The sequence below is a fragment of the Hydra viridissima genome, unplaced genomic scaffold (assembly GCF_058129835.1).
Source record: "Hydra viridissima isolate aposymbiotic clone 2 unplaced genomic scaffold, HvirCarnegie_v1 scaffold_3, whole genome shotgun sequence".
Lineage (NCBI taxonomy): Eukaryota > Metazoa > Cnidaria > Hydrozoa > Anthoathecata > Hydridae > Hydra > Hydra viridissima.
Window position 1 is genome coordinate 1,646,723 of NW_028324302.1, and position 144,179 is coordinate 1,790,901.

The 144,179-nt window shown below is 29.1% G+C and overlaps 5 protein-coding genes and 2 pseudogenes across 23 annotated transcripts; 4 read left to right on the forward strand and 3 right to left on the reverse strand.

Annotated features, from left to right (window-relative positions):
* Positions 1-10,364: 10,364 nt before the first annotated feature.
* LOC149890552 (polycystin-1-like protein 2) lies at positions 10,365-61,908 on the reverse strand. 3 transcript variants are annotated; one of them, XM_090082677.1, is made up of 35 exons: positions 61,726-61,847; positions 48,007-48,097; positions 46,783-47,080; positions 44,718-44,887; positions 42,363-42,485; positions 41,977-42,078; positions 39,898-40,020; positions 37,831-37,953; positions 36,954-36,983; positions 36,467-36,713; positions 35,099-36,253; positions 34,838-34,921; positions 33,124-33,384; positions 28,547-28,847; positions 27,925-28,158; positions 27,714-27,839; positions 27,342-27,507; positions 25,991-26,040; positions 25,594-25,857; positions 24,774-25,466; positions 24,185-24,400; positions 23,630-23,750; positions 23,318-23,480; positions 15,282-15,648; positions 14,915-15,047; positions 14,409-14,635; positions 14,216-14,321; positions 14,068-14,115; positions 13,684-13,985; positions 13,342-13,528; positions 12,428-13,066; positions 11,949-12,227; positions 11,523-11,792; positions 10,970-11,107; positions 10,365-10,829 (listed from the first exon to the last, which is right to left on the reverse strand). In XM_090082677.1, the coding sequence occupies exons 1-35, from the start codon at positions 61,747-61,749 to the stop codon at positions 10,636-10,638; spliced, it is 8,055 nt and encodes a 2,684-aa protein (XP_089938803.1). In that variant the 5' UTR covers positions 61,750-61,847; the 3' UTR covers positions 10,365-10,635. The 3 variants fall into 3 exon arrangements, with proteins under 3 accessions (XP_089938803.1, XP_089938804.1, XP_089938805.1); XM_090082678.1 differs by lacking the exon at positions 44,718-44,887 and having other exon boundaries at positions 61,726-61,908; XM_090082679.1 differs by lacking the exons at positions 33,124-33,384; positions 34,838-34,921; positions 35,099-36,253; ... (8 more) ...; positions 48,007-48,097; positions 61,726-61,847 and adding an exon at positions 30,347-30,491.
* LOC149890553 (uncharacterized) lies at positions 51,949-54,316 on the reverse strand (annotated as a pseudogene). Its single transcript, XR_016451019.1, has 3 exons — positions 53,388-54,316; positions 52,995-53,248; positions 51,949-52,906 (listed from the first exon to the last, which is right to left on the reverse strand). The product of XR_016451019.1 is annotated as an uncharacterized LOC149890553 (transcript).
* Positions 61,909-74,022: 12,114 nt separating the features above from the next.
* LOC145201954 (polycystin-1-like protein 2) lies at positions 74,023-130,796 on the reverse strand. Of its 14 annotated transcripts, none has more exons than XM_090082665.1 (35): positions 130,552-130,796; positions 121,845-121,935; positions 120,685-120,982; positions 119,246-119,415; positions 112,102-112,224; positions 111,785-111,886; positions 109,492-109,614; positions 107,346-107,468; positions 106,461-106,490; positions 105,997-106,243; positions 104,619-105,773; positions 104,358-104,441; positions 100,406-100,666; positions 98,937-99,237; positions 98,095-98,328; positions 97,883-97,945; positions 97,489-97,654; positions 95,240-95,289; positions 94,851-95,114; positions 94,031-94,723; positions 93,440-93,655; positions 91,839-91,959; positions 91,511-91,673; positions 81,973-82,339; positions 81,606-81,738; positions 80,932-81,158; positions 80,739-80,844; positions 78,640-78,687; positions 78,256-78,557; positions 77,836-78,022; positions 76,906-77,544; positions 76,440-76,718; positions 75,698-75,967; positions 75,085-75,222; positions 74,023-74,944 (listed from the first exon to the last, which is right to left on the reverse strand). In XM_090082665.1, exons 1-35 carry the CDS (start codon positions 130,573-130,575, stop codon positions 74,751-74,753), a joined length of 7,992 nt encoding a protein of 2,663 aa, XP_089938791.1. In that variant the 5' UTR covers positions 130,576-130,796; the 3' UTR covers positions 74,023-74,750. The 14 variants fall into 14 exon arrangements, 12 of the variants coding, with proteins under 12 accessions (XP_089938791.1, XP_089938790.1, XP_089938794.1 ...); XM_090082664.1 differs by having other exon boundaries at positions 97,883-98,008; XM_090082668.1 differs by having other exon boundaries at positions 97,883-98,008; positions 120,755-120,982; positions 130,552-130,680.
* Positions 87,727-89,111, forward strand: LOC149890554 (uncharacterized). Of its 3 annotated transcripts, XM_090082741.1 has the most exons (5): positions 87,727-88,041; positions 88,142-88,211; positions 88,365-88,541; positions 88,657-88,818; positions 88,902-89,086. In XM_090082741.1, the coding sequence occupies exons 1-5, from the start codon at positions 87,829-87,831 to the stop codon at positions 89,084-89,086; spliced, it is 807 nt and encodes a 268-aa protein (XP_089938867.1). In that variant the 5' UTR covers positions 87,727-87,828. The 3 variants fall into 3 exon arrangements, with proteins under 3 accessions (XP_089938867.1, XP_089938866.1, XP_089938865.1); XM_090082740.1 differs by having other exon boundaries at positions 87,729-88,041; positions 88,142-88,541; positions 88,981-89,111; XM_090082739.1 differs by having other exon boundaries at positions 87,729-88,041; positions 88,142-88,541.
* LOC145181419 (uncharacterized) lies at positions 89,163-90,437 on the forward strand. Its single transcript, XM_090082737.1, has 3 exons — positions 89,163-89,372; positions 89,495-89,939; positions 90,021-90,437. The coding sequence occupies exons 1-3, from the start codon at positions 89,163-89,165 to the stop codon at positions 90,353-90,355; spliced, it is 990 nt and encodes a 329-aa protein (XP_089938863.1). The 3' UTR covers positions 90,356-90,437.
* LOC145182673 (uncharacterized) lies at positions 122,214-124,442 on the forward strand. Its single transcript, XM_090082735.1, has one exon. It carries the CDS (start codon positions 123,258-123,260, stop codon positions 124,338-124,340), a length of 1,083 nt encoding a protein of 360 aa, XP_089938861.1. The 5' UTR covers positions 122,214-123,257; the 3' UTR covers positions 124,341-124,442.
* Positions 130,797-140,636: 9,840 nt separating the features above from the next.
* On the forward strand, positions 140,637-142,131 carry LOC149890555 (uncharacterized; annotated as a pseudogene).
* Positions 142,132-144,179: the final 2,048 nt, after the last annotated feature.

A 144,179-nucleotide genomic window follows, 5' to 3' on the forward strand; every position in this document is an offset into this window, starting at 1 on the left:
GAATACCTTTGAAGTACAATTTTGGATTTTGCGAAGACTATGATAAAACTGTTTATGGTTTTAGATACACAATTAAATTTACAAAGAAACGGTATGATAATGCCATCTATAGAGCTGAGAGTGTTGCTCCAGGAAAAATTGATATTACTAAATTTAGACTTTTTATACCTAGACTTCAATTAGATATTATGGAGAAAAATAAATTTCTTGATTTGATGGCATCAGATTTGAATATTCCAGTAGCATTTAAATCAAACAGGTGTGAAAGACAGATTATTCCATTTTCAATAACAGAATTTAGCTGTACATTTGGAAAAAAATGAGATAAAAGCATACCAAGATATGTAATATTTGGTATTCAAAAAGGTATGTAATATTTGGTATTCAAACTGTCAACCCATCTATATTTTACCATTGTGATGTTAGCAACTTCAACGTTACTGTAAATGGAATGAAGTATCCAAACTACAACTATGACTTGAATTTTTCAAATAAAATAGTAATAATTGCTCATTCAGATGCATTCTCATTTGATGAAAAATATTATGGGACAAACGAACTTGTTAGTCAATCTGGATTATCTTTGCTGGACTATGTAAAATTGTACCCAATATTATTTGTTTACATTAGTCAGAAAAAGGACAGGGTAATGTCTGAAACAGCTGAATTGATTGTAAATACTAACTTCCGTACACCAACACCAGCAAATACTGTTATATATGCAGTAATAATATCTGATAGATTTATGCAATTCAAGTCTAATGGAACCAGTATGACAGCAAATTACTAAATCTTAACAAAAATGACTTAAACTTTTTTTCTTAACGTAATAAAATCATGAGATATACAAAAGACTACATAAAAAAAAATTTTAAAAGAAAACAAAATTAAAGTAGGTGATTCTGATAATTTGATGTACTTGATGCTTCTTGCTGTTGAAAACAAGTTGTTTGATAAGTGTTCTTTTATTCCAGAACATAAAGAGGAGTGTATAAAAAGACCTGTAGGAAGACCAAGAAAAGAAAAAGATGATTTAAAGGAAAATAAGCTTATTGATCCAAAATATGAAAGGTTAAGAAGAATTAGAAAAAATCCAGTAACTGTTAGAATGACTAATGTTGAAACTGGAGACGTAAAAGAGTACAACTCTCTTTACAAAGCGATGAAAGGGACAAACCATGGCTGGAAATATTTAGAAGTTAGAAATGGTAAAGTGGAAGATGGATATAAAATAGAGATACTAAACTCTGAAGAGCTTGAAAAAATTAAGAATGCAGAGTGTTAATTATTTTTTCAAATGTTTAACAAGAAAATTTAAAAAATTGAAATGACAAATAAAAATCTTGTGCTATAAAAAATAAAAAACAAAACAAATAGTTGCAGCAAAACGCAAAAGAGCGAAAAATAAAGAATATTTACAAAATGCGAAAGGCTGATCTTGTTCACTCCTTAAACGCTACATTATCTCAAAGATCGGTTCCTGCTCCAAGACCTGTGGTAAGACCGGTTCCTGCTCCAAGACCTATAAGAACTTACATCTTAGACGAGCCTGTTCCATCACCAGTTTCATCACCTGTTTTAGTACCTGCTACTCCTGGATTATTTTCAAGGTTGTCAAAAGCCGCAAGAAATGTATCGTCGTTCGTCGTCAACAGTTATAACAATGTGGTCCATTGGATTAAACAATACGTTCCAGAGGTTGTGAAGAAAAAAGTAGGTGATACAGGTGTGGAGATTAATAAAAAAATAGAATCTCTAAAGCCTAGCATACTTCATCTTCATCAAAATAAAATTGATTTTAAATTGGTAAAGCATGCTGTTAATCGCGTCACAAGACAATTTACACATGAAGTTGAAGGAAATCATCAAGACGTCTCCACATTCTTAAACTTGGATAAAAATGGTGCAATAAAAATACTTAGGGAGAATAGAAATAAAAAAGTGCACATTGTTCTAACGTGTGAGATAGAATGTGTTAGCATTGTGACTGGAGAGGTAACAACTCGAGTTGTCCCTTTTTAATCTAACTCTGGAATTGTGTTAGAGTCGACTGATTTGGAAAAACTTTATAAAAGATTGAAAGAAGAAATTATGGAAAACATGGTAAAGTAAAACAAGTTAGGATCAAATTGTAGAGTTTCTTCTGTTATAAAGATGGATATAAACATGATTGATTACAATCCCAAATTCAAACGAGATGTCGCATCAGTGCAAGGTCATACATCCCTCTAGACACTTTTCTGTTGAGCAAAAAAGCGATCATCAACATGATCAACAAATACAATGAATACTTTAAATGGTGTGTCAAAAGGGCTTTGAACATGAGACCTAAGAACCAAGAGAGAATTGATGAAGATCTTATTGAAAAGTCGAAAGAGTTGAATTGGGAAGGTATAGAATTTCCAGTCTCATTCCATCAAATCAAGAAATTTGAGAAAAGTAATGAAGATATAAGTGTTAATGTTTTTGGATGTGAAATTAAATCCATCTACACTTTGAAGATATCAAAGTATTGTGATAGAATAAACAAAATCGATTCGCTTCTTATTTCAAACGAGATGTCGCATTTTTGTTTGATTAAAAGTCGACTCATATCCTCTCAATGATCCAGCACTCAGCACAAAACATACTATTGCAGAAATTGTTTACAGGGACTAAGTTTCGAAGAAGCGCTTTCCAAGCATTTGACTTGAATTGCAAAGAGCTAAGCTCTGTCAAAATCGAACTTCCTGAAAAGAATTCATCAATGCAGTTTAATCATAGAGATAGATCGATGAGAGTTCCGTTTGTGGTGTACGCATATTTTGAGAGCTTTATTACACCTATAAACACATGTATCCCTGATCCTAACCAGTCATTCTGCTATTATATAAATGTTTTGACGAAAAAGTCTATGAAAGAAAAACATTCACGTTCACTGCAACAAGCGAAACAGATGTTGCCAAAATATTTGTGGAGAGGCTGGAAGAAGACATCGAGGAGATTTAAGAGATGATTAAATTTCCAAAAAAGATGATCATGACCAATGACGATAGAAATGGTTTCAATGCTGCAACAGTGTGTCACATTTGTGGAGAAAATCTTAAAAATGATAAAGTACGTGACCACTGCCATATAACAGGAAAGTATAGAGGTGCTGCTCATATCACTTGTAATACAAAATATAAAATTCCTAAATTCTTCCCTGTCGTATTTCACAATTTATCTGGGTATGACAATCATTTGTTCATAAAGAAACTTTCAGGAGGTAAACTAAATTGTATCCCCAACAATGAAGAAAAGTACATTAGCTTTTTTAAAGAAATTAAAGTGGGCGAGTATGTTAAAGAGGGTAAGGTGATTGAAGTAAAACGAGAGCTGAGATTCATTGACAGTTATAGATTTATGGCTTCTAGTTTAGACAGCTTATCCAAAAATCTGACAAAAGACCAATGCAAGAACATTAGCAGTTACTAGTCTGGCAAGCAGTTTGATTTGTTGCTCAGAAAAGGTGTGTATCCCTACGATTGGGTTGGTTCAATGGATAAACTCTTTGAAACTAAATTACCTCCAAAAGAGTCGTTCTTCTCTAAACTAAACGATGAAAACTACTCACACGCCAAAACAGTATGGGATGTGTTTAACTGCAAAACGTTTAGGAACTATCATAATTTATACAATGTGCCTGACGTGTTGATGCTTGCAGATGTTTTTTAGAATTTTAGGGATGTTTGCATGAACAATTACAAACTCGATCCTGCTTGGTACTATACATCTCCAGAATTGGCATGGGATGCAGCGCTCAAAATGACAAAGATAAGATTGGAGCTGCTTAGCAATTTTGACATGGCATTGATGATCAAGAAAGGGATACGCAGAGGAATTAGCATGATTTCAAACCGATAAGAAACTTCGAATAATAAATACATGGGAGATTCGTTTGATCAAAGCAAAGAGTCGACATACATTCAATACTTGGATGCTAACAACTTGTACGGATGGGCTATGAGCAAACCTCTGCCTACTCGCGGGTTTGAGTGGATAATTGAGAATGGGCTTTCCAATTGGAAATCTATGCCCTGTATATTAGAAGTAGATTTGGATTATCCGGAAAGTCTTCATGACGATCATAACGATTACCCGTTAGCCCCTGAAAGAATGACAATAGACAAAGTGGACAATCTAATACCAAACTTGAACGGTAAGAAGAATTATGTCATTCACTATGAGAATCTCAAATTGTATGAGCAATTGGGATTAAAAATTGCAAAAATACACAGAGGAGTAAAGTTTGAAGAGCGAAATCGGCTGAAAGAGAACATTGATCTCAATACAAATTTAAGAACTAAATCCACAAACGACTTTGAAAAGGATTTTTTCAAGCTGATGAACAATTCAGTGTTTGGCAAAACAATGGAAAACATTGAAAAACGAGAGGATGTTTGATTGGTCAAAAAAGGGAAGAAGCTAAGAAATTGTCTTCTAAACCGAATTTCAATAGTCACACGTTATTTGATGAAAACTTGATCGCAGTGCACATGAAAAGAACAAACTTAATTTATGACAAGCCGATCTATTTGGGAATGTGTATATTGGATTTGAGGAAAACTTTGATGTTTGAATCTCATTATGATTACATAAGGAAAATAAATTCTGATCGGGCAAAGTTGTTGCTAACGGATACGGACTCGTTGATTTACGAAATCAATACAGATGATTTTTACAAAGACATTTCAAATAATGTAGAGAGTAAATTTTACAGCGAATTTGATAAAGACCATCCAGCTATCAGCAGTGTTGGGTTTAAGGTAGGTGCAAACAATAAGGTGATAGGAATGTTTAAAGATGAGACTTCTGGTAAACAGATTGAGGAACTTGTTGGACTTAGATCAAAGTTGTACTCTTACAAATTTCATGAAAAAGATTACAAAAAATGCAAAGGGGTAAAGAAAAATGTGATTAAAAAATACATCACACATGAAGATTACAAAGACTGCTTGGTATGTAAAAAAGAGCTGGTAAGGAGCATGAGCGTGATCAGATCCAATTTATATGAAGTATACGCAGAAGAAATTAACAAAGTAGCACTCAGTGCAGATGACGATAAAAGAGTATTACTAGAGGATGGAATACACACGTTGGCATACAGACATTACAATTTGAAAAAAAATAACAAATAACAAAATGGGTAACAAGTTTATAAATGTAAAAGGAACAGTCTTGCCGAACGAGCCTCTTACAAACTTTCAGCTGAAAAAAACTAAAAATAAAAAACTTTAGAGGTGTTTTTGTCAGAAATGAATTACCAAAAAAGGTAAGGAATAAAGAATGCGGGATTGTCAATACGGGAGACTAGCACAAATGGATTTTATTGGGTGGTATAAAGACGGTGATAAAAAATATAGCTTTGACTCATGGTCAGCCTCCACTATCAGAGCTAGTAAAATATTTAAAAAGTCCAGTCTATTGCAACAGCGAAAGGGTTCAATTTGGTAACACTTCTTATTGCGGTCACTTGTGTCTATACGTCTTCAAAAAATTAGATGAAGGAAATGACTTTCAAAGCGTAATCAACACTCTTTGGTAAAAATAAAATCGAGCCTATATAAAAATAATTGACAAATTCAACAGAAGCAATTTAGTGCATATTTTGATCCTCTTTCAACAGACTTTTCTAACAACGTTTTTATAAGAACTGATGGAACTAGCAATATTACTTCAGACATTGATTTAAACTCAAACAAATTGATTAACGTGGCAGAGCCAGTAAACTCGCGTGATGCTGCTACAAAAAGCTATGCGGATACTCATTCGTCAGGTGGAACTGGTGGTTCTCTAAGTAAAATCACTTCAGACCTCGATTTAAACTTTAACAAATTGGTCAATGTGAATGAACCTTCAGGCTTGCACGATGCTGCTACAAAAAACTATGTAGATGTAAGCTCTAGTATGCGTATAAAAATAGACGAATCTAGCATGATCAGTGGAGAAATTGATTTAAATTCACATAAATTGATCAACGTGTCTAATCCAACAAGTTTACACGATGCAGCAACAAAAAGCTATGTAGACACTAAAGTAGCATACTCGAATATCTTTTACACAGACATTAACATGACGTCACACAAGCTAACAAATCTAGCCGAGCCCACATTATCAACAGACGTTGCTACTAAAAATTATGTAGATACTCATGCATCTTCAGGAATAGGAGTTATAACCTCAGACCTCGATTTAAATTCATACAAGTTGACAAATGTGGTAGATCCTGCAAACTTGCAAGATGCTGCTACAAAAAGCTATGTAGATGTTTCATCACAAAAATCTAACATATTAGGACTCGTTCCAAATTCAAGCTTGTCAAACTTAGGACTAAAATCTCAAATTATTGCAGCAGGTTTGTCTGATGCAGTAACAGATTTCAAGTATTCAAAAGGTTCAGAAATTTTAAGAAGGTTATGGTTAGCTATTAATAGCACAGTCACAGGAGGACTAAATGTCCCTGGAAACGTTTTTACTAGAATATTAGCAGATGGAGAAATTGGAGTTGGAAATAATCAACTACCACAGAAGGAATAGGTACGGACAGCACTGTTCTAGCTTGCAACTTGCTGTTCTCTCCTCTAGGAGCACCGTTTTATGCAAACTCTTTACAAGGATGCAATGTTTTCAATACTACTTCCTTAGGAGGATATCTTACACTTGACATGCCGTTTAGAACAAGCTTAGCCATCTATTTGTTAAACAAAACAGCTTCACCAATAACCTACTGGATTCAACCTTTCATATCAACATTTACCACAATCCCACCGCTAATCTCATCCATTAAATTGTACTCAAGAACATTTAGATATTTAAGCACGACTTACGAAAACGAGTATGTGCTTCTAAACTCTGCAGGTAAAGGTAATCGTGTTTTACTAAAATATATTAGAGCACACATCGTTGGTGCCTCTGGAAAGTAGTGGGAATCTAGAGTAAGAATGTATGAGGGAAATTTACCTCCTGGAAATGGTACTGTACTCAGTCCTAGGACACCATATAATGCAAGCAATTGCACTCACTTTCCAGGATATGATGGTGATAGTAAATGCATTTTTTCATCCTCTGGATTTGAAGATTTTTACTTATCCTCGTGGAACGGTTCAAACATAAGCTCGTTTAACAACAAGTCGACTAGGTTATTGTACCAATCCAACACTTTCTTTGGATCAACAACCACCATCTCGTTTTATAGAAATTTTGGAGAAGCTGACTCTATGCCCAGCGTTTCTACTGGGAGGAGGCTAGTTGTCACACTCAACTCTGGAGACGCCCAAGTCGGTCAACCCGGAAGCTTTTATTTACTGCTTGGTTAGGTCTATTATTACGCATAATAATGCGCATGCATGAAAAAATATTTTATAAAATGATTTAAATAATTTCTTGTTATATAAAAATGAATTCTACAGCCCAAAAAAAAATTCAAGAAACCTATTCAGTTAAAAAGTTTTGCAAAGAATAAAACAGAATGGAAATTTATATCTACCTCACTAAAGAAACTAGAGACGCTGTTAGAAAAAAACATTTCGGAGAACTAGATTGGAGAGAAAAAGAAATGTGTAAAAGCGTTATAAATCAAATCGTGGAAGACGAAGAATACAACATTAGAAGAAAAGCAAGATCGCTAAAAGCAAAACAGCACTGCTGCGGTAATTAAAACTCTTCAGCTCACACGATTTACGCATAACTTGAAAAAAATTGAATCAAACTGAAAAAAATTTCATAAAAAGAAAAATGGCATCGCGAAAAATTAAAATATAAAATTTTACTTTTTCATTACGTCACGAATTAAGAAAAAATAATTAAATGTAACATGATATATGGCGCGATGCTTTCCTATACGGAATAAAAAAAAAATGGTTCGCTTATGGTTAATGATCCAGAATCGGCATTTCCTTGTAGTATTGACCATTCTCATTAAACTAAGTTATAAGCTTTTTGTTGTTGACGGCCGTTGTAAAGTCATAAATTTTGCTCTTCTTTTTGCTGCTCTAAACTACATTGGTAGAAGATATAAATCTTACACAATTAGAAGCCGAAGATTACAATGTAAACATCTTTTTTGCTGTATTTTTTTTTTTATTTTTCTAAATTTGCCAAAAAAACAAAAACAAAAGAAAAATGAATGAATGAAATCCAAATAAATGCTTTCTTATCGTAAAAAAAAAAAAATTTAAACAGCAGTCTATATTGTTTATTCTTTCTTTTTGATTTAAGATAAAAATAATTTTGTTTTTTCTCATCTGAGTACATGTTGACATGTGAAGTTCAGCTTTTGACAATTCAACATGAACTCAGAACTTTTCAAGAATTTTACCTAACAGCAATTAAATTGCAAACCGAGTAATTTTAAAAGAACTTTTCAACTAATATATCGTATATGAAAGTCTTTTGTAATGTATAAATTCAGCTGTCTATAATGACACTATTTTAGGAATTTGTTGGAAAATAACTATGTTCAAAGTTTCAAATTAATGACAGGACATGCTGGGTTAAATAGAAATTGGATGCCAATTAAGTTTATGAAGTCAGCACCAAGTTTAGTTAAGTCTATTTTCTGTGATTACAGGAATGATAGTCACAAAGTTGGAAATGTTCTTAACCACTTTACTTAAAAGCAAATTACCTTCTTCAATTATTATCCTCTAAATCTCTTTGTACATTTCTATCTTCATGACGAGACTTTTTCCTGTATTTTTCTTCATCTAAATCTGAAGGTGGCCTGCGCTTTGTTAACAAAGTAATTAGGTATATATAAAAAATGAAAATTTTTTTTGTTACCACTTGCTCAATTGGAACCCAGTCACTTTGATAAGTTTGAATTTTAAAAGACCATACTCATTAAGGTGCTAAATGGATACTAAAAAGATAAGCTTGAAAATCCATAATTGAAATGGGGTGAAATAGTTGCACCACAGTTTAGCATTAATGAAAACAAAAATGTAAAGCACGTAAATTTTTTTGGTCTTAGGGCCAACTTGAAAAAGCAACAATTTTTAGCAATTTTGAAAGTTTCTGAAACTTTTACTTACAACTAAGCAATCTTTAATTTAATTACTTATATTAGTTCTACTATACAAGTAAACATGCAAATAAAAATTTAGTTAAATGTTAGTATTATGCTTTATTGTCAAGCATTTTCATTTTCATTCTGGATTCAATATTAGAACGGAGAAATCTGTCTCGCTGCTCACGGTAAACCGCCAATGATGCCTCGGCTTACAAACGGATATGTTCCTTTGTGACTTGGGTGTGGCATGGAAAGTGTGGCAAGTTCTTAACAAGGTGGTTGTTCCTGTTTTTAATACAGTCTTGAAACTCAGCCAGGTGCTTCTTTATCGGAGGTTTGCAGCGGTCTTCGTTATTCCAGCTTACGAGAACAATGTAATCTCTGGTATTGAAGCTTAAATTTGGAGCTCGAAGTTGTCGCAATTTTTCTAATGAATTTTCCGTTCCGTTCTGATAGGGTCTCTTTCATCAGCTCGCACTGCCGAAAGAATATTTTCAAAATGACTAAAAATTTTTTATTGTAATGGTTACTTGTTAATTTTATTTTTAATTTGTATATAAAGGTGTTTAAAAGCTTGTCTAAGTTGGACTGTTTTACTACTTTAAACAGAACCTTTAAGGACATAATAATACTTATTACGTCCTTATGGGACGTAAAACACAACTAAAATTTTTTTGGAAAACACTACTAAATTCTCACACTAATTTAAATTTCAAATTTCAATTCTCATTACGTTTTTTATTTTCTTAACTGAGAATAAATATTTTTCAATATTGTAGTTTTACGGTTTAGTAAAGTTGTTTATTTAAAAAAAAAAAAAACCCTCTTCCTATTATAATTTAAAATTTTTTTTCAACTGTTTCAGTTAAATATTTTTTAAATTATAAGTTATCATTCAAACTGATTTTGAAATATAAGGATAATTGAAGTTAAATAAATTTGTATATTGCAGTTGGTATTTACTGTTTAATAATAGCACTGCTTTTAACATCCATACATGCATACATACACCTAGAAGATATTTAAAAAATATCGAATGTATATATTTATACGATGTTTTTATATTACTCCCTGTTTCTCAAGATACTGCTCAGGTTTCACAAGAACTAGAAAATCGGAACCGTATTTTGGGACAGAACGAGTGTCTAACAATTAATTTCATTTCATTACATAGCATTCCGATTTAACATTTCATTAAATAACTTTCTTTTAGAAAGTTTTTCAATAAGTCATTTCTTGATATACATCAAATTTTTGTTTCCAAATTAAAACCGGTTAATTCAGCAATATTATTATCTTGCATATAAAGAATCATATTCATTAAAACTAAACATTTTTATAGCTAATTACATGTATTATAGTATTAAACAGATTTTTATTTTTTAAAACTCAAAATTTAGGAATAATACGATAACACAAAACAACATCTGTAAGCGTAACAACCCAACGTAAGCGTAAAAACACTTTTGAAAATAATAATTGATAAAATCGTGAAAGTTTATTTTAAAATCAAAGACAGTACGGCATCTAATTAAGATGCAGAAATATTAATCAAACTCTTTGAAAATCGACTCCTATCTGATATTGCAAAACACATAGTCATTTTATAAACAGCCATTAAGTAATTTTTCAACTTGATATTCGTCCACATCTTTAGAAATATTTGAATCATGAGAGTGTAGAACATCAATGCAACAGAAAAATTTAAAAAGCGCTTCGTTTAAAGTGCTTTCATCAACTTCTTCTAACAAGCTCTCATTTTTAGAAAATCGCTCAGCGATTTCTTTATTTAAAGGTTCTAAAAGTATATAAAAGAATGTAAAAGAATAAAAATATAAAAGTATTTTACATTTTAAGTTCATTTTTAGAAGCAAGAAGCCATGTAATAATTTATTGATCAATTGTTAAAACAGTGAGGTTACTTAAGATAAAACTCGCCTTTTAAAGTTTTATTCAATGGAGATGCGATGAAAGGAGCATTAACATAAGAGAATGAAGAGCTCGCTGCATTCAATGTTAAGATTGGACTGGTTAACTTCCTTGCTACTTCTTTTTTGCACTCACATTTAAACCAATCTAATAAATAACATTAACTGAAATTAAAACATGAATGTAATTTGGATTAACAAGCGCAATTCGTGTAGTTCATCAACATGACTTCATCGACATCACAGAACTAACATTTAGATAAATTGATAACTTGATATAATTAACAATCATAATAACGTAATAAGTTATGAGCATTTATATTTAAAAATAAATTATACACATATATTGAGCATGTATGAGTGTAAATTGTTTACAAAACCAAACGCCCATTTACATTTGATCCTTTATCTAAACTCAATATGTATTTAATTAGCTTTAGTCTAAAGAAATGAAGATTTCTTAAGAAGACAATACTTGAGTATGTTCCGAATTTTTTAAAGGTTTATTTGGCATAATATTTAATCCAAATTAAAACAGAAAAATTTGGATAAAAAATGTTTACCTTTCAAATGATTTACAAAGGAATCAAGGATTTTCAGCTGATTGTCTTGGAAAGCGTTGTTTAATCGAACCACTTTAAATGCATCATTTAGGATTGATATAAACATGTTCATAATTATCCAATTCATGAAAATGGTGAATCCAAAGAAAAAAATGGGACCCAGCACACCGTTGGTATTTACAAACTGATAAAACCTAAATTTTCCTAACAATAAACTAATAGCCGATGCAGCCGACTTAAAGAGACTTTGGTAGCCATCCAGCGATTTACCTAATAAGAATTATAGTCATCTTAAAGAAATTAAGGAGTTAAAGCCACATTTACACCAGATCTATAAATCAAATAATAATTAAATAGGCTTAACTACATACAAACATACATTTATAAATTTACTAAAACGTTTGAAATCAGTAACAAAGCACTCACCAAATATCATATTTGAACATATAACGATGGGAAGCATAATTAAAATAAATATTATGCCTAACATGGATAGAGGGTGCCATGAAAAATTCAGAGCAACTGATAGCATTGAAATTTGGCGATTAAACCGCAGAAGCTTAATGAATTTTACAGTGACAAAGAAAGTAATTAATGCGATAATATGGGTGTAGATCAAGCTCCAATATGCTATAAATTGAAAATTGATAAACCTTTGAGGTTCTTTATCAGGAACACGTCTCAAAAGTTCATCAACAAGCTTGGCTTTTAAATGAAAAAAAAAACAGAAAAGCTTCAACAGCATTATCAACAACATTATCATTAAAAAAAAACATTCCCAAGAAAAAAAGCATAAAAAGTTTTAAAGAACTTTATTTTCAATGAAATTATATCCTGTTTTAAAAAAAACTGTAGGAAAAATAAATATTTTTAATGAGAAAAAGGTCTCAAAACAAAACAAAAACCTTTGTAAAAATAGAAAGCCACTTCCAGCAGAGAAAATAAAATCAATGCACATTCCACAAGATTCCAAAATTCTCTGAAGTAATTGCACCCTCTCTTATATAATACTCTGCATTCACGAACAGTGAAAAAAAGCATCATGAAAATAAATAATATCCGCAGTACAACTTGAGCAATCTTGTTATTTGAAGTTGAAGTGTATAAATCAAAAGTGGCTACATCAAAATAAGGTATTAGTCCACCAGAAGGTGGGAACTCAAACACAATCGTTACCATGTTAAAATAACTTGTAGCAGCATTAAATAAAGCAAACTCAATGATCACAGCTCTTGTTTGACGATCAATCCATTTTTGATGTTTTAACTGGTCAATAATTTTCTGGTTTTTAAACTTTGGAAAAATTTCAACAACATATCCTCCGCCTAAGTATGTATTTGACTTAGTACGAAAAGGATACCCATCAAGCTCCTTAGATGATTGGTACCTCCAAGGCTTTGAGAAAAAATTAATCTCTGAATTGAATGTTTTAGGTATAGTCCAATTTATGGCAAAATCTCTTGTTTCTTCCACAGATGGCTTGTAAGCAGAAATACAATCAAGAACTGATAACTTTGCTACTGAAGCAGCTTTTAAACAGGAATCTACAAAACAAAATTGAGAAAAAACGTTATACAGCAACTTATCAAATGAGCATTTGATGCCATTGAATAAGCTATGATTTTATATTAAAGCCTGCAAATCAATAAAATATTTAAACAAATGAAAGATTTATGCTGTCTTCACAGAAGATATACAATAAGTAAAATCTCTTGAGGCAATAAATTTGCTAACATCAAAAAAAATAAAGTACAAACAAAAAATCAAAAAACCTAAAATACACGAAAATAAATTTCACTTCATGTTCAATACCACTCACATGGTTTCACACGAACTTGTCTTATTCTTATCCCAGTAACAATCATTGAGCTAAGGTCATTTAAGAAAAGCTGACCAGGAAAATCCTTTTCATAAGCTCTATTTTCATTTTTAAACCACGGATTAGGATATACTTGAGGAAGAAACTGAACATCAAACCAAAGCCAAAAGTCTTTTTGTGATAATAGCTAAAGAAGACATACAAAATATTTACACCAAGAAAAACTGAGTAATATATTTAGAAATTGAAAAAAGTGCAAATTGCCTAATTAGATGGTAAAGTGTGAAATACTTTTATAATGACGATATTTGTGTTTTATTAATGATTAACAAACTTAAATACCTGGATATTGCTCCCACCATCTGATCTAAATCGTGGGTTAAAAAGTCCTTCAATATCAAGAGTTTGAAAGTATTTTGAACTGTCTTGTGACAGGAAAGCAAGACAAAACACAGTTAGAGTAAAGCAACAATAGAAAAAAATATCACGAATAGTTGCCTGGATCCTTAATTCTTCTAATTTAGTATCTCTCATCTTCTTTAATAGAGTTGCATCAGGTGGTTTTAAAACAGAACATGTTTTGTCAGAGGCAACTGGTTCATTAGTGGTATGAAAAAATTTGCCATAAGGTGTTAGAACTTTACCTGTTGTAAAACAAACTTGTTTATTCTATTTTACATGGAACTCAAAGCATCTAAATTGACTAAACACAAATAAGCAACTTACCTGATAGCTTTGCATATACACTGGATAACATAATCCTTTCATTGTCAACTATTGAATTGTCATAAAAGTAAATAAATGTCATTGTCTAAAATTCCTCTGAGTTTTAATGAATAGGAACTAAATCTATACCTCTGAATTAATAACCTACCTAGTTTAGTTTGATTATCTTTTTTACCAATTTTTTTAATGGCAAAAGCACTACAAAAAGCCATGAAGAAGATTTTGATTGGTTGATGTAGAAAAACATCTTGTACCTAAATGAAATTTAAAACTAATAAAAATTAATATTCAGAAATTAATACAGATAATAAAAGCTTTCATTAAACAAAAAAAGTCCTCACCATAGAGATAGTTATGCTTGCTAACCAATCTAAAGACTTTTTGTTTCCAAAAGAAATTCCATACAAAGAAATCACAAAACTGCAACAAATGATTGTTGCAATGCAAATGAACCAAACAATAGACAAAAGCAAATGAGAAATATTGAAACATCTAGGGTTTTCTTTTATAGTGAAGATTGTACTAGCTTCTTCTTTAATGTCTATAAGGTGGTGTTGTTGTGCACTATCTTTAGAATGAAACAAAAAAATGTTAATTACAAACCAGTAGATAAAAACAAGGCTATAAAATCTGATTAAAATAAAACAACAGAAAACAACATTATATCAAAGTATAACTTTGATATGATAGAGATACTATGGCTGTACAAAAGATGTATGCTGAGCAAGTCAAAAACAAGTAAATAATTGATTCTGATTAATAGTATTGACTTTAACTAATGCAAACATTTAGCAATCATAAAAAACTAATTGACAACTACAACCTAAATGTAAATTGTAGTTGTTACCTGCATTACAAATAGATAATCTAATGCGCTTTTTTTCTTCCCTATTCCTAACATCAGCAACCAAGCGAAAGAGCTGAATAAGCAGTAGATTAACTGGAAAGGTAATCAATGCACAAACAACTCCAACATAGATCTTAAAAACATAAATAAATTTTAAATCAATTACTTCACACAAAAATGAAAACAAGACCTGATTAACTAACAAAGTGTTAGGCTTCAGTCTGAAATCATAGACTGTATGAAATAAATGAAATTTATTCAAATACACAACAATAAATCAGTTGCTAAAAGGTTTTAATATGTGAAGTTAGTGTGATACAATAAAACAAAGATCATACGGACTTCCATTGCTGAAAACATTTCTCACCTGCATCCAAGTAAAAGAAAACATTGCAATTTTGTTTTCTGTTGTTGGATTCCCTGGAGGAACTTTTCCAAAAAACATTGCACTTGCTGTCATTGAAGTCATTGCAAGACAAATAGCAACAGAAAACCGCTGACATCTGGTAAAGTTACTTAAATGAGAGCGAGTGAATATTGAAAACCATACGTGATCTTCAGTAAGTCCATGGCGTACTTTTGTGGTAAAAAGATAGTTAAAGTTTGACAAATCATCAGATCCTGATACAGGTATTGCCAAATCTAATGAAAAATCATCCTTGTCAACAGCTACCCAACGATTGGCAATAAATTGAAATTGTTTTTTTGATTGCATATCAGCAATTACTACATTCCTAAATGGATTTTTATAAAAATAATGAATTCAAATACAAAATGCAAAAAAAACAAAAATAGATTGAATAAAAGTTATTTTAAAAACTATTACAATGTAGATAATATTATTATTGTATAAAAAATTTACACAGTAAAGTCCTTTCATTTAATTGACATTTGATTTTTGATTGACATTTACTGAAAGCATTAAACTAAACATTGTTTTGCATGGTTTTAATTATAATTAACCTGACTTTAATTTTCATTTTAACTTAAAATCATTTTTAAACAGCAGTGCTAGAAGTGTTAAATTAGCATGTCATTATTCATGAGAGTAAGAAAATGTGAAACTATTACCAAGTAGAGTGAAGAAGACAAAAACAAAGATAGAAATTTGAAAATGTTAAAAATAAGCACTGTCTTCATTAACATGAAAACTTTTTTTTGGGCAATCTTTCATACTTAAAGAGTAAAATTAGCTATTCTTCAGTAATACCATCTTGGTGCTGCGAAGTGTCAAAGGATTCAATTAATTTTTCTTATGCTATTGAGCCAACTGTGCTTTTACCATCTTCTATTTTGTATTTTCAAGTTCATAACAGTAATGCACAATAGTAACCTTAAATTTTTTGTCAATGATGAACCCTTTAGTGTTACAAGTAAAACAGTTTTTAGTTTTGAGTATGTATGAAGAGAAAAAAAAAAAGTTTTAATTGAAATAATTAATAGTGAACTTAAACTTAAGTTAAACACTTTTTCATTTTTTTTAAACAGAATTTTCTCAGAGAAAAAAAATTATAATTTTAAATAAATAAAATTAAATTTTGTAATTTCTGTTTCGGTTTCGAGTCACATAACGTAAGACAAATCTAAGTTACGCCTTTATTGTCCTTCCTGCTGGGTTTCTCTCGGAATCTTTACTTTTGTAAATATTTGTTTAATGTATTTAGTGAGTATTTCATTAAACAATGAATCCTCAAAATAAATTTAAAAAAAGCACGGTTTTTATCTATTCCCATTGCAAACAAATAATTCTATAAAGTTTTGTTAACAGCTCTAAAATTGTTTCTATGAATCTTTAAGCAATTAAACTTAAGTAATTAAGAAGAATAAAAAAAAGATAATACGAAGATAGTAAGATATCAATAAGAAAATATCAAGAAAAAAGATAATACGAAGATAGTAAGATATCAATAAGAAAATATCAAGAAAAAAGATCATACGAAGATAGTAAGATATCAATAAGAAAATATCAAGAAAAAAGATCATACGAAGATAGTAAGATATCAATAAGAAAATATCAAGAGAAAAAAAAAAAAAAAAGGAAAAAATGTATGAAATGCATGTAGGTACAATTGAGTTTCTGATCGTTTTACGAAAGCAATTTTAAACTTTAATGGTTTGACTGTTTTATTTTTTATGTAATTCTACATGTGTCCACCTGGTGTTTCGGCTGTCTCGCTCTTTTCTTCGATTGATCATATAATATAATACTATATTAAAAAAAAAGACAAAAAAAAAAATAAAACACTATCTAAATAAATAAATAAAGAATAATAAATAATAAACAAAAGAATACTAAAAAAATAAAAAACAAAAATAGTCTTCTAGTGAATTAGAATTAAATTAAATAATATAATATAACTTAATAAAATGCTAATGGTAGACAAATTATCTAAAACTTAGGATACTTAATATGTTGTTGGATATCATAGTATTCAAATATAAAATCAACAAACAGTTTTAAAAGTATTTCTTCAGAATCATCAGTTCTTTTGGATCATCTGATAATAAATGTAATAATGGTGTGAGAATTTTGAAAACTTAGAACTGTCTTCTCGCTTAAATCGTTGATAAAATGTACTCTCATCTGAAAACACAGTCCTACCAATTGTTTTCACTATTATTTCTTTGCAGAAATTTAAGCGCGCATAAAAAGAATAAACATTTTTTACTGTTATTTTGTTCTTCATTTAGGCTACTTTTACTTGGAAACTGGTTTGTTGATCGTAATTATTCAGAATTATACAACTGATGCAGTATTAATATTAGTACTTTGACACAGAAAAGGTCTTTTTTCAAAATTTCAAAATTGAATTTGATAGTAAAGGAAGTTATGCTCATAGACTTATAGATAGCTACAGAAAAACAGATAAATAGAGATAAATAGTAAATTAGTTTTATCATCAAAACTCTAAATCTATTATACAACAACAAACTTAACAAGTCTTAAGACATTTTTTATATAAAACATTTTTTAAGATGTAGGTTTTAAGATTAAAATTTTTTTTAAACATTTTTTTAAGATTAAGGTTTTAAAATGTCTTCATGAAAATATTTGTTGATTTTGATTTTTTAAAGACTTTTTTGATAATGGACCAGCTTCTTTAAACCTTTATTGCATAAAATGCTCAATAAACGCTCACTTTAGTTTCTTATGAGAAAAAAAAGTGAGCGCGCAATCGAGTGTTTAAACTATTCATTAAAAAATATCCCATATACTGTCGTCACATAATAAAAAAGGGATTTTTTTTTTTTTTTTTTTTTTTGATAAAATTTCTAAAGCCATTTTGAGAAATCGGAGAAGCTTGAAAGTTTGTAAGGCTCAAAATTTAATGTATACGTTGTCAGTCTGCTCACCTTCTGGAACAAGATCAACAAATTGATTCTTTACTGTCACAAATTAAAGCTGATAAAGTTTGTTGTTGTATAATAGATTTAGAGTTTTGATGATAAAACTAATTTACTATTTATCTCTATTTATCTGTTTTTCTGTAGCTATCTATAAGTCTATTGTTTGTGTTAATACAAATTTGTAAATGTTTTGGAATCAAACTTACTTGACCATTAATCAAACTTACTTGACCATTAATCAAACTTACTTGACCATTAATATCCAAGAGCAATAACCGACAAAAAATTTAAAGTGGTTCACTAAACTTTTGTAGTTTATAATTTTAATTAGTGGGGAAAAAATCACGTTCATTTTCTTAAGAAACTACTAGGAACCTACTACTTTTAGAATTAAAATCGTTGAAAAAATGGTGAATATTAACGTTTTCGTATGATTTTTAATTTTTTTTAAATTGAGTTTAAATTCAGTTTTTTGAATAAAAACAAAAACTAAAATCTACACTGAAATCATTGAAATCATTTTAAATAGAATAAATGTAATAATGGTGTGAGAATTTTTTAAATTATTTAATCATGTCATTTTTGAGTAAACTTTGTACTTGATATGCAAGTATTGTAAATTAGTTTTAAAAAAATGGCTCAAATGTTATACACATATTAAAATTATGTATAATTATTTTATAAAAGTGCCTGTTATAAATTCAAAGTTTTTCACCATAAAAAAACACCTAAGCTTTTTAAAGGAACAATTTGAAAAGAAAGCAAAGAAATTATATTACCTTTTTAATGCGCTTAAATTTTGAGTGTTTTTTTTTTTTTAAATTCTTCACATCATATTTTTATTAATCTTGATTTTTATGGATGGTAAAAACCATATCTTTGTTCTTGTTCGTGTTTTTCTTCGAGAATGGACTTGTACAGTTCAATTTCTCGGTGACCTAAACCTTTGTCCCTTAAGTATTCGATGAATTTAATGCTTCTGATTTTTCCGTCGTCGTTTTGCAAGATTAAGAAAAACTTTTTTTTTTACATAAAATTTTTTATTTGTAAAATTTATACATAAAATATAATCAATTAACACATACAATTAGTTTTAATTGATCTTGATCTTTTCAATAGAAACCAATTCCAAAAGATCATCTATTTCTTAATATCAAGAAGAAAAGTATAATTATTTATATAAAGTTTTTCTTTTACTGTTGTGCTCTAACTGCTCTTGCTCTTGCATACCGTGTATGCAAGAGCAAGAGCAGTATCTTTGGTAAGTTGTTTTACTCTTTGCCCTTGTTTTTTAGGAACCATTTTTTCAAACAATCTAATCGTTGATCGTTAGGGTTATCAAAGACAGCCCTTTTTAAGTCTTTAGTTTAAACGTCTTCGAACTGACTTTTTACATTTAGGATTTTAAAAAGGTCTACAGTTTTTATCACTCAGCTAAATTTTGGGACCGGGGATTTGGCAGAGGTTGGGATTTAATAATTATAATACGTAATAATTATGATCGTAAGGATGATCCAAAAGAACTGATGATTCTGAAGAAATACTTTTAAAACTGTTTGTTGATTTTATATTTGAATACTATGATATCCAACAACATATTAAGTATCCTAAGTTTTAGATAATTTGTCTACCATTAGCATTTTATTAAGTTATATTATATTATTTAATTTAATTCTAATTCACTAGAAGACTATTTTTGTTTTTTATTTTTTTAGTATTCTTTTGTTTATTATTTATTATTCTTTATTTATTTATTTAGATAGTGTTTTATTTTTTTTTTTGTCTTTTTTTTTAATATAGTATTATATTATATGATCAATCGAAGAAAAGAGCGAGACAGCCGAAACACCAGGTGGACACATGTAGAATTACATAAAAAATAAAACAGTCAAACCATTAAAGTTTAAAATTGCTTTCATAAAACGATCAGAAACTCAATTGTACCTACATGCATTTCATACATTTTTTCCTTTTTTTTTTTTTTTTTCTTGATATTTTCTTATTGATATCTTACTATCTTCGTATGATCTTTTTTTTATTCTTCTTAATTACTTAAGTTTAATTGCTTAAAGATTCATAGAAACAATTTTAGAGCTGTTAACAAAACTTTATAGAATTATTTGTTTGCAATGGGAATAGATAAAAACTCTTTTTTTTTCTCTTTTTACTTTTTCTTTTTTTTAATGATTAAATTTATTTTAACAGGATAGAATTAAAACCTTTAATTCAGAAACAGTCGACATTAAACCAACTTTAATCAGAAAACTTTGAGTGATAAATTAAGTATGATGTAATCAATAACTAAACATACTTAAACATTTTTAAAGAAACAAGCAATATTTGGACATTGGCGTATGTAAAATTAAGAGCAACAAATGAAAATTAAATTATTTGAATGTTATTAAAAATTTCATGTCTAACAGCATTCAGGCATGTAATACAAGACAAAATTAAAAATCGCTATAAATTACAAACTACAGAGGTATGGGTTCTAATGCCCATGACTAGCATCTCATGCATCAGATAAGAAATTTAATTCTACTTTATATATATATATATATATATATATATATATATATATATATATATATATATATATATATATATATATATATACATATATATATATTTATTTATTTATTAACATATATATTAACATTAACATATATATTAATAATATACAAAATATATTAACAGATATGTTTACATATATACACTTAATTGCAAAATTAACGTACTACTCATAAATTCTAACTTTTTTTGAAAAGTATTATGCATTTCTGGATTTGTCAATTACAAAGTTGATAATAATGTTTATTGTTATGCCTTTTGTAGGTTTTATTACATTTCTCTTATATAACTTTGAAATTATAGCAGCTTTTCATAAGTAGCATGTTTTTCTGTAATTTAACCACATTTCTAAAAGAAATGTATGTATTGGTTTTAAATTGTTTTAACAGTAGAAAAGATAATTGTAATTTGAGCAACACGTCAGTTCACAATGCAGCATTCTAGACAAAATTTAAGTTGCGATGAATATGTTGCAATTATTACTTTGTCCAATGAAGGATTATTAAATCACAAACTTGGTAGAAGATTTGGAGTGTCTCATACAACAGTCAGTAGGGTTCTACAAAGGTAGAAACCAATCATCATGCTAAGCAACTTAGTCAAGGCAGATCACTAACTACCAATGCTGTGGAAAACCAATTTTCAATGCTTTAAACAGAATGAATGGTTTACTACCTTGAATTTACGACCCATATTGTCTGTAGACCAAAGAAACAGAATGGATTTTGCAAGGAGGCATGATTGGGAAATAAATGCTTTGGGGCAGTTCTTAACGGATGAGTCAAACCTCTGCCTTGTATGTTCTGATTGCTGCCCAAAACTGTACAGGAGATGAAAGGAAAGAGAATTTGCTTGTAACATTCCAGAAACCACTTTATATGGAGGTGGCTCGTAGATGGTATGGGACAGAATATCTTTAACAGCTTGCACAGAGCTTTTTATTGTTGATGGAGGACATCTGATATTTCAAGGATGCATAGAAGATGTTTTAGAACATTTTCTGGTACCTTTTACACTGTAAATTGGAAATAGATTCCTTCTTATGCAGGATAATACTAGATCACAAATGGCACATTGTTACTGAATACTTAAACAATATAAATATTCAAGTTTTTAAGTGGCAAACTTACAGTCCAGATAAGAATCTAATAGAGAATCTTTGGGACATAATGGGATGACATTATAGAAGCCAACATCCACCAACAGCCTAGATGCGCTAGTAAAAGTCTTATCCATGAGTGGGAAGATATCCCTCAAGAAAAAATAGATCTCTAATTGAAAATATGCCATGACACTGTCAGGCTGAAAAAACACTAAGAGGTGGTAGCACTAGTTACTGATAAGTCAAAAATATTTCAATTTAATGTATTAGTGTGCATAACAATAGTCATTTTACTTTGTTTTGTTAAAAGAACCATACTTTTGGTTTTAGTACCTTTTTTCACCATTCTCAAAGAAAATTTTAAAAGTATCATTGAAATGATTGCATTAATTTGTTCTTTCCTTAATAGGTTTGTAAAATTTATGATAATGTTAATAACAATTAAAACAAATAAAATGTATTAGTGGTGCCTTATCTTTGTGGTTAAGTGTGTATATATATATATATATATATATATATATATATATATATATATATATATATATATATATATATATATATATATATATATAAGAACATGTAAAACATTTTGCTTTATTTGTTTACTTTTATTACATAAAATTGATCCTGCTTTCATTAAAAAACACACCCTTGCAATAGATAGGTAGTACAGGGTGTTAACTAGCCTGATGGCACCGTGTATAACGCAGAATTCCCAATTTTTCAAAATTTCCCAAAAGTACATAAAATCATTTAAAAAAAACGACCTTTTATTAACAGACTTAGATTTTAAGTGTTACGCAAGAAACGTAGAAATACTTAGTAAACAAAGAAAATAATTTAGTTGATTAAAACAATTACTTTCTTTACAAAAGAAAAAGCGTAGCAAAACATTTAATTCAAAGCCATTTAAAAAGCGTAGCAATTTATTCAAAAATAAAGAAAATGCGTTATTTTTTAATTGACATCAGTTGTTCTTTAGATTTTTCATTTCGCTTGTTTTTTTGATTTGTATTTTTTTATTTTAGACTTTTTATTTTCACTAAAAAATTTTTAAAAGAATTAGAAAGAATTTTGTATTTACAGCCATCTACGGTTATTGTAAATAATCGTTTAAACTAAAAAACATTTGCAATGAACGACGTTTTTTTTTTTTTTTTTTTTTTTTTACTTGTCAGCCAAAAGAATATTCCCAATATTATGATAGCGTTGTATAAATTTTATTCCTGGGTAACACACTGTAGTATTCTAATTTCTGAAAAAAGGACCCATCTATTGTGATTTTAACTGAGCAATAAATATATTACATGGGAAAAAAAAAAAATTAAATTTTGAAAACTAAAGTTGTTTTTTAAAAGAAAAAGTATTAACTTTGAAAATACCTCAAATACCATCCACCTCCAGTATTGTCATGCCATAGTCGAATATAATTCAAATCTCCTAAGCAGCAGGATGTCGTCATAATAAAAACATCCACACTGGATCTTTGGAAACATACCCTTTTCTCATCACTCAACTGGCGAACTCCTGAATCGTTCAAATCTCCTGTATGTATTGAGTATCAATAAAAAAAAACCTAATACAATTTTTTTTATAAAATCCTTGAGATTTTTACAACTGAATTCTTTTCTGCATATTTAAAAGTGTGTGTTCCAATGTAAAACATGAAATAAAAAAGGAAAAAGAAATTATACCGTATAATGTGATAAAAACATTTGAGTTGGTGCCAGCATGTCTGCGATTGCCAGTAGTAACAGTAATTTCATACAAATAACAATCTTCATGCTTGTTATCAACTAACGGCCGAACAGATGGCTGAAAAATGGTTTTCAGTGAGTGTTTTAGATATTAATTTCATCACACTTTAGAGAGATTTGAGTAATTGTGAGTTTTAATAAAACTAAAGAAATATATATATTTAAGCTTATGCAATGAAGCTTGTATACCAAACATAATAATAATAATCAGTTTTAGAACTCAGTTTAAATTTTCTATAGACGTTAATAAAAACATTTCATTATCTTTTAAACCTTTTTTTAATAATTTTAGATATGAGAAAAAATTATTATGAAATGAAAGGAAAAACGGCAAATCAATTCACTTTTTTTCAAAAAATCCTAACTTCTTTTTACATGCAAGAAACTGCCAATTCAAACTAAATGCTGCAGTTTTGAATATATAAATTAATATTTTAGTATTTTGACAAAAATTATAAAAACAAATAAAAATATAAATTAATTATTACTAACTTTGGCCTCATCTCTTTTATCCATCCTTTGAGAAATTACTAACCCAAGAATCCATAACAAAATGAAAAAGCTTTCGACAGCAAGAAGTAAATAGCCTTCTTTCAACATTGCCAATGAAGGTGTAGAAAGTATGTTTGGTGCCACATAAAAACCACCAAATGCAGTCAAATGATTGCACTTACATTTTGTCATAGTGAAAGATGAATCATGTTCAAGCTACACAAAAAAAAAGGTTGAAGAAAATATCTAGACATCATGCAACTAAACTGATTAAAAAGGTAAAGCAACTTAACTTGATTTAAACTTTCACATGAAATAACTATAAAATATATTAAAAAAAGAACTGATTTTGCTGACATTTAAAATGTAACAAACATTTGCAAGATATAAGAAAAGTGTATTACCAACCACTGATAGGCATACAAAGAACATGCACCTAGTTTTTAAATGTCTGATAAAGAATGAGCCTACAACTTTAAACTGCTTAAAGGCTTGGTTAGTAATCAATACAAATATTATACAACAAACAGTTTGAATTTTTCCTAATTAAAGCAGGTTAATTATTTTTCAAAAGAATACATTATTATACCTCACATCCATCTGACATCCATTTGTTTTCAAATTCACTCCAATAATTACACTCTATGTAAAATGACTTCATCTCATAATCAAATGATCCACTGAGTTCTATCTCACTAAAGGTATAAGGATTGGACTCAACTTTTGCTTTAGGAAATGGACCAGTGTAGCAAAAAGAGAGATAAAGAATTGTTTTGTTAATATTGGTATATGTTGAGTTTTGGAAATCCCATAAAAACAGTGATCCGTCTTTCAACAGCTGTGCATTCTGATTTCGACTTTGATTATTTTGTAATGAAAAAGGTTTCAAATTCTTGGTAAGTGTAGTTCTGCCCTTATTTGATAAATTGATTTTTAAATCATAGTCATGTTGAGTTGGGATTTTTCCATACTGAATGTAAACAACAAGCGTTGTCAGATTGCTTGGATCATTTAACGGTGTGAACTTTAACAGCATGTTGCAGTGAGTTGATGGCAGTTTTAGTGATTTTATTTGTACTTCGTTTGGCAATGATAATGATATGTTTTGACCTAAAACCTTCTCTGGTATATTTCTAATGGCAACTTTAATTGGTTGTGAAGAATTCTTTACTTCAATAGTTTGCCAATCTAATGATGTAAAATAAAGAATTTGCACTTCAGACACGATGTTGTTAGATCTCTCAAAATCCCATGTAAATGGTTGCTTTTTCATTCTAACACTCTAAAAAATTTTTTAAAAATAACTGTTTCTAAAACATCTATAATGGCAATGACAAATTGTAAAATATAATTTAACAATTCTAAAATTATAAAACACATCAAACGTAATAAAGTATATCCAAACCTACATTTACTGATATCACTAAGTCCTGTATTGATTTATTGAAAACATTAGCTGATTCTGGAAGAGTGAAACCTTCCTCTGCATCATTTTCTGTAGACTTAATAACGATGTTGCTTAAATTACTGCCAAAATTTTTCATTAGAAAAAAGCTAAAAGCAGGGGTGTCACCAATTGTAGCCATTTCACCAGGAAGTTTGTAATCTTGTACTGCACAAAAGTAAGCATCCAAAGATTTGAAAAGTTTTCTTACAAGTTCAGAACCACTGTTCTAAATTAAATTAAACACACAAAAAATTGTTTTTATATGTGAAAATGTTATTATTTTTTGATGCCTAAATAAATATTTGCTTGTCTAAAGCAAACAGCATAACAAAAAAAGTTATTTGACTTTTAAAACTTACTACTGATGGACGTGATGTAAAATTGTTTGAACTGATCAAATTCTCTGTACCTTTTTTTTTAAGAAAAAAGCAGAACAGGTCTTAATTCATACATAATCATATAATATGATTATCACATATACAGGGTGTTCATAAAGTCAGTGTAAGTCTTTGATGCAATATAGTGAGGAAAAGAAAAAAGATAATCGTTTTATATGTATTTTATTTTAAAGTAGCATTTTTGATAGTATAAATAATTAGAGAAAAGTTTCGAAATGAGCTACTTTTGCCCTTATGCAGAGTTCCAATCGATCAGGTAGGCCCAGTACCAGCTATTGCGACAATAACTCCATTCAAAGTAAAATGAGTCATATCTGACCACAAAATCTTATCAATCCTACGAGGGTTTTTGGAAAAATTGCCTAATAGTGTTTCACAAAACTGCACTTGTCTATCAAAGTTATTTTCACAAAGCTCTTAGACTTTGCTTGGTCTGAAGGGTCAAAGGCCTGACTCTTTATTGGCATTGTAATAGCTAGTCTGTTTCACACCCAGAGCTGCAACACCCTTTCAAATTGAGAGATCACTTGTTTTCATGAGTTGCTCAGTCACTCTTTCAACTGCCTCTTCTGTCACAGCTGAGCAAGACTGGCCCAATCTGTCTCCATCATGAACTCTGCCTATCTCCTTGAACTTGTCAGCCAACTTTGGAATCGTCAGCTTGGAGGGTGGCTGCCTGGCGAACTATTTTCTCTACTCTCATTGAAACTGCTCAGAACCCTAGAATTTGACATAGAGAAGAACAACTCTAATTCTCTATTCAAGAGATAGTAGGTGGCTCTTTTTTTTTCTGAAATTAAATTTACTAGAATCAAGCTTTAAAACGATAAATTATTATTATGAGGAAAAATTTTTAACCAAAGAATTAAACTGACTCTACAAACACCCTGTATTTATTAATGAGATTAAATAAACTTGCATTAGCTATCTTCTAAAACAATAAATTATGAGAATAGACTTTGAGAAAAATTATGAGATAAATTATGAGAATAAACTTTTAGAAAAACTACATAAAAATGAATTATTTTAAAAAATTTGTGTAAATTTCTAAATGTCAGTAAACCATTTCTTAAGTAAAAGTTTTTCTGAAGATTTGTTGTAAAATAGTATAAGCATCTTATTGTCTCACATATAGGGTCACAACATCAATCACATTAACAAAACTGGAAAAATATTAAATATAAAATTTTAAAAATATTATATCTTTAAATGCATTTTTAGATGTGTTTTCCAGTAACTCATTACAAAATATGTTAAGTAAATTTTATAAAGATCTATAAAAAAGCCTCAAATAGAAGACACATTAACTTACTACTTGACTCTGGTAACACAGCAGAGCTCAACAGAGTAAGGAATAAACTTGATATTGACAGAAGAAAAGGCTGAGAAACTATTTTAAATTCCTCAAATCCAACACTTTTTAGATTATCCTTGGACAGCAAACCAGACATTTTAGTTATTATATCAACTGCATTACTCTAGAGTGATTAAAAAACCAAAAAGTAAATTTACAAAGTTATTTTCTCAGAATGCAGCATAAAGAAAGTTTTTTTTAAAATATTGAATTAGAAAGAATTTTTTACAACAAACATAATTATGATGATAATAGCATTTAACACAATTATTTTAAAATTGATTTTAACTGCATTCTAAAATGCTAATTATAATTAAAAATCATAAGCACCTGGGCTTGTGGAACTATCTCAGCAGGTGTAATCAACAATAAAGACAAAGCATCAGCTGCAGACTTAAAATCATTTAAATCATTTAGAGGTGCCATTGATAGCAAATCAATTGCTTTTGTTCGAACCTTATATTTTAAAAAAAGACTCAATCACTTGGCTGTTTATTTCAAAATGATATAGCAAATAAACTTGTTAAACATAAATGCTTACCTTTTGAAGGTTTGTCAATTTAGTTTGCTTCTGAAGATTAAGGTCTTCATCAATAGTGTAAAGCCCAGTCAAATTATCAACACTTTGTACAATTAACTGATCCAAAATCTGTGACTCATCATTTGCAACATTGGTAATTGCTTGCAAAGAGTTTGAAAAACCAAAACTATCTTTGAAATCTAAGTTAGATATAGCCAACATAGAAAAATCAGCAAATGGTTCATTTGGCAGCACCTGAAAGTCAAAGTTTAAATAAATGTTAATAAAATATTATAAAAACTTAGTATAAATATGTAATATTTATATAAAGGAAAATGGATTCAGGTTAAAAGATATGAATTTTACAAATCTGTAATTGCTAGGTCTGCATTAATTTTTGCTTCAAATGACTATTAACAAGTTGACCCCCAATAAAAGATTTCTAAATTGTTTTCATATTTTTAGGCTCAATTTAATATAATGGCTTGAAATATAATTATTTCAAAATGTTGAAGTAATTTGTTTTTGAAATAGTCTAATATTATTAATGCCTTTTATTTATGATTTTTTTTACATGTTCCTGAAGTTCGTTTACAATTAACAGATCCATATTAAAACAAAAAAAATTTCCATCCACACTTACCTGAACAAAAATATTGTAATCTGTGAATGTTTTGTACATACCAGAGACTCTAACACGAATTGCGACAGTATAATTGTTATATATTATTCCAGCTCCTAGTGGAAAATCAATCAGACTTGACTGATTGGTTGTTTTAGCATTCAACATTAAGTAGCAACTTATCTTGTTAGAGCCAAATTTTGCAACTTGTGATTGGCCACTGTCATAATAAATTTGATAGTTAAATGTGTTGCTTTCTCTATCTGTCCAATTCTGGCAAACTATGCTGAACTTGGTTGTAAAAGCATATCCAACTTGAGGACTAAAGTTGATTTAAAAGTATCTATGTAAGTATGTATGTATTTATGTATGTTTATGTGTTAGGGTGCTTTAAATATTTTTAATTTTGGAAATTCAGCTTGTCTACACTCGGAATGGTTGTCTTGGTATGTTAAAGTTGTTTTAAGCACAAGAAGTTTGATTTCAGATGATTTTTAAGGTCCCTGCTAGTCCAATATGTGTGTAAATACCTATCATTCTTCAGAATGCTGGCAGGAACCTTAAAAATTAACTTGGAAGTGTAATTTTTTTTCTAGATGCTCCCTTTTAGCCCAGTTATCAATTTTAGGTAGTGCGCAGAATGAAATATTGATTTGTTCAGTCAGCATAACTTGGAAAATAGATTTGTTCTTTGCTATAGGTTTCGTTGATTTATTCATCAATATTTTATTCTGCCCACTACCTAAATTGATAACTAGGCTAAAATGCAGTATATACAAAAAAAATTACTTTTCTCAGTTAGTTTTTAAGATCTTTGCCAGAACCTTAAACATCAAACTTTGTGAACTTAAAATTACTTTAACATATCCAGCAACCATTCCAGTGTGGGAAGCTGAATTTTCATAATTGAAAAAATTTGAAACACCCTAGTGTGTGTGTGTGTGTGTGTGTGTGTGTGTGTGTGTGTGTGTGTGTGTGTGTGTGTGTGTGTGTGTGTGTGTATATATATATATATATATATATATATATATATATATATATATATATATATATATATATATATATATATATATATATATATATATATATATAATAGAGTAGCCCAAAAAAAATTTTTTTAAATAATTTTTTTGTGTGTCTTTGACTTCAAAACAGCACAGAAAAAATTTCATGAATATATGGCATTTAGTACTGCCTCATCAACACTGAAATTTTAAATCATTTTAAATGAATTTTGAATGTGAGTATGTATATATTAAGCTAACAGAAAATGCTAGGTTTTGGAAATTTTAGAAAAATTTTTACAATTTTAGAAGGTTCATGAAGGTTCTATAAAATCTCTTGAAGGTTCTAGAAGCTACTAAAAAACATCAAAAACTTAAGAAGGTTTGGGAAAATTCTAGAACACTCTAGAAGTTTTGATTTTCATATAAATAGCCAGCTTCACCAGTGCATTTCAATTTAGTTACAAAAATCAAGTTTTATAAGATCAAGTGTTGCGGTTAAATAAATATTATTCATTTAGTTATGACTACTAGGCTGAAAACTGTTGTTCATTTAATTGGTAAACCATCTGAAGATTTTTCTGAACAAGTTCTTCCAACAACGACAAATGTTATGAGTGTATACTTTCATTTATACAAAAGTGTCCATGAAATATGCTTTTTCTGATGTCATGAAAAGACTGATGAGCATCTGGGATGAAGTGTGTATACGGCTGAAAAGCAGGCTATCCTTAAAAAAGTACATATTGACAAGTACTGAGAGGTTGAGAAGAATGCTAAAAGCAGAGGAGAGGTTCAACATGCAAAGAAAGCTTACTTTGTTAGCTGTACATCATCTATCTTTGACATCGCACAAATCAATGCCCACACTATGATCAGAATTGAAGAAGGCAGGCTTTTCTTGCATGACCAGCAAACTGAACACAAAAATGGTAATGGGACCTAAAGACAAAACATTAGCAAAGAAAGAACAGCAAGCTCAAAAACGGAAGAATAGGTTGCTTGAGAGGCATGCCCAGGAAAAGGAAAAGATGTTACTGTAATCCATAACTATGCTGACTTTTTAGTACTAAGCAGCAGTGATTGTTCAGAGAAGGAAAATAACAACCAATTCTTTCCAGTGCTGATGAAATCAACATCAATTCTGCATAAACAACATTGTTTGAAAGCTATGGATGTTGCTTTGCCTTTGGTAGCCTCTGCTCTTGATCGCACTGGAATAAGTGATAGACAGGCAGTTCACATCCTTACTGTGACAAGAGTTGGTGATGGAGAAGCAAAGGATATTTCTTTGTGAAGGAATAGCGTGCAAAAAGTCAGAAAAGAGCATCAATCCAAAAAAGCAGTTTATATCAAAGAAAACTTCCAAGTTTATGGTCCCTTGGTAATCCATTTTGATAGGAAGTTACTTCCTGCAATAGATGGTAGTCCAGAGAAGGAAGACTGTGTTGCTATCCTTGTCTCTGGATTAGGTGATGAGAAGCTTTTGGGTGTGCTAAAAGTTAAGCATGGAACAGGGAATCTTGTTTTAGAAACAGTTGCAAATATTTTAAAGGACTGGCAATTCAATGACAATTCAAAAACAATGGCGATTGAAAAGATCTCTCCCATGTTGTCCAACACAACTGCAGCAAACACAGGCCACATCAATGGAACATAACCTATTCTTGAAAATAAATTGAGTAAGAAGCTGCTTTAGCTTGCGTGCAGAAATCATATACTTGAGGTGATATGCACAGAAGTCTTTAAAAAGACATTTGGGGGTAGTACAACTGGACCGGATGTGTTGCTATTCAAGTGCTTTAAGACATTTTGGCCAAAAATAAGACAAGCAGAATTTAGTATACGCCACGATGTTCAACTGGAGCAAAATCTCAAGCCATTAAAAGAAGAAGTCATCAAATATCCTCTAAATGCAAGACAACTCAAGACATTAACCATGTGAATATTACAAAGAACTTCTGACTCTCAATCTTATCCTCCTGGGAGGAATTCCATGCAAGGTGGATGTCTAAAGTAATCTACATTTCACAATCTTTCATTTCCAGCAGACACACCTTTGAATGATCTGAATTTCATCAAGCTTGTTATTGATTATAAGGATGTTTCTCCCTCGATTTCTCAGACTGCATTAAAAATAATTGGCCAACATCTCTAGCACCTTACTGTAGAACTCATTCCTCTGATTCTCTTTTCTCAATGCGTCTAAGTGGATGAGAAAAACAGCCTTGCTACTTGCTTGAGGCAACTCATAGAGAAATCTTCTGATGATCAGAAAGAAGGAAGGTGCATCTGCAGCACAAATGATCTTTTAGCACATCATCATGTGCCATTAAAGAATTTTTTGACCTCATCATTGCTGCACTTCTTTAATACTCTTCTGCTTCCCACAAATTTTCTCATGACTGATGCTTCCACCTAGCAACAAACTCCATCCTTTCAAAAGACAACAGGAGTGGTCTCTTCCTTGAAAGTTGTCAATAAATGTGCTAAGCGGAGAATTGCACTGGGATCATCATTCATCTCATCTCTCACCAAATCAGAGTAGGAAAAGCAGTACTTGCTCAAAATTATTGAACAGCATCAAAAAGAGTTTCCAGATGCAGAAAAATTAACTATGCTGAAGAGATTGCAACTTGAAAACCTTCAGGACTCAGAAAGAACAAACTAAAAAACTTTTAAAGTGTATTTTTGAATGACGTAATTAGAGCTGCTCTGCAATACGGTCAGTTTAATGTGTCATTTTAGTGTTTAATTCCTTTCCTATTTTATATTATAGATATAAAATTAGAAAAATAAGCTAGCATTTTCAAAAGATAGAATTTTTAATTTTGAAAATAAATTTTCCAGCTAATCCAGTTCAAGATAAATAATGATGATTATTGATGAAAATTTTAACAATTAATTACCCAAGATTGTAAAAGCCTTAAAGGGACTTTCAATGAATATACAAGTACAGCTTACACATACATTACAAACTTAACTTATATATTAATATTTTTGCATAAATAATTTTCATTAAATATCTTTGTTATGGTTTTAAGCCATTAAGGTGTCATTTTACTAGGCTGTTAATTTTTTAGAGTGCTATTTTAATAAATGCTTTTAAAAGCTAAATGATTCCAGGAGAATATTAGTACTTTGCAAATAAATTTTTCTCCATGCATTATTGACAGCCAAAAGGCATTAAACATAATTGGAACAAATTTAAGATGATAAAACGTTATGTAAAAGGGAAAACCACTATTGGTCCGGCTTTTAAGGTGGTTGCATAAAAAACACAAAATCCTCAAATATTAGCCATTATATAAAATCATCTAAAACTATCAGAAAGGGAACTTGATTTAATCTATGTTACCTTCTTTTATTACCCGATGTAAAAATTATGATGCATTTTTAATTCAATTTGAGCTTGATATCAATTTTAACTGATTTCTACTTTCTTTTGTTGCAATTAACACAATGTTGCAATAATCTGCAATCACCACTTATGCAACTAACTTCATGTTGAAGTTCTTTATATTTTATTAAATGAACTTGTATACAAAAGTATATACAAGGTCAACAAATCATAAGTACTTCATAAAAAACTACCTTATTGAGCAATATCCAGGTTCTGGGAAGGAAGAAGTTGATTTTTGCATTTTAATAAAAGACTTGCTTGAAGAACTAGCATAACCTACACTTAAAATAAAAGTGTAATTTTTTCCGCCTTTTAGAACATCAGCATTGATAGCAAGAATATTGCCACCAAAACCACTTTCTGTAGAATTACGATGAAGCAGTTCTTCAGGCCATAAACCTTGATCATCTAATACTTCCCAGATGATGGACAGCGACAAACTGGACAGCAGACTGTTAAACAAGAAACAATACTTAGTAAATTTCTGTAGTGCAAAAACTTCATAAACATTTACATAAACAATAAAATAACACTTTTTCATTAACTTTTAATTCTATAATCTATTTTTGAACCAATGTTATAATCATAATTGAATCATGAATGCAATAAAATTATGAAAGTAAGTAATCTTCAGCTGAACTAAAAAAATAGAAAGTTTTAATCACTTTGCTTTTATTGAGCAAAAAACATGTACATTTGAGTAAAAACATCCTTATTTGATAAAAATCTAATTTATCAAACAAACTTAAATAAAGTGTTAGCGGAAACTGCAATCACCATCTTAACTTAAAACTTAATCAAAATTTTAGGGTGATGTAATTTTAATACAAAAAAAACTTTTTTCTTTTCTCTAATTACAAATGAAACTCAATTGCTCTTTAGTAAACTTGTTCTTTAAAAAAATGAAAGCCAGAAAATTATTCTAAATATCAAATGACGTTATTTGTTGTTCAATAAACATAAGGTAAGTTCTGACCAGATAGTAAATTATTCATCACATCATTAATGTAAACATTTATTATGTAAGTTAAATTAAAAGTTCTTTTGAATATTTTAAACTCATTTTGTTACTTTAGTGTTAAAATAATGTACTTACTAAACATTTTATTCCTCAATAACTTTTATGGAAGTTAAATCTAACTCATGTAAAATTTATATTTGTAGCAAACAAATAGAAAAGTCATTACTGATCATTCATTTTTGTTAAGATTTTTTTTATAAGACAAAAAGATTAACTCTAGATATTCTACTATATGGTTCCAATTTTACTTCTAAAAGAAATTGTCTATCAAGCAAACATATTTGAAATACAGATTTTAAAACTAATGAAAAACTATTTGTAATTTTTAAACAAGTGCATTATAAAGAACCATAATAGAAATTGTTGAAAAAAACATGTCTTCGCAGATCTAACAACTAACAACATCGAAGACCAGATCTGAAAAAAAGCTGTGATTATGGTTTCTATCTTGATATGAAATTTTATTTAGAGAAACATGTCATACCTAGTTATTGACAAATAAGTAAATTTTTTCAAATTTCAGTGAGCCTGGTGCAACAGTTAAACTTTAACAAATAAACTTAAGTTAATACTTCCTTTTATTTTTGTTGCAGAGGTTCCTTATTGTTTTAACAAAGAAAACATTTTGCATTATTATCAAAAAGTTTTTCATTTAAATGAAGTTTTTAGATTTGATACAACTATTTTAATATTGCATATATTGTTACAATATTTGATATTGATTTAATATTGCATTATATATGTAATATACAACTGCTTTTACATTGACCTTAAAACATTAAAATTTTCAAAACTTTGTTTATAAGGAGCACTGATGCAAAACCAGTGAAAAAAAAGCATAATATTAATAAATAGGATGAAGTCAAACATAACTTTTCACTGACCCTACTTGTTGACAACCTATGCAGGTAAAGAAAAAAACAGTGCGCTCCTTGAGGTTTAACTTCTGACCACAGTTCGAAAAACAGCTGAAAGAAAATATTTTAAACTAAAAACCAATAAATTTTTACTTCTAATAAAGAACTTTTTAAAAAGCTTTCCTCATCTAAACATAGATATCACCTTTCTAAAGAAAGTGCTTCTCTTAGATAAAAACAGAAAGAAAAAAAAACAAAAAAAAAAACACAAATATTTTCCTTCATTACTTTAAAGTGATATTTGGTAGCTCACCACCACTGAAAGCTATTTCTTGGACAAAAGATGCTGACCGAAAATCGATTCCAGTACCTTTTGTTCCAGTCACTTCAAACTTATAGTTCAGTCCTTCTAAAAACATTTCTGTGTTCAGTACAAGCTCTGGACCTTCTAAAAAGTCTTGCCATAGTTCTGTTAAACATGCATTTGATTTATATGTTGCATTAACAGTTTTGTAAGCCTCTAACAGCTTTAGAGCAAAAGCTAGACTACTCACAAGCTGGCACCTCCACCTAAATCTAATTCCTTGATAGCTTGAGTTAGGATCATCAGGATCATAGCTACTTTTTGCACTGACATTAAAATTGTAATGTATGTTTTCACCACCTAATTGCTGTGTGTATGCAATTGAGCGAAAAGCTCCGTTTTCAATTTCCACAAGCAACGGCAATTTAACAACTGTGAAAAAGCCATTATAAAGAGCAGTAAAAAGCCCATAAGTAAACAACAATGAAAGAGTGTAAACACCAACTTCTAACTGATACTTTTTCAAAGAATAAATCATTTGCCGGTTTGAAATAACTGCATTCTTTCTAGTTTCTGATAATCCATTTCCTAAAATCCACACAGCAGAAGCATTTTCTTTTTTGCAAACATTATCTTCACTAAAGTTGGCAAAAAACTCATAATCAGAGCTTCGAAATAAACTTATAGGTTGGGTTACAGCGCCATAATCGAAGCTTACTTCTGGGAACGAGCAACTTTGCACAAAAACAACAACTGTTTTAAATAAAACCTGCACTTCATTTTTTGCTTCGATACGTATTGTATACTTTCCTGAACTTTTATAAGAATGCTTGGATATAAAAGGTACAGGTACCAAATTGTTTGCTTGAGAAACAGTTTCATTTACTCCATCATCCCAACAAACTGTGTAGGTAATATATGAACCAGATTCTTGCACTACCTCTATTGTTACTTCCTTGCCTAGAGGTATGCCAGGAAGCAAAGTTGAAAGAGGATCTATTGCAATCCCAATAGGTGATAAATCACAAAATACTGAAATATTTTTGGAACTGGAAATAAGATCTAAATTTGGAAGGACCTGCTCTATGGTGGAAAACTTGATTTTGATGTTTATCTCATACTTTCCACATTCAGAATAACTTAAAATCAAAAATAATGAACAATATTAGCATTTCAATCATCTAAACAAACATTAAGCTTAATTGTAATTAAATAATAAATAATTGTAAAATATTAACAAAGAAATGTATAGATTAAAAAATAGTAATACATAAAATGCAAAGAGCACCAACATGTAGTCATCTATGTTTTTTTCATATGAGAAAATATTACAAAGTAATTAGAACACATACACATGAGAAAATGTGTAATTGATGGCTGAAGGAAAACTTTTCCAATAAATTGTTTTTGTCAAGGGTGGTTCAATATCACCAAAGTCAAAATCAACCTGTCCAACAGTTTTATTTGCTATTTCCAAACTATCAGGAGAAATAGTTGCATTTTCAAAGCTGATTAGCAGGTCAACTGCAAAGGTTTCACCTTTAAAGATTGGTTTTGCTGCACTGATTTGATGCTTGATTTTTGAAAAAAAATCCAGCTCTAAATAAAACAACAATAAGAGCCTTAAAAGAATAAATATATTAGTAAAATTTCATGATAATGGCAATAACAAGAATTATAATGATAGCATCAATAATACTAATGATAAATACCATTTCCAAAACAGCAATACTGATAACATCAAAAATTGTAAATAGTAAAAACAATCAAACTGCTTTTTCAAAAACAATAAAAAGTTCAGTTATGCCCTGAAATACAAATACAAACTTCTGAATTCACCTTTGATTTGAAGCGGAGTTTTTATGATTTCTAAATGGAAAAAAAAAACGAAAATAAAAACTGTTTTTAAAGCTAGACTTGAAAGTTTATCTTTTTTCAGATAGGAGAAATAAACAAGAATAATTCTCCCCTCATCAAAGCTGTCAGTTTTTTTTTAGGGAGTAAAGCTCATTTAAAAGCTGTGTAACATGAATATCCACAGCAATTTACACCTTTTCTCACCTTCCAATGAAAGCTTTTTAAATTATTGCTAAATGTTATTGAAAAAATCTCTTGAAAATACTTGACACAATATTTAAATATACTTGACAAAATATATAAGAATACTTGACACAGTAATTATGTGAAGTTCTAATGCTTGTGAAAAAAAATTGTTGAAAATTTATTCAACTATTTTTTAATTGTTGAATAAATTTTCAACAGCTTTTTAGTAAACTAAAAGTGCAATTAATGTGTTAATTGCACTTTTAGTTTATTGTTTGATGAATATTTTCAAAAAAAAAAATCTATTTCTTTTTTACTACTTTACTTTTCATTAAAGTTTGACCAAGAAAATCAAGTTAACAAATTTACATAAAAGGCTGTTAGTTTTCAGAAATACGAAAGATCAATGATGATTCTAAGATTGGGTTCTTCAATATTCCACCAAATATTGTTAAAGCAGAAATAAATTTCAATTAGCAGTCTTATTTTGATAATCAATTTATGAAAAATTCGAAGTCATTGTGCATTATCCAAGCATTCTTCTACACTAATGTTACTTCTGCAAATTAACATTACACAAAAACAGATTTTCATACAAATCAACTCTTTACAAGTTACTTTAAAAAGCTGATAGTTACTTAGAAAACACTAAAACACATAACAAGAATTGTACCTTCACAGAGCTGAGATGTCCTGTTGAAAAACAATCCAATAGAGCACAAGCATTGATAAGACCCCAAGAGATTAATGCAGGTAGCATTTGGTGTTTTGCAATGGTCAAAGCATTCATTTACATCTGCATAAAAAAATGGCAGTTATTTTAAAAATTAAAAAACTAACATGTATTACGAATATGTAACTTAAAACTGCTTCTAGTTAGAGCCACTTACATCTAATTCAAAAGGGTTTTCACCATTAACAAAAAACCATAACTTATATGTGCTCAGTTTGATAACTGATAAAGTTTTTTAAAATGCATAACGTAAGTGTGAACCATAACACAATTTTGAGTTCAAACTAGAGTTGAAATACAATCCTACAAAACACAAGCATTGATATGACCACAAAAAGTATATGCAAGTAACTCTTTGTTCTTGGCAACGGCCTAAACACTCATTCATTCACCTTCAAGCACTCATTTCAATATATATAAACAAATCATTCAGGAAGGTTGAGTACAGCAGCTTTCAAAAATATAAGATCAATTATAAGTAGTTAAAAAACTGTTTTAATTTCAGATTTAAATAATCCGTACAGTTTCTAATGATATATAACGCTTTTATCGATTCTTTTTATTCTTTTTGAAGAATTTAATGGTAAATTAAAGCAGCCCTATTAATTACTTTTTAAAAAGTGTCAAAATTATAAGGTCGCTTAACTTTAAACTTAGTAACTTTTGAGTTAATTTTATGAGAATCGTGAAAATTTGTACTCCCTTTGAAATCTAATTTTATTTGTACCCCCCAGAAAATTACTTTTAAGTGTGACAGAGAAGATTAAAAGATGTAACTGGCATAAGGAATGACATCACAGGTCAATAGAAAATTAGTCTAAGGTCATTTGAAGAGATGAATCATATATTGAGGTGGTTAATCATGAACCAAGAATTTATGTTGAAAGATAAGCATTAGAGAAATATAAGGAAAAATTTTGTGTACCACGAGTACAAGCCAGTGGTGGTTATCATAGTTGTTTTAAAAACCCAAGTTTTTGACAATCCAAAAATCATTTAACTATTCTTTCTTTTTTGGAAGATGAATGTGCATTTGATCCTGTTTGAGATTGCGCAAAAATTTTTGAAAATACGCAAAAAAGATGGGTTCTTTTATTTGTCACCAGAAAAAATGTGAGTTGCAAGAGCCAATTCATCTTTCAGAGGTTCAAAATTTTTCTTTGGGTCATGACAATGTTTAGAAAAATACTAACAATAAAATATATTACAAGGTATGAACATTAATTTTAAATTAACTTAAAGAAGAAAATTAATTGGTTTTCAAACAAAAACAATATTCTCAAGCTTAACATCTAGTTAAAAAAATTTTTTAATTATTTTTATCAAAATGATAGTAATGCTATAATGCTAAATAAAGACTCATAATATCTATTTTCAGTAACATTTTGAACTGGAAATTCAGTTGGAACTGAAACCTTAAAAAAAATACAGAACCAAGACCGGAACTTTTGTCATTGGGCAGCAAAAAATTCAAAAGTTGGGAAAAGGATTAAAAGACGATTGAAAAAGTTCAATATGAATGTTGAAAAGACCATGATGAAAGAAATGCAATAAATTACAAAAAGATCAATATGAAAGTTGTAAACACCATAATGAAAGGCATATGCAATAAATTACAAAACTATCTATTTTGTGAACTGTTAGCTGTTTTCATCCCTTATTCATGCTTTTTTGATAAAAATTCTGTAAGTAAAAGAGAAAAGTGATGTAGAAACAAGTGCTTTAATTTTTCCCAAAATCTTTCAGCCCACATTTAAGTTTTATCTAGATCTTATCTAAGTTTTATCCACATGAACCTTATCTAAGGCTTGAAGTAATGAATTACTAACGCCAATAAAAGATACTTTTGGATTATCATATTTTGTGTGCCCTAGATTTATTGAAAAATTGAAAAGAAGCTTTAAACAAAAAATTATGACAGACTGTTTCTTAGTATATATACTAAACAACTAACCATAAACAAATGCTCTTGAGAAGATTTTAAAAAGGCATAACAAAAATATAAACCTTCACAGAGCTGAGAAGTAGTGTTGAAAAACAATCCAATGGAGCACAAGCATTGATAGGACCCCAAAAGATTAATGCAGGTAGCATTTGGTATTTTGCAATGGTCTAAGCATTCATTCACATCTATATAAAAAATAACAGTGTTTTGATACGTAACTCAATACTTTCCAAATTACTTTCAGTATTAAAAGAAAGAAAACTATTATATACTTACAAGTCATCAGTTTTTTAACTGATGATCCAAAATGTGATTCTAAATTTACAGCTGTTGACAATTTATTATGGCCACCTTACAAAACTAACAATATTAAAAAAGAAAGTTCTCTTTCTTAGTTTTACTTTTAAAATTGTTTCCTTTTTTTGTTTGGAACCCTTACATATCTTTTGATCATAATAATTATAACAATTTGATAAAAATTATCAAAATTATTATGATCAAAAGATTTTAATAATTAATTAAAACTGTTATGTTGTTGGTAACCCTACTTTACTGTTAACTAATTTGTAACATCACTTTTCTACTAATAATGAAGTTGGGCTAGTGCGCATTTATACAAAACTTTTTAAAATTTTCTGAATTTATCATTTATCTAACTACTTAAAACAGGTAAGATAAATGTTTTGTCAAATTTTTACTAAAACCAGTTTTTTTGTAGATTTTAAGAAACAATTTCTTTTTATAGATATGAAACATTCTTTATTTACAGATATGAGTAGGAGAGATTTATCAGCATAAAAAAAGTTGTTTACATTTCATTATCTCTTATAATACTAGTTATTTTCAAAGAGCTATTGTTAAAAGATGTGATGTTTTTTGAGTGTTTGTCCAAATATTTAAGAAAAAATCAGCTCATTTAGAGAGCTTAACACTGAAGAAAATTTTAGACAAAAACATAAATTTTTTTTTTAAATTCTTTTTCCAGCACATGATCAAAGAAAACTAAGTATAATAATGCTTGTAAACCAACAAGGATCCAATGATTCTATTACTTAAAAAATTGAGCAGTCTGGAATCATAGTGTCTAAGCAAGTTGTTCAATATTAAACAGCAAAAAGTCAAAACTTACAGAAAAGCTTAGCATGAGTTAGCATGTAATCTTTTGGCAAAAGATTACAGTGAAAATGATTAGAAATTTTCAAGATGCATTTTTTTAATGGCATTTACTCAACATTTATAGATATTTATTACAGAAAGATTATATACAGATATTTATTCAACTTTCAGATAACTAATTTAATGAAACTTTCTTTCACTTTTTATGCATGATTTAAATGAAAGCACTTTTAATCTTATTTCAAACAAAATTCAATATGTGAAAAGAAAAGTTAGAGAAAAAATAATCTTATTATCAAATATATTATCAAGCTGCATCATTCACAAAATTAAACATCCAACTTCTATTTTGATTTGGTCTGCTATTTGTGGAAAAAAAAAAGGAACTCTAACAAAAAATCTCCAAAAAAGGACAGAAAAGTTTATTAAAAGCATAATAAGAAGTGAGAAAGCTGTCATAAGGGCAAAAACAGGAGTGACTAGATATTAATGTTTGACTTATTAAAGTAAAGAATGCCTTGTTTTTTTACCAGAAATCCCATTTTTAAAATTTTTAAAAGTTACAAACAATATTTAAAGTTCAAACTTTCCTACAGTTTTTTGGAAGAGTTATGGGTGGCCAAAATATTTTGCCATATAGCTGTTTCTTTTTTAAAGCAATAACCTATCTTTTCTGAAAGTAATTTCTGGCTGCATTTTAATTAGTTAAAGAATAATGACTTAAAAAACTTTACTGTAAAAGTTCAAAAGAACAACATTCATTTATAAATACCTGTTTTATTTGCTTTTGAAACAAGAAATATCAAACTTTGAAAACTAAATCACAACTTTTATATCAAATTTACAATTAGATTTAAATATTACTCCATGTATAAAAAACAAGAAAAATATTGAAATACTGACAGAATATCAAAAGTCTTCCTAAAAAAGTTTTAATATGAAACAACTTTTTAATGAACCAGCAACATAAATAGTCTTACTGTTTATTTTACTTTAATGAGATTGTGAAACAAGTGAAATAATACCTTCACAAAGATGTGATACTTTGTTCAAAGAAAATCCACTTGGGCATAAACATTCTAGAGAGTTATTCCCATTCAGACAAGCAAGAGCTTCTTGTTTTTCAACTAAGTGAGATAAATATATATACATACATACATACATACATATATATATATATATATATATATATATATATATATATATATATATATATATATATATATATATATATATATATATATATATATATGTATATATCTTGACTAGACTTTTATAGTAAAAATGACATTTCACCCTGATTATGTAAACGTCATCATAAATATATTGGAAACCTATTTGCTTTAAGTCAAGATAAAGATTTAAAACTAAGAAAATATAAAAATAAATTATTTGTTCAAAATTAAAAAACCTTTGCATGTAAAGTTCCCATCTATATAATAGCCTTCTAAGCAAGTACAAACAAAATACATCTTAGCTTCATTGATGCAGTATTCATTTTGATTGTTGCTACAATTCCCAGAAACACAAATTCCTAAAATTAATATTTAAATATTATTAAACATCAGATTAATATGTATTATTTTTCATTTATTAGGATAAAAGATAAAAAATTCACAATTAACTTCAGCCAATTAGAAAACTACTAACTAATAAAAACTATATCTACCTTTTATCAGTTATTAATCCAAACTAATTAACTATTTTTGTTTTAACTATTTACTTAAACAATTTAAGAATTAGAAAACATACTAAAAAGCACTCCAAAAAATTTCATTTGTGACTTTGCTACTGCTCTTTACAAATGGGTAGAAAAATGATACAGATAATTTGTTAATGTTAACAAAAAGACTTCTTAAATGTTAACAAGAAGATTTGTTAAATGCAAACATTTAGTATTAAGTATAAACAAATAGGGCATGAAAATAATGCAAAAGCAAAATCAGCAGCACTATGTTTCAGAGATTGACAATAGGCATACCTTAAATCAATTTAAAATATTTAAGTTAATAAAGTTAATCAATAAATTTAAGTCTTTTCTAATGCAGTTTTTTCTGAGAACTTCTTAAGAAGAAGAAAAACTTTTATGCTTATTTGTTTTATGCTAATTTATGAAAGAACTCACAAATTTTTAAAAAATTTTATGGTTTAAAAATACAAGTTTTTACTTTTACTTTTAGCCTGGCCAGACAAATGTAAAACTTTATATGGCTGTTTTATGGCTGTTTGATAGACTCCCAAATCATTACATACCTATTTGAAAAACCCAGTTCTGGGTCTATCAAACAATTTTAATTTTAATCATGTAACATTACTTTGTAGGAGAAAAAACAAGACAATAAATTTATAAAATTGTGCAAAATACTTTTTTAGTAAGCCAGATATTTGGTATAACATTTTCTTAAAGCAGGAAAATTTTACTCCTCGGAACTATAATTAATCTGCTACATAGATCTCTTACTTTTCATTTGATTTAAAACACAAATGAACTAAAATAACATAAATAAATTCTGAGATGGTTAATATAACAAGCAACCATTTCATTTTCAATCTTTTAAATTCTTTATTAATATTTTATGTCACAGCTTTTGTTAAATTCCCTCACATCATTTTGATAGTTACTTATATCACTCCAACATCACATCATACTGCCAAAAGGCACTCCATCATTTCTACTTAAAAAGTCACACTTAACTTCAATCTTTTTTAAACCTTTACTTGTCTTAATGTTGTCTTAATATAGGAATTTTAAAAAAACTTATTTAAAGCATGTTTATTCAGTAGATTTAATTTGCTGCCAAAAACCATCATTGCCCAATTAAAGAGATAATTTTAAAAAATTAATAATCAAAGAATTAATCAAATGAATATTTATTTATAAACTATTTTTTGTTATAAGTTAAAACATAAAATTTTATAAGGCCATTAAGAAGCGGGGAAAATAGGTAAGCAATTTCTAGATGTCTTAGAACCAGATTTCAACCTGAAATGGGGCAATAAAACTAATTATTAAATGTTAACAAATACTATATCAAATGATAGGGAAATTCAAAAAAGTCAATTAAAGAATACTAAATAAACTGGTTTCTATCTTCAATCCATGTTTATTGATGGAAAAAAAAAAATACTTGCTAAAACCAATTCCTACATACATGTAAATTTAAAGTTCATCATGAAATATTTTAAAACAGTTTTGTATTTCAATTAAACATAAAACCACATTCCTCACAGTCTATTCTACTGTAACCATCTAAGCATCATCTGCAATGACTCTTAATTCTATGATCTAATTTTTTCCTTTATTAAATAATCGATATCATCAAACAATCATGTAAATAATAATGATTATCAATCAAATAATAATTTTCAAAATATCATTTAAAAATGCATTATTCATTTAAAATTGTGTTTTTATGAAAAATGTTTTAAAACTATAAATGTGCACTACTGCCAACAAATAAAATGGCAATCTAAAACAGTAACTAAAAATAAATATTGGCTGAATTTTAACATTTTACTTGAGAACTGTATGAAATGACTTGTACTTTTTGAAATATTCTTATTAACACAAAATAAAGGAATTGAATATCGAATATTTAAAAGATTGAATAAATGATTGTTTATTGTTTACAAGTAATTGGTCTGAAATTTTATTTATGTCATAACAATTACATAACTTGTTACATTTAGTTCTTTTAACAAAACAACATTCATTTACCAATATAATCTACTTCACAAACTGAAATTAAATAACTTTTAAAATTACCTAATCTAATTGAATTGAACCAATTTTGAGAAGATAATGTTGATGATAAAATATTTAAAAGATCCACCACACCAACAGAAAGGACAGAGAGACCATTTACAACAGTAAGAACTTCTATGTAATATTTCTGAGTTGATCTCAAGTTGATGCTTGAAGAGGTTTGCAAAAACCTATCAGTGAAAAAAACATAGCTACAAACAACAACTTATAAGATGATTTATACATTGAAGATGAAAATGTGGTGCAGAGCCTATACTATATAAAAGGGTGACATTTAATGGGTCAGTTATTTTAATGAGTGGGTCAGTATTTTAAATAAATGGTTACATGATAATTACCTGTCAGTTAATTTAGTTATCAGTTTTTATTTAAGTGGTCAGTAAACTAACCAAGTGGTCAGTTATTTAACTAAAATAATTTGTATTTAAAATAAAATGATTTACATTTTAAATTAATATACAATGATTTACAGCTTAAGTAAAATGATATTTAACTAAATTAATGCATTAATTACTTTGACTCAAATAATTAAGTAGAATTTAGAAATAAGATTGCTGTTTCTATCTGAGCACTGAACAAAGAAAGTTTGAAAATTTTTAGCAGAATGCAAATCCTCTAGTAAAGAATAAAATGACACAATAGAAAGCAAGCCTCATTGAAATCAAAGAAACAGAAATGAAAAAGTGAGAAGATAAGATGTGATATATACCTGAACAAGTAAGATGCAATTGAAGGCAAACTGCTTTAAGGTTATCAGACAGCTAGGTCTCAGACAGTTAGGTCTCTTACAGTTATGTCATCAAACTTTTAGGCATAAGAGCCTAAGATCTACAAAGATTTAGGTTCATTGCAGCTAAGGCTATGTTGAACAAAAGCTATCAAGATAAAATTATTTAGATATTGGAACATTGTAAAAAAAAAGATCTTTAAAAAAACTTAGGGTTTGTTTTTGAAAAAATGGAAAACACTAGAACAAGAATTTTCTAGGTACAGCATAATGGTAAATTTCTCATTAAACTTTTGCACCAAGTACTAATAACGATGAAAACACTTTAAAGGAAAGGCATTCATTTTCAATATTTAAAGAGGTTTCATTAGTGGTAGTTGCAAAAAGGTTAAATGAATAAACAAAAAGCATGAAAAAATACAGCCAAGTACCAACAACTACACTAAAATTTTGGACAAATGGTTATCAGTGGGCCAAAACCAATAAATCAATCTTATGCAAGCAAATAGGTGAAAAAACTGAATATTATTTACCTGCAAATGATGAAATAAAAAACTACTCAGACAGAAATAGATTGCATCAAACAAATGGAAGACTTTTTATCAACTCAAAAAAAAAATTTAAACTGGACCCTTACAATAAAAACCAATAAAGATAATCGGTCACATAATATATATAGTTATCTAGATTTTTTGGGGGTTTAGGTTAACACAAAATTTAGGGGAAAATCAAGCAACATTTAAGAGGAAGCAGATTTTCATTAAAATTTCAAAATTGCCACAACTTTTTAAATTTATCCATAGTCAGAAAAAAAACTTGAAAATTCCAGGGTAAATCTACTATCTTAATTTCAATCTATCATTAATTGGAAAAGCAATTTGAAGAGAATTCTTATAAATAGATAATTACCTAACCTGTACCTAAACTGTTTTGAGAAGATATATTTTATCCAAAGGGAGCATAATTTTCTCGGAAATGAGCTGCATTATGTTTGCCTTTGAAATAAATGCATTATGTTTGCCTTTGCTGCTACAAATTATTGAAAAAAAGTTGAATAATAAATCAGCAAGAAGTCGTTTGGAATACAATTTTACAATGTTATATATAGAGACAGCAAATGATATATTAACTTATTCTGCTCTGTCAAAATTTAAAGCTCTAGATGCTTTCATGTTAATTTTGTGGAAAACTCTAGTTTAAAAAAGTTCCAGATTTTATAACACCATATCATCCAACTTTTTTTAATTTGTTCTTTCTAAAAAAGATATCCTACAAGAAAAAAAAAATCTACCATCAGATAAAAATGCCAACAAGTAAGTAAGTACAATAAAAAATTACCCTAATGCAGAACTACTTAATATCAATGTCTTGTTGCCAGGAGAACTGTCAGTACTTAAATAAAGCTCACATTGTAGACTGCATGAAATAGAGAACTTGTAACTTTTTGATTCTTTAGGTTGAAACCATCCACGGATTCTTTCACCATAATTAGAATTAATATTTAATGATGTCTCAATCCCATTAATAAATCCATAAGAGTCAGGAAATGTTGGAAACTTTGGATTTGATTTGAGTCCATTTAACCCTGTATACTTGTAATTGCCATAGTAGAGTTCAAAAAATAAACCAACTGTGTCTGTATGGAAAAACAAAGTTGGATTAGTGTAAAAATGTATTCCATAAAAATGCTTTTCAGAAAAAACTAGCTTAAAATATCATAGCTCTAATTTAATATTTAAGCTAATCAATTATCTATCATAAAGTACATGCAATAGCATACATATTAGCACAACGTTAAAAGCATTTTTTTAAAAAGCTCAGAAAATAAGAGAAACTAAATGTAAAAAGAAAATAAATAAAAATTGGAAATCCATATTAGAAGATCAACTCAACATTCTCAAACAAATTTCATATATATAATTTAAGTTTAAGTAGAAGAAAGCGTAAAGCAAATGTGGTGGAAATGGAAACACAAATTGAAAAAGCTTGTGAAAAATGAACCATTTTCAACTAAATAAAAACTTGAAGGGTATTAGTAGAGCAATTTAAAAATGGAGTTTACAGTGGCGGTTTCAAATTCAACTACTATCTTCTTAAACTGAAGATTGATAAGGAACCAGCCATATTGATCAATAACACTTCAGTAATATTATATCTAAAGTATATAACAACAATCTACTTAATACTATAAATTAGACTGCAATTCAAGTTTAAGTTGTCTTATTGCCTTTGCCCAGTAACTTTAATTTTTGCCAACTTTTATCTTAATAAACAGGTGAGATCTTTAGATAAGTCAATGAGCTGAATGAGTCTGCCTCATTGACCACAGAGGCAATAATTTCCTTAAAAAATACATTTTTTTATGTCACATATAAAATTATTACGACTGTTAAATTAAACATTATTGCACTATAGTAAATATTTAATTGCTTAAAATCAATCTAATGACATTCACATACAATTACATACTACAAAAATACATTTTATGTATAACATATATATTATATGGTTATTAATCATATATTTTACTTTATGCATAGCTACAAAAATTAATAAACTTACAATAGTCTTGTTTTGTTAGATTGTTGTTTGAGTCAATGACTCCTTGAAACAACACAGTAGTTACACAATTTAGTGCAGCTGCTAAGATAATCTGAAAAAAATGTTTTATGAGTAGCTTACTCAAACTGAACAATTAAAATAAATATTCAAAAGCAGTCTATGAAAAGTTTTTATACAATTTTTGGCCCCAAAGTAAATCATTTTCGTATTTAAATAAAAGCTAAAAAATTTAAAAATCGAAAAAAAAAAATTGCAACAGGAGCGCATGCTAAAGTTTATTTTGATATTTCAAACTATGACATTTAGACATGTGTCATAATTTTAAAAATTTTAATTTCTGCTCACAGTGCTTTTTATAACATTTTATGGCTATATCAACCACCTTAGTAACGACTATTTTTGATGTATTTCAGGATTGAAACTTGATTTAGCCAACAAGTTTTCACCTTAAGGCTTCTTTTTTTTAAAAAAAAAAACACATTTTTTCTTTATTCAGTCTTTAAGCTGTACACTGAAGCCCCTAAAACTGTTCAAAATTCAGAGCTTTTAAATAAAGGTTATGTTATTGATTTTCCTTCAGTTGAAAAAACCAGAATTAATTTCAATCTATAAAACTATCATTACTTTAAATGGTCTCTGAAAAAAGATATAATAAATTACGATCAAGGAAAAGAAAAAGGTTTGCTACAAAAACTTTAAATGCCAATACATCAACAATAGTAAACAATGAAGTGAGTCAAAATAAATCAGCTTCTGGAAAAAAATTAAATGTCTTATTTTCTAAAAGTGACCCTCCGATTGTCACACCTGGATGCAATTTTTTTTATTGACAGTGATCTTTTTTTATCTCTTATAAATATAGTTGGACGATGCCTTGCTTGTATTGCAGCAATAAACATTGATCATCTCTTATCAAAGAACATGGGTCTTGCCCAGTTTTTTAATGTTTCATACACTGAATGTGATTGGAAAATAAAATTTTGTTCTTCAAAAGAATGCAGTAGATTACATTTGCTGTTATTGCATACAAAGTTGGTGCCCAAAGATTGCTCCTAGTTTTTAAAAAACTAGGCGTAGAAAATGGGTATTTTACTATGGAAGGTTTAAGAAAATCTGATATTCAGCGTGTCAAGCAATCTGAAAAAAAGTCAACCAGCTCAGTAAAACAAAAAAGATAAAAACTTCTTGTAATCAGAAAAAAAGTTTTAATTATAAAAATGAACTTGAGGAAGGAGAGACATATGCCAGCGGAGCATTTTAGTTTTTTTTTTTGAGTTTTAATGATTTATTTGATTTTTTTGAATAGGTTTTTCTTGACTTTAATTTTATACGATATTTGTGGTTTCTCAATAATGATAAGTTTTGATTGGACAAAGCTAATGAGTTGAAATTTTTTATAGCGTTACCTAGCTCTATTTAGAGTGTTCTGAGCGAAGCACTTTTTAAAGTTTTATAAAAACAAGGCTAGCAATACAACTTTTACTTAAAAATATTTTTCTTTTTTATGAAAATGAAAGTTTGACAGAGGAACTTACACGTTTGAAAAATAATAATTTTTTTCTGGCTCGCTAAGAACATAGTATTACTAATAAAGATTGCAATTTTAAAATTTCAAGAGATTCTGATTATTTTTCACTAAGTTATCGTTGTTGGAAAAAACATTTAAAAATAGATCAAAAATCTGTTTATGACGTGCAATTAATGACGTCATCATTAAATTTTTATGCAGTTAGTGTTGTTTTTTTTTTAATAGTATATACAATTAAAATAACACAATTCTAAATATTTTAATTTTTTGAAAAAAAAGTGTTTTTCCCCTGTTACCACCTTGAAGCAATGCCTGCATTTCAAGATTCTCTTCTTCCCTCGGGCGCAGTTTAGTTAAAATGTTTTATTTAGGTCTCGAAAACCTGAAAGGTTTTTCCATTTCTGTTAAATACTGTATTTTTACTGAACGCTATTTTTAAAAATTTTATTTGAAAAGATCTGCTTCATAAGTATGCATAGCTATATTCAAAATTAACTAAATATCCGTTAATATCTTGGCTCTCCTACATTTAAACAGTTTCGCAGGGGAATAAAAAACATATTCTTTACTTAACTACAAATTAAGTAATGTAAGGTGGGAATTTTTTTGTAAAACAAAAAAATAGATATAGAGTCAACTGCAAGCCCAACATGTTTTTTAAAAATATGTAGTTATTATTATTCGTAGATTAAATCTTCTGCAAACGAAAGGGTTCGAACTGGAGAGGATGAGAATGAAACAATAAAAAAAAGAAGCGGTGTTAAAGTCCTGAAGAGAAAGCAAACCAGGACTTTTAGATGAAACCAAGGACATTGATCCTAGGTTACAATTCTGTTTTAAAATTTGCTATGATGAAACCAGGAAGTAATCTTTACAAATAGAAAAAACAAAGGTGTGGGTTGCGATCTTTAATAGAATTGTCAACTCTCCTCTTCTTTCTAAGTTTCTTGTCCAGTATTTTTAGGAGAAGCAAATAATTGTTTAAATTGATGATTTTGCATGAAATAGCGCTAATACAATAGTTGGAGCAGTAGGTGACATAAAAAATTCAATTTAGGCTTTAGGAGTGATTGGGAATGGAATCTTTGACTTCTACTCGGGTGATTTAAGGCATGCCTGGCTCTAACGAATATTCGGCTGCACCATTAAAAATTTCTTTTGAGCATAATTTTCTGTGGCAAATAATTCACTAAAATGAACGTTACCAGGCAAAAGTTGTTAAAAATTAAAATACTAATTTTTTACGGCGTAATGATCTCTAAGCACAAATTTTTCAGTAATGTTCAGTAGGGTACAGCGAGAATTTTTTTTTCTTCTAAAAGCTTAAGAAAAGGTGTATTCTTATGTAAAATCAAATTTTAAATAGGGTTTCCTTAAAAAAATCTTTGATCGGAAAAAGTTTTGATACCCAAATTTTCACTTTTAGAAATTGCAAAATTTAGTAAAATCTTATTTGTCACATTTGTCCTTTATTATGTTTTACATGTCCTTCTTTTTCATTGCGATGAAATATTAAATGCAAATAATGTTTCTAGACCAATTGCAAGTTTTTTTGATACTTGTTTCAAAGTCATTATCTTGCATGAATCCTACCAGCAATGCAGATTCTGGACATTTCAGGGGAGAGGGTCTTCAATTTTCAATGAGGTTTCAATGATTAACAAATTTGCTTATAACAGTTGTTTTTTTTGTTTCATTAGAAACAAAGGTGGTGCCAGTGATGCGGTTTCCCCAAAAAACAGGAGGTCTATCCCATCTTACTCAAATAATATTTTGATAACACTACTATAACACTATTAAAAAAACAATAAATAAAACAACATATCTTTCAAATCTATTGACATTGAAAATTTATTAAAATTTCTTTCTTTGTTTTAAAAACAGGTAGCAACTCTCTATGTTGAGCTCTAGCTCTAATATATCCATCTCTTGCATCTGGCCCAACTACTAACATGGATGCTACTATCACTTGTTTTACAGCACGCTCGGTACTTTGAGTATGAATTTTAACAGAAGGAGTTATTAGAGGTGTCAATCTTAGCAATACCAACTTATCTTTAGTGAGCGAACAAGTAAAAACAGGTTCTTGTACTACACCATTTTCCCATTTGACTAGCTCTTGAAGAGTAGTTGCTTCAAAGTTCAGTTTAGGTATTTTTCTTGGTCTGATTCGCATGTCTCCAAGGATATTATTACCCCTTTGTTCCAAAATTCGGTCAACTGCAAAGTTGCGGTCTTCTGCACTATTACTAGATAATAAAGAGGTTAATAAACTTTCATGGTTCGCATACCAAGCGCCTAACTGGATGTAGGGAGTCACAATTTCTCTTACTATAACAGGTTGATTTCTAAGAATTCTCAATTGAGACAGAATGTGATTGGAAGCATCTTCAAGTCTGTCTTTAACTTTAATGTCAAAAAAAAATTTAAAGTAAAATTATACAAAATAATACAAGTAACTCAAGATTTTTCAAATTCTGATCAGTTAAGTCATGTTTCCTTGTCCACATAAAGACTATTCTCATGCCAGTAGTGAGCCATCTGGCATGACTTAAGGGGCCACATTGAATTTCTCTAAGATTAGGTGGCAATACACCGATCTTAACTGCTTTACATAACTTGTAGGTTTGTTTTTGATCTGTTGACATATTTTTTAGTATTGTTTCTGGAATGTCAACAAAGCTCTCTCCCTCTGGAAGAGCTTTAAATTGAGGATTGTACTCCATTTTATTAACATCAGCAAGACATTTTCCCACAGGACCTACAAAGCCAGTACTACATGATGTTAGTCCATCAATTCCTTCTATTAGGTGACGCAAAAATAACTCATTTGAATGAAGCATGCATATGGCCCAGTGGCATTTGTGACCTAACATCTTTTCAAGATGTGTTATAGCACCACCTTTCCAGCCAGTGTTAATTGAAGTACTATCAGCTCCAAGTACTAAACATGATTCAGTAAGATTATATTGTTGCAGCAAATTATAAACACCTTCAGCAATCTTTTTAGCTGGCTTATCTGAATGAGTATGTGCATTTGGAGTAAAATGACCAAGATATCGACCACCAGGTTCTATAGTCACAGTAATGTGTTGCTCTTTGATAATAATAGGATGTAGTTGTCCATTTGAATCATTTATCATCGCTCTTGTTGAATCTTTTCTTCCAAAGTAAATGCCAATATTATCTGCTTTTGGAAGATTAAAATTGTCATTATTCTTTGCTATTACAATGATTTTTTTTCTTGCTCTCGTCAACTTAGAAGGATCACAAGCAAGGTAAGAGTATTCAGGGGTGAGAAATCCTGCTTTAATTAAATCTTGCAGATAACTTGTAGCAATTGCTGCAGTTGCGGCAGGTGAAATCCCAAACCTATAAAATAAAACTAGTTTATATTTATTTTTATTAATTCAGCATCCGAACTTTTGCTGCTCAACAAAATAATAATCTATATGATTACCTTATACCAGCCATTGCTGTGTTTTTTATTGATATAGTGTTTTTTCTTGACTTCTTTTCTAAAAATCGTGTTACAAGGAAAGCATAGACACCTAATTTATCCTTTAGAAGCCTTTCAACCAACAATTTAATTTCATTGTCTTGTTTTAAAGTAAAGTTACAATTAACTGGATTATAGTTGTCATTGAGAGAAATATCAGGAGAAATATTTTTTTGATATTCTTCATATAATTCTATATCTTGTTTTTCTGTGACCTAAAACCAAACTTTTACAAATATTATTTTTGTTTTATATGTGTGTGTGTGTGTGTGTGTGTGTGTGTGTGTGTGTGTGTGTGTGTATAATTTGCTATATAAACAAAGAAAATATTTACTATTATGAAATTATATTTACCTCAAAGGATGCTTGATCATCTTGTAGTTTTTTCATTCTTTTCTCATAAGCTTTTTCGTCACTGATTTTTCTCTTATATTTTTTTCTAAGTTTCATTGTCTCAATCTTATCAGCATGTCCCATTTGCATGTCAGACTTTTCACCTGTCTTATTTCTTTGACTGTATAACCACCTGAGCTCCATAGTTGGAATTTTTTTAGAAAAAATACAGGTGCAATTTATATGTGCTTTACTTTTACAATTTTTGGGGGAAGAACACCCAGACATATCATGTTCACACAGAAGAATCTTATGAGGACATGTTATGAGGTCCATTAGCTTATCTAACTTCAATATAAGTTCTTCTTTTACTTTTGCCTTAGTTCTTCCCCATGCAACGTTTTCTACTTTCTTCCAAAGGGTTTTAATTCTATAATAAAGTGATTTCTCACCAATAATAACTGGCTGTTGAATCTTAACATTTGCTTTTCTCCATTGAGCAAGAACAAATGGAATCAGATCGCTAACAAGATCTTTGTTAGAATATTTATTATGGTGTAGATTGCATGTCATGCTTTTTTGTTCTTTTAGTAAAATCCCTTTTTGAATAACTGCTCTGTTTGTAGGCAGCTCACTAGGAATAAAATCTTTTCCAGGTCCAATAAAATCTGAAAATGCAGTGGTGGATGATCTAGTCTTAACTTTCGACATTTATAAATATCTCGATTAAATAGCTAATAATGAATAAAATAGTAACAAACTTCGATCTTGTATAAAGCTTTTATACAGCGGAGAGCCAAGTAAAAATATCTTTTAAAATTAATTCGGCGCTGCGCTTATTAGGAGAGTTTATTACATAAAAACGGATTTTGTTTTTTTCATTTTAATAATCTGTAGATATGAAAATTTGGGTATCAAGACGTTTTCTGATCAAAAAGTGGTCCATAACAGACCTACCTTGAAATTTAATTTTACATAGGAATACACCTTTTCTTAAGCTTGAATTTTATTTTTTTCAAAAACATATAAATCTCACTGTACCCTAATGTTCAGTCTAGTACACTTTGATATTTGTTATTATTCACTTGTACAACTTGAAATTTTTCACTAATGTTTAGTCTAGTACAATTCGACATTTGTTATCATCCACTTGTACAACTTGTGATTTTTGGTACGATTAGAAAATCCGACGTTTTTTATGAACTTCCAGCGTTGCCTCTAACACGACTAAAAGGAGCGAATATCGTTAACTACACTTTGAGCTATAAAGCAGGGCTGTGGAGTCGGTAAACCGCTTTTCCGACTCCGACTCTGACTCCAACTCCTTGATTTTATCATGAACCAACTTCGACTGTAGTAAAATGTTAATATTGGCTATTTCATCACCATTTATTAGAAAACAATTTCTGAACAAATAACTTTTCTGAACTCTTGTTATGCAATAAACTCTTATGCAGTATCTAATAAAATTGTTAATTTGTCAAAATCATGTTTTAAACATAGTGAGTTGGACGGAAAGAATTTATTCTTCTTTAAGTTCATATTTTGAAGAATCTTTTCCACCAAGACCTTCTTTTACTGCTAATGTCAAGGTAACTACTTCATTTTTTTCAAAAATAAATTGGACATTGATTGCAAAATAGTTCACTCTGTTAAGAAGCACAAAGCGTCCATTGAGAGATTCTTTAAGTTCTTCTTTTTGCTTAACACCTTCTTCAATCTCTAGTTTTCTAATGCTCTCTCTCTCTCTCTCTCTCCAGAGAAACAAAGTTATATGAATACTTAAATTCTTTCTAATGCAAAGTTAATTAAATACTTACAGCCGTTCTGTTTTGCGATGCTGCTCTTTTGTGCTTGGTGGTGCATGCCTAGCTTTCTACACAGAATATGTAGTACAGTGTCAGACACTTTGAGTCGGGGTTGAGGCATCATAAAGTTATCTAGTTTTAAAATAGCCTATTGCTTATCACTGTTTTAAAGGCCTTAAACATACAAGTCAAACTCCTTGCCCTCCAGTTGTTGCAAACTACAATTCCCATTATGTCTGGATATCCTACAGCTTTCAGAGGGTCCTGGGACTAATAGTTTTGTAACAACTGGAGGGCTTGAGTTTGGCACTTGTACTTTAGACTGACAGAACTTAAAATATTTTAATGAGTAACATCTATAAAATCCATTAAAATATATGAAACTTTGAAAGATTTTTTTTAAGCTGGAGTCAGAGTCGGAAAAATTGTTCTGACTCCGACTCCAGCTCCGACTACTGGCAAAATAAGCTCCGACTCCGACTCCACGACTCCAACTCCACAGCCCTGCTATATAGTCGATTAGCGCATTCATGGTTTTTTTTTTTTTTTTTGCCGTTTGAAAAAATTTGATCATACTTACATTTTTACTTGACAACATAAGGTTGTGACCAAATAACAAATGTTGAAAAGTTAATAAAGAGGTAATAACTATGGGAAATGAGTCTCTTCTGCCTTTGGTAAAAAAAAAAAATCATTGTATAATGATCAGTAAATAAAAATATCAGTAACAAGCAAACAATCTTGTACAACCAATCTTTTAGAATTACTTGTTGACCTCTGTTTAAGAGATTTAAACTGGCCAATGAAAGTTTAGATTTTTAAATATTTTGTAGCCGTTTCAAGCAAAAAAAAATCGTTTTCTACTTTTAAAGTTTTAGATGAAAAAATGTTGAACCAGTTGTCTTGATACTATGTTTATCTTTTTGTTATTAATCTTTTTTTACTGATAACTGATCACTTTAAATAATTAATTGTGTTAAATCTCACGAAAAGGTTTTGTAAAATTTCATTCTTTCATTCAGCTTCTCCATCGTTAATTTTTAAAAAAATACTTTGGAAAACTTTTGGAAGTTGACAAAGGCTGACATATGCAAGCTTATGTAAAACACATGGTGGATCAGAATGATGGCAGGGCTGGTAAACCTAATTTTAATGCAGTTTAAAGACATTATTTAACTGTAATTTATTTTAGAAAGAAAATATTTTTTAACTTATGTTTATCTATAAGTTTTTATTTCCTAAGCTCAAGTAAGTTATTATTTCCTGATTTGTTAGAGTCAAAGGTCAGGATATCGCCTTTGCTTGGGGTAGCGAAAAGTAAAAAAGTTAAATTATCAGGATAAATATACACCAAGGTCAACCTTCAGCCTTTTTATATTATCGGCGAGTGACTAATGCCCCTGAGAAGTCAGAAGAATAATTCCTATTTCTATCGCGCAAAGTTCGAAATTAAAAAAAAATAAAAAATAAAAACTAAACCAAGTTGAAGAGATTTCAAACATTTAAAATCAAACCAAAGCACATAGCTAAACTGTTTGAGTGTTTTTAGATGAAAGCTGAAGTTTTAGAAGGCCTTAAAGAAATCAATCATTCTTAAAATAAGAAAAGCTATGAAGATTTTTGATGCCAGTTTCTTCACATTCATATCGAAGAAAGATACTTTTACAGAAAATCTAGTGGATTGTCCAATTTTTTCCATAAGAAGAGTTTGGTCGGTGAAGCAATAAAGGATTTTCTGAGCAGTATTCTTAAAAATACATGGGATATTTTGGAACCTCAAATAAAGGTAAATATAGACATATACATTTAATAAAAATAATAATTTATTTTTGTTAAATATAAATGTTTATATTTACCTGTATATTTTTATCTATTATTGGCTGTTTCTGTAAAAACAATGTCGGCCTTTGAAAACTGTATACTTAAAGTCAAACTCTTAATACGATCAATCCCGCGAGCTGAAAACACGTCACACGCGTTTAATCAAAAATAAAACGAAAAAGAAAAAAGAAATTTCCTCGTATTGGCCTTAAATCACCCGACTGTGCGTGAATTAGCTATCATTAAGGCAAGTAATCTTTGATTTACATGGTCTAAGAACTGATGTCGATGTAGTTGCAGGATCTGTTGGATAATTGATAACACATGACTTGAATAATTCTGTCTTCAGATTCAAAGGTTTTGATAAGGAAAAAGTTCGTTATTGGACCGGAATAAACCGGAATAAAAGATTTCTCAGCAATTACATTTTATCAACGCATATATCTGGGCAATTCGTTGGGTATTTAGAAGCCTAGGGCCAGTAGCCACAGTTGGTATTAAGTTAAACCTAACTTAACTAAATAAAATTACATGCAATGTTACAAATTTAATAAAAAATTGAAGCTTTCGGGTGAAAATTTATCATACTCAAGAACATTAGCTTTAGCGTTATTGCAGTTTTTCTTTGTTTGAACGTAGTACTAAAACCTTATTTTAACAAAATCTAGCGCGAATTTGCTTTTGCTTTTTGTGTGCAACTTAGCTTAGTTGAAACAGAGATTTTTGGTGATGGTATTGCTTTTTTTTTTTTTTTTTAACAAGAATAATTTTTCACTTTCACATAAATAAAATCAGCAAGTAAATTCTCATTAGAAATATATAGTTATTAAAACGTAAACAAGCAGTTTTTTTAACTCCTACGCTGTACAGGTAAACATATGGTAAACATTCAGTATGTGTGGTAAACATCTCAATTGTTGGAAAAGTTAAAGAACTGTAAAGAGTCGTTCATAGGCAGCTTTTTAAACTTAGGTTTTTCTAAACTGTTTTTATTGATCCGCCGCCAATGTGTCGAGCCAAAGTAGATTTTATTTTTCTTTTTAGCCGTAAGAGTTTTTATTTTACATTACGTATGAAATATTAAAAATATGTTAAGCTCAATTTAAACATGAATATCACTTCTGTAATAAAGCAGTTTGAAAAAGTTAATTAAGCGCTGTTTTTAAATAGCATTATTGACATTCTCGTTTTATCATGGCAAACTGTCTTTAAATCGAAGTCACTCGTTGAAACCGTATAACAATATGTTAAAATCTAACATTAAATCTGATTGGTTGATTGAGTAGTTTTAGACGGCAAGTTAAAAATGATTTCTGTGTCATTGTTGATTATATATGTTATGAAAAAAAACTCTTTATCGATTTTTCTCTTTTAAGAAGAAATGATAGTCGTAGAGTTAACATGACTATTGCTTGAGTAAAATCAAGTAATTTTGTTTTTAAAAAGATTTTTTCCACGAAAACATATTGGAGTAAAGAGAGGCAGCGTTTAACCTTTAATGTTTGCCACTGAAGGAGTTTTCTTTTTCTGACTTCGTAGTGAGATTTAGGTTATTTGACATATAAGACAAAAATTTTTTATTATTAAGTTCTTGAAAGTAAAGTAAATAAAACAATGGGCTGCACTTTAAAGGAAGATGTTGGACTTCAGCGTTACCCTTCCCGCACTTTGAGGTTATTACAGTAACGCAAGAGAAAAAAAAAGGTTTTTCCAGAGATTTAAAACCAGCCTTCACTAGCGATATCGTAGCTCAGGCTTTGAAACGCTGTTGAAAAATAGTTTTATGGAATGTACAACAAGCATCGAATTGCTGTTTAAAAATAATCCTAAAAAAAATTAAGAATAGGTTGCTGGAAGTTTCTAAATATCTTTATCAAGTTCAACTTCAGATCTAAGTGCAACTTAATACTAGCAAAACAAGCCAGAAGCAAGCACCAGTTTCTTAAGAACAGAATCACCTTATGTTGCTTTGATTATAAAGTAACTGTACCCCGTATTCCTTTTTCAATTCCTTTTAAACTGTGAAACTGCAAAAAAGATAGGATGCTCGATGTGAAAATTCAAATTTATGACAGTTTAACTAAAATGTTTTTCAGTAGGTAGAAAAAGTTAAAAAAAATAATCTATGACCTATTAAAAAAAATCGATATGAGTTTATGTAAAGAAAATATATCATGCAACTGATCTTAATAATGTTGATGACGGTAATAATTATGCCGCTCGTGTTCCTAATTCAACAAATCAAGAAAATCCATTAATTGATGCTACTGTTTATATTGCTGTAAAAATGGCTTAAGAAATCGTAAGTTTTGCAAAAATAGCTTGAAAATGTTTAAGATATATTTGGAATATGGAGTTTTTCAGTATGTGATAGGGATCTTTGCTTATGTCTTTTCTGTTTCTCAAATAGTTAAAAGGAAGTGTTAGTAAAAAAGCTACAGAAAGATGATATTTTAGACTACAAAGAGCATAAATGGTGGTTTTTGAAAGCACAAATGGTTGTCCAAAACAAAATCAAATTTAAAATTAATATCAGAAATTAAATAAACACGTCACACCACGTGATGACTTGAATGATATGTTTAGCTTTCTTTTTTTTTTTTTTTTGCATCTTAACTTCAGCTAGTATGAGTTTATTTGAACAAAAGGATTAAAAATGATCTTTGCTTTTTTTTTTAATAAAGTTTCTTTTTTACAAATTTTTTAAGTATTAAATAATATTTAAATATTGAATTTAAATAAATAGATTCCTTTATTGAAAAATCGCAATGGCCTAATTTTATATGTAGAGCAATTGCGTTTGATAAACTCACAGCGTTTGCTGCGTACGGTGAGGGCGAATATTTTAAGTTAGCGCGGCAGTAGTGTGAATTTCTTTATACTGATAATACGAGGAAGGAGACTTTTTGAGTGTGAAAGTGGAAAAGATTTTGTTGAGATCTTGAGGAATGAGTTTGGTTTAAATGTGATGTGGGTGTGGTCAGTGCATAACTCATCTATGGTTTCTATAACGGTAGATATTTTAAGGCTTCCAACACTTTAGGCTTACGTAAGGTAAAAAACAAAATCTTAATACAATTAATACAATAAAATAACATCTCAATCAAAATATAAGTGAAATGCTAATGATCTTCTCGTTTTATGTAATAGATAATCTCAAATATTCAACTCGCTTGTGTATTCTTTTGGTACTTTTAAATACAGATAATAATATGCAATCATTTAAAAACTTTCTCATACCATTTTGAATTGAGGCCAAAGTGTCTTTCTATATTAAAACTATTCTCACATTTAAATCTTCTCTTTCTCTTTAAAAAATATCCTTTTAGATCTGTACCTTTTTTTACCAAAAATCTCATTAATAAACTTTTCCTAAATAATTCTTTTAGATTTTCTCATAAAATTTTCTCCAAAAATTCATTTGATTTTCTAATAAATTGTTTTTCTAAATAAATTCTTAAAAAAAATTCTACAGTTTTTCAACCTTTCTTTTTCTATCAATCTGCAGATTTTTCTTAAAGCAGGTGTTGTCCTAACATAGGCATATACTTTATCTTCAAGTACGTTTAGTGTTTTTGTTTCGACCGTTCAGTCAGGTTTTACCGGTCATCTTTTGATTACTCTTTATCTCTGGTCCTGAGTTGTTTGTAAAAAATATATAAGAGTTGCAGAATTTTTGCAAACCTTTCTAATTGAACTATTATCATTTTATCAGCGCAGTTACAAATACATTTTCTTGTCATTTTTGCAAAAACTGCAATAAACTTCAGTGTTGTTATTTATTCAGTGTTGTTATTTATTGCTCATGAAATTGTACATGTGTGTGCACGTAGTACTTCGGTGGTTTCCCACTTTTCTTCGATCGAATATGTTATTTGTTTGAGTCAGGTAATGTTTAATAATTATGTTTACAAATTCCTTCATTTCCCCTCCTCAAAATATTCCTTTTTACTGAATGCATAAAGAGAATACGTCCTTATAAGTTGCATAATCTTTAGTTAATTGAACGAATACTTTCTTATCAGTGTTCTCAATCACATACACATTTATAATATCATAGTTATATAAGTTAACCATTTCAAAAGTATATGCTGCGCTCGCATTTCTGTCCAGTTCCTTTCTAAGATTATCAAAATAAACTACTAATCGCTACTTATACTTAAAAATGCCTTCAAGATTCCCATTTTATATGGGATTCCACTATGAAGAAAAGGTTTTCCACATTTCAAGTTCCTATGTACACTTCCAACTTAACATGTTTTCTGAACTCTCTTTATATAATTGATTGTTTCAGAAGTTCTTGATATTAAAACCCAATAATCAGACTTGGACAATTTTTCTAGTAAATTCCCACTAGTTTTAAGTGTTTTCCAAAAGTTAAGTGAAATGAGTATGACAAATGGGTCCTTAGATTATCAGGAGGAAATGATAATTTCCTAAAAAACCATTTCCTCAAAGAAATTAAGATTCTAAAAAATTTAGTAGGCGGTGAATTGAAATCGTTGTATTTATTTTGTTGATGATATGTTTTTTTCCGGGTGAATTATTTCCTAGGGATTTTTTTCCCTTGCGGCATTATTTTTTCTGGTGGATTAATTGCTGGTGCAGTAACTAAATATCAAGATTAACAAGTAGGAGAATGAAACAGTTGGTTCCTAAATTAAGTGCTGTTTTTAGTTACCCTATTTAAAATCTAATTTAATAGTTAGTAATAGAAAATTTTTTATTACCAGTATTTCAAAAGCCAGTTTCATCTTTAAGTAGGTCTTTTCCAAAATGAATAGCAATGCGTTTCACACACAACTTAACAATTAAAACGCTTTTATATGTAGGCGTAAAATAACACCCCGGCACACACTTTTTATGGCAATTAATGCTTTGTAACTGACCATTGTTAATATTTTACATCACTTAATATGTGGTACTTTTTTTAGATGCAAAACACCTCTTCTTAACCACATTTCAATATTTTCTCATTTAATTTTTGAACACCCTGCGTACGGGGTATTATTTACTCACATTTCAATCAAATAATGAAAAAAGAAACTTCATCATTCATGCATCAATTTTTTATTAGAACAATAAATTGTATATTGTGGGAGCTTCTAACGATGTGGTTGGGGGGAGAATTACACATATATAAATACTCTCAAAGCAATTAACTTGAAGGCCTATAGGTGTTTAGTTTAAAAAATCATTAAAGTAAGGCGAGTTAAATAAGAGCTGAGGAGAAGGAATTTCCCTGTAATCCCGGTACATTTTGTTCGAGTTCACCAAACACGAGCACAAGCGTTGTTTAAAATAAGCATAAAGTTCTAGCGCACATAATAGTCACACTGATTTTGATTAGGAATGTACTTCCTAAATATTCCTTTTTTAAAATCTTATATCTCTGATAAAACTCTGAGATATTTGGTGTAGCCTCTACACTAACATCGGATGTCAAATCTAACTGATATCTTTCTATTGAATCAATTTGATGCGTTATAGTATAACTGTAAAAAGCGGCAATCAAACTGAAAATAAATAAATTTAATTAGGGAAAAACAGTGAAACACAAAGCATACCAAACTGCAGTAAAGTTACGGTGTCTTTTCTTTGCAGCACGACAACGACTGTTTGGTAAACGGTGGTATTATGAATCCATCGAGGAATAGGCAAATTTGATGACTCGCGAATTGGAGAATTCATCGTAAATTCTTTACATAAACATTTACATCTTTTTTTTGTTATTTAAGAAACTATACGTTTTGTTATTTATTTGATTAGTGCTCTCAGTGATCATTCGATTGAAATCAACACAAACAATACAAACGAACTGATGTAGTACTCAAAAGAAAAGAAGGTGTTAAGTCAGTCATCGAATGCAAGACGTCATTACTGTTGAACTTACTTCTTTTGCAGAGCTATAAATATCAGAGCATTAGCTTAGGTGGTTTTTAGGAGGAAAATTTTAATATCAAATAGTTAAGTGAGAATAGTTTAGGATTATGGGTATTAAATGTTTTTCTTAATGAAAGGCAAATATGTGACATAAAGAATGTTATTGTAATGTCTGTTGTTCCTCAAAGTGTAAAATTGTTCACGAATGACATTTATTGACATATTTCCCTTTTTACGTTTTTGCATTCCAATTTTAAAGCTGTTATTTTAATTTACCATCAAGAAAGATATTAAAATAAAACTAAACTTCTTGCATAAATCTTAAAGTATTTTAAAATATTAAAGGTGACCGAACATTTTCAAAAGTGATGATCGACAAGATGGCGATAGACAAGTTGACGATTGAAAAGTTTTATTAAAAGAAAAATTTTGTGGGTGGAACGTTTTTTTTTTATTTACCAATTAATTTGTTGGAAAACTCTTAGTTATCATAAATTTCTTTAAACATTTTTTTTTTTTAATATTTGGAAGTACTTTAGCAAATAATAAATGCATCGCCATCGTAAAGATAGCGCTTTCAAGCTTAAGTTTTTTAAACATTTTTAGTCGGTAATTGGGAAGCGCCTCTTCATACTTATTTAAAATGTTTCTGTTTTTATAGAATGAGCTTTCGTTGTTTTTCAAGTCTTTTAATTATTGAGTTTGCATGTGTTATTCACTATAAATATATCTTGCTTTGCAAAGTCAAAACGTCGAAGTAAAAGTATCGTTTTCAGTTTCAGGCTGTAAGTCAATTGTTGGACGGGTGTTGATATTTATAATCTCTATATCTTCTTATTTAGTTTTTGAACCATACCTTTTACAGGTTATTATTGCGGGGTAATATTTACTCACATTTGAATTAAATAATGAAAATTGAAACTTAATTATTAGAGCATAAATTTTTTATTTAAACCGTAAATTATTTATGAGATTGTGGGAGCTTCTTACGATGTGGTTGGGATGGGTACGAAACATATTTACTTCCACTCACACTAATGAGAATACCTCAGATTCTAGCATCTGAAGTACAAAGTTAGATAAACTTCAGCTTTGAAAAAATGTCGTACAGTGATTCTTTGTATGCAAGAATGAGCTAAAAAATAGTCTCGATCATTTTGTTATTACAAATCCTTGCTATTTCTTACTTTAACCAAAAATTTTTTATCTTTCCTTTTTTTTACTCTCTTTTTACTCTCTTTTTAATTTAGCCTCTGTGTCATTTGACTTTGGCCTGTGTTTTTAGTACATTATTTACATTACAATTATGCCGTATTACTACATCAATATTAAGTTAAAATCATACTTTGACACGTAGGATAATGTCAAAGTTTACTCGATCATGTTCTTTTGCCATCATTCTCTTTTTTTCTTAAACCTGATTTTATCACGAGCTGGAATTCTCTTTATTTCTAACAGCATTTTGATTTTTTTATGGCTAAGGTAGTGCATACTCTACCTTTTGTTATCTTATAAAAAAAAAGTTCCTCATGAATTATTTTTGAATGAAAACATGCAATACACTGAATTAATTGCGCTTTAATAAAAAAAAAAATTAAAGAAATCGTAAATAACATTATTTACTACTTAACATAAAGAACAATTGTAGTTAGAAGATTTTTATCTTCAAGGGAAGAAATTTTTTTTCGCATCAAATAAAAAGGTAGGCTGCTATGAGACAAACTTGCACTAAATAAACTTGCAATAAATTTTCGTTAAAAACTTAATTTTTCGCATCTGATGCAAATATACATCGTTACTAGTAAAAAAGCAATTATTTAGTAATTACATATATATAGCTAAAATTACATATATGTAAACTAAAATATAACTAAAAAAGATCAAGTCCGAGGAAAATCAATCTTTACTGATAAGGGTTGTTTTTAAACAAAAATTATAATTATTTTACAAAAATAGTTGCAGGGGCACAAAAACTCTATCAAAAGATATCTAAAAGTATAATAAATTTTAAAGAGAGAAACGTTATGAAAGAGAGAACTGCCCTCTGAAGAGCAATAAAAATCATTTATGGGATTTTCTCATCAAATAAGATCTCATCTTAAGTGTCTTAGGAGAAGAAATTTCGACGAGGATAACACTAAATTAGTAGTAACTAAATGTTGTGACAAAGTTAAAATGTTGTGACAAAGTTAAACATTAATTTTTTTAAACTTAAATATAACATTGACAAAAATAAAATCTTACTCAAATTTTTTAAAAAACTAAAGAATGTATTATGTACATCAATATTATTTAAAGAGCCGATGAGATGTTTGATATTAATGCCTGAATCACATAAGATTTTTCGAATAAAATGTCAAACTTAAAAGAATGTAAAATTAAGAAAAATAAACCAAAAAGAAGTTGAAGTTTTGAATTTGGATTTTATATTTTACTTCAAAATTTTTATATGTATCCGACATTGTAAAATTATCCTTTCAAACACCGATAACAAAATCTGAAACTGTATTTATTAACAATTCAGTATCGTGGTTCTGTTTTTAAGAATTACCTTCTGGACATAAGGTAAACATTTGTATGAATGAAAATGAGGTAAAATTGGGCTACTCCTTTCCCATCATCCTTATTTGTTTGGCTGCCCTTGACAATAACTTATTTGATATTTTTCTAAGATAATTCTTTATTTACGTTCAGCTTTCCCTTTTTTGTTGTAGCTTTATATTCTCCTTTTTTTTTTATTGTGGCAGTATTACTTTTATTGTTTTTATATCTTGATATTGAAACTCAATTTTCAAATTTTTGAAAAACATTAAAATGGTTGGTTGTAAAACGCTTAAGCATTCAATTTTTTATCAATGCTAATTATTTATTATTTATAGCATTTTTTCAAAAATATCGATTTCAGAAAAACAAGCCGACTTTTTTACTTAATGAATTTATTTAACATTAACAAAGTAATACATCTAAACTAACTACCATGATGGCCAGAGCGAGAAGAATAGTTGTTTTAGCAATTTTATGATAAAGTATAAATGGAGTCGTTTCAAAATATACAAAACTTAAAAAATATATCAAGCATGTTTTAAAATTCAAATAGGTAACATTGGTTAAAAAAAAATAATTTTTGTGAGTATATACAGTACGAAAAATAAAATACTATACCAATTAAATAGTAAGAGAAAAGCTTCTAAATCATATTGTAATAAGCATAAATTAACCAAAAAATTAAAAGCAAATTAAATAAGTAAAATTATAATGGAGTTTTTGTTGATCATTTTAAAAATAGAAGTGCTTATTTCAAAGTATCAAAAGAATTTAATATAATAAAATGAAATAAAAGGCTTTATTCTTATACTTATAACCCTCTGTGTAAACAGTTTGTAGAAATTATTAAAGACTAAATAGTTAAATAAGACATCTGTGTAAACACAACATGAAATCACAGTTTTGAACCTAGAAAAGTGTCAATCAGTTTTGCTTACTGGCCAAATTTAGGAACGTCATTAAAAAATATTTAAGCATGATCTACTGCATTTAATATCATGCTATATGTTTTAAGTAAATATATTTCAGCTGAGAACCTCCTTATATTAAAACCATTATTCATTACTTTGCACACCACTGCACCTTTTTTTTTGATTACAAGAGTTCAAATGAAAAGATTTATCCACATTTTCTTACAATTTAATTTGACGGATATTATAATCTAAATGACCAGCTTTCTTTTTAGCATGTGGTAGCCAACGCTACTAATTTTCTATCGATGCACAAAACGAGTGACATTATACTATTAACAAAATTTTTCTATTTCAAACATAAAAGACATACAAACATTTACATACATACATAACATAAAAGACAGATTATTTTCATGATACAAACATATGTGAAAAAAAGTTATGAGAATTTTATTTTCCTTTTTTTGATAATCTAATTGGTATTTCGTTTTCTCTAGAGTTAAGAGTACTATAAGAAACGCTTCAACAAATCGAAATTCTTTCAATATTCTTTTCTAACTGAAATCATGTTTGTATTTGAATATTAATTGATTACTAGCAATCTTAAATTTCTTGTTTTGCCTAGAAGAAGAAGTTTTTCCCTCCAGGTTAAATGCAGACATTATTCTTAACACTAGTGACTACAATACAAATACCAAAAATTTGTCCTCATTTGAAATCTGTCAATAATGCTATTTTTTTTTTTCTTATATCTGAAAATAAACAAAGATTTTAGAACGACATGATAAAGTACATGAATAATTAATTAATAGACCACAAAGTATTCTTGATTTTGAAGATTTTATAGACAACTGAAAACTTTGCTTTTTTTAAGCTGGTGTTCCTATTATTTTGTCCAACCCTTGTATCTCTGCTCTTTTTTTTAGCTCAGTGTTAAACACCGTAAGCACGGTTAAAAAAGATATCAATAAGAAGACCTTTAAAAAAAATAACAATATGAAGAACAACAAAACACTGATTAAGAAAGAAGATGAAGAATGGCCTTCTTTCTCGTTTTATTTGTAAACGCAGAAAACAAGGCATTTAAGCCTCTATTGTTCCAAATCATTAAATCAGGATCAGAACTTTCTGTTAACAAATAAAAAACAATTTTTGAGAAAAACATTCAAAAAAAAGTTTTTACAAAAAAACTGAAATTCTATTTGGAAACAAAAAAAAGTAGGAGTTGACTTATTGTTTTGCTAAATATGCTCCCTAATGTTGTTCATTACGTTTGTAACAAGTTAATTGATTTGAATATTTCCATTTTTGATACATTAACAGGTATTCTAGATTAAACTAAGAAAAAGTGGTTTTGGGATGGCAAAAAAAAGTTACAAGCGACATTTGAAAGGTGTATAACGAAAAAAAAACAACGTGAAATTGGTTGATGTGAAGTTACATTAAAATGCAACAAACTAGTGTTTAAATTTTGATTTCTCAGATTCCTTGATCTCCCTCAATCGTATTACAGGCCGAGCGTTGAAGCCATGAAAGGGGCTATAGATTTACTTAAAAAGATTTGCATCGATTGATGGACCATAAGCAAGTGAAAACGGGGCCAGGGAAACAAACCTCCTTTTTCTATCAACTTCTAAAAGTAGACTGCGAATATTTTATAATCCATCGGCAATAAGAAATTTTCAGAATTTTTTAAGAGTAGTAGAAACATAGAGCTTTTAGAGAAATGAGAATCTGTATAATTTTTTTTTTTTCAAACGGTCTAACAAAGATAACATTTCCCCTTTACTTGCATCCATTTAAGTTAACGTTATTTTTTTCAGATTTACGCACAAAAATATATTACAAATACTGTTCATAAAATGATGATTAGAAAAGTAACTGAAGAGTTTACTTAATAAAAGAGAAGTCCTTAATTAACTCAAAATCTGGCAGAAAAAATACAAATAACATTGCCTTTTGCTTTATTAGCCTAATAATTAGTAGGTGATTTCATTAACCTGATCAAAGATAAATTTGCGTAAAATATTGAGGGTGAAGAGCCTTTTTTTATAAAAAATGCGATATGACAAGTTAATTATTTAGATGGAAAAATAAATTAATTTATGCAAATGAAAGCAAGGTAAAGTAAACTATAACCATAAAACTAAATAATTGCAAAATGCATTCAATTGCTAATTTCCAATGTCATAAAAGATTTTCCAATGTCATAAAATTATTAGCAAAAGTTAAACTAAATAAGTTATGTTAGTAAAGTACAGATCTGGAAGAAACTTTCATCAAAAGAAAATAACATTTGTTGTCTGAAATGTTGTTGTTGTTTTTTTTGCAACAATATACAACTATGCATTGTGAAAGGGAAGTATGATATTACATTTTCCTATCAATATTTGTATGAGTTTTTATTTACCACCGTTAATACTTTCTGTAAATAACAAAAATATGTTTTGAAAATGTTTTGAGTTTTTCACGTTTGAATACGATAAAAAAAACACAAACTTTCTTAAAAACTCTCCTTAAAATTCTCTCTCGAAAAAATTTTAATTATTTTTTCCATAGTTTTTCTTTATAATTTCCAACTTTTTATCGAATTCTTAATATTGTTTTAAAACTAATTAAACTTTTATGAGCGTCTTCTAACTTATTTATAAATTTGAAACACAATATATCCTCAATAGTTATTAAAATAAATAATAAAATTATTAAAACTCTTAATATTAGTAATATTGATTCTAACAATTAAAGAATAAGTATAATCTTATTAATCTATTAATATGCGGAATGAAACTTTTTAATGAATTATTTTGCCTCAAATTAAATGTTTATTGTTAAAAGTTTCATAGAAATCCTTAAGAGTTTTCATTTTCTTTTTTTGTTTGAAGTTAAATTATCATTATAAACGTCATAAAGCTTTTTCTTCATTTTCTTTCTTTTTTTTTTTATTGTTCAGTTACTTAAATCTTTGTGACGAAGATTCAACCGTTTGGTATTTTTTTTTTCATTTACTAATAACTATTATTTACTTGTCTCTCATTTAACACAGATTAGAACCAGTTAATTAGTATCAAAACTAGAACGAAAAAGGCATGTTATGATAAACAAAAAGGAATTGATCATTAGAACTTTCAAAGTCGTATTATCTGCTGAAATGCTCATATTTAAATAAAGACACAGTGTTCTTACTGACGAATGTTATAATTTTTCAAATCTAAAATTAATTTTATTTATGAATTTTTAAAAGCAATAATTTCTTTAACGAATAATATTTGCAGTGGATGAATAGTTGTTATACTCTTCAGATCTTCAAATCAGTTGGAAATTTTAAACTTTAAAAACTTTATTTATGATTTATGTTAAACAAATGGTTCGTATTAAATGAACGTCATAATAATGATAATAGCAATAATAATACTAATAATAATAATAATAATAATAATAATAATAATAATAATAATAATAATAATAATAATAATAATAATAATAATAATAATAATAATAATAATAATAATAATAATAATAATAATAATAATAATAATAATAATAATAATAATAATAATAATAATAATAATAATAATAATAATAATAATAATAATAATAATAATAATAATAATAATAATAATAATAATAATAATAATAATAATAATAATAATAATAATAATAATAATAATAATAATAATAATAATAATAATAATAATAATAATAATAATAATAATAATAATAATAATAATAATAATAATAATAATAATAATAATAATAATAATAATAATAATAATAATAATAATAATAATAATAATAATAATAATAATAATAATAATAATAATAATAATAATGATAACAATAATAATAATTACAATAGTAATAATAACACTAATAATAATAAAAATAATAATAGTTATGATAATAACAATAGTAATAATAACAATAATAATAATAATAACAATAATGATTTCTCCCAAAAAGTTGTCTTTTTGGCAGAATGTCAGTTTGCTGCCTGGAGGTATTTTCAACTCTGAGCACAAATATACAAACAATAAAAGCAGCTGTTAAATATTTTTTTATAAACAAGCTGGACCGAAAGTTTTAGTTTCAATTGATCTTCATGTTAATTTCAAACATATTGGTAACGGGTTCAAAGCTTTTCCTCAATTTTAATTGAATTGAAAATTTTGGTTCATTGAATAGTTTTTTTGATTGGTTATTTTGAAAAGGATTGAAAACTCTAAAAAAAAAAAAAGAATTATAGAGTCCTTTGGTAATTATATCAATTTTTATACTTAAAAAAAAGAAAATTCTCTCCAAAACTAAAGCTCAATCATTTTTAATCATGAATTTTGAAGTTTTAAATTTTTAACTTGAATCGTGTGGCGATTTTATCCATATTTATATTTGCAGACGAAGGCGTATTTCTGTTCGCTTCTCATTTTTGATGACTAATTACATCTATTATCCTTTTCTCAATACTTCAAAAATTATTTTTCTACTTTTATAAAGATAATTTTAAAGCACAATCATTTTATAATAGAAAAAGAACAAATTTAAGAATGATAATTAAAATGTACGCATTAAAATATATTCGCTTGACCTTCCGAATCTTTAAAACACGCCAAAAAATTTTGTTTAAATGCAATACATTCAAGTTTACCTCCATATGTCTCATTAATAATAAATTTCATTTATACACTCTTCAATAGCATTATTGGATTGAAAGTCTTTAGCGTAAAAGTGTTTAGTCCGTAGCCAAAGCAATGTCTTGAATCTCTATAAGTTCATTTAAACTGATTTCAAAATCAGCATAAAAATGTTTTTAAGATGGACGAATTTAAGATCTGTAAAAAGCACGTTTCTGTGGATTTTAGGCTTGCAGCAAAAAATGAACTTGATGGATTTCAGTTTAGTTTTTCTAATATTGCGGTTATATTGAAAGGTGAATCGAAAGAACTGTATACCACAATTAATGCAAGATCTTTATGAAGTTAGTGCTCGTAAAAATCGCGAAAGTTCAGTTAGAAATCCTTTTTTGGAAACAACCGTATACTGCCTATTTGCCTAAAGCAAATTCGCAAAATCATTAAACATTTGCCTCAGTTTTCTGAATGATAATAAGAATTTAACTTTGATTTCAACTAAACAATATCCATTAAGTTGAGCTTAATATTGGCCTATATTTGCTCAGTATATTTATTCAATAACTGATTAATGTTTTATGCTAATTTTTTGCAATAATTTAAATTTATTCTACCAAAGGAACAATCTCTCGTGGTTTATTTTATTAAAATGATAACTAATTCCGTATCTTGATCTGAAGCATCAACGTGATATTTTAGATAACATAGAATCAAGAGGATGGCGATTTAGCTTAAATAAATAATATCTTAGATTTAGACACTTTTTTATTTCATTTATTCCTTTCGGTAATCTATTTTTAAATTAGACAACATTCGAACTCAAGACTCCAACTTTCATAAAAGACACTGTGATCAATTCCTAACCATTTCATAGGCAGTAGAGTCCGGATATCAGCGACAATCAGATAAGTCAGAACTAAGCAACTTATTTGTTATAAAATTTCAATGTCATTTACATAAAGCCATATAAAATTTGAACTTTAAATGCATATATTGCTATCAGGAAAATTTTACAAACAATTATTTAGCTTTCAAACTTCATTAAGGAATTTTTAATATGTAGATTTTTATTGTTTAAAAATAAATTTGTTTTTTTTTTTATGAGAATTTAATTTTGAAGCAACTTCCAAACTTAGAAAACGAAATCTCTTTGAGAAAAGTCTTTTTAAAAAATATTTTTAAACAAAATATTGTAATAAGTTACCTTTTATGAACAGAAAACCTAATATTAACTATGTCTGCCTTCTTCAAAACTTATGGCACGATGGACTTTTTACATTACTTTTCCTTTTCTTCACTAATTGTTGCATAACAATTGGACTGCCAATTGGAATAGGTTTCATTTTTTATAATTTAAAAGCTGTAATAATGCTATAATGCACTCTTCATAATGGTAATTGTTCATTATCTTTCGTCAAGTTTGAGTTATAAATTCAAATGTATCAACTTTTAGATATTACTCAACACACTATTTTCAACAGCTTTCAATAACACTTCAAATTAAAATCTGAAAAAAAAAAAATCGCTGTTCAAAGAGTTGAGTTTCTAGAATTCAGAAAAAACGTGAAACAAAGCGCCAGATTGAAAACAGGTTTCTGCTAGTAGTTCTAACAATAAACGCTGAAGTAAAAAATCTCATGGTTATGCCTGGATATCCTTTGAATTGACAAGAATATGTATATTAAGTTAAGTGAGTATTAAGAACTGACGAACGCTTTAGCTCCAGATAGAACAAACTTTTATCGATGTGATGGGTCATGCAAATTTTCCTATAGAAAACATCCTAAAATCGAAATATCAACTTTTTTCATTTTTTCAGGTCTTTTTTCAGCAACCGATTACTTTAAAACGGAAAGGCGATAGGCTAATGAAGCCCCCGACTTGTTCTCCAAAAAGTTTAAAACCAATGAATTATAATTGGTTAGAAAACAAAAAACTTATTTTTAGAACTTGGTATGATCCTATCGTAAGAGAGTGATGGTGTCCTTGAAATTGACATTGGTGTCCGTGACATATTCACAGACACTTAAATTGATCAAGCTAAAATTTAGGCATACAGTATAATCTCTCTAATTCGAACTTCATGGGGAAAAACAAAAGTTCGAATTAGAGAGATTTTCGAATTATAGAAAGTTGATTTTTTTTTTCAAATATTCTGGTCAAACTACAAATAGAGATGAAAATTAAACAAATAGTGATTCTTAGGCCTAAATGCAATAGAGATTATGTGTTTTAAACTTTTTTATTTAAAAAAAAAACTTAGTAATTGTAGATCGCCTTTTTTGAATATAAGCTCATTTGTTTGAAACATTTAAGTAAAGCTTTGTTGACATGATAATACGTATCAACCTTCACCCGTTTAGCCAAATTTCTTTGACGAAAAGCGTCAAAGATTTTATCTTTATTCTTTTTTCAGGTTAAAAGAATGTTTGGTGGAATATCAAAGATTTTCGAAACCTCTATTTGTTTTTCCTTTCTCCAATTCCATTAGAACATCGTGTTTCCGCTTTAAATTGGTTTTTTCATGCGGTCTCTTTGATGCCATGACGTTTTTTAAACAAAAGATAATAATTCACGTTAATCGTTTTTCAAAAACTCAAAACATTCGAAATTTGAAAAAAAAACTCAACGGTTAACGAGCTTTTTACACGTCAGAAAATAAAAAAATCAATTTAAAGAGAGATTCTCACTAAAGGGTTTGAAAAATCCAATTGAGTTACGGAGGTTTTCGAATTAAAGAGATTCGAATTATAGAAAGTTAAACAAAAGAGTTTCTTAAGCGCATGTCACGGTGACTTTACATTTAGTCGAATTACGGAGGTTTTCGAACTAAGGAGAATCGAATTAGAGAGATTGTACTGTATTAAAACTGAAGTTTTCAAGCTCATCATGAACTATGTAACATGAAGTCATAGCTGCTTTTACCAAAAGTGATTGCTATAGTCTATAAACTCCATATGCAAAAGATTCAAAAACATTTTTTCAACTTTTTCAGCTCAAAGTTTTTCAAATTGTAATATTTATAGATTGATTTTAAACTGATTTTGAAATATAACGATAATTGAACTTATATAAATTTAATGTACAATAAATATAATAAATAAATTTGTACATGGTAAGTTGTATTTACAATTTAAAAAAGTAATAGTGCTTTTAACATGCGTTCACATACATAAAAAACATATAGAAATAACACATACAAACACACTCACACATACATGCACAAATATATGCAACGATATATTTTTATTACTCTCTCTTTCTCAAGATACTGCTCAGGTTTCACAAGAACTAGAAAATCGGAACCGTATTTTGGGACAGAACGAGTGTCTAACAATTAATTTCATTTCATTACATAGCATTCCGATTTAACATTTCATTAAATAACTTTCTTTTAGAAAGTTTTTCAATAAGTCATTTCTTGATATACATCAAATTTTTGTTTCCAAATTAAAACCGGTTAATTCAGCAATATTATTATCTTGCATATAAAGAATCATATTCATTAAAACTAAACATTTTTATAGCTAATTACATGTATTATAGTATTAAACAGATTTTTATTTTTTAAAACTCAAAATTTAGGAATAATACGATAACACAAAACAACATCTGTAAGCGTAACAACCCAACGTAAGCGTAAAAACACTTTTGAAAATAATAATTGATAAAATCGTGAAAGTTTATTTTAAAATCAAAGACAGTACGGCATCTAATTAAGATGCAGAAATATTAATCAAACTCTTTGAAAATCGACTCCTATCTGATATTGCAAAACACATAGTCATTTTATAAACAGCCATTAAGTAATTTTTCAACTTGATATTCGTCCACATCTTTAGAAATATTTGAATCATGAGAGTGTAGAACATCAATGCAACAGAAAAATTTAAAAAGCGCTTCGTTTAAAGTGCTTTCATCAACTTCTTCTAACAAGCTCTCATTTTTAGAAAATCGCTCAGCGATTTCTTTATTTAAAGGTTCTAAAAGTATATAAAAGAATGTAAAAGAATAAAAATATAAAAGTATTTTACATTTTAAGTTCATTTTTAGAAGCAAGAAGCCATGTAATAATTTATTGATCAATTGTTAAAACAGTGAGGTTACTTAAGATAAAACTCGCCTTTTAAAGTTTTATTCAATGGAGATGCGATGAAAGGAGCATTAACATAAGAGAATGAAGAGCTCGCTGCATTCAATGTTAAGATTGGACTGGTTAACTTCCTTGCTACTTCTTTTTTGCACTCACATTTAAACCAATCTAATACAAAATATACGTTAACTAAATAATATATATATATATATATATATATATATATATATATATATATATATATATATATATATATATATATATATATATATATATATATATATATATATATATATATATATATATATGTATATATATATATATATATATATATATAGCGAAACTCGTGTAATTCATCCACATGACTTCATCGACATCACAGAAATCACATTTAAATAAAAAAACTTAATTATTGATATAACTAATATTCATAATAATGTAATAAAATATGAGCACTTTCATTTAAAGATAATTTATGCACATATATTGAGTATGTGTGAGTATATTTTGATTACATCTTAAGAAGATATTACTGGAGTATTTTCTAAATTTTTGAAAAGGTTTGTTTGGTTAAATATTTAATCTAAACTAAAACAGACAAATTAAAAAAAAAACAAAAAAACACGAGGAATAAAATAAATACCCTTTAAAAAATTTGCAAAGGAATCAAAGATTTTCAATTGATCTTCCTGTAGCGCGTTATTTAAACGAACCACTTTAAATGCATCATTTAGGATAGATATAAACATATTCATAATTATCCAATTCATGAAAATGGTGAATCCAAAGAAAAAAATGGGACCCAGCACACCGTTGGCATTTTCAAACTGATAAAAACTAAATTTTCCTAACAACAAACTAATAGCCGATGCAGCTGACTTAAAGAGACTTTGATAGCCATCGAGTAATTCACCTAAAATGAATTGTAGTTCTTATAAAAACATTATTAAGTTAAGCCTCAATTACACCGGATATGTAAAAAATAAAAGAATTTATTCAACTCAAATACAGATATACATACTTGCATGGATGGATGTATGGATGGATTTATGGATGTATGGATGGATAGATGGATGTATGGATAGATGGATGTATGGATAGATGGATAGATGGAAGGATTGATGCATACATACATAAATACATGCATGCATGTTTATGTATGTATGTATATATGTATGTATGTATGTATGTATGTATGTATGTATGTATGTATGTATGTATGTATGTATGTATGTATGTATGTATGTATGTATGTATGTATGTATGTATGTATGTATGTATGTATGTATGTATGTATGTATGTATGTATTTATAGCAAAATACTAAAACATTTCTTTTCAAAAACATACGTACAGTGACGATGAAAGCAGAAACAAAGCACTCACCAAATATCATATTTGAACATATAACGATTGGAAGCATAATGAGAATAAATATTATCCCTAACATGCATAAAGGGTGCCACGAAATTTTCAAAGCAATTGATAGCATTGAAATATGGCTGTTAAATCGCAGAAGCTTAATGAATTTTACAGTGACAAAAAAAGTAACTAATGCAATAATATGGGTGTAGATCAAGCTCCAATAAGCTGCAAATTGAAAATTGATAAACTTTTGAGGTTCTTTATCAGGAACACGTCTCAAAAGATCATCAACAAGCTTGGCTTTTAAATGAAAAAAAAAAACAGAAAAGCTTCAACAGCAATACATCATAATAAAAAGCACTGCCATGAAAAAAGTATGCTAAGTCTTACAAGAACTTTATTTTCAATGAAATTACATCCTGTTTTAAAAAAACTATAGGAATAACAAAATTTTTTTACGAGAAAAAGGTCTCAAAACAACAAAAACCTTTGTAAAAGTAGAAAGCCACTTCCAGCAAAGAAAATAAAATCAATGCACATTCCACAAGATTCCAAAATTCTCTGAAGTAGTTGCACCCTCTCTTATATAATACTCTGCATTCACGAACAGTGAAAAGAAACATCATTAAAATAAATAATATCTGCAATACAATATTAGCAATCTTGTTATTTGAAGTTGAAGTGTATAAATCAAAAGTGGCTACATCAAAATAAGGTATCATTCCACCAGAAGGTGGGAACTCAAACACAATTGTTACCATGTTAAAATAATTTGTAGCACCATTAAATAAAGCAAACTCAATGATCACAGCTCGTGTTTGACGATCAATCCATTTTTGATGTTTTAACTGGTCAATAACTTTCTGGTTTTTAAACTTTGGAAAAATTTCAACAACATATCCTCCGCCTAAATATGTTTCTAACTTTGCACTAAAAGGGTACCCATCAAGCTCCTTAGATGATTGGTACCTCCAAGGCTTTGAGAAAAAATTAATCTCTGAATTAAATGTTTTAGGTATAGTCCAATTTAGGGCAAAATCTCTTGTTTCTTCCACAGATGGTTTGTAAGCAGAAATACAATCAAGAACTGATAACTTTGCTACTGAAGCAGCTTTTGAACAGGAATCTACAAAAAAAAATTGAGAAAAAATGTTATGCAGTAACTTATCAAATGAGCATTTGATGTTGTTGAATAAGCTGTGATTTTATATTAAGACCTATAAGTCAATAAAACACTTAACTAAGATTGGCTACAAATGGAAGATTTATGCTCTCTTCTCATGAGATATACAATAAGAAAAAACTATTCAGACAATAAATTTTCTGGCATCAAAAAAAGTAAATAAATAAAAACAAATAGTCAAAAAAATTTTAAATTCACAAAGATAATTTTTATTTCATATTCAATCCCACTCACATGTTTTCACACGAACTTGTCTTATTCTTATCCCAGTAACAATCATTGAGTTAAAGTCGTTTAAGAAAAGCTGACCAGGAAAATCCTTTTCAAAAGCTCTATTTTCATTTTTAAACCACAGATTCGGATACACTTGAGGAAGAAACTTATCATCAAACCAAAGCCAAAAGTCTTTTTGTGATAAAAGCTAAAGTAGACATTCAAAGTTAGTTGCACCAAGAGAAACTGAGTAACAAATTTAGACATTGAAAAAAGTGCAAAGTGCCTTATTAGGAGGTAAAGTGTGAGAAAAAGTGACATATTATTAGTCATCTACATGCTGTATTTCAAAAGAACCACCTATGCATTTTAGGTTGTGTGAAATTAAACTTGTATAATGTTGATATTTGCGTTTTATTAATGATTAACAAACTTAAATACCTGGATATTGCTCCCACCATCTGATCTAAATCGTGGGTTAAAAAGTCCTTCAATATCAAGTGTTTGAAAGTATTTTGAATTGTCTTGTGACAAGAAAGCAAGACAAAACACCATTAGAGTAAAGCAACAGTAGAAAAAAAAATCACGAATAGTTGCCTGGATCCTTAATTCTTCTAATTTAGTATCTCTCATCTTCTTTAATAGAGTTGCATCAGGTGGTTTTAAAACAGAAACTGTTTTGTCAGAGGCAACTGGTTCATTAGTGTTACAAAATAATTTGTCATCAGGTGTTAGAACTTTACCTGTTGTAAAACAAACTTGTTCATTCTATTTTACATGGAATTCAAAGCATCGAAATTGACTAAGCACAAATAAGCAACTTACTTGATAGCTTTGCATATACACTGGATATCATAATCCTTTCATCGTCAACTATTGTTTTGTCGCAAAAGTAGATAAATAGTATTAGTCTATAATTCCTCAGAGTTTTAATGATTAAGAACTAAATCTATATAGCAAAACAGGGTAGAATGAAATAGTGGGTAGAATGGAATAGTTACGACAATCTTAATTCTTTTGTGCTTTATTAATTATTAAATAAACTTTTTGCAAATATGTTTTGATCATGTTGCAGAGAATTTTTTTCTGAATTTTTTTTAAAAATTAAATTTACTATTCAGAGAAAAAAGTTATGGGTTAAATACGAAAACGGAGACAATAGGGGTTGAATGAAATACGCTAATTGCTCACTTGTTAAATGTAGCTTTTATTAATTAAATATAAATAAAACTTAATAAATTGACCAATAAATCTTAATAAATTTTTTGTATAAATTTTAAATCAATTCTTATTAAATCTGTTCTTATATAAAATATGCCTCAAAATAACTTGGTCTCAAAGAAAAAAGAAAAACCATACACCGAAGAGCAAGTTGCGCTTGCAGTGGCCAAAATACTAAGCAGAAAATTTTCACTTAACAAAACTGCTCAATCATTCAACATACCAGTAGAAACTCTTCACAGGCGTGTCCACGACATAGATGAAACAATCGGGAGTGGTTCAAACACAAGATTGTCGCAACAACTTGAATCAATTCTGGTAGATATATCAAATTATCCAATTCGGGCTTTGGTAGAACTTACAATGACATCATCACATTAGTTACCAACTACTTGCAACACCAAGGTCAATCTCATTTGTTTCCTAATGGTACACCAGGGAGAGATTGGTATAAGCTTTTCATAAACCGGTGGAGTCATAAGTTAAGCATCAGGGCCACAAGCATTATTTCATCACTCAGAGCAGCTTCTTGCATGCAAGAAATAGTAGCAAAGTATTTCAACACACTGCAAATAGAAATCAATGAAGCAGATATTAACAAAAATACTTCATGTCATTTGTGGAACTTTGATGAAATTGGCTTTTCTGGCGTGTTCTTTACACATAGTTTGCTGGCGTGGTGCAAAATGACCATTGAAATTGGTTGGCAACAATGAAAAAATCCATTATACAGTGGGAAATTGCATAAATGCTGCTGGTAATCATCTTGCTCCATATATTATTTTTAAATAAAAAAAACGCCTGTACAGAGATTGGTGCTTAAGTGGTCCGAACAATGCCAATGCCATATATGCCAGTGAGCCGATTCACAAATTGCTTATCTTCCATCCGGATGGATGGAAGATAAGCAATTTGTGAATCGGCTCACTGGCGTGTATGTTTCTGCCATTAAAAAAATTCCTGGTATCTGTTTAATCTTTACTTTAATCAATTAATTACTTAATCAAATAAATCTAATTATAGTTATCCAATTATAGGCATTCATGCTGTAATGAAAAACAGCAAATAAACCAAGCAACAACAGCAACTTCAAGAACAATAACAGCTGCAAACCAAGTCAAGTGTAAAAAGTGCCGTAAAGTTTTAGGCAAAGCTTCAACAAGTCAATATATGGAATGGTATCAGTGTGAAAATTCAAAATGTAAGGTTTTGCTTTGTCAAACATGCATACCAAAGCAATATGTAAAAGCTGCTGAGTTTTATTGCACCAAAAAGTGCTGCACAAGTGGCAACTCAACTCAATCTCTAGTACCTCTCAACAACTCAACATCATCACAAGAATAAAAAAGTTTTACTTAGATGTTTTTTTAATTGTTATCATGGTTTTTTTTTTAAATGATTATAATTGGTTGCTTTTTGTTTTTTTTTTGAGTTAAGTTTTGTTTTAATTACCCGTAGATTTGCGTATTTTATTCTCCCTGAATGTGAGGGTCGAATTAAATAACTATATTTTTCAATTAAATAAAGTTTCTTTAAAAACTAAAAACATTTTTTAATTTGATTTGTATATATTTAAATACAGCTCAAAGTTCTCTACAAATTTAAAAAAAATAAAATAAAAACCTTCCTGAAAAAAAATTAACTAAAATTCTTAACTATTTCATTTGACCCTATTTTACTCTACCTTTTGATTAATGACTCACCTAGTTTAGTTTGATTATCTTTTTTACCAATTTTTTTAATGGCAAAAGCACTACAAAAAGCCATGAAGAAGATTTTGATCGGTTGATGTAGAAAAACATCTTGTACCTAAATGAAATTAAAAACTAACAAAGTTTAACATTCCGAAATTAATACAGATAATAAAAGCTTTCATTAAACAAAAAAAAACCTCACCATAGAGATAGTTATGCTTGCTAACCAATCTAAAGACTTTTTGTTTCCGAAAGAAATTCCATACAAAGAAATCACAAAACTGCAACAAATGATTGTTGCAACACAAATGAACCAAACAATAGACAAAAGCAAACGAGAAATATTCAAACATCTAGGGTTTTCTTTTATAGTGAAGATTGTATTAGCTTCTTCTTTAATGTCTGTGAAATTTTGTTGTTGTGTGCTATCTTTAGAATGAATCAAAAAAATTTTATTTACAAACAAGTAGATAAAATGATAGCTTTTACAAACTGGATTTAAGTGAAGCAAACTATTTATAGACTTCATTAAAATATTTGCAAATTAAACATCAACATCTATTCTCTCACCATTCTTAATACAGTGGCACAAGAAGATATTTAGTGTGGTAAAAAACAAGGCTATAAACTTGATTAAAATAAAACAACAGAAAACAACATTATATCAAAGTTTAACTTGATATGATAGAGATTATATACTATGGCTGTATAAAAGAAATATGCTGAGAAAGTCAAAATAAATGGCTTAAAAAATGCTCTAAAAACAAGTAAATACTTGATTCTGATTAATAATATTAACTTTACCTAAAGCAAGCATTTAGCAATCATAAAAAACTAATTGACAACTAAAACCTAAATGTAGAATCTAGCTGTTACCTGCATTAGGAATAAATAATCTAATACGCTTTTTTTCTTCCTTATTCCTAATATCAGCAACCAAACGAAAGAGCTGAATAAGCAGTAGATTAACTGGAAAGGTAATCAACGCACAAACAACTCCAACATAGATCTTAAAAACATAAATAAATTTTAAATCAATTACTTCACACAAAAATGAAAACAAGACCTGATTAACTAACAAAGTGTTAGGCTTCAGTCTGAAATTATAGACTGCATGAAATAAATGAAATTTATTCAAATACACAACAATAAATCAGTTACTAAAAGGTTTTAATATGTGAAGTTAGTGTGATACAATAAAACAAAGATGATATGGACTTCCATTACTGAAAACATTTCTCACCTGCATCCAAGTAAAAGAAAACATCGCAATTTTGTTTTCTGTTGTTGGATTCCCTGGAGGAACTTTTCCAAAAAACATTGCACTTGCTGTCATTGAAGTCATTGCAAGACAAATAGCAACAGAAAACCGCTGACATCTGGTAAAGCTACTTAAATGAGAGCGAGTGAATATTGAAAACCATATGTGATCTTCAGTAAGTCCATGGCGTACTTTTGTGGTAAAAAGATAATTAAAGTTTGACAAATCATCAGATCCTGATACAGGTATTGCCAAATCTAATGAAAAATCATCCTTGTCAACAGCTACCCAACGATTGGCAATAAATTGAAATTGTTTTTTTGATTGCATATCAGCAATCACTACGTTCCTAAATGAATTTTTATGAAAGTAATGAATTCAAATTAAAAAATGTAACAAACCAGATAGCAGATTAATAAAAATTATTTTAAAGATTTACTTAAGAGCTAAATCTGATTCTACAATAATCTTAATTGGTTAAAAATATGTGCAACAGATATTAAATGAGATAATAAGATTATACAGAGAAAATGAAAAGCATGATTCAAAAAAAAGATTTTAAACTAAAATTGGCCTTTTAAATAAATATTTCTTATGTAACCTTATTGTGCAAAATCTGCCTTTATCTCCATAATATATTATAAAAACTGGCTTGAATATCATCAACATATCTTAGATAGGATTTTAAGTTGAGAGGAGGATTTAAGGTTGCTGCAATTTTAAAGGCATTTTGTTCATGGTATTGTAGAAAAGAATCTGCCATTTTGACAATGACGGAAAGATCTATAGGACTGAAATTCTTCAATTCATAAGTATCTTTGTTCCATAAGAATCAACATGGATGTAAACAAAGCTTTATCAGCTTTCTCATTTCTAATATAGTTAGCTTGGTAGAATATTGTAGGAATCATCTTTATTTAATTGATCTAAAAGAATCAAAGTAACTTCTTTAAGTGGAATTGATGGATAAAGGTTTACAACCACGGTTTGAAAATTTTGGGGTGAGTCATCAACAAAAACACCAAAAAAAGTCCTTTTGAGTGGTGATAATATGGACCCTTGGGATACTATTGCATGTGGTTTTAAAATCAACCAATACCGTCTGAGAAAGAAATTTCAATTTTAATTTTTTTAAAAATGTTCATGTAACAAATTTTTTTCAAAGGGCTTTATGAAGTAAAAACATTTTTATAAGCTTATATTGATATTTTATTGTAAATATAGAATAATAAACATTCTTAAAAATTCCAACTCTAACAAAAAAATTGCTTTTTCTTTTACAAAACTAGAACCCACCACACCTCTAATGTTGAACATCAGTTTTGTTTTGATTTCTTGTTAATCCACAACATTTTTTTAAGTTCGTCTATTTTGTTTTAGTAATCAAACTAAAATTAATAAAATTTTGTTAGAAGAACTAAAAAAATACATTCAAAATGCCCAATTCTGCTAAAACTCATGCTGAGTGTTAAAAAACAGTTTGGATTCTCTGCATTTCAAAATGTGATCAAAGTATAACTCCTTTCTTGATAAGCAAATTTGCAAAACACTCTCCAAAAACCATTAGACTTTAACGATGATCATCTTCCAAACGAAATGTGCACAAATTGTCGTTTCATTCTGCAAAAAATTGATGAGGGAAAAACATTTCTACTGATGTTGAAAGCAAATTTGATACAAGTGAATTTGATCAAAATCACCCAGAAATTAAAATAGGTTTTAAAGTTGGTGTTAATAAGAGAGCAAGAGGACCTTTTTTTGTCTTCAAAAATGCCTGTTTCTTTCCATTGTTTGATGGTATCTTGTACAGTTCTTCTGGCAACTTGCAATTTTTTGCAAATTTTACAAACTGAATAACTTTCTTTATGTAATATAATTATTTCAGAATGTTTTGCAACTGTTAAAGAAGGTCTTTTACCCATATTTTTAATTGAATAGTTGAATTATAAAATTTTAAAATTTTTTAAAAGAATTTTTAATGAAACCGTCATTAATACCAAAAGAAAACTAAACAAAACTAAATATTCTTAATCATTTTAGTCGGCTATCATTATATTATAAATATTTCCTTCATGTTTCAACAAATAAATAACTTTAACAAGACCAAACTCTTAAGAGTAATGCAATGCTATATACCAAGTTAAAATAAAACAAACAAACTTATATAAGTTTGAGGTCATAAACCCAATTACTGACCTCAAACTTACATAAACACTTAAAATTAGTAAGTTTAAGTATTATAAATTAACATTATTGATTAATTTAATGATACAGGATAGATTTTAGCTTTTTATTTAAAAAATATTAAGTGTCCGGAAACTTTTGGCCTGCAGTGTAGGTTGAAAATTTTTTATAATTATAAAAAAAACATGGTTAAAAAAAATATGGAACAAAATCCATATTTTTTTTAACCATGAGCAAACAATGTATAATTATAAAAAATTTTGAGGTTTTACACAATCTCAAATAATGCATTGATACATTCACTAAAAATTGATTGTTAAAAAATTTCCTCATTTTTGGGAAAAAACAATATTTTTTCTCACATTTTTATAACTATACACTGCTTCAATTTAGAGGTTTTAGGTTGACCTAAATGGTACTCAAGATGTTTCAAAAGATATCAATACTTTGGGTGGGCATGAGATATATTCCATTGAAAACAAAATAAAAAGCGTTCCTTTTTTGGATTTATACACTTTTTTAAATAATCGCTTTGCAAAAGAAATTTTAACTCAGTAGCGGATCATGCGTTTTTTGGTGTTTTAGATACCAAATTATAAACATAGAGTAAACTCCAAACATTTATATGTTTATACTAGTGTCAAAACAAGGAAGTTTTGTCAAAATATCAAAATATTTGGAGCCTGGGAACTAAAAAGCCCTTTAAATCTTGCCCCCTGCCCTAAAGTGGAGAGCAACAAGTTCATAATTTTTGTTATAAACTATTCTTAACTAAATTCATATTAATTTAAAAATTTCAAATTTTATGAAAAAATCTTTTATAGTTCAAGAATTATGTCAATCTTAAAATTGTAACCTCCTCAAATTGAGGGGGGTTAAAACTTTAAATGGCCATCATTTTTGAACGCTATAAAATTATTGCACAAAATTTAAAATTTTTTATAAATAATGACCTTAGTTAAGAATAGTAAAAATTTTTTTTTTCTTACTCGTTGCTCCTACGTTTGGGGTAAGGGGGGCCAAAAATTAGGGTTGTTACTGTTCCCAGGCTCCAATTAACCCAATAATATGCAAAACATCCTTATTTGACATAAACATAAACATATAAATGTTTGGATTTTATCTTATGTTTGGAAGTTAGCTTTCTCAGACAAAACAAAAACACAGAATCCAACCTCTGTCTCAACTAGCGATTGCAATCCCGGGATCCCGACTTTTTTTATGATCCCGAAATCCCGGGATTGTCTAACATCAATCCCGGGATTCCCTTTTAGATCGAACAAAACAAAGCGTAATGAAAAAATATAGTAAAATACCAACAATTTTGCGTATCAATAAAATAATTTTTATTTAACATAAAATTGTAAAAAGCATTGTATTTTCGGTTGTACAATAAAATACGATATCGGAAAGGATTGATTTAGAGAAAAACAAAAGTGAAAATCTTTGCACTATGTCATGTTGGTTAACATATACACTATTTAAAAATTGAATACGATCTGATTTAAATAATAGATTTGTAAGCAAAGAAAAAAATTATTATAGTATGCTTGCTTACGATACCCACACTTTTTATCATTACATACGGTTTATATTTATTTTATAATAATTTGTTATATAATACAAATTTACGTTGTTTCTAAAAAGTTACTTACGTAAACACTTTAAAAATATTCGCGATAAATTAGTTAGATTTTTTTTAATACCTGAGTTACTATTGTTAATAATTTTTTGTAGGTTCTTTACTATTGTAAGTTTTTTCAAACTGAAGAAAAGCGCGTTTCTTATAAGGGAGAATCTTATAATTAAAAAATAAATCAGCATGTCGTATGTGGGTTTTACAATTAAAAGTAACTCAGCTGTTAGGAAATATTTTCTACGGGATGGAAAAGGCCAAACAACGATGTGTAAATTACCAAACTGCAAGAAAATTTTAAAAATTGGTGGTGGCTCAACAAAAGGACTTCATACATATAGACCTGCATGAATTCAATGCAAATCAGCCAGATTTTAACAATGAGTTTTCTGACAGTGATTCATCCGAGAATGAGGACACTGAGGAAGATTTGTTGGACTACAATCATTAAAAGTTAAGACCTAAAATTGAACTAAATGAAGTTCATTATGGGTCAGTCATTAAAAAAGTACGCAAACTAATACTAAAACTTAAACAATCACCTACCAAGAACGACATCTTACAAAAATATATTAAGGCTGAATTTGGAAAACAACTGTCTTTAATAATGGACTGCAAGACACGGTGGAGCAGTCTTCTGTTAATGCTTAAACAATTTTACAAAGTAAAAAACTGTATACAAAAAACATGAATTGATATTTAACGTTAACGTTCTTTGCTTGTATTATTGTCAGCATCTTTTAATTTTGTAAGCATGAAATTAATAGCAATGTCGGCTGTAAATAGGTTAGAATCTCGACGACATATTGCTTCAACCGTTACTTTAATGGGAACTAAAGTTGTAATAATCTCTGATAATATTGCCACTTCATCATCTGACAGAGCTATAGAATTATCTTGCACTGGGTATACCCAGCGCAAGCCAACCCTAACGGTTGAAGCAATATGTCATCGAGATTCTAACCTATTTACAGCCGACATTGCTCTTAATTTCATGCTTACAAAATTAAAAGATGCTGACTATAATACAAGCAAAGAAATGCATAGAGCTTTAATGACTCGCATGCATGAACGCCGAACCGATATGAGTGGACTTCTGCAATACCTGCATAACGGTCGAAGCCCCGTTGAAGTCGATGAAGAAATAATTACAGTGCCTTCTTCATTTAAATGTCGAAAACTTTTGGTAGAATTGTTGGAAAGATTAAATGCTTCCAATCCTGCTCTAGTAAGAGCATCAGTTGAGTCTGACATGCTGGATTTGATTGAGGAACCTAAAATGGCTCCTGAGTTTGAAAGTAATACTTTAAGTATTGAAGAGGAACTTGATGTTATTAAAGAAGGACAATCACCAATACAACCAATTAGACATAAAATTTTGTCATCAAAATTTCAAAAAGAAATGACACTATTTGAAAATGTGGATACACGTGGCGATTAGTTAGAAAGAGTTTATTCTTTTCTAACGACCGTGAAATCGACAAGTGTCGAGGCTGAGCGGGCATTTTCTTCCGCTGGACTGTTCAATACAAAAATTCTTAACCGTTTAGGCGATAAAACTTTGGACGCGTTATGCTTCCTGAAGTCGCATTTCGAAGCACACAAAACACAACATATCTCCTTATTTCTAACATAATTGTTTAACATTAATTAACATGTAAAATTTAATTAACATGTTAAATTAAAGTCATTTAATAAATGTATTTTTAATTAAATGTAATGTTTTTATTCTAATTAATACTATATAGAAGTTGTATCTGCTTTTCAATCCCGGGATTAATCCCGGGATCCCGGGATTGATGTTTTTCAATCCCGAAATCCCGGGATTGAAAAAAACCTCCGGGATTGCAATCCCTAGTCTCAACTATATAAAAATGCCTTTGTTGTTATTTTTATTTTTATTTTACACCTGAAAAGGTCTCTGCATTAGAACTGTTTGAAAATTTACTTTGCATTTAGATATTAATATAAAAATTATACTAAAGATTCATTAAAAAAACTCCCATTATTGTGTCGAAATGAGCTTAACAAGACAAAGGTTTCATAAAGAAAACAGGAATATAGTTTGTTTCTGCTGTCTAAATAAAGACGTAAAATGTCATAAATTAGAAAATAACCCAGCTCTACAAGAACTCATTATTCTATATGTGGATCCAGGCTTTTGTTTGGAAATCAATTCTCTACCATCTGGAGTTTGTTCAACTTGTAAAAAATGTCTTCATTTAAAAAAGGTTAAATAAAAGTTTGTCATTAATGCTAATGTATTGACGATATATGAAAATGTAAATATATATATAAACGTATATGAAATACTATATTAAAAAATTTTAGAATGAAGGGTATGTCTCTCAAAACATAGAAGATATGTGGAAGATTGGAAGAGTATTATTACGAAAACTAGGTAGGTTACAGGATACTAGTTTATGCACATGCCCAATTTGCTGTATTGCAAAAGAGAAAAGGAGTCATAGAAAAATCAATCTTTCTGAATTTATTGAAGATTTTGGTTTTAAGCATAAGTCCTCAGATGTAAATAACACATCTTTTTGCACAGATTGCTGCCAAAAGGTAGGTAAAGGTATCAGACACCCTTGCACAAAATCTGAAATAGTGCAAAATCTACATAAGCTCATTCTTTCTCAAGACTCAAAAACCTCCCAACAAGTTATTTCCTCTGTACTAAAAGATATGCATAAAACATCTGAAAATAACGAATTAACTATAGCAACAGGTAAATGTGTATTTATATTTCTTTACCTATCTATATTTATTAATAATTTTATAAAATACATTTATATTAAAGTTAAACATTAGTGAATAGAACGTTTTTCATATATTTTTTGTAGGTAGTAAAGCCCTTCATGTTGCTCTCTACTCTGGAGATGTGCATAAACCTATTTTAGAAATATCTTCAGATACATTATTTAGTATAAAAAAGAAAATGGATCTTCCCATGTCAGCAATGGATTGTATAATGACTGAGATACGTAAAGATTTGGGTCGCGGAGGTAACAGTAATGCACATGAACTTTGTTTTGCATATATTCATATTACTTATATATTTATAAATTATTCTTGTATTTTTTGCTAGGTATTGAACCTAATGCCTCAAAAATTATTAAGGACAAATCTTTCCAGTTAAATGAATTTTATAAAAACGTTTTATGCAGCTTTCAACAAACACACAACAAAGGAAAATACAAGGTTGTTGATAAAATTCAAAAAGATGTTGTATTTGTTCCTGAACCGTTGGAACTAATAAAAAAAGATTTGTGAACACAGAAAACTTAACCCCTACAATTGCTTAATAAGAGTTGGTATTGATGGAGGTCAAAGCTCACTGAAAGTCATAATGAACATCTTCAACCCAGAAGAGCTACAATCAGAGAAAAGAAACATGAAAAATACAGGGGTCAATACATTTCTTATTTTGGGTCTTGTACGTGGAGTACAAGAAAGTAACTATAATTTGGAGAGGCTTATTAAGTTACTTAAGCTAAATGAGCTAAAATACACAGTAGCAGCTGACTTAAAGCTTATTAATTGCTTACTGGGCATTTCTGTAAGTTAAACATTAATTATTTTGTGTAATTGCATAATAATTTATAAAAAGTTATTGCTTTTTATTACTTTATCAACATTTAACTTATTATTTAAAGTCTTTTTTAATACTAATACTTAAAGGCACATGGGGGAAAGTATGCTTGCTGTTACTGTGAAGGTGAAAAAAATGACAAAAATGGAAAGTTGAGGACTTTTCAAAGTTTGACTAGTTGGTATCAGAAATTTATTGAGGATGGGGAACTTAATAAGGATATGAAAAGCTATAAAAATGTTGTTCGACCATGCCTAATTGAAGAATCTGGAGAAACTCTTGTTATTGATATAGTTCCTCCTCCTGAATTACATTTGTTTGAACGTATTGTTACACAAATAACAGATGTTTTGATGGCTGAGGAGTCAATTAAAAAATTCCTAATTGGTAAAAATGTAACTAGGCACGGTTACAATGGAGGAGGATTTGATGGACCTAACTGTCAAAAAGTACTTTCTTGCTTGGATGAACTCATAACTATAGCTCCACTTCTGATGATACCTTGTATTGAGACTTTAAGGAAATTCAAAATCGGTATGCAATCAGTTAATTACTTTTTCACTTATAGTTTATAAGTAATTATAAACATAATTCCTTAGAATTTGTTCATTTTAGTGACAGAAGGATGTTTTGGAATGAAGCTATCTCTTGAGTTCAGCAGAGATATTCAGGAATTTGTCTCTGAAATGTGCAACTTGCATAAGTATCTGATAGAATACACGACACACAAGATCTGTCTAGGTTGGAAATTTCACATCATACAGTCACACCTCGTCATGTTTCTTGAAAGAAAAAACAAACCCTTGGGTATTTTCAGTGAGCAAAGCTGTGAAGCTGTGCACAAAAACATTAACAAGACAATGAAAAGATTTGCAGCTTCGGAGCTGAGCAAATGCCATGGAGAAAAGCTTCGTAAAATGGCCGTAACCTACTCTAGTATGAGAATGTGAATAATTTTATATACAGTACTAAATATTGGATTATTGTAAAATAAAGAAGTAATCATGAATAAAAAATGTTTGAAAGAATTAATACTTTGTATTTGTCTCAGTGTTGTTTCATTCTAGTGATATTCTTAGTTTATAGATAGTTGAGACAGAGGGTGGATTCTGTGTTTTTGTTTTGTCTGAGAAAGCTAACTTCCAAACATAAGATAAAATCCAAACATTTATATGTTTATGTTTATGTCAAATAAGGATGTTTTGCATATTATTGGGTTAATTGGAGCCTGGGAACAGTAACAACCCTAATTTTTGGCCCCCCTTACCCCAAACGTAGGAGCAACGAGTAAGAAAAAAAAAATTTTTACTATTCTTAACTAAGGTCATTATTTATAAAAAATTTTAAATTTTGTGCAATAATTTTATAGCGTTCAAAAATGATGGCCATTTAAAGTTTTAACCCCCCTCAATTTGAGGAGGTTACAATTTTAAGATTGACATAATTCTTGAACTATAAAAGATTTTTTCATAAAATTTGAAATTTTTAAATTAATATGAATTTAGTTAAGAATAGTTTATAACAAAAATTATGAACTTGTTGCTCTCCACTTTAGGGCAGGGGGCAAGATTTAAAGGGCTTTTTAGTTCCCAGGCTCCAAATATTTTGATATTTTGACAAAACTTCCTTGTTTTGACACTAGTATAAACATATAAATGTTTGGAGTTTACTCTATGTTTATAATTTGGTATCTAAAACACCAAAAAACGCATGATCCGCTACTGAGTTAAAATTTCTTTTGCAAAGCGATTATTTAAAAAAGTGTATAAATCCAAAAAAGGAACGCTTTTTATTTTGTTTTCAATGGAATATATCTCATGCCCACCCAAAGTATTGATATCTTTTGAAACATCTTGAGTACCATTTAGGTCAACCTAAAACCTCTAAATTGAAGCAGTGTATACATGGTTTGCTCATGGTTAAAAACTTTTTGGCCAGGAACCGGGGTTTTATACTACACACACACATACACACACACACACACACATATATATATAACTTCTTAGTTTCCTTGTTGTTTTTTTTTTAAAAAAAGGGGTACTAAAATAATCTTCACTAAAATTCAAAATGTTTTTAAAAAGAAAAAGCATTTATTTAAAAAATACCTTAAATACCATCCACCTCCAGTATTATCATGCCATAGTCGAATATAACTCAAATCTCCTAAGCAGCCCGATGTTGTCATAATAAAAACATCCACACTGGATCTTAGGAAACATACCCTTTTCTCATCACTTAACTGACGAACTCCTGAATCGTTCAAATCTCCTGAATATATTGAGTACCAATAAAAAAAAACATTTTTTTAATAGAAACTCTAACTATCAGCAATAAGAAACCCTTAAGATTTTTACAACTGAATTCTTTTCTGCATATTTAAAAGTATGTTTTCTAATATAAAACATGAAATAAAAAAGGAGAAAGAGTTTTTACCATATAATGTGATAAAAACATTTGAGTTGGTGCCAGCATGTCTGCGATTGCCAGTTATAACAGTAATTTCATACAAATAACAATCTTCATGCTTGTTATCAACTAACGGCCGAACAGATGGCTGAAAAATGGTTTTCAGTGAGTGTTTTAGATAATAATTTCATCACTAACTAAGAGAGATTTGAGTTTTTGTGAGTTTTAGTAAAACTAAAGATATACTGTACTGTGAATAAGTTTTAGCTAACCATAAGTTTACAATTATTTTTAATTTTATTGTAAAAATATGAAGGACTTATGAAGTAAAAAAAATCATGTTCATAGACACATATTATAAACAAAAATATCTAGAAATAATTTGATAAAATATGATAGAAAAAAAAAGTATTAATGGTTATACTTCGTATGTCTGCCTTTTGCGTTGATCACAGAAGCAAATCTCCTGGGAATTGATTCATAAATTTGTAATGAAATTTTGTGGAATATTGTCCCACACTCTTTTTAATATTCGAAAACATTCTTTGACAGTTTTGGGGGTATATTCTGCCTTTTTTTTATCCAAATAATCCCAAACATGTTCAATAATGTTCAAATCTGCACTTTGAGGAGGCCAGTTCATTACTTCGAGAACTCCCTCTTCACAAATGTATTGTAAATATTTTTTGGCCACTCAGGAACAATGTTTGGGATCATTGTCTTGCTGTAGAATGAAATTATTACCAATTAGTCTCATTCCAAATGGTATTGCATGATGTCTTAAAATTTCTTTATACTGTTCTCCTATCAGTTTGCCATCAATTCGGTTTAAATCACCTCAGATGATGAAATACAACCCCAAACAAAACTTGATTGTTGGATGTAGACAATCAGGGTAATAAGTCTCTCCTACCCTTCTTCTTACATACTGTCATCTTCTGCTACCAAACAATTCAAATTTTGATTCATCTGTGTATAGTACACGGTTTAACATTCTTTGAGTCCAATTATTATGCTGTTTTGCATATTTTAGTCTTTTTTTCTTTATTGCCATGACGTAGTAAAGGCTTTCGAACTGCAACATACCCTCTTAACCCAGCTTTTAGCAAATATCGTTGAATGCAAGATGAGGAAACATTTGTCCCAGTCGCAGCCTGAATTTCTTGGGCTAGTTCACTGGAGGCTTTTTTCCGATTTCACTGAGACACATTTTTAAAATACTTTATGTCATGTTTTGTAAGCTTTGGAGGTTTTCCACTTTTGAATTTTATCCTCAAGAGATTCTGTGTTTTTAAATTTTTTTATAACTTCTCTAATGGCTGTCCTTGAATATTTTGTTTTTTGGACAATTTGTTGTTGAGAATAACCTTCTTCATGAAGCACGATAATTTTTTTTAAACCTTATTTTAATTGTTGATATGTGAAAATATTATTATGAAATTAAATAAGACAGGAAATAAAGCAAATCAATTTACTGTTTTTCAAAAAATCCTAACTTCTTTTTATATGCAAGAAACTGCTACTTCAAACTAAATGCTGTAGTTTTGAATATATAAATCAATATTTTAGTTTTTTGACAATATAAATACAATATAAATACAAATATAAATTAAATATTTATTACTAACTTTTGCCTCATCTCTTTTATCCATCCTTTGAGCAATTACTAACCCAAGAATCCATAACAAAATGAAAAAGCTTTCGACAGCAAGAAGTAAATAGCCTTCTTTCAACAATGCCAATGAAGGTGTAGAAAGTACGTTTGGTGCCACATAAAAACCACCAAATGCAGTCAAATGATTGCACATGCATCTTGTCTTAGTGAAAGATGAATCATGTTCAAGCTACACAAAAAAAAAGGTTGAAGAAAATATCTAGACATCATGCAACTAAACTGATTAAAAAAAGGTAAAGCAACTTAACTTGATTAAAACTTTCACATGAAATAACTATAAAATATTTTAAATAAAGAACTGATTTTGCTGACATTTAAAATTTAACAAACATTTGCAAGATATAAGAAAAGTGTACGATCAACCACTGATAGGCATACAAAGAACATGCACCTAGTTTTTAAATGTCTGATAAAGAATGAGCCTACAACTTTGAACTGCTTAAAGCCTTGGTTAGTAATCAATACAAATATTATACAACAAACAGTTTGAATTTTTCACAATTAAAGCAGGTTATATATTTTTTAAAAGAATAGATTATTATACCTCGCATCCATCTGACATCCATTTGTTTTTAAATTCACTCCAATAATTACACTCTATGTAAAATGATTTCATCTCATAATCAAATGATCCACTGAGTTCTAACTTACTAAAGGTATAAGGATTGGACTCAACTTTTGCTTTAGGCATTGGACCAGTGTAGCAAAAAGAGAGATAAAGAATTGTTTTGTTAACATTGGTATATGTTGAGTTTTGGAAATCCCATAAAAACAGTGATCCGTCTTTCAACAGCTGTGCATTCTGATTTCGACTTTGATTATTTGGTAACAAAAGAAGTTTCAAATTCTTGGTAAGTGTAGTTCCACCCTTACTTGACAAATTGATTTTTAAATCATAGTCATTTTGAGTTGGGATTTTTCCATACTGAATGTAAACAACAAGCGTTGTCAGATTGCTTGGATCATTTAACGGTGTGAACTTTAACAGCATGTTGCAGTGAGTTGATGGTAGTTTCAGTGATTTTATTTGTACTTCGTTTGGCAATGATAATGATATGTTTTGACCTAAAACCTTCTCTGGTATATTTCTAATGGCAACTTTAATTGGTTGTGAAGAATTCTTTACTTCAATAGTTTGCCAATCTAATGATGTAAAATAAAGAATTTGCACTTCAGACACGATGTTGCTAGATCTCTCAAAATCCCATGTAAATGGTTGCTTTTTCATTCTAACACTCTAAAAAATTGTTTAAAAATAACTGTTTCTAAAATATCTATAATGACAATGACAAATTGTAAAATATAATTTAACAATTCTAAAATTATAAAACACATCAAACGTAATAAAGTATATCCAAACATACATTTACTGATATCACTGAGTCCTGTATTGATTTATTGAAAATATTAGCTGATTCTGGAAGAGTGAAACCTTCCTCTGCATCATTTTCTGTAGACTTAATAACAGTGTTGCTTAAATTACTGCCAAAATTTTTCATAAGAAAAAAGCTAAAAGCAGGGGTGTCACCAATTGTAGCCATTTCACCAGGAAGTTTGTAATCTTGTACTGCGCAAAAGTAAGCATCCAAAGATTTGAAAAGTTTTCTCACGAGTTTAGAATCACCGTTCTAAATCAATTTTTTTTTTTTTTATATATATGAAAAGGTTATTATTTTTTGATGTCTAAATAAATATTTGCTCATCCAAAGCTAACAGCATAACAAAGAAAAGTTATTTGACTTTTAAAACTTACTACTGATGAATGTGATGTAAAATTGTTTAAACTGATCAAATTCTCTGTACCTTTTTTTAAAGAAAAAAGCAGAACAGGTCTTAATTCATACATAATAACAAAATATGTTTATCGCATATATTTGTTAACAAGCATTAAATGTGCATTACACACCCTGTAAAAATGACAATTAATATCAACATCATGTCCCCTAGGAACCCCTTTAGTGGTAAATATTAAATGGGTACAAACTTCAAAATTCCGTCCGAGCAAGATATTCACATTCAAAGATTTTGGTTCATAATTCTCATTTTTGCCATATAGATATTGTCAAAACTTGACTTTTTTTTTTTTTTTTTTCTATATTGAAGTTATTTATTGCTACTAATAGAAACAGCAACTGTTTGCAACATTGGCACCACAATCATGTACTTGGCAGAGTGGATATACTAGGGTGTATGTTTTAACCATATAAATTTTAAGCCAAAACATAAAACAGACAAATAAAGGTAAAAAAGGGAATTTTATTCTGGTCATTTCAGTATGTATAAAGAACGAATTCTGATGCTACAATATCTGTCATTCCACATAAATTCACATGTTTACTGTTTGACTTCACAATACATTGCAAAAGCTGAAGATTGTAATCAGGATGATGTTTGGATTGCTGAACTGCTGTCGATGATTAACAAAGCTGGAATGCATTGCCTTGGTTTTTTGTTCACTAAAGAGTTCCAAAAAACAATTATTTCTAGAAATGAGTTAGTTTTGCATCAACACTGGCACCCAGACCGTTTCGGTAGGCCTGGATCGCCAAAGCTAGGTCCACAAGATTTCCAGACTGTCCTACTGATACCAGGGCTGTGTTATCTGCCCTAGGCGCATGGTTACGGCTGACTGCCGTTGCACATGGGAATGGTTCTATGCTGCCTTGAGATCATCGTGGCGCTGAAACTCAGACTTTACAATGTTCAAGAAGCGGTTCTGAATATTTATCACTGCTGTTGCCATTATTTTTTCTTCCAGTGAATTTCTTTTGGGTTTTTATAGAGGCTTCACATTCCAGAAACTTATAAAAATATCAAAAAAATCTTGGGCCTTCTTAATGTTGACAATTTACCTTTTGTTGTTTCTTGTGACCTGAAGATTGCCAACATTATTTTTAGAATCCAAGCAAAATCTAGTAGTCACCCTTGCTGCTGGTGTCAATTGCATCAACAGATCTTGCCAACCTTTGGGCTCTCCGAAGTATTGGCTCCATAAAGGTGTACTTCAAAGCTTTTGAATTGACAGGATACAATGTGAAACAGTTGCTGTTTCTATTAGTAGCAATAAATAGCTTCTCAATATAGAAAAAAAAAACAAAAAAATATGTTAAGTTTTGACAATATCTATATGGCGAAAATGAGAATTATGAACCTAAATCTTTGAATGTGAATATCTTGCTTGGACGGCCATTTTTGATTTTGAAATTTTTTGTGGTGAACCTTGTATCCATTTACTATTTATCTCTAAAGGGGTTCCCAGGGGACATGAAGTTGGTATTAATTGTCATTTTTAAAAGGTGTGATTAGCTAACACCTAAAAAGATCAATTATGTTAAGTAAATTTGAGAAAAACTGCATAAAAATGATTTATTTTAAACAATTTGTGTAAACTTTAAAATGTTGTAAATCATTTCATGAGTAAAAAATTTAATAAAAATTTACTATGAAGCAGTATAAGTACTATAATAGTAAATATACTGAAGATTTACTATTAAACAGAGCTGCAGTGCCCTATCGAATTGAGAGATTGCTGGTTTTCATGAGAAAAACTACTTAAAAATATGTTATTTTGCATAATTTGTGTATTGATTTCTTAGGTAAAAACTTTTCTGAAGATTTGCTGTAAAACAGTATAAGCATCTTAATGATATCTCACAGATAGGTTCACAACATCAATCATATTAACAAAAGCGGAAAAAAGTTAAATATAACTTTTTTACAATAATATATTTTAGTTACACCATTTTTACATGTATATAGATACATCTTATTGATATCTCACAGTTTTATTGAAGATTATCTGTGAATGTATATAAATATATATAGAATGTATATAGATACATCTTCGTGATATTTCACACATAGGGTCACAATTCAATCAAGAAAAGGGGAAAAATGAAATACCATTCCTTTGCATTAACATATTGCAGATTTTTTCATGAGTTTTCCTTTAAAGCATTATAAAATGTATTAAGTAAATTTTATAAAGAAACATTAACTTACTATTTGACTCTGGGAACCCGGAAGAGCTCAACTGAGTAAGGAATAAACTTGATATTGACAGAAGAAAAGGCTGAGAAACTATTTTAAATTCCTCAAATCCAACACTTTTTAGATTATCCTTGGACAGCAAACCAGACATTTTAGTTATTATATCAACTGCATTACTCTAGAGTGATTAAAAAACCAAAAAGTAAATTTACAAAAGTATTTTCTCAGAATGCAGCATAAAGAAAATTTTTTTAAAGTATTGCATTAGAAAGAATTTTTTACAACGAACATAATTATGATTTAATACAATTATTTTAAAATTGATTTTAAGCATTTAATACAATTATTTTAAAATTGATTTTAACTGCATTCTAGAATGCTAATTATAATTAAAAATCATAAGCACCTGAGCTTGTGGAACTATCTCAGCAGGTGTAATCAACAACAAAGACAAAGCATCAGCTGCAGACTTAAAATCATTTAAATCATTTAGAGGTGCCATTGATAGCAAATCAATTGCTTTTGTTCGAACCTTATATTTTAGACAGACAACTCAATCATTGGACTGCTAATTTCAAAATGATATAGCAAATAAACTTGTTAAACATAAATACTTACCTTTTGAAGGTTTGTCAATTTAGTTTGCTTCTGAAGATTAAGTTCTTCATCAATAGTATAAAGCCCAGTCAGATTATTAACACTTTGGACAACTAATTGATCCAAAATCTGTGACTCATCATTTGCAACATTGGTAATTGCTTGCAAAGAGTTTGAAAAACCAAAACTATCTTTGAAATCTAAGTTAGATATAGCCAACATAGAAAAATCAGCAAATGGTTCATTTGGCAGCACCTGAAGATCAAAGTTTAAATAAATGTTAATAAAATATTATAAAAATTCAGTATGAATACATAACATTTATATAAAAAAATATGCACTGAAAAATGAAAATTTGAAGTTTGAATAAATGTTAATAACATATTACAAATATTTATATAAAAAAATATGCATTCAGTGTAAAGATATGAAATTTAGAAGTCTATTATTATTAGATCCATACTTTATTTTGCAAAAATAACTATTATTATAGTAATTAGTATTATTATTAGTAAAAAAATAGCCTATATATGTTATAATATATATATATATATATATATAAATATATATATATATACATATATATATATATATATATATATATATATATATATATATATATATATATATATATATATATATATATATATATATATATATATATATATGTTAGATCACTGTAAATATAAATAATAGTTATGACATTCTAAGTTATTACATGGCTAATTGTTGCAATTGCTTGTTTTGGAAATAGCCTCTTAGAATAAATGCTGTTTCATTTATATGTTTTTTTCCATGTTCCTAAAGTTTGTTTACAATTAACAGATCCATATTAGAACAAAAAAAACTTTATTTACACTTACCTGAACAAAAATATTGTAATCTGTGAATGTTTTGTACATTCCAGAGACTCGAACACGAATTGTGACAGTATAGTTATTAGATATCATTCCTGCTCCTAGTGGAAAATCAATCAGACTTGACTGATTGGTTGTTTTAGCATTCAACATTAAGTAGCAACTTAACTTGTTAGAGCCAAATTTTGCAACTTGTGATTGGCCACTGTCATAATAAATTTGATAGTTAAATGTGTTGGTTTCTCTATCTGTCCAATTCTGGCAAACTATGCTGAACTTGGTTGTAAAAGCATATCCAACTTGAGGACTAAAGTGGATTTAAAAGCATGCATGTAAGTATGTATCTATGTATGTGTTTGTGTCTATGTATGTGTATGTGTGTATATATATATATATATACACATATATATATATATATATTTAGATAGATAGAGATTCTTTTGATAAAAAATTTTAAAAATTCTTGCATTTTCAATGAATAGAAATGTTTGAACATAAAAGCATATTTTCCAGTTAATCCAGTTTAAGATAAATATAGTTGATTATTGATGATAATTTTAACAATTCAAGTGAATAACCAAGATTATAAAGCCTTAAAGGGACTTTCAGTGAATATATAAGCACAGCTTACATATCAACTTCAACCATTATTCTATGCTTAAACATATTAATCTTAGAAGTTTATGTATAAATATTTTTTATTTAAACTCTTTATTATTATCGTTAATTGATTAGCAGGTCACTTTTTTAGAGCGTTATTTTAATAATGAATGCTTTTAAAACTAAGGGATTCCTGGGCAATACTTGTACTTTGTGAATCATTTTTTCTCAGCCTTTTATTGAGAATCAGATATGCACGAAACATATTTGGAACAAATTAAAAATGATAAGACATTATGCAAAAAAGAAAGGCTCTGATTTTTATGGTTGCCACATAGAAACCACAAAATCCTGAAATAGTAGCCATCATATAAAATCAGACAGTAAAATCATTTTAACTATTGTCATCTTCCTGATGTAAAAATTATGAAGCTTTTTTATTTCAATATGAGCTTGATGCCAACTTTAACTGACTTTTTCTTTCTAGCCTAGAAATAATTTTAAACAAGGTAACTTTTTAGTGTAGTAAATTACAATGTTAAAGAAAATATTCAACAAATATACTTTTGTTCTAAAATAGACAAGATTTGAAAAATATTAGTTTCTTAGGTTGTTATCATATGAGAAAATGATAAATGGATTAAAAAAAGATTAGTTGAGTAGATTGCTTTCATATAAGAAAACTATTAATAGATTACAACATCTATTTCATGAACTTTTTCGTTTATGCTGCATCTCATGCCATGTTGCAAGAAAATGCAATTATTACTTATGCAACTAAATTAACATTTAAATTCATTATATTTCATTAACAGCACTTCTATACAAAGTTTATATAAACTAAAGAAGTCATAAAAAATTTAACAAAAAACTACCTTATTGAGCAATATCCAGGTACTGGAAAGGAAGAAGTTGATTTTTGCATTTTAATAAAAGACTTGCTTGAAGAACTAGCATAGCCTACACTTAAAGTAAATGTGTAATTTTTTCCGCCTTTTAGAACATCAGCATTGATAGCAAGAATAGTGCTACTAAAACCACTTTCTGTAGAATTTTGATGAAGCAGTTCTTCAGGCCATAAACCTTGGTCATCTAATACTTCCCAAATGATGGACAGCGAAAAACTGGACAGCAGACTGTTAAATAAAAAACAACACTAAATAAATTTCTGTAGTGCAAAGACTTCATAAAAATTTACATAAACAAAAAAATAACACTTTTTCATTAACTTTTAATTTTATAATCCCTTTTTTTTTTTCCATCATGAATGCAATAAAATTATGAAGGTAAATGATCTTCAGCTGAACTAAAGAAAGAAAATGTTTTGATCACTTTGCCTTTATTGACCAAAAAACATGTATAATTGACTAAAATTTAATTTCTAAAACAAATTTAATAAAGTGATGGCCAAAACTTCAACCACCATCTTAATAAAAATCATAATCAACATTTTTAGGTGATGTAAATTTACTACAAAAAAAACATTTTCTTTCCTTTCATTACAAATGAAACTCCATTTTCGTTTGATTAAAAAAAATCTATAGGGGAGAGCGGGGTTGGTTGTCACACTTTTTAAATTTTAGACTGCTCAGCTTTTATTTTTCATCAAATCAATGCCAAACTTTGCACAAAAGTAGTTCAACTATTTCCGGTAACTATTAGAATATTTTTATGACATTGAGTGAAATATTTTTTGCAGTAAAATCATTTATCAAAGACCTCTTCTGTGTGACAACCAACCCCACCCATGGGGTTGGTTGTCACATACTATGGGGCTGGTTGTCACATTTTTTGGTATGTTTTGATTATATTTAAAACTGGTACCAATAAATTTTGTTTATATAATACCAAGAAGAAATCTGAATAATCTGGGGAAAAAAAGGCTATATACTGAAAAAAAGAAAACGCTCTATACCGAAAAATGTTTTTTTTTTTTTCAATATAACTATAAACAGATAAATGCATAGATACTCTTTATCATTAGATGAATTTAAGACTGTAGAAGTTTTTTTTGGCAAAATTTGACTTTATCAACTCTTTTTTACTTTCAATCATAAATGATTTACGATTCTTATTAACATTTTTTTAACAAGTTTTCTTCTTTTTGTAATAAACAAGCCTTTCTTTGACCTGTGAGTTAGTAAGAATCATAGATGAACGCTTTTTCCTACCTTTTTTTGATCCTAACCTTGGACCTACTTTAGACAGAGGCCTAATACTCTCAGGTAGTATGATTGAATTTTTTAAAACTAATGCAGTGATTGGGCCCTGATTAGAGGTTTTATTTGATACAATTGGATCTTCTATTGCTGTCTACCAGATTATCTGGTATCTGAATAGATTCTTTAAACCTTTTATTTGCTGGTTCTGGTTGCATTGAATAAGGTTTACAGTTTTTTTAATTTAAATCAAGCTGTGAACAAGGTGGGTCAGAGCGATCAGTTACATAATTAGGACAATAATCAATTTCAGTAAAAATATCAGGATTTAATGGGTAAATACCTGTTGCAGCAAAACCACTTAAAATATTGTGGGAAGATACAGTCTTTGGAAATGCAATGTTTACTATTTTTGGAATATCATATATTGTAACGGTTTTTCCAGGATTCATTACCAACCATGAAGTCATAGCAGTATTTATATAGTTTTTGAGGGGACCATAAACTGCCCTGTCCAAGGGCTGCAACTTATGTGTGCAGTGCAGTATAAAGGTAAGCATTAATATTCCATTTCTTTTTGCCACATCTAAACCTTCAATACTAAGATGGGTTTCATGATTGTCAAGCAACAATAAACAAAGTTTTTCTTTAGTGCATTTTGTATTACCTAAAAAATGTTGTAGATATTTTACTAAGTTTTCTTCTTTCATCCAACCACTTGCATTGGCATCTCCTGCACTTCCTGTTGGTGCTCCTATTAGGAAATGATTTTTAAAGTTTTTACAAGGAAAAATAAAAAAAGATGGAACGCTATTTTCAATAGCATTTATTGTGCATGCTAATGTTACAAGAGTTCCTCTTTCAGCTGACGTGATGGCTCCTACTTGTTTTAATTCTTTTTTGGCAACAACAATTTTAGGTCTTTGTACAGTAGTTACAGCAGTTTCGTCCATGTTCCAAATGTCATTTGGTGAGAACAAGTAGTTTTGCATACAGTGCTGCAAATTGCTAAAAAATAATGCAACATTCTGCTTATTGAAATTTGTTGCTTGACTTAAACTAGTAGCTTCAGGTTGCCTAATGGAAATATTTGGGTGGCGTTTTATAAATCCTGTAAACCAATCCTTACCAGCTTGTTTATTTACAACCCAAGAATTAGGAACTTTTATATCATTTTTAACTCCAAGCTGGAAAGCAAGCTTTTTTACTTCAGTAAGAGTTAAATTAAAATAAATTTCTGCTGCTTGCAACAAGTATGTGAAAAGTCCTTTTTCTACTTTGTCTGGCAATATCTGTTGACTTTTGTATGTATAATGTTCATGCAGGTGGAGTTTTGATTTTTGTCAATTAGATCTGTTATAGAACCATGTGATGGGTTAGTAATAATAATTTTTTTACAATAACGTGTTAATATTCTGCAATTAATGCCATGGTTTTTTGCTGCTGATCTAATAGAAATGTTGTTAAGCTTTACATCTTTAATAGTATATATAATGATATCTCCAGAGGTATAACCTCTATTAGTTTTTCTTTTAAAACTTCGTTCCATGTTTATACTAAGCAAAGAAGAATATTTGCAAATAATGTATGCACAAAACATTATATATATATATACATATACATATATATATATATATATATATATATATATATATATATATATATATATATATATATATATATATATATATATATATATATATATATATATATATATATACACACACATACACACTAAATCTAAACAATGTACAAACAAAACAACAGACAATTGTACAAACAAAACAACAAACAGTTGAACTTCTGTATTCCTTTTTCTATAATTATATTAAACATTGGATCACAATTTAAAGTTGTACACATTGAAATAAAAATTATTTAGATTATAGATATTTACTTAAACAAATATAACACATTGACTTAAGATTTTTAAATAATATCTTTAACATTAAAATATTCCTCAATAATACGGACAAATAAACAAGGAATACTTAAAAGCGGCGTTTAGTTTGCAGCACAGGGAGTCAAGGCAATTGTGACAACCATCCCCATATATTTTGTGACAAGCAACCCCTTCTATGTAAGTTGCAAGACACCTGTAAATTTACCTAAAAGCATGTGAATTTCATTAGAACTTTTTGTGGATTAAGTTACTCAAATGAATAAAAAACTTTAAAAATGTACATTAAGTAACTTTCATTTGCTAAAATTTCTAAGTGAGCAAAATTTAACTTTTTCATATCAAAAACCTATAAAAACAAATAACTTGTTTTCAACAAGTTATTACACGCTAAAAAAAGCTGAAAATTACAGTGAAAATGTTTTTTTTTAGCAACATTTTGATTTAATGATTTTAAAGTTCTAAATCTTATCTACATTTTCTGTAATAAACTTTGTGACAACCAACCCCGCGTGACAACCAACCCCGCTCTCCCCTACATTTAATTTATACATTTAATACAAATTAATTTATCTGCTGTTCAATAAACATAATGTAAGTATTAACATAAAAATTTTTAACTTTGATACAACTATTTTAATATTGCATATATTGTAACAATATTTGATATTAAATTAACCTTAAAAGAATAAAATTTTCGAGAATTTGTTTATAAGGTGCATTGATGTACAACATGTGAACAAAAAACATAATAAGTCTTTCACTGACCCTACTTGATGACAGCCTATGCAGGAAAAGGAAAAAACAGTACGTTCCTTGAGGTTTAACTTCTGACCACAGTTCGAAAAACAGCTGAAAAAATTATTTAAAACTAAAAAACAATAAATTTTTATTTCTAACAAAGAACTTTTTAAAAAGCTTTCCTCATCTAAACAAAGATATTACCTTTCTAAAGAAAGTGCTTCTATTACATAAAAACAGAAAGAAAAAAAAAAAAAAAAAAAAAAAGTAAATATTTTTCTTCATTACTTTAAAGTGATATTTGGTAGCTCACCACCACTGAAAGCTATTTCTTGGACAAAAGATGCTGACCGAAAATCGATTCCAGTACCTTTTGTTCCAGTCACTTCAAACTTATAGTTCAGTCCTTCTAAAAACATTTCTGTGTTCAGAACAAGCTCTGGACCTTCTAAAAAGTCTTGCCATAGTTCTGTTAAACATGCATTTGATTTATATGTTGCATTAACAGTTTTGTAAGCCTCTAACAGCTTTAGAGCAAAACCTAGACTACTCACAAGCTGGCACCTCCACCTAAATCTAATTCCTTGATAGCTTGAGTTAGGATCATCAGGATCATAGCTACTTTTTGCACTGACATTAAAATTGTAATGTATGTTTTCACCACCTAATTGCTGTGTGTATGCAATTGAGCGAAAAGCTCCGTTTTCAATTTCCACAAGCAACGGCAATTTAACAACTGTGAAAAAGCCATTATAAAGAGCAGTAAAAAGCCCATAAGTAAACAACAATGAAAGAGTGTAAACACCAACTTCTAACTGATACTTTTTCAAAGAATAAATCATTTGCCGGTTTGAAATAACTGCATTCTTTCTAGTTTCTGATAATCCATTTCCTAAAATCCACACAGCAGAAGCATTTTCTTTTTTGCAAACATTATCTTCACTAAAGTTGGCAAAAAACTCATAATCAGAGCTTCGAAATAAACTTATAGGTTGGGTTACAGCGCCATAATCGAAGCTTACTTCTGGGAACGAGCAACTTTGCACAAAAACAACAACTGTTTTAACTAAAACCTGCACTTCGTTTTTTGATTCGATACGTATTGTATACTTTCCTGAACTTTTATAAGAATGTTTAGATATAAAAGCCACAGGTACCAAATTGCTTGCTTGAGAAACAGTTTCATTTACTCCATCATCCCAACAAACTGTGTAGGTAATATATGAACCAGATTCTTGCACTACCTCTATTGTAACTTCCTTGCCTAGAGGTATGCCCGGAAGCAAAGTTGAAAGAGGATCTATTGCAATCCCAATAGGTGATAAATCACAAAATACTGAAATATTTTTGGAACTGGAAATAAGATCTAAATTTGGAAGGACCTGCTCTATGGTGGAAAACTTGATTTTGATGTTTATCTCATACTTTCCACATTCAGAATAACTTAAAATCAAAAATAATGAACAATATTAGCATTTCAATCATCTAAACAAACATTAAGTTTAATTGTAATTAAATAATAAATAATTGTAAAATATTAACAAAGTAATGTATAGATTAAAAAACAATAATACATTGGAAAATAAAATGCAAAGAGCACCAACATTGGGTCTTCTATGTTTTTTTTACATATGAGAAAATATTATAAAGTAATTAGAACACATACACATGAGAAAATGTGTAATTGATGGCTGAAGGAAAACTTTTCCAATAAATTGTTTTTGTCAAGGGTGGTTCAATATCACCAAAGTCAAAATCAACCTGTCCAACAGTTTTATTTGCTATTTCCAAACTATCAGGAGAAATAGTTGCATTTTCAAAGCTGATTAGCAGGTCAACTGCAAAGGTTTCACCTTTAAAGATTGTTTTTGCTGCACTGATTTGATGCTTGATTTTTGAAAAAAAATCCAGCTCTAAATAAAAAAACAATAAGAGCCTTAAAAGAATAAATATATTAATAAAATTTCATGATAATGGCAATAACAAGAATTACAATGATAGCATCAATAATACTAATCATTACTAGCATTTCCAAAACAGCAATACTGATAACATCAAAAATTGTAAATAGTAAAAACAATAAAAAGTTCATTTATGCGCTGAAATACAAATACAAACTTCTGAATTCACCTTTGATTTGAAGCGGAGTTTTTATGATTTCTAAATGGAAAAAAAAACGAAAAAAAAAAAAAAAACAACTGTTTTTAAAGTTAGACTTGAAAGTTTATCTTTTTTCAAATAGGAGAAATAAACAAGAATAACTCTCCCCTCATCAAAGCTGTTAGTTTTTTTTAGGGAGTAAAGCTCATTTAAAAGCTGTTTAACGTGAATATCCACAGCTATTTACACCTTTTCTCACCTTCTAATGAAAGCTTTTTAAATTATTACTAAATGTTATTGAAAAAATCTCTTGAAAATACTTGACACAATATTTAAATATACTTCACAAAATATGTAAGAATACTTGACACAGTAATTACGTGAAGTTCTAATGCTTGTGAAAAAAAATTGCTGAAAATTTATTCAACAATTTTTTAATTGTTGAATACACTTTCAACAATTTTTTAGTAAACTAAAAGTGCAATTAATGTTTTAATTGCACTTTTAGTTTATTATTTGATGAATATTTTCTAAAAATAAAAAATCTATCTCTTTTTTACTACTTTACTTTTCATTAAATTTTGACCAAGAAAATCAAGTTAACAAATTTACATAAAAGGCTGTTAGTTTTCAGAAATACAAAAGATCAATGATGATTCTAAGATTGGGTTCTTCAATATTCCACCAAATATTGTTAAAGCAGAATGAATTTCAATTAGCAGTCTTATTTTGATAATCAATTTATGAAAAATTCGAAGTCATTGTGCATTATCCAAGCATTCTTCTACACTAATGTTACTTCTGCAAATTAACATTACACAAAAACAGATTTTCATACAAATCAACTCTTTACAAGTTACTTTAAAAAGCTGATAGTTACTTAGAAAACACTAAAACACATAACAAGAATTGTACCTTCACAGAGCTGAGATGTCCTGTTGAAAAACAATCCAATAGAGCACAAGCATTGATAAGACCCCAAGAGATTAATGCAGGTAGCACTTGGTGTTTTGCAATGGTCAAAGCATTCATTTACATCTGCATAAAAAAATGGCAGTAATTTTAAAAATTAAAAAACTAATATGTATTACGAATATGTAACTTAAAACTGCTTCTAGTTAGAGCCATTTACATCTAATTCAAAAGGGTTTTCACCATTAACAAAAAACCATAACTTATATGTGCTCAGTTTGATAACTGATAAAGTTTTTTAAAATGCATAACATAAGTGTTAACCATAATACAATTTTGAGTTCACACTAGAGTTGAAATAAAATCCTATGAAGCACAAGCATTGATATGACCGCAAAAAGTATATGCAAGTAACTCTTTGTTCTTGGCAACAGCTTAAACACTCATTCATTCACCTTCAAGCACTCATTTCAGTATATATAAATAATTCAATATATATAAACAAAACATTCAGGAAGGTTGAGTACAGCAGCTTTCAAAAAGATAAGATCAATTATAAGTAGTTAAAAAACTGTTTTGATTTCAGATTTAAATAATAGGAACGTTTCCTAATGATATATAACACTTTTACCGATTCTTTTTATCCTTTTTGAAGAATTTAATGGTAAATTAAAGCAGCCCTATTAATTACTTGTTAAAAAGTGTGTCAAAATTATAAGGTCGTTTAGTTTTAAACTTAGTAACTTTTGAGTTAATTTTATGAGAATCTTGAAAATTTGTACTCCCTTTGAAATCTAATTTTATTTTACCCCCTAGAAAATTACTTTTAAGTGTGGCAGAGAAGATTAAAAGATGTAAGTGGAATGACGTCACACGTCAATAGGAAATTAGTCTAAGGTCATTTGAAGAGATGAATCATATAATGAGGTGGTTAGTCAAACCAATAATTATTGTTGAAAGATTAGCAGTAGAGAAACATAAGGAAAAATTTTGTTAGAGCCACTTACATCTAATTTAAAAGTGTTTTTACCATCAACAAAAAGCCATAACTTATATGTGCTCAGTTTGATAACTGATAAAGTTTTTTTAAATGCATAAGTGTAAAACATAACATAATTTAGAGTTCAAGCTAGAGTTGAAATAAAATCCTATGAAGCACAAGCATTGATAAAACTACAAAAGGTATATGCAAGTAGGGCTCAGAAACCGGTGGAAACCGCAACCGGTTAGGTTTGGAAGTATTTTGCTTACTTCTTTTTTTGATAAATTTTCTTATTTAAATTGTGATAACAATCTCAAATTAAAAATAATGAAAAAAAGAAAACGAATTTGTTGTCGACAAATTTGTTTTTGTAATGTTAAGAATAGCTGACTTTTGTATTAGTTTAAACATTATAAATTGTAGCATATTTTTACATTATTCTATTGTAAACTGATAGCAACAATATCAGGATTGCCATCTTTAGTGCAACGACCGCAGCAATCATTATCTGAAGTGCTGCAGGTTCCAAAAGCATGTGAAAAGGCAAACAAAGACAGTTTTGTTTAATTCTTTTAAAATGAACTAAAAACATTTAGTATTGGTTCATTTTGGGTCATATGGTTTACAAACAATGCTGGGCAGCAACAAATGCAAAGCAGTTAAGGAAAAGGATTAAAAGACAATTCAAAAAGATCAATATGAATGTTGTAAAGAACAAAAGAGAAGGCATATGCAGTAAAATGAAAAAGTAATAACAGTGATCTTATTCTATTTTGTGAACAGTTATCTGTTTCCATCCCTTAATCATGTTGTTTTGATAAAAACTTCTGAATGTTAAAGAGAAAAGTGATGTAGAAACAAGTGTTTTATATTTTCCCAAAAACTTTAAGCCCAACTTTAAGTTTTATCTAAATCTCATCTAAGTTTTATCCATATGAACCTTATCTTAGGCTTAAAGAAATGAATTATGTATTACGTATTACCTAATTACCAATAAAAGATACTTTTGGATTATCATATTTTGTGTGCCCTAGATTTATTGAAAAATTGCAAAGAAGCTTTAAACAAAAAACTATGAGAGACTGTTTCTTAGTATATATCCTAAACAACTAATCATAAACAGATGCTCTTGAGAAGATTTTAAAAAGGCGTAACAAAAATATTAACCTTCACAGAGCTGAGAAGTAGTGTTGAAAAACAATCCAATGGAGCACAAGCATTGATAGGACCCCAAAAGATTAATGCAGGTAGCATTTGGTATTTTGCAATGGTCTAAGCATTCATTCACATCTATATAAAAAATGACAGTGTTTTGGCATGTAACTCAATACTTTCCAAATTGCTTTCTCTATTAAAAGAAAGAAAATTATTATATACTTACAAGTCATCAGTTTTTTAACTGATGATCCAAAATGTGACTCTAAATTCACAGCTGTTGACAATTTATTATGGCCACCTTAGAAAATTAACAATATTAAAAAAGAAAGTTCTTTTTCTTAGTTTTACTTTTAAAATTGTTTTGTTACTTTATTAGGAAGCCTTAATTATCTTTTAATTATTGTTATGTTTTTGGTGACCCTTCTTTACTGGTAACTAATGTCACATTACTTTTCTACTATTAGTGGAAGTTGTGCAAGTGTGTGTGTACTTTTAAAAATTTTCTGAACTTATCATTTATATAGGTACTTAAAACAGGTAAGATAAATGTTTTGTCAAATTTTTACTAAAACCAGTTTTTTGTAGATTTTAAGAAACAATTTATCAACTGTGCATTTTAGCAAACAATCAACTTTAATTAAGCATTCTTTATTTGTGGGTATGAGCAAGAAAAAAGATTTACCAGCATAAAAAAAGTTGATAATACTAGTTGATATAATAGTTGAAAAAGTTGATAATACTAGTTATTTTCAAAGAGCTATTGTTAAAAGATGTGATGTTTTTTGAGTGTTTGTCCACATATGTAAGAAAAAATCAGCTTATTTAGAGAGCTTAACACCAAAGAAAATTTTAGGTAAAACCGTAAAAAATTTCTTTTTTAAATTCTTTGACCAGCACACGGTCAAGGAAAACTAAGTATAATAATACTTGAAAACCAACAAAAATTCAATGATTCTATTACTAAAAAAATTGAGCAGTCTGGAATCACAATCTCAAAGCAAGCTGTTCAACATTATCCAGCAAAAAGTCACAATTTACAGAGAAGGTTAGAATGGGCAAAAAGTTACAGTACAATCAATTAGAAATAACCAAGATTCACAACTTAAACACAACTTTCACAGATATTTATTACAGACAGATTATATACAGATATTTACTCACTTTTCAGATAACTATTGAAATGAAACTTTTTTTCACTTTTTATGCATGATTTAATGTCATTTCAAACAAAGCTCACTATGTGAAAAGAATAGTTAGAGAAAAATATTATCTTTTTATCAAATATATTATCAAGCTAAATTGTTCAGACAATTAAACATCCAACTTCTGTTTTTTGGTCTACTATTTGTGGAAAAAGGGATGGAAAGGCAGTAAATTGTTGAATGAATTGTGAACCAAGTAAAGTATAAAAATGTCCTTGGAGGAAAAACTTCATTTTTGATAGAATATTTATCTGTTATACAAGCCAGGAAACTTCCTGGATCTTAATCCAATAAAACATATTAGGGAGCTTATACAAAAAAAAAAAAAAAAAAAAAAAAGCATATCACATATAAAGTTGTTTTGAAAAAACTGAAATCATAGCAAAAATTTCCCAAAATGAAAATTTTACTAAACCCATAACAAAAAGTGAATAAGCTGTTATAAAGATAAAAGCAGGAGTTCCAGTAGATATTAAAAATCGATACTAATGTTTGACTAATTCAAGTAAGGATTGTTTGCTTTTCACCAGTTATCCCATTTTTATAATTTTGATAAATCTGAAGTTGAAAAATTACGAACAAGTATTTAAAGTTCAAACTTTCCTACAGTTTTTATAGAGCTCTGGGTGGCCATAGTGTTTTGTCATAAAGCTGTTTCTTCATTTAAGCAATAACCTATCTTTTCTGAGAGTATTTTCTGGCTGCATTTTCTTTAGATAAATAATAACTTAAAAAACTATTGTAAAATATCAAAAGAACAACATTCATTTAAAAATTTATAAATACCTGTTTTATTTGCTTTTGAAACAAGAAATATCAAACTTTCAATACTTACAACTTTTTTATTACATTTACAATTACATTTCAATATTAAACTTTATATTTAATTCACAATTAGATTTAAATATTACTCCATGTATAAAAGACAGGAAAAATATTGGAATATTAACTTTGACAGAAAAACATAAGCCCCTTCCTAAAGACATTTTAATAAGCAAGATGCCAAAACTTTTTAATGAATCAGCTAAATAGTCTTAAAATGTTTCATTTTAAATTAATTTTATTTTTGATTTAAGAATGTGAGTTAAGTAAAATAATACCTTCACAAAGATGTGATACATTATTCAAAGAAAATCCACTTGGGCATAAACATTCTAGAGAGCTATTCCCATTAAGACAACCAAGAGCTTCTTGTTTTTGAACTAAGTGAGATAAATATATAGAATATATATGTATAAATATATGAGATAGAAAAGTATATATCTATAGCAGACTGTTATGGTAAAAAAAAGACTTTTCACAGTGATTATGATAACCTCATCATATATACATTGGAAAACTATTTGTTTTAAGTCAAGATTAAGATCTAAAACTATGAAAATATAAAAAATCATTACATGTTGGAAAAAAAAACAACCTTTGCATGTAAAGTTCCCATCTATATATTGGCCTTCTAAGCAAGTACAAACAAAATACATCTTAGCTTCGTTGATGCAGTATTCATTTTGATTATTGCTACAATTCCCAGAAACACAAATTCCTACAATTAGTATTTAACTATTATCAAACATCAGATTAATATATATATTTTTTCATTTATTAGGATACTAGATAAAAAATTAACGTTAGCCAATTAGAAAACTACTAATTAATAAAAACTATATCTACCTTTTATCAGTTATTAATCCAAAATAACTAACTATTTTTGTTTTAACTATTTACTTAAACAATTTAAGAATTAGAAACCATACTAAAAAGCACTCCAAAAAATTTCATTTGTGACTTTGCTACTGCTCTTTACAAATGGGTAGAAAAATGATATAGATTATTTGTTAATGTTAACATAAAGACTTCTTGAATGATAAAAATAAAATAATGCAATAATGCATAAAAGTAATGCAAAAGCAAAATCAGCAGCACTATGTTTCAGAGATTGACAATAGGCATACCTTAAATCAATTTAAAATATTTAAGTTAATAAAGTTAATCAATAAATTTAAGTCTTTTCTAATGCAGTTTTTTCTGAGAACTTCTTAAGAAGAAGAAAAACTTTTATGCTTATTTGTTTTATGCTAATTTATGAAAGAACTCACAAATTTTTAAAAAATTTTATGGTTTAAAAATACAAGTTTTTACTTTTACTTTTAGCCTGGCCAGACAAATGTAAAACTTTATATGGCTGTTTTATGGCTGTTTGATAGACTCCCAAATCATTACATACCTATTTGAAAAACCCAGTTCTGGGTCTATCAAACAATTTTAATTTTAATCATGTAACATTACTTTGTAGGAGAAAAAACAAGACAATAAATTTATAAAATTGTGCAAAATACTTTTTTAGTAAGCCAGATTATTGGTATAACATTTTCTTAAAGCAGGAAAATTTTACTCCTTGGAATTATAATTAATCTGCTACATAGATCTTTTACTTTTCTTCAGATTTGAAGCACAAATGAACTAAAGTAACATAAATAAATTCTGAGATGGTTAATATAACAAGCGACCATTTCATTTTTAATCATTTAATTCTTTATTAATATTTTAAGCCATAGCTTTTGTTAAATTCCATCAAATCACTTTAATAGGTACTCATTTCTACTTAAAAAGTCAAACTTAATTTCATTCTTTTTTAACTCTGTGCAAATTATATTTTTATTTAAAAATTCTTATTTTGCAAAAAATTGTTAAAAATGTTGTCTTAATTAGTGTTGTTATAAACTTTGACTAAATTGACTAAAAGTCGACTAGTCGAAAGTCGAAATTAGTCGACTTTAAAAAATCGAATAGTCGATTTAATCGACTATGAGTTTCCTGCTAATCGACTAAAACTAGATTTAGTCGGTTAATCATCCTTACATTCTTATTTCTATTTTTTCACTTAATTCAATTTTATCAATCTTTATAATTGTTATGATGTTGACCAATCAGTAAAGGAAGTCTTTATAAGTAGTTTATCTTATAAATATAAACTATTTATAAAGATTGAGCCATGCAACAGTGGGCTAGGGGTGAGCAAAACCCCCCAAAACCAGGATATTGGAGGACCTGGGCAAAAGGTTGCCAAGGTTAGGCTGAGGAGGTTCAATCATTGCTGGACCAAATCTGGTAGGAAGAGGGAGAGGTTTTTTATGGACAATCGGTACTGGTTGCTGGAAGAGCAGGAGACAGTGGAGAAGATGGAAGTTAATGAAGGAGGTAAATCAAATATAATATAGTTGCAATTTGTTCTTAAAGTGATTAAAAATAGATAATAAACAGATGGTATCTGAGGATGTTGAGCTAGCCAGCATAGCACTAAAAGAGTCCTTGTTCCTCACCTGCCTGGTTCCCCTACAGATCTGGAGCAAGAAGGCATTTACCTATATTTAAACATACAAAATGTCCCATTTTTATTATAAAACTGTCAAGACATCCAATGACCCACCCTGAAATTAACATCTGTGCGGTAATGACCACTCCTAGAGACCAAGTATACACAGATTTGAATTCCGCGACCCCAATTATTAATACTTTAATTGAATTAAATATCTGATCATTGAACCTAATTTGCTGTATCTAGGGGGGGTCCAAAATTAACTTTTTTTAGATTTTTTGTAGTTTAACCACTTTTTCTTAATTAATTTTTTATGCTGATTTCGAATTTCACAATTTTTTTACTTCATTATCAATATTTAGCCTTCTACTTCAATTTTTTAAAAAAGTGATTTTTTTCACAAAAGAATTTACTGTTAAATTAAATGAAATCATTATTATTTTCAAATATAAGCGATGTAAAACACATAGTAAATTTTTTTTCATTTTATTAATAAAATATGTAATCATTATGCCTATTTATAAATAACACAAAAAATTAGACATTGCACATCATTAAGATAGTCTAATATTAATAATAATTTGTTTCGATCTCTATTGAAAGTGCAAAATAACTTTGTGGAAGTCATCGTAGGTGATTGTGGATTGCTGTGATGACTTTCCAAGTAGAACCTTCAAATTAGTAGCATATTCTTCTATAGAGATAAGACGGCGCTTTTTTGTATTTTTATCAAAAATCATGATTTTAAATAGAGTTGATTTCCGCGGCAATGACCTACTTTGTGTCTCTAAAATAAATTACTTCATTCTTCAATCGTTTTTGGCATTTTATCAGATCTTTCTCTTTTTCAATATATTCACTTACATCTGATCCACAAGTAAATGGGCCGCCTTGTAGTTTTAAACAAGTTAAAATAGAATTTCTCCTGGACGCCTGATGTAAAGCTTGTTGTTCTTTTTTAGTTAAGCCGTTTTGTCTCAGCTGAATCTGTCGCTGGTTCCAAATATATTCTATACTTTCAATTTTTCTAACAATAGGACCCATTTTCCGAAATAGCTCTAAATTACTTGAATCTTCATTTCTTAAATTATTTGAATATTTAAGAACATTACCACGTGAAACTGTTGAAAGTGACGGTTTTTTTCGAAGTGGATTGCTATGAGTTCCACACTGACGCTCAAGTTCAATATTATTTGTAATTGCTTTATCAACTCCAACGACTTGATTAAAAACGTAATACTCATCAGGTAACCGTTCATTGTTTCTTTCTCCAAACCCATAATGCTTTCCTCTTTGGTGTTGAAGAACTATAGCTAAACTTTTCCGAACTATATTTGCTAGAATAATGCAATCATCAAAGTTCTTTGATGAGTATTTTCGAACTACATCAACAACTTCTAAGCCATAATCTTCTTTAATGTGATTTTCAAATAGTCTCTTTGATACTCCTTGAACACATGGCTCTTTAAATTCAAAGAATTGTTGATTTATGACATCATTAGATAAGCTTGAATGCATCTTGCTAAAGAATATTTGCAGTTTAGAATGCGTGGCTTTACCTTTAGTTTTACAGAAAAATGGTGAAATGACTTGCATTCCAAAAGCTGCTACCACGACTAAAGTAACTATAATGTAATCAAAATTCATAGAATCTCGGACTAAACAAGCAAGTTTATTTGTAATATATTCATATTGGTCCAAAAACAGCTTAAAGTCATCCCAGTGAAAGCAAACTATAGAAGAACATTTCGAAAGACATTCAAATCGAACATCTTTAAATTCAAAAAGAAAAATATCTTTGTTTTTACGCTGCATAAAAGTTTTAAATTCTTTATAATAATTCCATGGTTTTTGAATAAAACTCGGACCAAACAAGTTTAGTACCCATGAGAGAAAGGTTAAGGACAACGTTTCCGTACTTTTGTTAATAGATATATCTAACAGAAAGCCTTTGAAAAGGTTATCCATATTCATTTCATTTTCAATTTGATTTAGAACTTTTTCAATAGCTCTGTCAAAACCTAAAGCTGTATGTGAAGTGCAAAACAGTTGACCAGCAGGAATTTCTCTATTGAGTATATCAGCTGTGACTTTAGATATTCCTATATTATGAACAGTACTGTCAGTCATATGAACGTCTACCTTCTGGTATAGTTCTTCTGAGGTGTATTTTGAGGCTTCCTGTAACATTTCGAATGTTGTTTTTATTCCATCTGCAATATTTGCTGTAGTTTCTGAAGCAATAATTGCTAATGTAGGCAAAGGAAAATAATATTCTCGGTTAATATGTAAACCAGAAGGTGCAAAGGTCCCAACATGTTTTCGAGTGGTAGAGTCAGTTGCGTGAGTTATTATATCGCCACTATTTTTAGCTTGAACAACTCTGTCTGCAATCAAGCCAAGAGAATACGCGTGCATCTGTTTTAGTTTTTTACGAATGGCACTGCGTGTTGGGAGTGTGTTAGAATCAATAAATGTGTTCTCAATAGCTTCACAATTATTTTTATCGTACTTTGATGTACGGTCAGTTTCATCTGGAATTTTCCATTTTGTTTTAAAAATTCGATTGCCGATTACTTTCAGTGCAACTTGCATTTCCCTCATCGAGAATCCTTCTCCATCTAACTCTGCACATGCATGGTAGATTTTTGATTGTCGCACATTAGGTGGAACATAAGTATTGTGAGAACTATCTTCAAACATTAATTTTGATTTTGATCTCGTCATGTATGGCTGTTTTGGTTCACTTACATCAACAAACATCACTCTCTTTTTTTTAATTGGTTCAGTGTCTTTTTCAAAGAACTGATATTCATTTTTTGTTAATTCTTTTTCAAGAAATTCATCTTCATCTTCAAATTCACTTAACTCACTATCATCATTATCAACGTACATTGTCTGATAAACTGCTGTTTCATTTCTAATCTTTTTCTCCATTTTTCTTTTTTCATTAACAACTTTTTGATGGAAAGTTTTATCAACATTTTGACAAGTAAAATTTCTGTTACCACGCATGTTTTCTAGATACGAGTAGTCTTCAGCATTCATTGAAATACCGAAAAACTTCTCTAGCTTTTCACGACGTTCTGGATTAAAGCAGAAAACGTCAAAATGTTTTTTAAGGGATTTGTTCATAGAAATACATCTACTTAAAAAACTATCACCTTGCTTGTTTTTGTCAACACCTTTTAAGTAGCGATATTCATTGATTTCACATTGCAGACGTTTTAAAATGGCCTGATATGATATTGTGTAGATATTACGCTCTGTCCAATGACTTTCTACTAACTTTGCAACTCTTCGACAAGCACTTTCAAAAGATACTTTATTGTTGACTTCGTTAATGACAAGTGCAAGAACATCTCTGAGTAAAGGCAACTTTGTATAATAAAATTTATCAACTGCAGGGAGACTTTCTAAAGGAGTTTGTTTATTTTGATTTAAAACTAGTTTGTTATTACGTCTTGTTACAATTTTTTTCATTTTAATTGATATCTAAATTTAGTTAACAATAATAAGCTATTTTTTAAGTATATAAAAGTTTTACGTTTTAACAAAAAAAGTTTTATTACATTTTTTTTTAAGACTATTATTCATTTTAATTCAAATTTATCCAATCAAAATTTAAATTGCATAAATTTTAAAATAAAGTTGCGTAACTTTATACGCAAAAAAACCGCTGCAAAGATTTTTCTTTTATATGTTTTTTTTTTTTTTTTTTATGTATCTTTAAAAATGTTTAAATAGAAGTAGAAGGCCAACCACAAAAAAATAGAAAAAACTGAATTGTTTTTAAAACTTTTCTACAAAAATTAATTAAGAATAACTGGTTAAACAAAATATATAGAATTTTGGACCCCCCCTACTGTATCACATAAACTTAACTCTTGGCTCACTGTATGTTGCACCACTTCATTAATATGTTTCCTTTTTCTCATTATTGTAACCAGTTGATGCTTAATATTGAAAAAAGAAAACGCTCTTGATACAGCAACAGCATGTGCTATTATAACAGTATCATACATCTAGTTTATTTGTTTACTCTCTTAAAGTTCTAGTTTTTTCATAGTGTCTAAAAGATAAATTGTCAAGCAACATTAAAGTATATGATTACAATAAAAAATTTTATTCAAATATTTCGACGAAATCGACTTTTAGTCGACTTAGTCGGTTTTAAAAATGTTTTAGTCAATTTTAGTCGACTTTGGAAAATAAATTAATCAATTTAGTTGACAGTCGAATAATTTCAAAGTCATAATAACGCTAGTCTTAATTTAGGATTTCAAAAAAATTTCATTTAAAACATGTTTATTTATCAGATTTAATTTGTTGCCAAAAGCCATCATTATTCAATTAAAGAGATAACTTTGAAAACTAATAATCAAAGAATTAAACAAATGAAAATTTATTTTTAAACTGTTTTATGTTTTAAGTTAAAACATATAATTTTATAAGGCCATTAAGAAGCAGGGAAAGTAGCTAAGCAATTTCTAGATGTCCTAGAACAAAATTTCAATCTAAAATGGGCCAATAAAACTAATTATCAAATGTTAACAAATTTTATGTTAAATGATAGGGAAACTCAAAAAAGTCAATTAAAAAAAATAAATAAACTGGTTTCTATCTTCAAACCATGTTCATTAATGCAAAAAAAAAAAAAAAAAAATTTCCTGACTAAAATTAATGGTTAATTATATGTAAATTAAAAGTTCATCATTAAATATTTTAAAACAGCTTTGTCTTTCAACTAAAAATAATACCACATTCCTTATAGTATATTCTACAGTAACCATCTGATAACTTTTTTCTTCATGTACATCTACATGATTTTAATTTGTGTATGCATGTATATATGCAAGTATATGTGAATACATTATATTAGTTAATTGACCTATATTTTATTTCTTTTAAATGTTCCTTTTAAGGGTTTAAGTTATAAATGTTTTAAATTTCTAATTTTATTGTATGATCAGTTTCATATTAATGCTTTTCTATATCTAATTTAAGTCAATGCACTTTACTTGTGAATTTCTCTTTACAATGACCTTTTTGTTTTTTACCTTTTTATTTTTATTTTTTTCTTATTAACACAGTTTATTGCTGTCATGTATTGTTCTGAGGTGTTTGGTCTGAAATTTTATTTATGTCATAACAATTACATAACTTGTTACATTTAGTTCTTTTAACAAATCAACATTAATTTACCAATAAAAATTCTTTATTAACTGAAATTAGATTTTAAAATTACCTAATCTAATTGAATTGAACCAATTTTGTGAAGATAATAATGATGATAAAATATTTAAAAGATCCACCACACCAACAGAAAGGACAGAGAGACCATTTACAACAGTAAGAACTTCTATGTAATATTTCTGAGTTGATCTCAAACTGATACTTGAAGAGGTTTGCAAAACCCTATCAGTAAAAAAACATAACTAGAAATAAGAAGTTATAAGATGATTTATACATTGAAGATGAAAATGTGGTGCTGAGCTTATACTATATAAAACATTTAATGTTTTTTATAGTATAAGCTCTGCACCAAAAATGTGATGCAGAGCTTATACTATATAGGTGACATTTAATGGGTCAGTATTATTAAAGAGTAAATCAGTATTTTAGGTAAATGGTCAGTATTACAATTAGCTATCAGTTAATTAACTTAGTTATGAGTTTTTAGTTAAACGGTCAGTAAATTAATCATGTGGTCAGTTATTTAACTAAAATGATTTGTATTTTGAATAAAATGATTTACATTTTAAATTAATATATAAACAGTTATAACTTATTTAAAATGATCTTCAACTTAATTAATGTATTATTTATTTTGAATAAAGTAACTAAGACTGCCATTTCTATCTGGGCACTGAACGAAGAAAGTTTGATAAATTTTTAACAGAATGCAAATCCTCTGGTAGAAAATGACACAATAGAAACCAAGCCTCATTGAAATTAAGGAAACAGAAATGAAAACATGAGTAGATAAGATGTGAAATGTACCTGAACAAATAAGATGCAATTGAAGGTAAACTGTTTTTAGGTCATCAGTCAGCTAGGTTTCAGACAGTACGGTCCCTTACAGTTGTGTCATCAAACTTTTAGGCATGAGAGCCATTTAGATCAACAAAGCTTTAGGTTTGTTGCAAATACTTTTGAAAAGAAAAGAGAGATTATTTTTAGATGGTGATACATTCTATAATATTTTTGGCAAAATACTGATCAATTCATCACAAATACTGACCAAAAAGTTTAAACCCTATATACAAAAAAACTGCTCCTAAAAAGATCCTGATCAAGCATTTATAACATGAGAGAAGTAGTTGGACCACACATTTAGCTTGACTTTTTTGGGGGCTGAGGTTAATGTAAATGTTCAGGAAAACTAAAAATCATTTCAGAGGTGGCAGATTTCTATTCATATTTCAAAATTGCCACAACTTTTATATAATTGTTCATAGTTAGAAAAAAAAACATAAAAATACTGGTGTAAAGGAACTAAAAAATTCAATCTCATGATTATTGGAAAATCAATTTGAAGTGATTTCTCTTAAAAAGATTGGTTTAAAGAAATTTTAAGTTTTTATAACACATTATCATCCAACTTATTTTAATCTCTTCTTTCTAAAAAAGGATATTCTACAAAAAAGAAAAAATCTACCATCAGATAAAAATGCCAACAATTACCCTAATGCAGAACTACTTAATATCAATGTCTTGTTGCCAGGAGAACTGTCAGTACTTAAATAAAGCTCACATTGTAGACTGCATGAAATGGAGAACTTGTAACTTTTTGATTCTTTCGGTTGAAACCATCCGCGGATTCTTTCACCATAGTTAGAACTTGTATTTAATGATGTCTCAATCCCATTAACAAATCCATAAGAGTCAGGAGATGTTGGAAACTTTGGATTTGATTTGAGTCCATTTAACCCTGTATATTTGTAATTGCCATAGTAAAGTTCAAAAAATAAGCCAACTGTGTCTATATGGAAAAACAAAGTTGGATTAGTGTAAAAATCCATAAAAATGCTTTTCAGAAAAAACTAGCATAAAATATCATAGCTCTAATTTAATATTTAAGCTGATCAATTATCTATCCTAAAGTACATGCAATAACTTTAAAAGCATTTTTTAAAAAGCTCAGAAAGTAAGAGAAACTAAATAAAAAGTGGAAATCCACATTAGAAGATCAACTCAACATTCCCCATACAAATTCCTCATAAGTAATTTAAGTATTTATGTAGAAGAAATGAATCTTTTAGCGTAAAGTAAATGAGTTTTAAATGGAAACATAAATTAGGATTGAAAAAGATTGTGAAAAATGAACCATTTTTAACTACGTAAAAACTTGAAGGGACTTAGTAGAGCAAATTAGAAATGGACTTTACAGTAACAGTTTCAAATTCAACTACTATCTTCTTAAAGTGAAATTTATTAAAAAACTAGCAATATTGATCAATAATACATCAGTTATATTTTATCTTAAGTATCAAGTTTAAGTTGCCTTATTGCCTTTGCCTAGTAACTTTAACTTTTATCAATTTTTATCTTATTTGGCAGGTGAGATCTTTAGATAAGGTTAATGAACTGAATGAGTCGCCTCATTGACCACAGAGGCAATAAATTTAAATAATACATATTTTTATGTCACATAAAATTATTATCACTGTTAAATTAAACATCATTGCACTATTGTAAATATTTAATTGCTTAAAATCTATGTAATGACATTCACATACAATTACATATTACAAAAAAAAACATATTATATATAACATATATACTACATAGTTATATATTACATATTTTACTTAATGGATAACTACAAAAATTATTTAACTTACAATAGTCCTGTTTTGTTAGATTGTTGTTTGAGTCAATGACTCCTTGAAACAACACAGTAGTTACACAATTTAGTGCAGCTGCTAAGATAATCTGAAAAAAAAGTTTTATGAGTAGCTTAGTCAAACTGAGCAATTAAAATATATATTTAAAAGCAGTCTATAAAAAATTTATATACAAATTTCAGCCCCAAATTAATTTTTTTTCTTAATTGAAACAAATCAAATAAACACTAAAAAATCAAAAAATAAAAGACATCATTGTGGCTCGTTGCTGAAACTTATTTTGATATTTTATACTATGACATTTAGACGTATGTCATAATTTATAATATCAAAACAAGTTTGAAGCAAAGCGTTTTAACTAGGGTTCGGAAAATGTGTCTGCGCAGATCTGCGCAGACAAAAATATGCGCATATCTGCGCAGACGTCGGCGCCGACGTCTGCGCAGACACTTTAATGGAAAAGAAAAATTTAAATTATCTGAATCAAATGTCTGAAATTATTTTTGCATAATTATCTACTTTTTACGATTTTTTCATTACTTATCTGTTTCTTTTTGGTTCGAGCTACGTATAATCAATCGATATAAACTTTTGTAAGTGTTTCTTACTACAACTTAAAGTGATTTAGAATCAAGAAATCTTGTATTTTCGTCATTCAAAATATTTAAAATGGAAAACATCAAAATTTCGAATTATTTGACAAAACTTGATCGAGAGAAGCGTTCTGACACTTGTTTAGCATGCAACAAAACTGTTCAATGGTCAAAGGAACGCCTTGCAGCGCATAAAAGATCAACATGTCCAAACGCCAGTGTCGAGGAAAAAAGATTGTTTTCAAAGCGTAATTATAAACCGTCACATCTAATCAATGATTCTCAGCAAGTTCCGTCTACGACTGATTCACCGACGCAGCGTGTACATCCACCAATTAATGAAGAGCTCAAAAATGATATCGATACGAAGCTTGCTAATTTCTTTTACCGTACGGGTATATCATTTCGTTTAGTCGAATGGGAGGCCTTTAAGGATTTCGTTAAGTCGCTCAATCCATCGTACGCATCTGTCATCCCGAATGCTAAAGCCTTATCAGGATCTCTGCTCGACAAACAATACACAAAATGTTCTACTTCTGTAAATGAAATTTTGAACTCTGAAAAAAACTTAACACTAATGTCTGACGGCTGGACGAACATAAGAGGCACATAAGATCACATAGTGAATTTTATAACATAAGATCACATAGTGAATTTTTGTATTAAAGGGCCCAATCAGAAGCCTTTTTTTTACACCTCGATAAATACATTCGGAATCATTCAAAATTCATCTGCAATTGCCGCGGCAATCTTACAAGTCATTGAGAAGATTGGCTCACAAAAATTTACCAGTTTCATAAGCGACAACGCTCCTGTTATGAAATCAGCGTGGAGGATCATTGAGGAGAAATATCCACACATCTCGGCTTGCGGATGTGGAGCTCTTGGAGTCAACTTGCTTGTGAAGGATATAGTTTCTACAACTGAGGCCACAAAAACAGTCAAAGACGCAGAAAAAACCATCAAATATGTGAAAAATCATCACATCGTGAAAGCAAAGTTTGATGAAAGACGAATTGCAGCAAATATTTCTCTTTCATTGTCCATGCCTGTATCTACACGATGGTTTAGTTATTATAAATCAATAAGCAGTCTCCAGCTATCAAAATACGTTCTTATTAAATTGGTAGACGAAGAAAGTACATTACTGAAGGAAATTCAACCAAAGAATACATCTGCTGATGTTATGGCATTGATAAAATCTAACCCATTTTGGGACAGTCTCTCTAAGCTTGTCAAAAGCATTGAATTTCCTTCCAACGTGATCGGAAAGCTAGAAAGTGATGAAGCTCCATTGTCTCTCGTGTATGATTACTTTGGTCAAATGTACAATTCATATATGGACGATAAAGACATACAACAAAAAGTGCAATCTCGCCTCGATTTTCTCTTTACACCAGGTATTGGAATTGCTTTCATGTTAACGCCCAAAAATGCCGCAGAAGGTCTATATTTGAATGAAGATAAAACCGATTTTATCACTGCTACAGTTGAATTCGCCAAAAAGATCAAATCTGAAATTGCTGACACTACTGAGGATGAGTTGATTGCTTTTATAGGAGAAATGGCTGCGCTGCCTGAGAGAAGAAAGGAAACAATATTCAAGATGAACGCGCGAAATTATTGGAACATTATCGGTCGCGATAAATATCCTGCTCTTTACGAAATTGTTAAGCCTATTAACGAAATGATCTGCTCATCGGCTACAGCAGAAAGAGCTTGGTCGACCTTTCGATTTATTCACTCGCGACTAAGAAATCGTCTTACGAATGAGAGAGTTGAAAAGCTGGTATTCTTGTATACCAATAGCGTGCTGATGGACACAAATGACAAGACTGATTACATTCTTGAAGAAGGTGCAATTCTCAATGAAATTGAATGTCAAGAAATCACCGAATAGGCGCCAGCATTACATTTTTTTATTACTGTAAGAATCTTTGAAAACTCCTATTGTTACTAATCACTAAATTTATAATAAAGTTAAAATATTACTTAAAACATTTTATAACTTTAAAAATTTTTTTGTTGATTTCAAAAAATCGTTTGCAAAGCAGTAAATTTTGTTGGCGCCGATGTCTGCGCAGACGTCAGCGCAGACAAATTATACTTTCTGCGCATATCTGCGCAGATCTGCGCAGACAGTCCGAACCCTAGTTTTAACTGAAAAGTGGCTTGTTTAACTTGGGATCGCTTGTATACAGCATACTAAGAATTTAGTGTACTGTTTAGAATAATGTAAAGTATACTGGAAAGTATAGCGTAAAACAAACTTTTGGCATAATTATTTTTTGGCGAAAATGTAATACAAATTTTAAAAGAAGTTTGAAGGATTTGCATTGTTACAACGTTTAAAAAATATTTGTTTGTTTTTTTTATTCAATGTTTTTGTTTTTGCGCTTTTCTATGATGCTTTTAAGCATCATAATGCTAATATTAAAATATAAGTTATATTAATGCTATATGGACGCTAATACTAAAATATAAGTTATATAAAAAATGTTTTTTCATAAACGATTGGTACAGTTATGCTCATCAGGAAATCATTAGCATCTATTGGCCGGTGACCCTGGTTCACTTCTCCCATGTGCTTTTTTTTTTTCCTTTAAACGTAAATTTAAAATTATTTTTTGGAAGCGATAATTGGCACAAACGGACAATATAAAAAACCTCGGCATATTAATGCAACGATAATTTTCCACTGTTATTGCGCAACTTTAAATAGTATTTGTTTTTCATAAAGACATTACAATTTGTTTAAATTAATTTTATTTATAGTTTCTGAAGATTTAATTTTGTTTTGATCATTTGGATTAATATACCAAGAGTTATGTATTTCTCCTTTAAGTCCATCTTCTTAGAATTTCTTAAAATGCTTTTGTTAGGCCAAAAACAACTCACCACAAATTCAAGAAAAAGTCAATGAAAACCTTTGAATGAAAAAATTGAGCAATAATTGGTGGGAATTTTAATTTTTTATAAAACAAAAAAAAGATGCAGAACCAGTGTATGCCAAATAAATTTATTAAATTTATGCACTTATTTAGTAAGTTTAATAATATTAATGTTCGTAAATTAAATCTCCTGCAAACGAGAGGCTTTGAACTGGCGAGGATGAGAATGAAACAATAAATAAAAATAGCGGTGTTAAAGCCCTGAAGATAATAGAAACCCGGAGTTTCAGATAAACCAAGAACAAAATTCCTAGGTTTTAATTGTTGTAAAATTAAGAAGTAATCTTTACGTGATAGAAAAAACAAAGGTGTGGATTGAGATCTTTGATAGAATGGTTGAATCAACTATCTTATCAATTATAGGTATGATTGGAAGTGGAATCTTTTACTTCTGTGTGTGAATTATCATTAAGGCAAGTCATCTTTGTTTTACATGGCCTTAGAACTAATGTCGATGCACTTGCAGGATCTGTTGGACAATTAATGCCATAATACTTGAATAATTCTGTCTTCAGATCCAAATGTTTTCATATCCAAGGTTCGTCGGTATCTCAGACGAAGTTTTAAAAAAATTGTTAATAGAACGGAAAAAATTTATGTGAAGGATCTATCAGCAATTACATAAGCGATTTTGTCATCTGGGGAATTTTATGAGTATTTAGAAAGCCAGGGAAAATTCCCCACAGGAGGTTATAAACCTAACTGAAGAAAAAGATATTACATGCAAAGTTATGTGGTTAATAAAAACTTAGAGTTTTCAGGTGAAAATTTATTATACTCAAGAACATTAGTTAGAGCATTACTAAAGTTTGTCTTTGTTTGAACGTAGTACTAAAAACCATATCTTAATAAAATTTTGGGCAAGTTTATTTTGGGCTTTTGTGTACAATTTAGTTTAGTTGAGACAGACAGTTTTGGTAACGGTATTATTGACCTCTTTTTGCTTACTTGTTTTTTAAAAAGAACAATTTTTTATTTTTAGATGAATTTCATCAGCATACAAATTCTCGTTAGAAAGACAGAGTTATCAAAACCGAAACACTCAGTTTATTGACTCCTACGTTGTATTGTAAACGTCTCCATTACCAAATGTTAAAGCCTAATCTTAAATCTGATTGGTTGATTAAATCGTTTTAGATGGCGAAGTTATAAAAGATTTATGAGTAAATTGTTGATTATGTGTGTTCTGGATAAAACTCTTTATCGATTTTTTTCATTTAAAAAGAGTTCCTATTCGTATAGTTGGCATAAATATTACTTGAGTAAAGTCAAGTAAATTTATTTTTTAAAAAATCAAAAAAAATTATTTTTACGAAAATTTATTGAAGTCAGCAGTGGGATGAAGCCAGCATTTAACCTGTTAAAGTCCTACCACTAATAGAAATTTTCTTTTTCTGACACCACGATGAAATTTAAGGTTATTTGGGATTACAAAGTAAAATAATTTTTTATTATCAAGTTTATAAAAGTAGAGTTAATGAATAAATGGGCTGCACTACAAAGGTAGATATTGGACTTCGGCCCTTCGCGCACTTTGAGATTATAACTGTAATGTAGGAGAAAAACATTTTGATGGGAATTTGTGAGTCAGGCTTTAAAGCGTTGCTAAAATGTAGTTATATGGATTGTACAAAGCAAATATAACAGTTGAACTACTGTTTAAAAATAATGCTAAAAAAAGTTAAAAATAGGTTGCTAAAAGTTTCTCAACATCTTTATCTAGTTCAACTTCAGATTTAAGTTCAACTTAATACTAGCAAAACAAACCAGAAGCAAGCACCAGTTTCTTAAGAAAAGAATCACCTTACGTTGGTTTGATTATAAAGTAATTTTAACCCGTAGTCCTATTTCAATTCCTTTTAAAGTGTTGAACTGCAAAAAAGATACGATGCTCGGTGCCTGAAATTTCAAACTTATGACCAAAAGATAAACAGAAGGGGTATTTTTTGCCGAAAAAGTGAATGCAATTAAAGAAAATGTAGTTTAATGTATTTAAGCTTGAATATGCATCTAAGCTTAAATATGCATTTAAGCTTAAATATGCATTTAAGCTTAAATTTGCGTTAAAAACAAACAAAAATGCAAAAAAGAATGAAAGTTATTTGTAAGTCCTATAAAACAAAAGATAATGATAATATCCGACAATAGTTTGCGCGGTATACAAAACTCATAATTCATAAAAGCTCATAATCAACTTACTTGGTTATATTATTAAATTCTATTTATTACTTATTATTTTTGTTATTGATTATCATTTTTATTGTTTATACTTTTTAAATTCTTTGTGTTGTTGCTGCTATTATTTGTTGTTTTTATGATACTTTGAAATGCTTTTTTATTGTTAATAGTTGTTGTCATTTATTTTCTTACAATGTGTTATTACTTTATAATAAGTTATACATACAAACGGTGCTCTCATGAAAAAATTAGTCTCATGCAACAACATCCTGACGAAACTTATTTTCTATTCAGATTGCCTCATTTTGAACGCATCAATTTTTATTTCGAAGAAAAATCAGAAATTCAAATTCTCTTGAACAAAAGCAAATCGCCGACGTAGTACCTTCCGCTATTATCATTATGTTAAGAAATAAGTTAGAATTAGAACTTTCTACCAAATTTTGCATGAGCGCGCGCGATCTGTTTACTCAAGTCATAGACAGCATTAGCATTTAAAGTATTAGAAAAACGTTTGTCAATTCTGTAGGAGATTCTATTAAAATCGAATTGAACTTAGCCAAAGACAGAGCGCAACTTTACCGAGAATACGTCTCTTTTTGCAATGTTTGCAAACGCAATAGTTTTACTTTTTGTATTATGTAAAGAAAAAAAATCATGCAACTTTATCTAATCTTAATAATGTTGATGATGATAACAACTATGCCTCTTGATTTGATTTTTTTATTGTTTATGCCGCTCGCTTTCTTGTATCAATTTTTATCAACAAGTTCAATTCATTGATACTACTGTTTATACTGTTGTAAAACTGGCTAAAGAAATCATTAGTTTTTTAAAAATAATTTGAAATAGTTTATATTCAAAATAAAAATAAGATCGAAATACATCCGTTCATTTCGAAAACATCGCAGAGATATAACCTTATTTTATAAGCAATGTTTGTTTATTTGAATGTTAAAACTTAATAAAATACCAGTTATTTGAAATAAAAAGAATTAACAAAAGAAAAAGGTATCGCTTGTCATTTAAAGAACCTTGTGAGGCTAAACAAGTATAACCAATATCAGTAAAATGCTACACTTGGTCTTGTCTTTTCTATTTCTTACTTAGATAAATATAACGAACCGTTAGTAAAAAAACTTAAGAGAGATGAAATGGAAATGAAATTTGATTTAAAAATTTTTTAAAATAATTAACATTTCCCTGGAAATTTTAGAGGAACAAATGGTGAATTTTGAAAGCAAAAAAGGTTTTCCGCTACAAAATGAAACTTTAAATTAAAGTTCCAGCAGAAAGATGCTGCTGGACCTAATGTCATTAGTTTAATGATCATGTGCATCAAGTGACATCAAGTGATGTTTGATTGATTTGCTTTGTTTTTTTTATTCTTTACTTAGCTAATTTGAGCTTGATATGGGCGGATATTTTGAGTTTTGCACGGAAACAGTGTGAATTTCTTTGTGCAGATAATACGACGATGGAGATTTTTTGAGTGTGAGAGTTGAGAAGATACTGTTTAGTGTTTGGGGAATGTATTTGGTTATGTTTGAGTACGTTAGATATTTGGTGTTGTTGGGTTGCCCTAAGCGTGGTGTGGGTGTGGTCCGTGCATAACTTGTGTATAATTCGTGTAAAGGCATCCAACAGTTTAATCTTAAGTAAGATTTAAAAACAAAATGTTTATACAATTAACAACAATGTAGTAATTCCTCAATTAAAATTAAAGTCAAATGATAACGATACTTACTTAAGGTTCTTCTCGTTTCGTGTAGAAAATACTCTCAAATATTTAACTCGAATATATATATATATATTTTTAATATTTTTAAACAGATAATAATATGCAATCAATAGTCATTTAAAAACACTTTCTTGTCACGGCTAATGCGTCTTTATATAAATTGTCTTTCTATATTAGAAGTATTCTCACTTTAAAATCTTCTCTTTCTCTTCTCTTTCTCTTTTCTTTCTTTGCTCTTCTTCTTTCTTTTCTCTCTAAAAAAATATCTTTTCACTTCTTTACCTCTTTTTCCCATAAATCTCTTTTCTCTCTTTCCCAAATATTTCTTTCATAAACTTTTCCTAAAAAGATCTTCTTTTTGATTTTTTCATAAAATCTTCACCAAATGATCTTTCGGATTTTTTTATAAAACCTTTCCATTGAAAAATTCCAAAAAAAAACTTTTAGATTTTTTCAACATTTCTTTTTCTAAGTGTCTGCAGATGTTTCTTAAAGCAGGTGTTGTCTTAACATAGACAATGAGCTTTATCTTCAAGTTCATATAGTGTTTTTGTTTCAACCGCAAAGTCATGGTTCTCAAAAGCAGGTTTTACCGGTCATCTTTTGATTACTTTTTGTCTATGGTCTCGACTTGTTTGTAAAAATCATAAAAGAGTTGCAGAATTTTCGCAAACCTTGCTAGTTGAACTATTATCATTTTTTCATGAAATTGTACATGTGTGTCCACGGAGTGTTTCGGCTGTTTCCCACTTTTCTTCGATCGATTATGCTATTTGTTTGATTCAGGTAATGCTTAAAGATTTTGTTTACAATTGAAGAGACATCCTCGGGTAAGTGAAGTAAGTATGACTAATGGCTTTCAAGAATTTTTGGAGGAAAACAATAGTTTAAAAAAAAAACCCTTCCTCAAGTTTTCAACAACATTATAAATTCATGGCAAAAATGTTTTAAGATACTAAAAAATGTTGTAGGTGGTGAAATCGTTGCATTTATTTTGCTGATGAGAAGTTTTTTCCGGGTGAATTATGTTATAGAGATTATTTTCTCTTGCAGCATTTATTTCCTGGGGGTAGGGGTGGGGTAGGGCGGGGGGTATTTGCTGGTGCAGCAATCAAATATCAAGATTAAATTGTAAGAGAGTGATAAAGCAATGAAACATTGAGTTTTTAAACTAATTTCTGTTTTTAATTACTTTATTCAAAATTTAATTCAATTGTTAGTAATAGAAAATGTTATATTACCAGTATTTCAAAAGCCAGTTTCATCTTTAAGTAGGTCTTTACCAAAATAAACAGTAGTTCGTTTCACTACTAGTTAAAACGCTTTATTTGTAGGCGTTAAATAACACCCCAGCACACATTACTTATAGCGGTTAATGCTTTGTAACTAACTGTTGTTAACATTTTAAATTACTGAATATGTGGTACTTTTTTTAGCTGCAAAACATCTCTTCTTAACCACATCTCAATATTTTCTCATTTATTTTATTGAACAGCCTGCGTACGGGTTATTATTTACTCAGATTTGAATCAAAAAATGAAAAAAGAAACTTAATTATTCAAGCATCAATTTTTTATTTAAACAATAGATTGTATATAAGATTGTGGGAGCTTCTCATGATGTAGTTGGGATGAGTATTAAACATAAATACTCTCATTCTAATTGCCGTAATTGTAGTTTGATAAGAGCAGAAGTTTGACAAGGAGAAGAAACCTCTCTATTATATTAGTACATTTTGTCTAAGTTCATCTGCATGCACAAGCTTTACTTTTAAAATCAGTATTATGTTTAAGCTTATTTAATAGTCTCACTGATTCTGATTAGGAATGTACCTCCTAAATATTCCTTATTTAAAATCTAGTCTCTCTGATGAAGTTCTTAAATATTTGCTACAGCCTCTACATTAACATCGGATGTCAAACCTAATTGATTTGTTTCAACTGAATGAATTTAATGTAATATTATATAAATGTAAAAAGCCGCAATCAAATAGAAAATAACTAAATAGATTCAAATGGAGAACAACAGAAAACACAAAGTTCACAAAACTGCATTGAAGTTATGGCGCCTTTTAATTGCAGAACGACAACGACAGTTTTATAACCGGCAATAGCATGAATCCATCGAAAAATAGGCAAATGTGATGACTCGCAAATTGGAGAATTCATCGTAAATTCTTTACATATACATTTTCATCATTGGTTTTTTTTTCATTTACAAAACTATAGGTTTTGTCATTTATTTGATAAGTGATCTCAGTAGATCCTTCGATGGGAATCAGCACAAGTAATGTGAAGTAGCACTTAAAAGAGAAGAAGGTGCATTATATAGTGAGTCATCGAATGTAAGGCACTTTTCTGTCGACCTTGCTTTTTGCGCGGAGTATGAATATCGAAGTATTGCAGTAGGTAAATTTTGGCATTAAGAAAATAGTATCAATTAACTAATAGAGAATTGGTTAGGATTATTGGTTTAAGAATAGTTTATTTAAAAAAGGGTAAAGGTGTTGCATGACGAATATTAATTTGATAGACTTCAGGCGCGGATCTAAGGGAAGGCCATTGTGGCAATAGTCATATAATTTTAAATTTAACGGCAGCCAAGTTAGTTTTGGGTTTTTTCGCTTAAGGAATATCCCTAAAAATTTAAATTTTTCTGCCGTAATTTACAAAATTTGGCTGTAGAGATTCTTGCAATGGCTCAGCGATTCTTATTATACGTTACCGACGTTTTATTCAATCAATAAATGCTGTGAAAAAATATTAAAATATCAATCTTTTATCGAAATTTAAACCGCGAAAATAAAATTTGGCCACACAGTTACAAATTCCTGGATCCGCGCCTGATTCTTTACGTAGTCACTGTATAAAAATTAACACTTAAGGAATACTTAAGCTAAAAAATAATTTTCGTCGGACATATTTCTTTTAACATGCAGAATGATAATGACCCTCAGAATTTTAAACAATATATATGCATATATATATATATATATATATATATATATATATATATATATATATATATATATATATATATATATATATATATATATATACACATACAACCATACATTACATAGATACATACATACATTACATAGATACATACATAGATACATATATACATACATATATACATACATACATACATACATGCATACATACATACATACATACATACATACATACATACATACATACATACATACATACATACATACATACATACATACATACATACATACATACATACATACATACATACATACATACATACATACATACATACATACATACATACATACATACATACATACATACATACATACATACATACATACATACAAATATTTAAATTGTTCATATTTATCAGCTTAGTGTGAGCCCATGTAAGCTTCTAAAACTAAACATTTTCTTTAAAATTCACCAGGCTGTGTGTAGAACACTATTTATCCAATTTCTTTGGAGCTACTATAAAGAACCGTGGTGTGACCTAACAGAGTTTTATGCTGTCAGAATGTCCTTATGTAACAAACGATAAATTTTGTTATACATATTGCCGAGTAATATTGTGATCATATAGTAGTATAATGGTATTACCTATAAACACATACTGCTCTTATTTTTAAAAGCCAATAAGTGCCATATATACCATATAATAAGAGCCATACTGTCAAAGACAACTTCCCCTACATTTACGATTGAAACTAATCAGACAAAAGCTGAACGCTATAGATAACATTAAACTCAATCAAAACTCAATGAAACCTAATTATTTTGTGAAAGTTATGGCATTTCATTTTAGCAATAATATTTTTGCAAATACGGCACAATTTGATGAAATTATATACAATTTATGTGTTATTGCTTTCATTGCACGTAATTGTATTTGTTTTTGTTTTATAAAAAAATGGAGGATTATATATTTGTTTCTGTGCGTTATTAATAGTTTAAGTTTTACGTTTATAAATCATATTACAATGTTTTTTTTGCGTTTTACTATATTTTTAAGTAAAAACAAAAATTTATTATACATGTGATTAATATTAATATTTTATAGCTGCAGCTGCTATCATATTTAACCACAACTCTTCATGCATGCATGCATGCGTGCGTGCATGCAGAAATCCATATTTAGTAAAAAGTTTGTTATTTAATAAGGCACATGGTGCACACGACTTAGAATATATTTCCATAATTTTAACAATTGAAACCCGTAATGTAAATATTAGGAATCCTGGTAAAATATTTGGAACCCATGGAAAGACAATCAAAACTCATGTGGTAGCTATAAAAATCCTCGGGGTAACAATGAAGGCCCCATGATGTAATCATGAAAGTACATGTTGTATAACATGATACATGAAGCTAAACTGATGGGAACTCTTGATATAACTATAGGAAATCTATGAATTCTTATGAAATATTTCCGTAAGAGTTTACATTAGTCGTTTTTTAATTAGAGAAATTATACATTCTGTCATTTATTTGATCACTGAAATCTCACTAAATCTTTGAGTAGAAATCAGCACAAAAAATGTGAAGTAGGACTTAAAAGAAAAGAAGGTGCATTATATAGTGAGTCATCAAATGTAAGGCACTTTTCTATTCAATATTTAGTGAGTTATCGAATCTTAGAGGCCATATCTGCTGAGTTTACTTTTTGTACTGAGCTATAAGTATCAGAATATTGAAGTAGGGAGTTTTGTACGGAGCTATAAATATATATTGATTGCAATTTGAGTAAATGACAGATTCAACCTGTCAAACGCAAAAAGTATGGGTATTAAACGGATATTAACCGTAATTGTAAAACTATTATAAATGGAATGAAATGCCACGGCTTTCAAAACATGATTAGGTTTTACTAAGTTTATTTGATGATGGGCAAGAATGTTATAAGACAAATGTTATTGTAATGCAGGGCAACTCTTAAAGAGCAATATTGTTCACGAATAACATTTGTTGAAGTAAGATTATTATTTTTTTTACCATCAAGAAGTGTGTTCAGATAAAAATTAATTTTTTTCATGAATAATATTAATTAAAAATGCAAGAAGGTAAAGATCGGCAAGTTTAATTAACGCAAAACTTTGTGCTACTAAACTTATTTTGTAAAACAAAGTTTTGTGTTTATGAAACTTGTCGATCGTTTCTATTATTTACCAAAACAAATTTGCGAACCTTTTTCGCCTTCAACTTAAGCTAAAAACTCTTGGTTATTATCCGTTTTTCATAACTTTCTTAATTCAAAATATTTGCAGTTACTATTGTCAATATTAATTGCATCTGCTTAATAAAAGTATTGCCCACCAACTTTGGTTTTTAAACATTTTTGGTTATTAATTGGAAAGTACCTCTTCGGACTTATATAAATTTATTCTGTCTTTGTTAGACAAGCTTTTATAGTTTAGTAAAACTCGTCAACAGCTGTTATTCATTAACCCTTTTAATTGTTTAGTTGGAAATTTTTGGATGTATGTTTTATTCAATATGAAGGGCTTGAGTACTTTTTCCACTGAGCCCTTCAAATTTTAATCTCTTGCTTCGCAAATTCAAAATATCAAAATTTTTTCATTTAAATGTTTTAGACTGCTAAACAATTCGTGAGGTTAGAATTATTTTGTTCTATCTCCAAGTTTAAACGTCGGGAGAATGTTTCTGATTTTTTCTAAAAGTAAAAATTGTTTACAGCTTTAGCTTTTATTTTTAAAGAAATAATAACTTATTCTTTAAATAATTTATATTTAAAGAAACTATTTATAAAAAAACTTATAAAATAATGCGTATTTTAAAAGTTATTATTACTAACTAAAATTAATAACTCATTTTCTCCCAACTTTTAAAATTGGAGATAGAACAAAATAATTCTAACCTCGCGAATTGTTGAGTAGTTGTCAATATATAATCTCTATAATAGGTGTCTATATGTAATCTTAGTAGCAGTTGTCCGTATAAAATCTCCGTAATTTCTCATTTAGTTTTTAAACAATTCCTTTTACAGAGCATTATTTACTCACATTTTATTCAAATAGTAAAAAACAAAATTTAGCTATTAAAGCAAAAGTTTTTTATTTAAACCATAAATTTTTTATGACGTTATGGGAGTCTCTAACGATGCGGTCGGTATAAGTATTAAACATATTTAGCATCAGTCGAAACAATTAGAATACTTCAGATATTAGGATCTGAAATATGAAGTCAAATAAATTTGAATAAAAAAAAAATTTTCAGTGATGATTTGTATACAAGAACGAACTAAAAATGGTCTTTGTCTTTTCGTTTTTGTAAATCCAAGTCCTTTCTTGCTTTAGCCAAGAATTTTTCTCCTCGCTTTTTTTTTCCCAACCTTTTTGCCCTCTGTACCATTTAACCTATGTATCATTTGAGTTTAGCCTGTGTTTACAGAATCTACATATCTTGTATATTGTAATTATGTCGCATGACAATCTCAACCTAATGTTAAAAATTGCATTTTGACAAGCAGGACAATGTCAAAGTTTACCCAACCATACAATGTTCTTTTACTTTCATTCTCTTTTTTTCATAAGTAAAACTTTTTTTATTTATTTCACGAGCTTGAATTCTCTTTATTTTTAACAGCATCTTTATAATTTTTTGGTTGAGGTAGTTAATACACTACCATTGCTATTTTTATAAAAAAAAATTCCTTTCGTACTTTTTGAATGAAAATATGTAATACTTAGAAATTTTTTCATTACAGCTTAAACTTGATTTATTATGTAAGAAATCCTAAATAATACTACTTACTATTTAATAAAAAGAATATTTGCAGTTTTAGAAGAAATTTCGACGAGGATACCACCAAGTTTGTTGTGACTAAATATCTCGAAATAAAGAGACCTATTTTTGTGGTTTTTAAAGTTCAGCATAAATTTAAATCAATATCATTTGAAGGACCGATAGGATATTTAATATTAACCCCTGAATCACATAAGAGATCGCGAATAAAATAAAGTCAAACCTAGAAAAATGAAAAAGAAGTTAAAGTTTTGAATTCGGATTTTATATTTTGTTTCAAAATGTATTTGGCTCTACGACAATGTGAAATTGTTGCTCCTAATCTGATTAAAAAATGTTAAACTTTATTTTGTAAATAATTCAATGTCGCGACCCAGTTTTTTAGAATTACTTTCTCGACATCAAGTAAAAGTTTTATAGGAGTGAAAATGAAGTAGAAATTGGGCCTGCCCCCTTCCCGTCATCCATTTTTGTTTAGTTCCTCTTGGTATAATTTATTTGATATTTTTCTTCATAGCTTTCTCTTGTTTTTTGTGTCTTTATATTTATAAAAAATTAAATGCTCTTTATATTATTTGAATTTATTATTTTTTGCTTTACAGCATTTTATGAAAAAAAGCTTTAAATTTAGAAAAGATGAAAAGTCAAGATACTGATCTTTACAAATTCCGAGATCAGCTAACTGTTCGTGAATATCGAATATTAAAGTATTAGTACAGTTTTGATTTCTTAATATAAAGCTCAGATCTCAAATTTTTGAAAATGCTACTATATTTGGTAATAAAAATTTTTAAGCATTCAGTTTTTTATCAATGCTAATTATTTACTATTCATAGCAATTTTTCCAAAAAACCGATTTGAAAAAACAAGCCGACATTTATTTAATGAATTTATTTAATTCACGGTTAAACAACATTTACAAAGTAATAAATCTAAACTAATTGCCATGATGGCCAGACATATTGGCCAGACATGATGGCCAGAGCGAGTCGAAAACTAGTTTAAGCACTTTATGTTAAAGTATAAATGGAGTCGTTTCAAAATACATGAAACTTTAAAAGTATATCAAGCATGTTATAAAATTCGAGATAATATTTTTTAAAACAAAGAAAATTTTTTTGAGTATTTATATGAAGATGAAGAATAAAATAATACTCCGATTAAATTGTAAAATAAAAATTGTAAAAAAAGCTGGTAAATGTTAACGTAATAAGAAAAAGTTTAAAAAAAAAAAAAAAAATCAAAAGCAAATTAGAGATGAAGAAAAAAACATGATGGAGTTTTTATTGAATTTTCTAAAAAAGGAAGAGATGATATCAAAGTGTTAAAAGAAATTGATGTAATTGGTTTAAATATAAAATCACGGGTTTACGCTTTAGATAGAGTACAGTACAATCTCTCTAATTCGAACTTCATGGGGAAAAATAAAAGTTCGAATTAGAGAGATTTTCGAATTATAGAAAGTTGATTTTTTTCAAATATTCTGGTCAAATTACAAATAGAAATGATTCTTAGGCCTAAATGCAATAGAGATTATGTGTTTTAAACTTTTTTTTTTTTAAAAAAAAAAGTCAGTAATTGTAGATCGCCTTTTTTGAATATAAGCTCATTTATTTGAAACATTTAAGTACAGCTTTGTTATTGTTAACATGATAATACGTATCAAACTTCACCCGTTTAGTCAAATTTCTTTGACGAAAAGCGTCAAATAATTTATCTTTATTCATTTTCCAGGTTAAAAGAATATTTGGTGGAATATCAAAGGTTTTCGAAACCTCTATTTGTTTTTCCTTTCTCCAATTCCAGTAGAACATCGTGTTTCCGCTTTACACTGGTTTCTTTATGCGGTCTCTTTGATGCCTTGATGTTTTTTAAACAAAAGATTCACGTTAATCGTTTTTCAAAAACTCAAAACATTCGAAATTTGAAAAAAGAACTCAACGGTTAACGAGCTTTTTACACTTCAGAAAATAAAAAATCGATTTACAGAGGGATTCTCACTAAAGGGTCCGAAAAATCCAATCGAATTACGGAGTATTTCGAATTATAGAGATTCGAACTATAGAAAGTTAAACAAAAGAGTTTCTTAAGCGCATTTCACGATGACTTTACATTTAGTCGAATTACGGAGGTTTTCGAATTAAGGAGATTCGAATTAGAGAGATTGTACTGTACTGGTTTTTACTCACTTGACGCTTAAAGGTAAAAAGTCAAACAAAAATAAAAAGTTGTTAACATCTTGCTTTACTTATTTTATGAATTAAAAAAAAAAAATCGGGTTTGAGCAGTTGCTTTAAAATTTATGAATTTATTATATAAAGTCTATCATTACATATTGTATGTATGGATTGTATATATGTAGTTTATGTAAATGAAAACAATAGAGCTTGCTCAGAGATAAAATAATAACTTTAGACGAGTACCAGGAAGCCTTCAAAGAACTGGTAACTTCATCAGCCAATCAAAAAAATGACCCAGAGCCAACTGATCAGAATTACAAGCCTTTAGATAAGAAACTAAACGAGGAAGAGTTGCCGAACTTCGAGAAGGCGAAAGAAGAGAAAGGGCGTAAAGTTTCGTTTATGCTCGCTATAGTATTTGAAAGGGTAGGCAAGAGTGCTGAGGTTTTTCCAAATAATAAAACCACATTGTATATCAGAGGGCCTCAGGTGGAGCAATACTAAACAAAGAAGATATCGAGAAGGCTCGCAAAATATTTGAAAAAGGTATAACGGAAAAGATTATGTCTTTCATGTTAGCTATTTCTGGCTGATCAATAAAACGATGCGAATTTATAACTATTAGCTCTGCCGAGTATAGGCGGTTCCGAGATAGTAACTTGGGGGAGACACCTATTGGTATACCAAGGAGATGCGTTAAGAGTATAACTCATTCATAACATCTGTTATGAGTGGTCCTTATTATTCAAGAAATATCCAGCAAAATACAATAAAGAACGTGAGAGCAATTACAGGCAGCACCTGGGTGAGCTAAACTTCACAGGGATTGATTTCCCGGTGAGGGTTATAGATGTTCCAGGGCTATTTGTTTATGTCTTTGAATGGAGTAATAGGTTGCACCCGATGTATATTAGCAAAATGGAAGGGTAAATTAGAGAGCAGAAAGACAAGGAAAGCAAGAAGGAAGACCCTGTTATAAACCTTTTAACAATATCAGACAAGGTAAATCCAAAGAAGAATCACTATGTTTTAATCAGTTACCTGGCGGGTATATGCTATCAACATATATGCATGGTGGAATGAAGCACCACTGTTGCTATCAACATATATGCATGGTGGAATGAAGCACCATTGCTTGCATGTATTCTCAACAAAGGACCTCTTGGAAGAACATCGCAAGGATTGCCTTGGTATTGGGGGAAAACCTCAAGGGACTTTAATGTCGGAGTAAGGAAAAACTATCCTAAAATTTGCGAATAAATACAAGCGAACTTTAATGCCTTTCATAATATACGCGGACTTCGAGTGTCTAAACTTGCTAGTTGAAGTTATCTCAGCCAATCCTGAAAAGAGCTCGACGCGTATCTTATCAAAGGAGGTCCCGTGTAGCTATAGTTATGTAATGGTATCAGCGATGATCAAACTAAGAGGCCATTCTTATACCGTGGGGAGGGTGGAGTAGAGCACCTCCCCACAGTATAAGAATGGCCTTTTAGTTTTACGCCTCACTTACAGCTCTAGCCTTATCAGTATCCCATTCAGCATAAACATCAAGGTCTATGCCTGTCTTCTCCTTATATAAGCGACATTTTTTTATGGAATTGATGAGAAGATATGGGCAACAGACCTCGCGGCTTTCCATTTGTGGAGGGGAGGTACGTACTTTAATGCGTCATCAGCTTGAGAAATGCTACTCAGATGTTATTTCAATTGAACACGCTTCGATCCTTGTAATCCACTAATATATTGGTCAAACTCCTCTCTATTAGCATGAAGCAAGTCTAAGTTTACCTTTCGGGTTTTTTTTGAGATTTTCTCTGAAAGACATAGTCATGTTCACTGCAAGTTACCTCATACTAAGTTAAAAATGTTTTTTCTAAATAATTTCAGGAAGAAAAAATAATGGCGACAGCTGTGATAAATCTTCAGAACTGGTTCTTGAAGTTTGTGGAGGCTAAGTTTCAGCGCCACAACAACCTACAAGCAGCATACGATCAATCCCATGCACAATGGCAGTCAATCGTGACTACACGCCTAGGACAGATCAACACAGCACTCGTATCACTACGACTGCCCGGAAATCATGTAGACCAAGCTATTGTAATCCAGGCCTACCAAAATGCTTTTGGGTGCCAGTGCTGATGTAAGCTTAACTGCACCATTCCCTGAGCCCGTGTTCACCTATGTCGCACAGTAGAGTATTTCAAAGTAATAGTCGATCAAAAGTCGATTACAAAAGTTTTGTAAAAGTGTACTATTAACTATATATCATGAAAGATTTATAAAGGCTACATCACTAAACAACAATTTTAGTGTTGCCCACTCCCCCTTCCAGGTATAAAAAAAGTTTAAACTCGGACTTCGCGTGAGCTCATTGAATTTGTTTTTTACGCTTCCTGTCAAACACAACTTTTAAAAGTATTATTTAAGCTTGTATGCTGTAAAACCTTTAATAAATCACGATGAACGTTGAAGAAGAAGGTATGTACATACAAAATAAATGTATAGTTTCTTCATTTTACTTAACAAAGTGAGATTTTTTTAAATATATATTCGAGACTAAAATTGTTAGATTTTTTTTTGTAAATACTTTATTCAAAATTGTTTTCGTATATGAATTAAGCCGAATTTAGCAAAGATTTTTTATGTAACTTAAACATTAGTTATTCTAGTTAGTATTTTTGAAATAAAATGTTCCACATAAATCTTCCATTTTTTAAAATTTAATTTTGATTAAATAATACGACAAAAACGTTGTCTTTTGAATAAAAACTTATTTCTTTTTTTTTTTTCAGAATCCCAACCAATGGTGAAAGAGATGACTAGAAAAGAACTCTACGATGTTATGAAACAATGCCCAAAGAAAAAAATTGATGACAGATTGTGTTTTTAGAAGATCATCTCAAAATTATTACAAAATGTACTGAAAATGAACAAAGTTCACTAAAAAACGCCTTAAATACTTTTAAGTTTCATTTTAAACAAAAATGGATAGCTGCTAACTACTTAGAAGAGCGTTTTTTGAAGCACAATGAACTATGGCTCAATGGTAAGTTTACCCACCTGTATAATAAAAAGGCCTGGTCGACCATCAAAAGATTTCGAGTTGTTGAGTTCGCCAAGCAAGAGGCGTAGAACAAAAGCTTTGAGAGACCAATTATCTTATGCACAACTAACCTATGCTGCCCAAATGAGTGAGCGTAATGCAGGACATTGTGATGCGTCTTGAATAATGAAAGATATTAGTTGCTCACCGGAAAAGGCAAACAAATATGGAGAAAACTTCAATTCCACTCAGACGAATGTTATAAAAAAACACACACCATCGGAAGCATTATCAATTTTTGTGGAAGCCAATATGACAAGGAGACAATATGAAATAATTCATGCAGCTAATAAAATTATTTATCCATGTTATTCGCTTTTGAAAGAATCAAAAAAACAATGCTATCCTCCACAAGAGTCAATGACAGTTTCAGAAACATGTTGTGAAATTAAACTACAAGATATTCTAGACCATACAACTAGACGCTTGTGTGAATATTTAGATGAAGTTTTGGAAACCTTAAACGAAGAAGAAAGAAGCAATTTAGAAATGTTTTCAAAATAGGGTTGTGATGGCTCACAGCAGCAAACATTTAAACAAAAATTCCAAAATAGTACAGATAGTGACTCTAACATCTTTCAAAGTTCATTTATGCCTCCACGGCTTATATGTCATATTGGTAGCCAGAAGATTATTTGGCAAAACCCTGTGCCCTCTTCTACAAGATATTGTCGCCTAATTGGAATTCGTTTTATCCATGAAACTAAAGACATAACAATTGAAGAAATCTGCTATGAAGAAGATCAAATAAAAGGCTTAAAAAAAAACTGAAATATCGAAGTTTTTAGGTGGTATTATACATTTAAAGCATACCTTGGCATTTACAATGGTTGATGCAAAAGTATGCAATGCTGCAAACAACACGAAATCTACTATGAGGTGCTATATATGTGGACTAACATCAAAAGACTTTAATAATTTTACCATAAAAAACATAGATAATCCAGATGCCCTTAAATTTGGTTTATCGGTATTGCATACAAGGATTAGGTTTTTCGAATGTTTACTACATTTATCATACCACATTCCCATAAAAAAATGGCAAGCGAGAACACAAGATGATAAAATAACTGTAGCTGAAACAAAAAAAAAACATTCAAAACAAATTCAAAGAGAAAATGGGGCTGCTGGTGGATATTCCAACTGCAGGTTTTGGGAATACTAATGATGGCAATACATCAAGAAGATTTTTCTCAGACCCTCAAACCTCATCCTGCATTACAGGAGTTAACATTGGACTTATTAAAAATTGTAGTATCATTTTGGAAACCTTGTCAAGTGGATATAAAATAGATATCAAAAAATTTGAAAAGTTTGCAGAACTGACAGCAGAACTTTATGTTGAAATTTATGGATGGTATCCAATGCTCCTACAATACACAAGATATTGAAACATGGTGCCACAATAATTGATCAAGCTATATTGCCTATTGGTCAATTATCGGAAGAGGCGGCTGAGGCTCGAAACAAGCACTTCCGTGATTATAGACAGAATTTCTCGAGGAAATTTTCAAGTGAAATTTGTAATAGGGATATCATAAACAGACTTCTGTTAAGTTCCGATCCTTTGTTGAGCAGTGTCAGAAAGAGGCTCAAGAATAAAAGAAATGCTATTTCCAGTGAGGCATTAGAGTTCTTGCAACCAGAAACATTGAACGAACTACAACAATATGAAGAGGAGGCATCTAGCGAAAATGAATCAGACTAATGTTTATTTTTTATCGTTTTTTAAGTATATTTTTTTATTTTATTTTGTTTTTACCTTTATAGTAGGGTTTATTTCACCTTTATAGTATGCGTATTTGTATATATCCTTTTGTTTAAGTTGTTTGTATTTGCATCACTTTTTTTAAACATTTTTACTCTTAAGGCATTTAATGTTTTAATTGAAGTTTAACAATTTATATTGTTGTTTATTTTTTTTTTTATTTTTTTTTTTAAACTTCTTTTTGTATGGTTTATATGCAAAAGTATGTTTTGAGTAAAAAAAAACCTGCACAATTATTTTAAATATTATATTATGATTTCAAACGGCTTTTAATTGTTTATCTAATTGTTAAAAGCCATAAAATAATTTTGATCAACTTTTTACCATAAATACTCCACTGTGTGTCGTAAAGAACGAGATAATCCTGGATCGAGACTATGTGCTGGTCTCATCATCTCTAGGAACCTGTGGACTAGCAGCTTCCATGATCTGATTGTTGACTGACTTGAATGGGTAAAAAAATTCGAAAAAATAGAGTTTAACGGCCCAGTTGCCAGAGCTCTGCTCTTTTAGGAAGACTGAGAACTTCATGGTCAGGCTCCTCTCTTCTGGCACTCATCATCTCACGGTAGAGATGGCTCCCATCCCACAGCTGTTGAGTAGAGACTTGGATGCACCCTCAGCTGCAAGGCGTGGGTTGATTTTATCAAGGTTCTCGGTGCGCTTCTTTGCGTAGTCTTGCCCAGCGCCTTAGTGAGAGCCTCCATGGCTTTGTTGTGCCGTTCAAAAACGAGAGCTTTCGTGCTGCTATTTGGGTGCGAGTGAAAGCTACCGCGCTGGTGGTGGCACTGAATAGAGTCATCCTAGTAGCTGCCGCTGTACTCGCAAGCGTTATAAGTCTTACATCGATTTTTTGATTGTTGGGAGCGAGGCTGGTTGGGATCGAGGCTGGCTGGGATCCATATCATATCGAAAATTACCTGCCGATCCTCGTTACTGAACTTCAAGTAACCGATAAACTTCCCGGGGTCTCGCATATCAAAACACAGCTCAGTCCTCGACTTTAGCTTGGTTTTCTTTAAGCCTTAAGAGACGGCGAGAGCTCTAATGC

Bases quoted from the DNA above. Each gene is read 5' to 3' on its own strand.
- LOC149890552 (XM_090082677.1), bottom strand. From the start codon at position 61,749: ATGAAACTGGCTTTTGAAATACTG. The intron at 36,254-36,466 runs GTATGTGTTCTA...TTTGATTTTAAG, and splicing joins AATTACACATTTTCTCATGT to TTATTCTGAATGTGGAAAGT. The intron at 12,228-12,427 runs GTTTTTGTTTTG...TTCATTTAAAAG, and splicing joins GGCTTTCTATTTTTACAAAG to CCAAGCTTGTTGATGAACTT.
- LOC149890554 (XM_090082739.1), top strand. From the start codon at position 87,829: ATGAGCTTAACAAGACAAAGGTTTCATAAAGAAAACAGGAATATAGTT. The intron at 88,042-88,141 runs GTTAAATAAAAG...AAAAAATTTTAG, and splicing joins AATGTCTTCATTTAAAAAAG to AATGAAGGGTATGTCTCTCA. The intron at 88,542-88,656 runs GTAAATGTGTAT...TATTTTTTGTAG, and splicing joins CGAATTAACTATAGCAACAG to GTAGTAAAGCCCTTCATGTT.
- LOC145181419 (XM_090082737.1), top strand. From the start codon at position 89,163: ATGAACATCTTCAACCCAGAAGAGCTACAATCAGAGAAAAGAAACATG. The intron at 89,373-89,494 runs GTAAGTTAAACA...TAATACTTAAAG, and splicing joins ATTGCTTACTGGGCATTTCT to GCACATGGGGGAAAGTATGC. The intron at 89,940-90,020 runs GTATGCAATCAG...TGTTCATTTTAG, and splicing joins TTTAAGGAAATTCAAAATCG to TGACAGAAGGATGTTTTGGA.
- LOC145182673 (XM_090082735.1), top strand. From the start codon at position 123,258: ATGAAATCAGCGTGGAGGATCATTGAGGAGAAATATCCACACATCTCG.
- LOC145201954 (XM_090082664.1), bottom strand. From the start codon at position 130,575: ATGAAACTGGCTTTTGAAATACTG. The intron at 106,491-107,345 runs GTACAATTCTTG...TTTTCCATTTAG, and splicing joins GACATCTCAGCTCTGTGAAG to AAATCATAAAAACTCCGCTT. The intron at 93,656-94,030 runs GTATAATAATCT...TTTTTTGTGTAG, and splicing joins GGATGTCAGATGGATGCGAG to CTTGAACATGATTCATCTTT.